Source organism: Eschscholzia californica, unplaced genomic scaffold, assembly GCF_041429995.1.
Source record: "Eschscholzia californica isolate CP2 unplaced genomic scaffold, dmEscCali1.0.p SCAF_4, whole genome shotgun sequence".
NCBI classification, from domain to species: Eukaryota; Viridiplantae; Streptophyta; class Magnoliopsida; order Ranunculales; family Papaveraceae; genus Eschscholzia; species Eschscholzia californica.
Window position 1 is genome coordinate 3,026,675 of NW_028238461.1, and position 137,481 is coordinate 3,164,155.

The 137,481-nt window shown below is 36.3% G+C and overlaps 21 protein-coding genes and 1 long non-coding RNA gene across 35 annotated transcripts in view; 10 read left to right on the forward strand and 12 right to left on the reverse strand.

Annotated features, from left to right (window-relative positions):
* Positions 1-2,840, reverse strand: part of NOXY38 (tetratricopeptide repeat (TPR)-containing protein) — an 11,940-nt gene extending 9,100 nt beyond the window's left edge. The window contains exons 1-9 of one of the 5 annotated variants that reach the window (XM_086636880.1): positions 2,803-2,840; positions 2,627-2,673; positions 2,032-2,323; positions 1,499-1,560; positions 1,075-1,264; positions 871-990; positions 560-716; positions 155-348; positions 1-68 (exon numbers count right to left, since the gene is read on the reverse strand). The exon at positions 1-68 is cut by the window's left edge and continues 34 nt beyond it. In XM_086636880.1, coding sequence (XP_086493006.1) covers positions 1-68; positions 155-348; positions 560-716; positions 871-990; positions 1,075-1,264; positions 1,499-1,560; positions 2,032-2,311 — 1,071 coding nt within the window. In that variant the 5' untranslated portion in view covers positions 2,312-2,323; positions 2,627-2,673; positions 2,803-2,840. Of the gene's footprint in view, positions 69-154; positions 349-559; positions 717-858; positions 991-1,074; positions 1,265-1,498; positions 1,561-2,031; positions 2,324-2,626 lie in introns of all 5 variants that reach the window. The other 4 variants (XM_086636877.1, XM_086636881.1, XM_086636878.1 and 1 more) reach the window with 4 other exon arrangements.
* A 1,090-nt stretch (positions 2,841-3,930) lies between these two features.
* On the reverse strand, positions 3,931-7,776 carry LOC147541577 (alpha/beta hydrolase family protein). The gene is made up of 5 exons (XM_086636882.1): positions 6,868-7,776; positions 5,449-5,533; positions 5,139-5,308; positions 4,354-4,628; positions 3,931-4,267 (listed from the first exon to the last, which is right to left on the reverse strand). The coding sequence occupies exons 1-5, from the start codon at positions 7,241-7,243 to the stop codon at positions 4,091-4,093; spliced, it is 1,083 nt and encodes a 360-aa protein (XP_086493008.1). The 5' UTR covers positions 7,244-7,776; the 3' UTR covers positions 3,931-4,090.
* Positions 7,777-9,282: 1,506 nt separating this feature from the next.
* On the forward strand, positions 9,283-10,390 carry LOC147541578 (uncharacterized). The gene is made up of 3 exons (XR_015223768.1): positions 9,283-9,479; positions 9,895-10,045; positions 10,183-10,390. It is a non-coding gene; the product is annotated as an uncharacterized LOC147541578 (long non-coding RNA).
* Positions 10,391-11,975: 1,585 nt separating this feature from the next.
* LOC147541579 (histone H3.2) lies at positions 11,976-12,653 on the reverse strand. Its single transcript, XM_086636883.1, has one exon. It carries the CDS (start codon positions 12,530-12,532, stop codon positions 12,122-12,124), a length of 411 nt encoding a protein of 136 aa, XP_086493009.1. The 5' UTR covers positions 12,533-12,653; the 3' UTR covers positions 11,976-12,121.
* Positions 12,654-14,339: 1,686 nt separating this feature from the next.
* On the forward strand, positions 14,340-18,099 carry LOC147541580 (2-oxoglutarate (2OG) and Fe(II)-dependent oxygenase superfamily protein). Its single transcript, XM_086636884.1, has 7 exons — positions 14,340-14,843; positions 15,048-15,221; positions 15,302-15,394; positions 15,485-15,553; positions 16,743-16,949; positions 17,464-17,589; positions 17,689-18,099. Exons 1-7 carry the CDS (start codon positions 14,580-14,582, stop codon positions 17,848-17,850), a joined length of 1,095 nt encoding a protein of 364 aa, XP_086493010.1. The 5' UTR covers positions 14,340-14,579; the 3' UTR covers positions 17,851-18,099.
* Positions 18,100-19,662: 1,563 nt separating this feature from the next.
* LOC147541581 (histone H3.2) lies at positions 19,663-20,272 on the reverse strand. The gene has a single exon (XM_086636885.1). The coding sequence runs from the start codon at positions 20,175-20,177 to the stop codon at positions 19,767-19,769; it is 411 nt and encodes a 136-aa protein (XP_086493011.1). The 5' UTR covers positions 20,178-20,272; the 3' UTR covers positions 19,663-19,766.
* Positions 20,273-22,530: 2,258 nt separating this feature from the next.
* RABA4C (RAB GTPase homolog A4C) lies at positions 22,531-25,218 on the reverse strand. Its single transcript, XM_086636886.1, has 2 exons — positions 24,628-25,218; positions 22,531-23,197 (listed from the first exon to the last, which is right to left on the reverse strand). Exons 1-2 carry the CDS (start codon positions 24,852-24,854, stop codon positions 22,750-22,752), a joined length of 675 nt encoding a protein of 224 aa, XP_086493012.1. The 5' UTR covers positions 24,855-25,218; the 3' UTR covers positions 22,531-22,749.
* A 3,016-nt stretch (positions 25,219-28,234) lies between these two features.
* Positions 28,235-30,318, reverse strand: LOC147541583 (transcription factor bHLH130-like). The gene is made up of 5 exons (XM_086634375.1): positions 29,698-30,318; positions 29,049-29,410; positions 28,900-28,965; positions 28,743-28,811; positions 28,235-28,658 (listed from the first exon to the last, which is right to left on the reverse strand). Exons 1-5 carry the CDS (start codon positions 30,182-30,184, stop codon positions 28,608-28,610), a joined length of 1,035 nt encoding a protein of 344 aa, XP_086490501.1. The 5' UTR covers positions 30,185-30,318; the 3' UTR covers positions 28,235-28,607.
* A 1,127-nt stretch (positions 30,319-31,445) lies between these two features.
* On the reverse strand, positions 31,446-38,281 carry LOC147541584 (SURP and G-patch domain-containing protein 1-like protein). 5 transcript variants are annotated; one of them, XM_086636888.1, is made up of 9 exons: positions 38,037-38,281; positions 36,971-37,484; positions 36,264-36,390; positions 35,534-35,640; positions 35,243-35,413; positions 32,677-32,817; positions 32,339-32,518; positions 31,872-32,050; positions 31,446-31,755 (listed from the first exon to the last, which is right to left on the reverse strand). In XM_086636888.1, the coding sequence occupies exons 2-9, from the start codon at positions 37,368-37,370 to the stop codon at positions 31,729-31,731; spliced, it is 1,332 nt and encodes a 443-aa protein (XP_086493014.1). In that variant the 5' UTR covers positions 37,371-37,484; positions 38,037-38,281; the 3' UTR covers positions 31,446-31,728. The 5 variants fall into 5 exon arrangements, with proteins under 5 accessions (XP_086493014.1, XP_086493017.1, XP_086493015.1 ...); XM_086636891.1 differs by having other exon boundaries at positions 32,683-32,817; positions 36,971-37,481; positions 38,037-38,216; XM_086636889.1 differs by having other exon boundaries at positions 36,971-37,481; positions 38,037-38,216.
* A 2,352-nt stretch (positions 38,282-40,633) lies between these two features.
* Positions 40,634-42,108, forward strand: LOC147541585 (uncharacterized). The gene has a single exon (XM_086636893.1). The coding sequence runs from the start codon at positions 40,835-40,837 to the stop codon at positions 41,954-41,956; it is 1,122 nt and encodes a 373-aa protein (XP_086493019.1). The 5' UTR covers positions 40,634-40,834; the 3' UTR covers positions 41,957-42,108.
* A 7,170-nt stretch (positions 42,109-49,278) lies between these two features.
* LOC147541586 (uncharacterized) lies at positions 49,279-49,647 on the forward strand. The gene has a single exon (XM_086632333.1). The coding sequence runs from the start codon at positions 49,279-49,281 to the stop codon at positions 49,645-49,647; it is 369 nt and encodes a 122-aa protein (XP_086488459.1).
* Positions 49,648-52,014: 2,367 nt separating this feature from the next.
* On the reverse strand, positions 52,015-53,342 carry LOC147541587 (large ribosomal subunit protein eL31-like). Its single transcript, XM_086636894.1, has 2 exons — positions 53,131-53,342; positions 52,015-52,483 (listed from the first exon to the last, which is right to left on the reverse strand). Exons 1-2 carry the CDS (start codon positions 53,214-53,216, stop codon positions 52,204-52,206), a joined length of 366 nt encoding a protein of 121 aa, XP_086493020.1. The 5' UTR covers positions 53,217-53,342; the 3' UTR covers positions 52,015-52,203.
* A 1,521-nt stretch (positions 53,343-54,863) lies between these two features.
* Positions 54,864-59,835, forward strand: LOC147541588 (polyadenylate-binding protein RBP47B'-like). Of its 2 annotated transcripts, none has more exons than XM_086636899.1 (6): positions 54,864-55,315; positions 55,596-56,082; positions 56,915-56,997; positions 57,578-57,745; positions 58,452-58,549; positions 59,387-59,835. In XM_086636899.1, the coding sequence occupies exons 1-6, from the start codon at positions 55,055-55,057 to the stop codon at positions 59,454-59,456; spliced, it is 1,167 nt and encodes a 388-aa protein (XP_086493025.1). In that variant the 5' UTR covers positions 54,864-55,054; the 3' UTR covers positions 59,457-59,835. The 2 variants fall into 2 exon arrangements, with proteins under 2 accessions (XP_086493025.1, XP_086493024.1); XM_086636898.1 differs by having other exon boundaries at positions 54,925-55,315; positions 57,578-57,749; positions 58,456-58,549.
* A 2,385-nt stretch (positions 59,836-62,220) lies between these two features.
* SLO1 (SLOW GROWTH 1) lies at positions 62,221-64,368 on the forward strand. Its single transcript, XM_086636897.1, has 2 exons — positions 62,221-62,571; positions 62,796-64,368. The coding sequence occupies exons 1-2, from the start codon at positions 62,521-62,523 to the stop codon at positions 64,350-64,352; spliced, it is 1,608 nt and encodes a 535-aa protein (XP_086493023.1). The 5' UTR covers positions 62,221-62,520; the 3' UTR covers positions 64,353-64,368.
* A 236-nt stretch (positions 64,369-64,604) lies between these two features.
* Positions 64,605-66,363, reverse strand: LOC147541590 (uncharacterized). Of its 3 annotated transcripts, XM_086636903.1 has the most exons (4): positions 66,224-66,362; positions 65,832-65,877; positions 65,786-65,797; positions 64,605-65,638 (listed from the first exon to the last, which is right to left on the reverse strand). In XM_086636903.1, the coding sequence occupies exon 4, from the start codon at positions 65,620-65,622 to the stop codon at positions 64,744-64,746; it is 879 nt and encodes a 292-aa protein (XP_086493029.1). In that variant the 5' UTR covers positions 65,623-65,638; positions 65,786-65,797; positions 65,832-65,877; positions 66,224-66,362; the 3' UTR covers positions 64,605-64,743. The 3 variants fall into 3 exon arrangements, with proteins under 3 accessions (XP_086493029.1, XP_086493028.1, XP_086493030.1); XM_086636902.1 differs by lacking the exons at positions 65,786-65,797; positions 65,832-65,877 and having other exon boundaries at positions 66,224-66,363; XM_086636904.1 differs by lacking the exons at positions 65,786-65,797; positions 65,832-65,877; positions 66,224-66,362 and adding an exon at positions 66,082-66,216.
* On the forward strand, positions 66,237-70,591 carry LOC147541591 (translocation protein SEC62-like). 2 transcript variants are annotated; one of them, XM_086636901.1, is made up of 6 exons: positions 66,237-66,658; positions 66,954-67,268; positions 67,616-67,817; positions 68,133-68,361; positions 68,949-69,228; positions 69,854-70,591. In XM_086636901.1, the coding sequence occupies exons 1-5, from the start codon at positions 66,566-66,568 to the stop codon at positions 69,193-69,195; spliced, it is 1,086 nt and encodes a 361-aa protein (XP_086493027.1). In that variant the 5' UTR covers positions 66,237-66,565; the 3' UTR covers positions 69,196-69,228; positions 69,854-70,591. The 2 variants fall into 2 exon arrangements, with proteins under 2 accessions (XP_086493027.1, XP_086493026.1); XM_086636900.1 differs by lacking the exon at positions 69,854-70,591 and having other exon boundaries at positions 68,949-69,358.
* A 292-nt stretch (positions 70,592-70,883) lies between these two features.
* Positions 70,884-87,274, reverse strand: LOC147541592 (Insulinase (Peptidase family M16) family protein). Its single transcript, XM_086636895.1, has 26 exons — positions 87,088-87,274; positions 86,880-86,955; positions 86,017-86,084; positions 85,513-85,604; positions 85,341-85,414; positions 85,200-85,243; positions 84,997-85,048; positions 83,015-83,137; positions 82,812-82,924; positions 82,455-82,617; positions 80,586-80,678; positions 80,378-80,463; positions 78,118-78,204; positions 77,099-77,202; positions 76,460-76,562; positions 76,181-76,276; positions 75,884-76,073; positions 75,200-75,261; positions 74,860-74,964; positions 73,848-74,049; positions 73,547-73,755; positions 72,876-73,000; positions 72,749-72,800; positions 72,576-72,662; positions 71,553-71,675; positions 70,884-71,423 (listed from the first exon to the last, which is right to left on the reverse strand). Exons 1-26 carry the CDS (start codon positions 87,208-87,210, stop codon positions 71,172-71,174), a joined length of 2,904 nt encoding a protein of 967 aa, XP_086493021.1. The 5' UTR covers positions 87,211-87,274; the 3' UTR covers positions 70,884-71,171.
* Positions 87,275-87,648: 374 nt separating this feature from the next.
* LOC147541593 (protein TEEBE-like) lies at positions 87,649-90,065 on the reverse strand. Its single transcript, XM_086635005.1, has 3 exons — positions 89,788-90,065; positions 88,909-89,406; positions 87,649-88,374 (listed from the first exon to the last, which is right to left on the reverse strand). Exons 1-3 carry the CDS (start codon positions 89,876-89,878, stop codon positions 87,854-87,856), a joined length of 1,110 nt encoding a protein of 369 aa, XP_086491131.1. The 5' UTR covers positions 89,879-90,065; the 3' UTR covers positions 87,649-87,853.
* A 2,234-nt stretch (positions 90,066-92,299) lies between these two features.
* LOC147541594 (PHD finger family protein) lies at positions 92,300-99,379 on the reverse strand. The gene is made up of 14 exons (XM_086636906.1): positions 99,174-99,379; positions 99,005-99,085; positions 98,511-98,886; positions 98,149-98,338; positions 98,009-98,058; positions 97,242-97,334; positions 97,065-97,153; positions 96,527-96,605; positions 95,940-96,022; positions 95,141-95,219; positions 94,323-95,061; positions 93,587-93,652; positions 92,931-93,426; positions 92,300-92,698 (listed from the first exon to the last, which is right to left on the reverse strand). The coding sequence occupies exons 2-14, from the start codon at positions 99,034-99,036 to the stop codon at positions 92,554-92,556; spliced, it is 2,517 nt and encodes an 838-aa protein (XP_086493032.1). The 5' UTR covers positions 99,037-99,085; positions 99,174-99,379; the 3' UTR covers positions 92,300-92,553.
* Positions 99,380-101,072: 1,693 nt separating this feature from the next.
* On the forward strand, positions 101,073-112,984 carry LOC147541595 (protein SEMI-ROLLED LEAF 2-like). Of its 2 annotated transcripts, none has more exons than XM_086636907.1 (19): positions 101,073-101,803; positions 101,898-101,972; positions 102,719-102,834; positions 103,232-103,346; positions 103,487-103,615; positions 104,471-104,518; positions 104,944-105,146; positions 105,234-105,430; positions 105,867-106,159; positions 106,381-106,530; positions 106,633-107,055; positions 107,156-107,305; positions 109,314-109,386; positions 109,592-109,719; positions 110,587-110,772; positions 110,887-111,024; positions 111,098-111,226; positions 111,410-111,634; positions 112,377-112,984. In XM_086636907.1, exons 1-19 carry the CDS (start codon positions 101,666-101,668, stop codon positions 112,536-112,538), a joined length of 3,078 nt encoding a protein of 1,025 aa, XP_086493033.1. In that variant the 5' UTR covers positions 101,073-101,665; the 3' UTR covers positions 112,539-112,984. The 2 variants fall into 2 exon arrangements, with proteins under 2 accessions (XP_086493033.1, XP_086493034.1); XM_086636908.1 differs by having other exon boundaries at positions 101,302-101,803; positions 103,491-103,615.
* A 1,693-nt stretch (positions 112,985-114,677) lies between these two features.
* On the forward strand, positions 114,678-118,631 carry LOC147541596 (peptidyl-prolyl cis-trans isomerase FKBP42-like). Its single transcript, XM_086636482.1, has 6 exons — positions 114,678-115,029; positions 115,233-115,329; positions 117,084-117,136; positions 117,328-117,450; positions 117,539-117,691; positions 118,118-118,631. Exons 2-6 carry the CDS (start codon positions 115,287-115,289, stop codon positions 118,502-118,504), a joined length of 759 nt encoding a protein of 252 aa, XP_086492608.1. The 5' UTR covers positions 114,678-115,029; positions 115,233-115,286; the 3' UTR covers positions 118,505-118,631.
* An 8,219-nt stretch (positions 118,632-126,850) lies between these two features.
* On the forward strand, positions 126,851-128,744 carry LOC147541597 (uncharacterized). Its single transcript, XM_086637476.1, has 2 exons — positions 126,851-127,640; positions 128,501-128,744. The coding sequence occupies exons 1-2, from the start codon at positions 126,930-126,932 to the stop codon at positions 128,618-128,620; spliced, it is 831 nt and encodes a 276-aa protein (XP_086493602.1). The 5' UTR covers positions 126,851-126,929; the 3' UTR covers positions 128,621-128,744.
* The last annotated feature ends 8,737 nt before the right edge of the window (positions 128,745-137,481 follow it).

Here is a 137,481-nt window from a genome sequence, read left to right on the forward strand (position 1 = left end):
TTCTAGCAGGGATTGCACATTTTCAAAAGGATGTGCAGAGGCCTTCCGCTCCAGAACTTCTCGAAAAGCTTCACAAAATTTCAATGTGGATGTTATTATATCGCACATTACAACAATTCAGACCTCCTAATAATGTTATGATATGTTTACTTACCTTTCTTGAATTTGGGGCTAATCTTCTGTAGGAGACCAACAAGTGTTGTTGCTTCAGAAGCAGATTTAGCCATTTTTGGATCAAGTATATTTCCTGTGCTTGAATTCACATAAAATGTGGTTGTGGTTCCCGTTATACAGTACTTATTTCCTTCCAAAGTCACAACATCGATATAAATCAAATCCCCGACAAGCCTGGAAATTGAAGAAACATTAGAAACCAATACATCCTCCCACTTTAAACATAGGATGTAATTAAGACTTTAAGAAATAAATGATTAAAAAAAGCTCATGGTATGATTTGATAACATGAATTCCTTTTTGTACAAAGACTAGAGTAGAAAAAACAAGCCAAAATGAAGAGAGAATATAGAAAACGTATATAATTTGGGAAAGGTTTGTTTACCTCCTATGACTAGGAGGAGGATTGAATGAAGAAAAGACGACATTCTCCACACATTTGATTTCCTTAGACGAACATGACACCAAATTACTAAGTGAACCAGTAATATCCTCCATGAAACCCAACCCGTCGAGCTCTGGGGCTTCTACCTTTGCTGCTTCTGGACCACAGCATATGTATAAATCTCAGATAACCATCAAATAGCAGATTGAAATCTCAGACATTAAATAGAGTGAAGCAAAACTAACCATGTCAAGAAAAAGGAAAGAAAAACACGGACTAAAATCGTAATCATACAAAACCTGAAGCGTTACTTTGCGATGTCTCATGCTGCAATGCAAGGGATGTTGATAAAGAGGTTTCGTGAACGGAAAGAGAAAGCAATTCCCTTGCACGGAGAACATGGGCCCTTATTGACCTATCATCATAGAGTGCTGCCACATAGATATCCCAATTAGAGTCCACAATAACTGAAACTAATAATTCCTAAGAAAATTAACAGAACAGTATAACTTTACCTGGAACCATTTCCAATGAGCAAGAACCAGTTGTTATATCCGCGACCTCCGAGATTTCATTATAATCCTCTAGCTGATGAGCAGAACCATCCTTGGTGTGCAGTACTAAATCATAGCAAGTAAGGTAACAGGTCTCCGGAGCATCAAGAAGGAACTGTCTCAGATCCATAACGGAGTCTCCTGGATTCAACTGTACAAGAAACAATATCAATCAGTTTGCCCTCTTCATTATGGATTTGTTGAGGAAAACAAGACCCAATTCAATTCAACAAAAGAAATTACATCACTAGAAAGCAACAGGAATCTTTTGAAAAGAACCCACTACTTCCTGATGGAAATGGAACATCATTTGGAAGTTACACTAGCTTCATGTTCTAACAAAGATTTGAAATGTCTATGAGTTTCAATTATCAAACTAACTCACTTGTAACTCCAACTTCTCGCCAGATTGAGCTTTGACAGACACGGGATAGAGATGAACATCACCTATTTCACCAAAAAAAGTCAAGAACACAAAAAAAATTAGATGAAGCATGAATGACAATGACAACAACATGAAGCACCATAAAGCAATCACCATATCAATCGTTAAAATTACGAAATAAACGAACATCGGATATACGAGTATACGAAGCAAAATTTTACAAATGCACTTTAGAACAAAACACAAAATTGTCTAAACATTGTTACCGAGCTACTTAAAAAATTTGAAGTCTATGGAAAATAAAAGCCTAACCATTTCTTTCTTATGACACGATATAAACATTTTTCTCTTCAATTTTTGGCTTTATAAGTGAAACTTACTAGGCAATCAACTTTGAGTGGATGGTGTAAACATAAAGCGGAAATTTTACTAAATTTGAGCAATTATAAATACATGACGTGCAATTTCAATATAGTCGGATACGAATATGCACTTATATATGGAAAAAGAATTGAACTTGGTTGTTAGATTACTTTCAGCTTGCTTAGCTTGATCTGCAGATGTCTCAGAGGGAGCCTCGGTGGAAGCCTCGCCAGAAGCCTCAGTGGAAGCCTCGGCGGGAACCTCAGTCGCCTCCGGCTTGCTTGACTCTTCATTATTTGGGGGAACTCCATTAGCAACAACAGCATCTGAAGATTCTAATATGGTCGAACTATCTTCCGCAGGAACATCAGATGAAGTAATGGGTTCTGGAGTAACTTTAGTGGTCTGAGCCATTTTTCGATTCTTCGATTTGTTTGATTTCCCTGCCATTTTCTCAACACCCTAATAATCCAACAAAACATAAATCAATCACATAATCCATTATTCCCATGTTATTTCTTTTAAAGCAAACCTAATAACAGATACCCAGAACTCAAAAACACAATAATAATCTAAGAAATACAACTAGAATACATCAATTTTATGAAAAAAAAAAAACATCTTTTTTTTTCATTCAATATTACATAAACCTCAAATAAAACAAAAAATAAAAATAAAAACACAAGTTGGATTCAGTTTATCTTTCAATTAAACCCTAAATGATTAGAACAAAAGAGAGTAAAATCTATAAGAAAAAACACTAACCAACGGCAGGTGATTAAGAGTGTCAGGTGATGATTGATAATCAGTGGCTGTGTTAAGAGATATAAATGAGTAACCAGCAAATACTAAGATAAACTGATGAATGAAGATAGCTAGAGAGAGAGAGATGGATATAGAAGAACTTGAAGTAAAAAAAGATTGAGGAAAAAGGGTTTTACAGAGAAGGCGGCCGCTTCCCCCTTTGCACTATAAGTTCAGGGAAGAAAGGAGAAAACCTCAAACTTATTTGGGTTTTCTCCAAATGCTCCTCATTTTTGCTTCATCCAATAATTATTAGGGACAAAACTGCCCTTACTAATATCAGCAATGCCGTCTTCGTAAAATCTCCTGTTTGAGTAAAGATACTTGCTTATTTTAAGTGTTTATTTGATGAGAAGTTATTTTTCAGTGGAAGTCACAAATTTTTGTGGCTCCGAGTCGTCTGGCATTTTCGGTAAGATATTACAACCAAATCCTACTCTAAACTTACGTGAAATCAACGGTTTTTATTTTTAAGCAGTTATTTTCTATCTCTTAACGTATTTTTTAACTCTCGACGGATGGTTCATATCTATTTAAGTACCGAGTCCATCTGTTTTTTTAGTCTATTCTGTCATTTTCGAACCAAAAAAAAACAGTGGGTGGTAAGATCATCCATATATGGACTTCGGATTCTGACTTTTTCGAGGCAATCAACGGCTAAAAGTCCGCTGGTTATATAATATTGTCTAAAACGAAGAGGGGTATTATAGTCAATAAGCAAGGAAATCTGAAAATTGACCCTTCTTCGAACTAAAAAGGCAAACACAGCCTTGCGATAGATCATCCATATATGTGATGCAACGTGTCTCCATTGTGTTTACCTTTTTAGGGTTTTAGTTAGGGTTTTGAGTACACAATTTTCACGAGTTGATATTGTCAACCTATATAGAGGCCACCTACCAAAAATGCTCGAGCTTATTTAAAATTGTATTAAATTTTTTTATATTAAGACTGAGTAATTTGTATAAAATACCACCCGACCTTTAAAGCCGTCACCTGTAAGTATTAAAGACGCCTCCCTCCAAGCAGCCTCCCTCGAAGCATATGAGGAAGAATTTGTGAGTAAAGGAGAAACCTTTAACACTTGAAAGAGACACCTCTAACCAGGGCAGAACGGTTAGTAGGTTGATCCGGGCTGCAATCTAGCAAAATAGTGAATATAGAGTACCAAATGAGTGACGAAAAATTTGTTCACATCTTATTTGTTTGTTTCGCATCTTGCTTTCAAGATCAATCAGATATATAAAATATCATTCGAGTGAAAATATTTAAACTATATTGTATTTATATGACAGTCAATATAGTGATGGGTTTATATTAAAACCAGATAAACTATTAAATGTTACAAAGAATGGCGAATTACAGAGAAAAGGAATTCAAGGTAAGTTAAAATACATTCATTCAGCTCTTATATTGTTGGTTATGTCACAAGGGAGATTCTTTCCATGGTAATCTGTTAAGCCCATCCACGATCGCTTTACGGAAAGCATCATTGTGAAGGAGGAAAGACGATACATGTCCACCAGTAACCCATCTAACTTCTGAACCAGGCCAAGCTTTCTGAAGTTGGAGCACTGAATGCTTCGGTATATAGCCATCATCCTTAATCGACAAGTAGAAATAAATTAATAAGCTTCATGATTAGAAATTTTCGTTAGAAAGAGTGATATTAAGGTTTTAGAACTCACAGTAGCAGCTACGAATATAGTGGCTTCGGGGTTTTTGGGGATGGGAAAACGCGTAACATCTGTGAGTGACAATACAGTTCGCATTCTCTCTCTAACTTCGTCGAGGGTCATTGCAACTTGTTGTGATGCCAAATCTTCTCTTAATGCATCCCAAGCAGTTGCATGCTTTAGTATTCCTTCACAGAAGGCAACTACAGCAGAGTGTGGAGAAAGGAATGGAAGTGTAGCTATTGGTGTTGGATGCAGAGATCCGACCATTGCAGCGTGCACTCCCCCTAAAACGCCATAGACGAATATAAGTATTCAACACTGGTATGAGATACTGACACTATAGAGTGAGAAAAAGCCGAATAAGAGACGCAGCCGTACACATATTACCAAGTCTTAGTAATTAGGTCATTTATTTTACTTACACTTGTTACATTCGGATAACCAATCGTGACATTATACAAAAAGACACAAACATAGAGTGCCCTTTTACAAGATTGTGCAAGCACAAACAAGATGTATATACAAATTCATATAATACCGACTAAAGTTACTGCAAGTATCTAACGTTCAAGAATCTGACGTAGGACAGAACTAGAAAGGAGTATCATATCATATAGGTTATTTCGATCTAATTTTGCTGTAGCAATCATATTTTACATGATTTGATAGTCATTCACAGAGTAAATAAAGATAATAAGAAAATAACTCGTGACGTTAACTACAATATGCATCTTGAATTTCTATTACTCCTTTTGATTGAATCGAGGTTATGATAGATAGTAAATAGTTCTTACCCATGCTGAGACCACAAACCCCCGTCCTGCCAAAACCTTCCTCAGCATCTAGCCAATACAACAAACTACGAGCTTCCTCAATGGTGGCTCTTCCCAACAACAGTAAGTCACTAACACAGTGGAGCTTCGCCCCACTCTGCAGCATAGGACGTCTTTGGCCATAGTAAGGGCTAAAGCAGACAAAACATCGGTTAAATATTCGTCTGTTCACAGATTCAAAAGCATACTAGCTTATATCAAGTTAACAAACCGTAACGGTTAAGGTTTTAGGCACAAACAAGTAAGCTAAGCAAATATAAAGGATTCTTACCTCTCAAGTACCATAGTTGCTATGTTTTCCTTCAACAAAGGTCCACCCAGGCGCAACCTCCGGTCAAAAGTATGGTCCCCAGTACCTATAACGAGGAATTCAACTCATTTATGTTCATAAAGAGTTTAGAAGGCTAGAACACAGGTAAAATCAAAACCAATCAATTGAAACAAGATGAAATCATTGAGCAAGATATGATAGCAGATGAAGTTCACCATTTGTGGTATCCTGGTTAAAAAATACCAGCTGGGTTTGCTTCCTTCAAACAATAAGTTTCAAAAGCTAGAAAAAACTTAACTGTATCAGGCTGAGTAAAATTATCAAACCTAAGCTTCAAAGTTAGAGGGAATTGGCTGGTACTCTTCCATTCAGACCTTAAGCAAGTCCAGACCCATACTAGACATAAAATACCTACATGGATTATAAACCCTCAAATACTCTCAAGACTTGAATGGTCTCCGACTAGTTGCTTGTCCAACTAGACTAGCTATATACTCAGCCTCCTAGGTTCTCAAACCGACTTAATCCCCTACCCGTGTTCAACTTGGACGACTAGATTTCTTAATAAATCCTCAACTAGGTATCATTAAAAAAATGAAGTTCTATCTCAACTATATATATACACACACACACACACCCGAACAGTTCCGTTTTATCTTCCTAGTGATAGCTTTTAAATTCTACAGCAGTACAGCTAACGAACTACTATTGAATTTTCCGCAAAAAAATAAGATACCTTAACCTTTGAATTCTGATCAGAAGTCGGAGTTCTATAACCAATTCAAGCACATTTTGAATCCAAATTCTTTCCAAACAGCCTTAACAGAAGGTACTCATCAAACCTAAGCCTTACAAGTAAATCAAATGCTTGAATAGTCTCTCTTTTTTTTATGAAAGTAGGCATATGCCTAGAATTTCTTAAATCAAAATATTGGCTTTATCCGTCGCCAATGGACTTACAATGCAATTAGGGGTATCAGGAACCTCCCAAATTTGAGTTACATTCTCGTTAGGAGCAAACTTAGCTAATAAGTGAGCAACTTCATTAATCTTAAGCGGACAATATTTAAGTTGTACACTCTCAAAAGATGCAATTTTCAATTGGATCTACCGTCTACGATACATTAGTCTTTGTTTTATGGTCTGTACAAAACATAAATACTGTATGTACATAACTTATTCTATAGTCTCGGAATTTATGTAATACATAGAATCAATAATAAAAGGAATTTATGTACCCAATCCAAACACAAATGAAATCAAATTACCATCAACCAAGGAATTAAAATTCAAAATACTTCGACCGAAATATTTCCATCCACGCCTACCGAAATTCCACAGAAACCGAAATATAATTACTTGCTATAATAAACAGGTACAAGGGGAAAGAAAGAAAATTAGTAGTAAGATCAAAGTTACCTGCAAGATGAACTACACAAGACATTTTGTGTTGAGGGATAGATTTAGGTGTAAGAAAAGCTACCCTTGCATTATAACTCTCTGGAGGCAATGCATTAATCAATTGTTCATCACAAGGAGTTCTAAAAGTACCTTCTCTCAAACAAGCATTTTTTGTTTCCCAAACAGTTTTCCAAATTGGATGAACTACTTTGGGTGGCCAATTTTGACCAGCAGCTTCTAAGAAGAGCTGTTTGATCATATTTTCCAAAAGAACAAGCTTGTTACCTCCCCATCCTCTTGAAAAAAATTGTTGGTTTAATTTACTTCTATGAACAAATGCACCATAGATATGATCTAAAACATAATGAAGTGTACCCACATTAACACTCACCATGATTATAAGATTAAAGATATTTACCCACAAACTCAAAACAGCCCTAAAACGAGAGTTCTATTTTGATTGAGCTGATTCTAAAGTAGTTGGAACAGGATTTCTAATTCTAATGATAAACAAATTCCTCAAATCGTTTAACATGGTTGGAGATTGAACAAATCCCAGTCTGGGTGACAAATCAAATCACAGATGGAAATCTCCCTATTTGATGAATGTCGGTAGAGAATTTGAAGAAAATCGATTTAAAACCAACACCGAATGAAACCCTTTGTTCTTGAACTAATCCAAATTGTGAATTCAATTTGAAGGTGTATCTACAAACATAAGAATTAAGAGAATTGATTGGAGAAGGAGATCAGGAATTGACGAGAAAAAGACCTAAAATCCAGAGAGAGATAGAGAGTGAGAAAGAAACGGAGGAGAAAGAAAGAGGAAATCGAAAACCACCAAACCAAGTTCGATGCGATGGGCGGAGAGAAAAAAACAGCTACTGACACGTCAGAGTGGGTCCTACTTTCCACCTCAACTTTCTTGCTTGCTTTTCTGTCTTTCGCGTTTTATTAATTTACGTGCCAGCGGGGCCTTTAATTTTGGATAAAGATGAAGATTATCCACGTCAGAAATGTTATAAATACTACTGCCTGATAGGGTCGGGTAGGATGGGCCAGTTCGCTTGTCGCTTGACTATCCTATAGACTTGGGGCATCCCCAATCCAAAACGCCCTATCAATTTATCAAGGTGGATTCCACGTAACTCTGCCACATGAGTCCAACTCTAAACATATAGGATATTAGGTAGTCGGTATGAATTGCCTAACTAGCTAGGCACACCTTGAACGTTGTACTGGTCTAGAGGCAAGGAAAGTGAGGAGCTCGAGTTAGCTCTATCTTTGCGTCTCGCTTTTGACTGAAGTGTGAGAGTAGGAAGGTGTATGTACGAAAATGATTTCAGCACCTCGAGGTCTGTTATGCCTCAAGGCAAGCTGGGAGGTGGATCCGAAGTAGTTTTGTACTTAAATACTACTCTGGTCGTAGAAGCAATGTGGGGAGGTCCGCTAAAGGCATCTCGACATTATAAGCTATGCTTTGCCCTGAGAATGATAGTTGCGTAGATGGTCGTATAATGCCAAAATTTGACACCGTTATTGCCCGAAGATGCACACATGGTCAGTGATTATTCTAACGTCCATGTCAAGTGGCTATTATCAAGCTGGTGTCTTACCACCACATCATCATAGTTGGTGCCTTACTACCGTCAGCCAAATCTATATTAGCATATACCAAGTTTGTCCTAAAGAGGACTATTTTCTCTGAATGAATTACTTGCTCTGCAACATTGAACTGACTTGAACATCAAAGTGTCTTTACAAGATCATTTTTTTTTAGGAATTTCAGAACTATATATGGACGATGAGTTGAATTATATGCTTACATGTGAAGAGAGATATCTCATGTGTCCATTAGGGAGAGAAATTGAGAGATTTGTGGGAGGTTTATGTTATGTAGGGATGTTTTTTATTTATAAAATTTGTTTGAAATTATTCTAACGGGAGGGAAATCACAAACCAACCCACCTTCTTCGTTAGCAATTACCTCCTTTTTGGAAATCTAATCTTTTTCGAATATAGTTTGCCGAAAGGGGAAGATCCCCTTCGCCGAAAATCAGTCTGGTTTGAGAAAAATCTTTACCTTCTTAATGTTGTACCTCTACTACCAACGTGATAGCCCATTGTGTTTGGATTTTTGATTATAAATACCTTTATTGGTTTTTCACTTAATGGTACGAAGAAGTTAATACATACATATACATGAGATAAATACAAGTTGCCTTTACATCAAGTCTTTGTTGTTCTTTGTTATTTAATCTCTCTGTGTTTATACACTCGTAAATAAAGTGACAAATAGTAGTCAATTTACAACATCATTTCCATTAATGAACCACATTTATATGCATTTAAAGGAAACCTAATTAATGAGATACCTTTTCCCTCATACAAGTCTTCATCTCATAAATTTGACTGTATCCAATCCTATAAATTAAGGCCTCAAAGCATAAAAACAGAGAATATGGACGTAAAAAAAATGTGTTTCTTTGACAATGGAAGGTAAGATGGGGAATAGGAAGTCGATAATGGTGATTTTGATGATAACGATATTAGTGTTGGGCCTCTCCCCAGAAAAGGCTATAGCAAAAACGAAGTTCTGGTGTATGGTAGGATGCATTATCAAATGTGATGTAGAAACGCAGCGGAATTAAAGATATGAAATAACTAAATAAGAACAATGAAATTAAAGATCAAATAACTTTAAATAATAAACTTTATTAAAACTTCAATGGGGTTTTTCTCTCAAATCTCAAAATAATAGACAAACTAGATATCCCTCTTATAGGGTTTTGGACTTTCCTAGATAGACTTGAATTAGAATTCCTAAATAATTAAATACTGCAACTTGCCTAAATAACTGGACTAACTCTGGACCTTTCCAATTATTGGAAATATTAAAATAGCATAATTCCTAAACCAAAATTAATTAATAAACATACTAAAATAAGAACTTTCTAAGTCTTCTTTCCTTGGCCGGTTGGACCATGACCGGATCCGGTCATGGAATTAGTCTCCATGCCGGGTGCCCCTGCATCAAAATGTAAGTGGAACCATGATGGTGAATACTGCCTGGCCTATTGCTCAGACAAATGTAAATCTTTGTTACCTGAAAGCCAAAATGTTGATATTGATTATTCATGTGAGATAAGTTGTGTTTCTTCAGAATGCTCTAATATCAACACTTCCGGGGACCTCGGTAAGTATTCTAGGTCCGTATTTATTTTTCTATGTAATTGTATTCCACTTTGTAGATTAACTGAACAATGTTAATAGTCAATACTATTTATTTGATAATGTAACTATTATTATACTCCTATATTTTTGTACTTGCAGGTGAAAAGAAATTGGGTGGTTGTTTGGGTTCTTGTTCTGATAAGTGTGCTAAGAAACACTAACGTGTATCACCTTTCTACACTTGATTATGTATTTCAGTTATATGGATGACGGTCAAAAAAAAGTTGGATCATTATAAAATTATACTCCATCCCATTTCGTCGACTTCTGAAATATAATTAATGAACTGAATCATTAGTTTTGTTTAGCTATCTATTTTCAGTAGTTCAATGAGAATTTGTGCATTTCTTTGTCTGGCAACCTTATTACCCATTGGGAAAATTCGGATACATCTTTTCTTCTTCACTCTTGGATTAACCTAATTTGATCAAGTCTACTGATCATGGATCTGTTATTCTTCAGAAGAAGAAACCAGATCAGTTGGACTTCTTCATTTATGAATGCATCTTTTCGTGAAGGGACAGGTGGACCTTAATTTTTGTTTGGGATATTTTGCGAAAGAGGCAAAGTAATGTTCCAAGTGATGACACTGAAACACAAATTTGATTTTTTTTTTTTTTTAGTTTGGAGCATTGACTAACTTTGACTTAATTTTATATCCAAAGATAACAAAAACTATCCAAAGTTGACAAAAAACTAACTTTTAACTTGACTTTCCATCCAAAGCTAATAGACTCACAGATGTTACCGTTAATTTTCTATTACCGCATCGACGACTCACATTATTTTGCATCAAACGGTCGGAATTAACTCATACTTTTCCGACCATAGCTTTTTATTCTGTAGAAGAAGTCTAGTTTTAAACCAACGTAAACTCAATTCTTTTCATAAAAACTTTTATAAACTATAAACTATTAAGTTTTAATACAAGCTATACAAAACACTAAAAAGAAATACATGATTTATCCATACGTGGCATTCATAAATTCATTAACATGAACATAACCTGCATTCAGAAATATTAAAATATTTATGTAACTGTTCACAACACTTTGTTCACATGTTTTAAAACACTAAAAATTACAACTGTAACCACTTAAATCAAAGTGACGAGCTTAGTGACTTAGCTCGTCCAAAAAAAAATAACAATCTTTGAATCTGTTAAGCATCTTTATGTTATCCAAAATATCAAAAAATGTAGGAGCTACTAATCTAGTTCAATCATCGATACATAAAATTAACGATAACGTCTGTTAGTCTATTAACTTTGGATGAAAATTAAGTTAAAAGTTAGTTTTTGTTAACTTTGGATGGAAAGATAAGTTAAAAGTTAGATTTTGTTATATTTGGATGGAAAATTAAGTCAAAGGTAGTCAATGCTCCAAACTCAAAAAAAATCAAATATGTGCTCCAAAGTCATCACTTGGAACATTACTTTGCCCCTTCCGCAAAATATTCCTTTTTCTTTTAGAGATTTAAGCATATGGTCTATTGATTCCTTCATGTTTGAGGTATGTTGTTGGATTCTAGGTGAAAGATGATATTTTGTTTATCGGAACAGTGTAAATTGTTCGGAATTCTTATGTTTGCAAAACCTATGATGATGTTCGTCCTCTATCTATTGATTCAAAATGTAGACTTGATCTTTAGGTTGATATCATGAAGACATGTTGTGGTGAACCTATGACAAACCAAAGTTTGTGAGGCTGGCCTAGTCTCAAAACATGGAGTTTTACAATGGGGAACTTCGGGACTTTGACGTCCATCTTGCTAGCTTAATAGAACAATGAAATTGTGAACTCTAGTAGAAATTGGCAGACAACACAAAATCGGTAAGTAGAAGGACATTAGGGCTTATTTCTGTGCTACAGGAATGAGAGAGAGAGACAGAAGTAAACATAAAATGCATTCAACCAAACATTATAGAAACCCTAGTACATTTACACGATATTCCCATTGAAGAAATCAAACAGGCAATGAACAACCAACACGAAAAACATTAAATCTAAACCCAGGCCTGAATCTCTTTGGGATCGATCTAAGCCCTCTCACCACGGATCCTACGAGCAAGTTGAATATCTTTAGGCATAATAGTAACTCTTTTAGCATGAATTGCACAGAGATTAGTATCTTCAAATAAACCAACCAAATAAGCTTCAGCTGCTTCTTGAAGAGCAGCTACTGCACTACTCTGAAACCTCAAATCTGTCTTGAAATCTTGGGCTATTTCACGTACCAGACGCTGGAATGGAAGCTTTCGGATCAATAACTCAGTACTCTTTTGGTACTTCCTGATCTCACGAAGAGCAACAGTTCCAGGCCTGAATCTATGAGGTTTCTTCACTCCTCCGGTTGCTGGTGCCGATTTACGAGCAGCTTTTGTTGCTAATTGCTTTCTTGGTGCTTTTCCTCCTGTTGATTTCCTTGCTGTTTGCTTTGTACGAGCCATCTCTCTCTCTCTCTCTAGAAATGATCTATGAAAATTGATGAACAGGAAAAAAGAAGAAGAAGGGAATAATACTTGGAAGGAAATGGATTTTGGTGTGAAGCTTTAGGGGATTTGGGAATTTTTATAGGGTTTGTGAGGAGGCGGGAATTCGAAAATTTTACCATTGGTTTTGGAAATTTTTGAGTGGAATGAAAACTGACCGGTAGATTAGAAATATTAAGAACGGCTAGGATTCATTTCAATAAGCTCACACGGATTATGATCTCTGTGGTCTTAGGTTTTAGTGTTTGTTTCTTTCTACGTGGTGCTACGCTTCCAAGTGAGTGGGTCTAGCACGTGAAGTAGCCGGGCTCGAAACGTCATCTCTATTAAAATTTGGGTGCTTCTACTGGCGCCATTCCCTTCATTCCATAAAGTGGGCAGCCTATAGACCCTCGCAATGATATAAAAGATATGAGAATATCATCAATCCAAGTTGTGGCGGGGTTTTTTTATAAGAAAAATACAACCTTCATTACAAAACATTGATACATCGAGAAGAGATGATACAAAGATACGTCAAGAATAATGAATTTAATAAGCACTGTACAATAAGATTGAAGACATTTCGAGTCTTTAAATGGTATCCTAAAATACTTAAAACAATCTAATCTATACTTACTTTATTTATGGCTAAGTTCAATAAATTCTAGATTTTTTACTTGGGTGCATCTGGTGCACTCCAAAATTGTTGGATTCTCAGTCTACAGGTGCACCCTGTATGGGCCAACGCACACCCCCTTTTATTCTCTTATTCTTCGTTATCGCTTCTTTATCTCTCCAGTTCTCTCTCAAATTTCAAACTTAAGTCTGGAAATGAATAAAACATACTAAAGGAAAGAAGATTAAACTTTCAATTAAAAAAAAAATTTGATGTTAAAGGAAACACAAACAAAAATCCTTGACAACTTGTTAAGGAAATCAAAAGAAACAAGATTAAACTTCGATACATCAAAGGAAATCATAGAATCACATATTATAGGAAAGAAGATTAAACTTCAATATTAAAGGGAAAAAAATATTCGTTATTAAATGAAAGCAAACGAAACATTCGATTAAAAGATTAAACTTCCTACTCTCTTTACGATGTTAAAGGAAGTAAAAATAATTTGATCCTTCTGTCTCTTGAATTTTGATTTTTAAGATTTGTAGATCAGGGTTGTGTAGCCTCTTGATTTTCAATTGTTAGTGTTTGGAAGATAGAACTTGAGGGGCTATCCTCAGACTAGCCTAATCTGAAGCCCAACAGAATGGCATCAGACTCTCTAAGACTTGTCGGACTGGACTGTCTGAGACAATGCTTTGGGCCTCAGACTGGCCAGTCTAAGATTGGGGGAACCTAAAGGTGTCGGGAACTGACGACAGTCAAACACTCTTGTGGGCCTATAACAATTTTGGGGTGTGCCTGTAGATGCACCATTTTCACTTCGATTGAATCGAACATGTCACTTCCACGTGTTTTTTTTTTTGGGAGATCGACTACATTCTACGTTAGTTGTTAAAAGACATTGATACATAATGAAGATGTGATGAACACGATAATTTTCTAATTTAAACTATAATGAAAAAGGCCTAAAGCCCGACAACACAGAAGAGGTCTAAAACCTGACAAATTCATTATATTGTTTATTATGTATATTGACTCAATTACAAAAAATAAATCTTGACGAAAAACTGTTTTTACCGAGACTCGATCCCACGATTTCATGGGCCCAGCAGGAGTGTCCATACCCTGCATGTCACCACCATGTTGCCCATTAGAAGTGGTGGCTTTTTTGAGTGATATAGGACTCTCATATTCTAAAGTAGTGGTACCCACTCAATGGACGATCAGGATTTTCTCAACTTCAATCTAAAAGCATATATTTAATCCTCCGAAAAACAAACCCACTCGTCTGTGTCTCCATTGTTTTCGGATCAAAATACCTCCCAAAATTGAGAATTTTTTTTTTTATTGAAGATCGGATTTGTGGTCTGAATTATTGATTGATACACGTGTTGATAGTCGATGGAGTTGCCAGTGATTGATCTTTCACCATACTTACAAATCTATAATACTAGTAATTTAAGTGGAGACGACGAACTGAATCATCAACTTAGAGATTTATGCAGTGAAGTGAGTAGAATTTTGAGAGATACAGGAGCTCTTTTAGTTAAGGATCCAAGATGTTCTGCCCAAGACAACGATCGTTTCATCGATATGATGGAGAAGTATTTCGAGAAACCCTCCGATTTCAAACGCATTCAAGAACGATCTCATCTACATTACCAGGTACTTTAGGGTTTTGTTTTCTTCCTTTGTGTTTATTTGATTTTATTCCTCAAAAATGAGGGGTCTTGATATCTCGTTGATTGAATATTTTTGTTTGTCAGAACTTTGAATGAATTCTATTAGTTTAGAGATTTTGTGTCTATTTGATTTATTAGGGACTTCAATTCTAGGTTTTCTAAATTTAGTTTATGTGAAAAGTAACAGGTAGGTGTGACTCCAGAAGGGACTGAGGTTCCTCGCAGTTTATTCGATAAGGAACTGCAACAAAAACTAATCAAAATGCCGGAGGAGTATCGACCCTTAATTCCTGTTGGTCCGGATCCCAAATGGCGGTATATGTGGAGAGTCGGTCCTCGGCCATCGGAAACCAGGTTTCAGGTAGTTACTGACATTTCTCTTTCACTAACCATTGCCATTTTTGTTGGTTTGATTTAGCTAGCTTTGATGTTTTCGTGTAGGAATTGAATTCTGAACCTGTTATACCAGAAGGCTTTCCTGAATGGAAAGAAACCATGGACTCATGGGGTTACAAAATGATCAATGCAATTGAGGTAAACTTCTTTTCTTTGATTGTGCTGCAGATTTCTATGGTTTACCTTTTGCTATAATGGGTTGTCAATTGTGTTCAAATTACTCTTTAGGTTGTTGCTGAAATGGCGGCGGTTGGATTTGGCTTGCCAAAGGATGCTTTCACTTCTCGTATGAAGCAGGTACAACTTGCCAGTCTGGTTTATACAACTCTTCTTGATATAAGTAACACTCTTGAATTTTTTTTACAATATGATTGTACTTGCTTTTAAATCTTACTCTACTGTCCACGATAAGGTTGTACTTGGCGGTCATTAGACTAAAAATAAAAATGATGAAGGTAGTCAAATTTGTTTCTTAATGATCTGATTGAATTAAAAGAAAACCCCAAGATGGCCAATGGGCAAACGGTCCGAAAGAATTTACTGTGCGTATTATAGCCTCTAGAAAACGTTTGATCCTATCCCATGGAATCTGCTTGCTCCAGTGATACAAGTTAGCTTTGGTGTGCGGGACGGTACTTTGCTGTCCCCAGCAATACTCTTAAAGATGTGCTTATTTTGGTCCTTCCAAATAGCCCAAAAGATTGCGTAAGGTATAAGGTTCCACAACTGTCTGCCTTTCTTTGGCACTTTTAGGCCTTCCAATTCACAGATGCACAGATTCGTATTTTTAGGTAGAGTCCACTGATCACCCAAAGAATTTGAGAAGAAATCCAAACAGCCCTAGCTATTGCACAATGGAGACAACGGTGATCTCCAGCTTCTCCGTTCATCTTGCACCTAGAGTACCACAGCCGACCCTACTTCTCTTTCTAAGACAATCTGCCCGGGGAATTCCATGGATGGTAATGGCCCAAGTGGTGAAGCAAATTATGGAGGGGATAAGCTTGTTCCATATGCCAAAAGTTTGAACATCTTGGGTTCCTTCAGAGGCCACCTATATGTTCAGCCTTAAAGATCGTGTGACTGAGGACATCACCCATTAACAGGAAAATGTTCACGCGAAAACATACTAGAAATTGAAACCGAACAAGTGATCATGATGAAAAATTTCGATTGCTTTTAGCGTATAATGCCTGTTTATAATCTAGCACCTATGGTTGGTATTGCAAGTGTTACAGAAAGTTCCAAAATTATCGTATTCTGCTATAAAAGCCTGCAGATATATCTGATGTAACTGTAATAAAATATACATCTGAACCTACGTACATTTTCATAGATACAAGCGGTCTACTTGAACCTGTTTGAAACTTGAAAGTGAATGTAAAATTTTCGTCATAGCTTGTAACTGAAATACTAATTCAGTACTCAATATGGTCTATATATATTGTCAGAGTTGTCTTTGACAGTTATGTTATTGTAACAACAGGGACCTCATTTGCTTGCTCCGACAGGAACTGATCTTTGCCATTATGGTCAGGAAGGCACTGTTTTTGCAGGATATCACTATGACCTTAACTTTCTAACTATCCATGGAAAAAGCAGATTCCCTGGTCTAAACATTTGGTTGAGAAATGGGCAGAAAATGGAAGTTAAGGTACCTGTAGGGTGTCTTCTCATCCAAAGTGGAAAACAGGTAAGTTGAAACCAGTCCACATTTTGATATCAAGTTTTAAAACCATCGTTGCATTTCGAAAGCTAAATTTATTATATAGAAAATCCTTCAGAAGTTGGTTTTAATTTTTAACTTTAAACGTGGACTTGTGGGTATTGTGTCTTCACATCTCATGACATAAAGCTTTTGCTAAGATCTCAAAACCCCAAAATAGAAAATCGAAAACCAACTGATTCTAGTCAGTATTTTCTTGTTGCAATAAGTGTAATGAAATTGGGAGACGAGAAGAACGAGTTGCTCATTGTATCATAAAAATCAGACAATCTGATTACCATTTATTGGTGTATACTGTACCATACCATATGAAAAAGTTTTAACTAGACCAAACTTGAGCATTATTCGAACTTTTTTGTATTTTTGAACTACAATTTTATTCAAGTGGGTTTAGGATCGGCCTGATCAGCCAAGTACTTGAGCTATTCGCTGACCAAAAAATTCACGATAAAATTTCGTTTCACTATCTTCATTTCTGCAGCTGGAGTGGTTAACTGGTGGAGAGTGTCAAGCTGGAATGCACGAAGTTGTCGTAACCAGTAGGACAATTGATGCAATGAAAGAAGCCCAGAAGCAAAATCGCAGTCTGTGGAGAGTTTCTTCAACTGTGAGTTCTGCTAAACTAATAATTTCTAATTATAAACATTTTTTTTCTTTAAAGGAGTTTAAATCATTGTTGTCACTTTCCAATATTTGAATTGAGCAGTTATTCGCGCATATAGCTTCAGATGCTACCGTAGAGCCCTTGGGCCAGTTTGCAGAATCCCCACTTGCTGGAAAGTACCCATCGATGTTTGCAGGAGATTATGTTGAGTTAGAGCTTGCAGAGATCAATCTCAAGGGAAAAAACAAAGAGAACTCTGACTGAGAAAAGGCAAAGATGGGTTTTTTCGATCAAAAAAGTTGGTTTTTCAATTGGTTTATCACGATTTAACAAGTTAGCTACACGGTGCTGGTGTCGAGTTCTGTCTTCAGTATTCATCCGTTGCAAAAAAAAAACCTTTCAAATGGTTAAAGGGTGTAATGTCAGGTTTATGTTAATCATTGCTCATGATCAGATCGATTGTTGAAATAACATTTTAACTTCATCTAAAGATTAACCTCAAGTTTCTATCAATTGGCTAAGCCGTGCAATTTACTGTATAACCCACTTTTGTTTCCGGAACATGTAGAATTTCGTCAATCAAAATGGATTAACTAATAGAGGGAAAGTCTGATAGGACAACTTAAATTACAATGGTTAAAACTTAAATTCATCTTCAAGAGTTGGAGCTATAAAACAACATTGTTGCTTTTTTTTTTGAATCCAAGGGAAACATTTCCATTAATAAGTGATAAAATCACATTGTTTACATGGATGATACATCATTTATTTCTCTCCTCTGAAAACTTCATGAGAGTTACATACCTTTAAATGCAAAGTGCCTCATGAAGAGAAAGAAATGGGACTAGACACAGACACTATTGGGATCCTAAAGATCCGAGAAAAGAGACCCTAAAGATCTGACAAAAGGATCCTAAAGATCCGACAAAAATAACGAAAAAAAACTAAAAACCATCGCCTTGCCGCCGGAAACCGTCGCCGATACCGGATAACCGCCGCGTCGCCGGAAAACCGCCATAACCGTCGGGAGCCGTCGCCGGGAAAACGTCGTCATCGTCGGAAAACCGATCTGACATGATCTCTCTATGCTTCTCCATCCCTTATCTTTAAATATGACCGGAGTCTGAACTTTAAGATCGGATTTCTTAACAGAATCAACCATAATCTGACATTGATCTTGGACCGGAATGGTTGTTCCGAAAAGTTTAATCGCCGGATCTGTAGATTCTTCATCAGTCAATTGCTTCTACTCCTCTTTGATTTCAACTTCTTGTTCCGAAGAGATCAAAAAGCATATCTTTCAAGATAAAACACGATATAGAGAGAGAGAAAGAAAGAAACTTATTAAAACCCCCATAAAAGACCTTTCTGAGATAGAGAGGGATTGATCTCTTTAATACATTAAAAGAGAATAGACAAGTTTTCTCTCATCATCATCTGAAACACCCCCATATGAGCATCTCCTTGGGTGATGGTGTTGATGATGATGGTTATAAAATAACCAACACTCTCAAAAACTGCATCTCTAATTGATTTCCTCGGGGAAGCCACTGATGTAACCATGGAGATTTAACCTTGTTCGTTTTGGCCTTCAACTTAGATATGGTGATATGAGACCCACTTGTTAGAAATCGAAGGTTATCTCTTAGAAGTTTGCCGCCGGGGAGAAACCAACTCTCCTGGCAAAAGCCAAGGAGAGGAGATCTGGCAGCCCTCGTCTCCAAAAGTTTGCCGCCGGGGAGAAACCAACTCTCTCCTCCCCACTATTTAAACCCAATTTGTTTTCCAAACAACATTGTTGCTATAGGCTCTCCAAAATTTGTGAGAGAATGTGAAAAGGGATCTCTTATAGCAATAATGTGGGGGGCACATTTAGGGTTTTTCTTACAAATTGGGACTTATTAAACACTTGACGAATGATACAAATGGTAATTCATCACAGTAAATAATAAAATGATACAAATGGTAATTCATCACAGTAAATAATAAAACTTGCTGATCAAGAAATTCATATTCATAAAACTTGAATATGTAGTATCTTCTAACAAACAATTCATTAGAACAACCATTAATAGCAAGAAAACCCCATGATTAAACATAAACCCAGAAAACATTAACAAAGATTAATCCCATATATATGGTCAGATTTTACAGAAAAAAAATCAAAACCCATTTGGGATCTAAGCTCTCTCGCCTCGGATTCTACGAGCAAGTTGAATATCTTTAGGCATAATAGTAACTCTTTTGGCATGAATAGCACAGAGATTAGTATCTTCAAATAAACCAACCAAATAAGCTTCAGCTGCTTCTTGAAGAGCAGCTACTGCACTACTCTGAAACCTCAAATCTGTCTTGAAATCTTGTGCTATTTCACGTACAAGGCGCTGGAATGGAAGCTTTCGGATCAATAACTCGGTACTCTTCTGGTACTTTCTGATCTCACGAAGAGCAACAGTTCCAGGCCTGAATCTATGAGGTTTCTTCACTCCTCCGGTTGCTGGTGCCGATTTACGAGCAGCTTTTGTTGCTAATTGCTTCCTTGGTGCCTTTCCTCCTGTTGATTTCCTTGCTGTTTGCTTTGTACGAGCCATCTCTCTCTCTCTAGATTATTTTACTAATTTCTCTCTCTAGAATTAAACGGAAACGAAGAAGACGATAATAATAGTATTTGGTATTGGTGTGATTTGTGTCTAATGATTTGGTGGTGTTTTATAAGAAAAGTTTGGGAAAAGGGCGGGAATTCAATTTTTGGAGATTTCGAACTTTTTTGGCTGTATGCCTAATGATGGTTGATTTTGAAACTAAAGAACGGTTGATATTGATTTGATGGAGTGACGCGGATCGCAATCTGTGTGCTCCTTAACCCTCAAAGGTTCAAAGCCTCAAACCGTTCCTTTGGAAGGTTCATCCAGCGGGTCCACCGTGACCCTCAAATGACTACTATTGGATGTATTTTTTATTTTTGTTTTGTATTTTTTATTTTTTTGAAATTTGTCAGCGGGTTGAAGGGACCATACCCTTTACACAGAAACATTAAACCAATAAAGAAATAAACCAACTATCCAGAAAAGGGAAACAAAAAAATCGAGAACAAGTAAACAAGAAATTCAATGACGCCTGACTCTTATTATACCTTGTTTGTCTTCCCTCACAATCTTTTCTAATTCTTCTGGTAACACATTTGAACTCATTTCCTTATAGCCCGAATCTGATTTCAGTTTAGAAAGCTAATCGGCCGCTTGATTTATTTCGCGATACACGTGTATAATTGTGCAATCATCCATACTATTCCATATGGTCCGTATCTCTCTGACTAATCTTGTGATCTGCCATGGTGGCTCTCTCTCGGTTTGTGATAAAATAAGAACAGCTAGTGAAGAGTCTGTAGCAATACGAACTTGTCTCTTGCCAAATTTATTTGCTAACTGTAGTCCTAACCGTATCCCCTGCAGTTCGTGTGTTATAACCGAACATCTTTGTGTACGGGCAGCTGCTGCCACAATAACATCACCTCGGTCATTTCTAAGAATGGCGCCACAACCACCTGAATTAGCATCAAAAGCACCATCAGTGTTTATGAGAATGTGACCTTCTGGTGGGCCTGCCCATTTACAAGTTGTAGTTGCCTTCGGATTAAGTGGGATCACCAAATTCCACCTTTCAAGGATCTGTTGGGTCCCATTAATCCCAATGGATCTATGTTTCCAAGCAACCACCTTTATCTTAACATCACTAACAACAACCTGCAATAGCTGTTGTTCGGTATTATTTTTGTTTTGTAGAAACTACTATTGGAATGTATTCTATTTGGGCGTAATGGTTTTTACCCATCTCACACGAATCACGCTTCACTTATAATTGACATTTTTCTTAAAAACTTATTTAATTGACATGGGCCAATCAATTCATAAATACACACACAAGAAAAACAGAACTAAGAGCATCTCCAATGCAAAATTAAAAAAAAAAAAAGTTGTCTTATTTGTCAAGGTTCAATTGAGTTTATCTTTCTTATCTGTCAATATTTGAGAGACTCGATTCAAAAGACATCTCAAATGTAACACTCTAAAAACTTAAAAATATTGTAGGTGTCATTTCTTAGATGGGTAGATTTGCTTTTAATATTGAGTGGTCATTTGAGATCCTGAAAAGAAATCTCAAATATTGAGTTTTTTCTTAAGATATCTCAACATTAAATGATGACACTTCATTTTGAGATCCAAATTGAGTGTTGTATCGGAGAAAATTTTTTACAAAAAATCCTAGGTGGCACTTTGAGTTTTTCACTTGAGTGTTGCATGGGAGATGCTCGAAATAGTTAGATTTGCTTTTAATATTGAGTGGTCAATTAAGATCCTCAAAAGAAATCTCAAATATTGAGTTTTTTTTTTTAAGATATCTCAACATTAAATGATGACACTTCATTTTGAGATCCAAATTGAGTGTTGTATCGGAGAAAGTTTTTTACGAAAAATCCTAAGTGGAACTTTGAGTTTTTCACTTGAGTGTTGCATGGGAGATGCTCGAAATAGTTAGCTTTCTATGCAGGGTTTATTGGCAAGAGTTACCTCAAGGGGATATATTTCACGGGGATTTTGTCCAGAAGGACAATCCCAAACACAATGTAGACGTATCTTTTGAACTAAGACTAAAACTAAACAACACCCACACTAAAAAAAAATTGTACCTTCAAATGAGGCAAACAACTTCTTGCTTTTCAACAAAAAAAAAAAAAAAAACAAAACTTCTTGCTCACATGAAGTCCTTAAGAACAGTTCAAAAAAAAAATAGAAGTCCTTAAGAAAATTCCAAGTCTTTTTGAATTCTAGAAAATATTGAACAATTCATGAAAAAAAAAAAAATTGCAAGTAGGCCACTCTGAATTGTCAATTTTGGACTGACTTGCCTCAAAATAAATAATGGATCAACCATGACAACATGCAATAAGCTAATCAGAACTTTTGTTATTCCAAAAGGCATCCATGAGTTCCAAAAAAAAAAAAAAGTATATGGTACCTCATAAAAATTATAGTATAATTTCATTATATTCTCAACAAAACTCCGATTCGAAAAACAGGAAAAAAGAAAGAAGGGAGAGTTTGAAAATTGGAAGATATTCCTATAAAGGAACTACCTAGCAAGTAAGTGATCAGTCATTTAGATCTATGAACCACAACAAACTGCCTTTCTCCCACCTGAATCTGTCTCCTGACCTGGAACTATTATCTTAGTTCCCCTAAGAAGTGAAGAATTTCCTCCTGATTCTTGTTCTTCATTTGCAACTAATGCTTTCTTACTGATAATCCGATAAATATCTGTTAGTACTGTCAAGAACGCTGTTTCAACATTGGTAGATTCAAGAGCTGATGTTTCCATAAAGAAAAGGTTTTCTCTTTGAGCAAATTCTTTAGCATCTTCAGTTGGAACAACTCTAAGAGTCCCCAAATCGGATTTATTTCCGATCAGCATGATCACAATGTTCTTATCAGCATGGCCTCGGAGCTCTTCCAACCATCTAGCCACGTGATCAAATGTCTGTCTTTTGGTTATGTCATAAACTAACATAGCTCCTACTGCTCCTCGGTAGTATGCACTTGTAACTGCTCGATATCTGAAACATTATAGCAGGATCAATAAGAATAATGCAGTTGGGTAAACGAAGAGATTAAATAATGACATAACTTGGAACTAGGCTCCGGATGAAACTCAAACTTATGTCTAATTAACAAAGGTCGAGTCTTATAACTTAAACGTGGGCAAAATGTAGCTATTCGAGCACAAAAGTGGTAGTCTGAACAGATGGCTACCTATATTTTAAAATTTCAGGATTTTTTCGTTCTAGGTCAGAAGAACTTGATTAGGTGTATGGTAAAAGCTACAAGATCCTTCAAGCACAAGCGTACTTAGAAGTTTTAATCGAGTTGATTTTCACTATGTGAAGTTCTAAAGAAAAACACGATGACGAAGATTGTGTCTCATTACTCACTTTTTCAGAAATACAACTATCTAAATCGTGCTGCTGATAACCACGTAGAAGACAGAAGGTTACGTACACTAGTGTGTCAATGACTTAATTCTTTACTACCAAATCATTTGGTAACACTAGAGAAGCTTCATGGGATGAACAATTCTTGCTCCAACTCAGAATTAGGACACATAGAAGTGTCTAGTATTTCTAACTAGAGCAAATAAACATATAAACTCAATGACGTAAACTTCAAAAGAAAATGAATCAATAGTTCAATCAACAGAACTAGAGTTTCAACACTAAGGTTCTGTTTGACGATTAAACTCTTCTTTTTATAGGAACATAGAAAAAAAAACTCCAGCGTTTTAAGCTATTCACGTGTTTGATGACTTTGCAGAGAAAGAAAGATCTCCGTCATGAATAGCCAATTTTGAGTTTCCTACGTAAGGAAACTCGTAACTCAATTCACTCCTTGAAATTTTTTCCTTGTTTGGGGATTTTTTTTCCCCATACCCCGCGGTTGTAATAAAGGACAACCTACGACAAATGGCTATACGAAAGATATTTCATCTGCTTTTCTACGCTACTATGCTCTTGATACATTATGAACTGCCTGCAGAATCACTAGTCTCATTTAATAGGGTTTATCTCCAATTATTTAGCTAATAGAACGTTGTTTCTTACGAAATCATGGATTAAAAAACAAGCAAATTTACTACAACAATGTGCAAATGAATTCCCAATTTGTTGCTCATAATTATCAGATGCCCTTCCAAGTTAAGTGAAATTACCTAGTACATAATTGCCCTAATAAACATTGTTTAAATGTTCGTACAGGCCAAACAGTATATGTTTTCTTCTTCAAACCCTAAAAGAACCAATTGAAGATTTTCAGAAAATTTCTAAAACCTAAGTAATTGATTTCTTCCATAAGACTATAATATGTCACAGTAAAAGAGTCAGAAACCCTAATATCAAATAGAAACTATCGAAATGAATTCGATCTTAATGGAAATTTAATATCAGACGATGAAAAAGGAATCAGAGAGAAAAAAAAGAAGAAAATGAATCACCTTTCCTGACCAGCGGTATCCCAAATCTGTGCTTTGACGATCTTATGATCAATGGTAAGAGTTCTAGTCTGAAATTCAACACCAATAGTTGCTTTAGAATCCAAACTGAATTCATTACGAGCGAATCTAGCAAGGAGCTGAGATTTTCCAACAGCAGAATCCCCAATCAACACGACCTTGAATACGTAATCAATTTTTTGATTGAAATCTCCATACAGATTAGACATCTCTTTCTCTCTCTGATAGAAACAATCAAGATTGTTCTCGATCCTGCAAGTTTAATAAGAAGAAGAAGAAGAAGGTGGTGATGAAAATTGAGGAGGAAATCAAGGTAATTGGGGAATTGGGTAAGAAATAAGAAGGGTTTGATCGTTGATTGAGAAATAGAGGTGATGAATTGAGAAGAAGACGTGATCGCTTGTCATGAGAGGGTGGTGGGTAAATTGGGGGAAGATTTTCTCTCTCTCTCTCTCTCTTTTTTTTTCTCTCTCTATAGTGTATTCGTAATTGAGAATAAATTTACGATCAACGGAGAAGGTAACGAGACAAGTGAGACCCGTCAATGAAACTCAAACTGTCTATGCGGGACCCTTTAACGGTTTGCTCATTGGTAGTAGTCCTATTTCTTTAACCTTTTTGGTTTAGAGACACCCCATCTTTGTCTCAGTAGAGTCTTTTAATTTGCTATTCTCTTGGCGGTAGAAAAATTGAGTCACTAGTCCGTGTACATTCAATTCGTAATTTTTCTTTGTTTCATATGTAGATCTACGAGCAACTCAAGCAGATGCAGAAACAAAGATAAAGACAAACGCATGATATCAGTACCAAGTTAAGTTGATCCACCCGCTTATATAGCAACATGAGTTGCATAGGTGAAAACATCAAAAGGAACAAAACCTGCAACTATAGTCAAATAAGGGGAACTAGGCTCGAGAGACACCAACACAGAGATATAGTCATAGGCCGTCGCATTTTACCTTTACTTTTTTCTATCGGATATGGAACTACAAGACAACGACTTTTTTAGGATCTTTCTTTACCTAAAACTCAATGACTTCGCGATGGACCGGAAACCCAGTTGATTTTGATGGTTCCAACCTGTGCCAGGACCTACGAGCCAAAGGATAGTCTAGGATACGCAGTTCCGTGGAGCGAAGGCTTTTAAAAGGCAACAGAGACATGCAAAGATCTTTGCATGTCGGACAAAGATAGGCCCTCCAGTGCAAAGCCAAAAAGGAGCTTGTCTGCAAGACCTACCCATCGAGCAGGGACGAAAGTTGACTTTAATGATCCGATGGTGACGAGTGAAAGAGTCGACACTCAATGGATAAAAGTTGTTCTAGGGATAACAAACTGATCTTTTCCAAGAGTTCACATCAACGGGAAGGTTTTGCACCTCGATGTCTGCTCTTCGCCACCTAGGGGTGTAGTATGTGCCAAGGTTTTCTCTGAACTGAGCTAGTAGAGAATTTAATTACCTTTACAGGAGGGGAAGGAGGTTTGCCTTATTGCATATAGTCACTTATGAAATCACTTTCTTCTTTATTATATTAGCTTAATTACTTAAAAATATATTCTTGAAAGCCAGTATTGCCCAAACGAGTCGAAGAACTAATAACTCTGGCTTGGGTACCAAAGATAAGCACCTGAATAACTGAGAAGCCTTCGCTTAATGCCCATAATAGTTGGGCTAAGCTCTTTTTTATCGCTCTGTTTGTGATAGAACTCTCGTATCAATGCCGAGAAAACCCTCTCTATTTCTACGGGACGAGAGGCCTTAAGGATCTTACCCTTTCTTCTTCAAAGACACACATGGAATAACATAACATATAGAAATAGGGGTGCTCTCTATTGTCTGAGGGGATGAAGGAGATGAAAAAGAAAAGCAAATAATGTAACTTGGTAGTTAATTTCAAGATAGTTGTTAGTAGATGTAGAACGTTAGATACGAGTGGACCTCCGGCCTCTATTAGCCCACATTGGGCGCACCTAGACCATCTCGGACTTGAACAAGAAACTTCCTCGATGAAGTAAATCATCACAACCCGATTCAACCAATAGAGGGAGAATAAAAAGATTTATTTCATTCCAGATTTAACCTCGATGAAGTATGTCACGATGGTGTGTATCTTGAGATCACCCTCCCCGTTATTTTTATCATTTTAGTTTAATACCCCTACCCAAGTTTAAGCACGGTTAGTAACAACAAGACTACCTAAACCGCCAATCTAAGCCGTCCCAAATGTCCCATGAACAACCCAAGAGAGAAACCCTTGTTTCTCTCTCCTCTCACGTGTGAAGTCACGTGGAGAGAGAAAAAGGGTTTCTCTCTTGGGCCGTTCATGGGACTGTTCAAATTGGTTTTTCGTTAATAAATATTTACTACTATAATATTATCAATAATTGTTTATTAATAAACGAGTTTAAAGATTATCTTTCTTTTCATTTTGGTTTCTTGTTAATAACTATTTACTACTAAAGAGTTTAAATACGTTCATGCTTTTCATTTTGTTAACTTCTTAATAAATATTTATTATTAAACGAGCTTTGTAAAACTAGTATCCATAAATGTTTGTTAATAAAATATGTTAATAAAAGATTATTAATAAACAGATATAGAAAAGTGGATCCGTGTGCATATATTTTTGAGTCTTTTCTAAGAATAAAATTCTGGCCTAAAAAATCGCTTCTCTTCATTTTGATATTATTCGATGGATGATAAAACCCATCATAAAAAAATGTATGCGCATCATCTATAAAGCCATATGATCACATCGTTAACGAACTAATATATTCTCAGACATTTGGTTTGATCAATTTTCGTCTCAAGGATATCAAATAATTGCGATACCAAAGGGTCTATCTTTACAGACCGAAAGTCTTTTTTTTTTGGAAATATCTTCATTAAAGATAACAAGTGGATTATATAGCTTAGAGCATCTCTAATGCAAAACTAAAAAAAAATCTTTATTTGTCTTATGTGTCAAGTTTCAATTGAGATTTTCACTCCTATGTGGCGGAAATAGAGATCTTCAACTCTTTTATGTCTCCAATGCAAAACTCTAAGCTTATCTTATTTACTTATATGCCGCAGTTATTTTTGTAAAAAAATAATTAGTTATTTAGAAAATATAGAACACTCGATTTATATAGGTTGAAATTCAAAAGTTGACGAGTTGGACAATTAGAGATATCTCAAGAGGACACTCTAGAAATAAAGTGTTTTTTCTTGTGATATCTCCATTCCACTCTTGACACGTCATCCTAGAGATCCAAATAGAGTGTCTTTCTTTTCATTTTGGTATCTCGTTAATAAATATTATCGATCTGACTCTCCGAGAAATCAGATCTCCACCGTTCGTTACTGCCTCCACAATGATATGAGTCTCCTATAAAAAGGGCTTTACTAACCCCAGTTCTTTTATCCTCGAGTAGCAAAAAACAAAGCCTGAGCCTCACTCTCTTGCGCAGAATGGTTTTACCTTCTTGAACCATCACTTCTCCTATGTGATCTTGAATCACTATACCCACTGCTTCCCCCTAATTACCGAAAGCCCGATCAAAAGAAACTATATACATGGACATCCACTGGAGCAGACCGAATGTCTTTTGATAATAAGTTCTTATAACGTATATAATGCTTATAGTACTTTATTATAAAAGAAAAGTGCTACAATCAGTTACGCTTTTATTCAAAAATGATAACATGACTGTACATTACTGAGATTCTTAAAAGATATAGTTGGTAAAAGTATGTAGTCAGATGACGCCACATTAGATTCTGAGTAAAGATACTCCGAGTGAACTCTAAGAGAAAACTTCTTATATTTAGGTTTCGTTCTAAATCTGGAACATCATATCGTACATATGGACCCCCATTTTATGCCTTTCTTTGACTTAGAGATACAAACTCTTTCTCCTTCATCATCTTTTAATTCTTCTACTGAGCAGATAAATACAAGCCAAACTGCATCATTTGATTACAGTTTCTGCCTTGAACACACGCAGTTTGCTCGATTAGCGTTAAGTGTCTACACAAAATGAATCAAAATTATGAAGGAAAAGAAACAAATACTATATATGAAGTGCAGGATCTATTGGTTTTCATTATGTACCTTGACCTGTTTTTGAAGATCTTTAATGTACTCCACAGCAAAGTCCAACATATCAGCCGTGTTAGTTTGCTGCCAACGGATAAAATACACGACCTTAGTCAGAACTGAAAATAGTTTCGATGTGATTAGTTTGATTTTGAGTAAGTGAGGTATTTACCTTGTCCATGTTCGGTACAAGCTCTTGTAGCTTTCTCATTCGTTCACTGATTCGGGTTCTTCTAACCTGAAAATGTAGATACAAATATTTATAACATGAAATATAATCACTGAAAATTGCATACTAAAGAATGAGCAAAAGTTTTTTACCCTCTCCGCAATACTCCGTGGGTGAGTGGCATAACCACGCTTAGCTCGAATCTTACATGGAACAGCATCTTGCAGCTGAAGAACGGTTGCCTTTTCTGATGAATCCTTCCAAGAAGCATTTGTGAACCCGGTAAGGAATCGGTTGTTTCCACTACCCAAACTTCCTTCTTCCCTGCTATTCCCCTCTTCCATACTTTCATTCTCGACTTCGGAAATCTGAGAGAGTAAACCAGGTGAAGAAGGTGGTCTCGATGGGAAGCTCAATTGACTCTTCAACCTGCTAATTATCGGTGCTGTCTTGTCTCCATTAGTACTATTATTTTTTGCTGTGAAATCGCCTATTCCCCTCGTTGCAGAGTAACCTGCTAATTGTTAAGATTCTAACTTCGGCGTTTGAATCATTCTGATAGATTAAACTAGACATACTAAAGATATCACTTGTCTTTTTGGTGATTATATGAGAGCAAATCTAAGAATAAGTAAAGTACACATTTTACGACAATATCATTTTTTGTAATAATTGAGCCAAATCAAATTACACAAATCGTGATAGGCCGAAGCTTAAATTCATTCAGCTTCTCCAACCCAAAAATGGTCGGCAACAAACCGATGTCCACTTCACTAAAAGTCATAAAGAGAAGAGGAGTACCTTTTTCAACAGACAGTTGAGAGAAAAGTCCAGCAGGAGAGCTACTATGTCTGATAAGATTTGAAGAGTTAGTGGTACTACTATTACTACCACCACTACCCATTTTCAACTTTGAATGATGATGTTGATCCACATGCATGGAATTTGAATTTCTGTAAGAATTCTTAGTTGGGTTTGAACTTTGATTCTCTAAAGAGATTTCTGAAGGTGGTGGTGGTGGTGGTGGTTGTGGAGGAGGACTATGAAAACCCATCTGAAGAGATGGAAGAAACCCAATAATTCTCTCTGGTTCTTGTTCCATAGATTTGTTTATGATTTGTCTCATCACATCAGGAGAAGATGAATCATTACCACTACAATTAGACATGAACCTAGCAAATATTGTCTCTGCTTCTGGGCTTGAATGAGATATGATATTATCACATCTTTCATCTTCACCATTACTGTAATTTTCAAGCATAGAGCTTGGAGCAAATCGAAACCTCATTAACCCAGAGTTCAATTCTTGCTAATTTTGTTATTTATCACAAACTCTGGCTCTGATGAATTTTCAAAATCTCAAGGCAAGAACAAAATATTTAAGTCCTTTAAAGAGGTTTGAATACATCATCACTCTTGACTAGAAATATTTTTGGGGTCTCATCCTTTTTCTTTACTTTTTTGATAAAATCGAATCAAATCGTATCAGAAAGATTAACAAAAAGGAAACAGAACAAAACCCCTAGATAGATATCAAAAGTTAACAAGAACCCAAAGTGCGAATTTTTTTTTAATTTCTCGGTCAAATGATATTTTTATCTCTTTTGTCATTAAACCAGCTCAAACTTTCTCTTTATCTAAGAATTCAACTTCAAGCGGTAAATGACAATCAAAGTGCAACAAGATTGGACAAAATGTCCCATAAAGATAGGACTCATTACAAGAAAAGTCCTGAGTTAGAAAAGAATAATGGTCAGGTCTAAAATATCAGGTTCCGACTGGAAAAAATGTGGACTTTACATCATATGATATTTTTCGCCTGATATAAATGCGCTTGACATAACCCATGCGTGTCATCCATGTGCACCTAACATAACTATCAAATAATCACCACGGTTGACAGTTAGTCGATGCGCCAGTTAAATAAATTATCCTCTAATGGTTCTTGAGAATCATGAAGTGAAAATTTTCTACTCTTTTATACAAAACATCTCTATCACACAAGCAAACTTTTGTACAGGAGAACTTTTCTGGCCAAATTGCAGCACCTTAAGTCAAATTAATACCCCATTTTGGATGTATATCATTTTCTTATATTCTCCCCTGAAATCTTTATCTGACTCATGGGAAAGAATAAATACTCTCAAATTATAAGAATAATAATAAAAAAAAAATGCAGATTCCTTTTTTTATTGTGTTTCAGAAAGTAATTGTTTGGTCCAAGGGATCAGAACTTTAGATGGGCTACAAAGCCTAGATATATTTATTCCTACCAAAATTGAAATTCCTGTCTTTCAGAAAGTAATTGTTTGATCCCACCTCTGAAGATCATATAAAGAATATCGGGAAAGATGGACTAGTTCAGGTCTCATATCAGATAAGTAGAATTTTGTACGAGAGAATATATCTTTTCCTTTTTCTCGTATGGATAATACGGTTATAAGATTTTAAGTAGGAGAAATATTTCTTTCTTTTAGAATTTTACTCAGAGTTTGACGAAGCTAATGTTGATATCTTTCGTGCTACGTACTTTCATCAACTGACAAACATGAAAATAAATTAAGCTTTTACTTGTTAATAGTCACTTTGAATGGGTGAGCATATATACAAGAATAATAACGCATATAAGATAGGGTTTTTAGATTAGATTTCAATAGACTCTACCCTGAAAGGAAGCTCAAGAAAGAATATATTCTTTCAGAATCAACAAAAAAAAAAAGTTTTCGTCAATCAAATCTTGTAACACACATTTTCTCGATCTTATAATTTCTGAAGAAAAAGCAAAATTTCCAGCAGATCAACTTTCAAAGCGAAGCAAAATGTCGTAAACCTTTAGTAATATGCCTTTCGCGGATTGTTCTGCATTTAACACATTCAAACATACAAATGAAAACAGATGAGCACAACGAGCCTCAACCAAATTGCAAAACATATTGTAGGTGCAGAAAAATGATGAGTAGGGAAGTCGAACTTACCAAAGGGTTAGGTCTGTGACGATAACCAAGCATCATCCTCTTCTTATACTGCTCATATATGTCATCTTCAGGAGTAACCTCCGCTGGGTGTTCAGCTCCAACACCTAAGTTGTTCAGTTTCACATTTCCAGCCGAAATTGGATCTGCCCGGCCACTCTTTGAGGTCCCCAGACCCTCGCCTATCAACAATTTGTGTAATGTTCGAGATAGGTTAGATATGGGTTGTGGTTTAATGATATAACCCCGTGAAAGAATAAAACAATAGAACCTAAATAAAGTAAAATATGAAAGCAGAGAACACCCGAAAGATGTAGAAAGTTCAACATGACCACTCAATTCCTCAACCTAAGTGTTTTTGACTAATGAAGAGTTGAAGACCCAGCACCATAAGAACATCAAAAACATATGAAAAGTTTTGTGTATTCTCGCAGTAGAGCATTGTTAATGGAGAAGTCAGAAGAGATTACCTTCTTTCCATCCCATCTTGGATAGAAGTTTGTGCCCAACATTGTCAGCTTGAATTTTAGACCGTTCAGCAGCTTCCATTACAGCTTTACGTGCAGCTGCATCATTGCAGCTAGCCAAAAACTTCTCAAGTTCTTCAGGAGGTATGTAATCACCCATGTGATGTCCCTTTTTGCCTGAATCTGTTGTAAAACGAAGTAGAAATTATTTGAAATGGTGCCCATTGTAAACTATATTTGTCATGAAAATGCATGCTCAACCAATAGCAAAGCCAATATACAAGGGAAAATTGAGAAAGAAGGGGAGAAAAAGAATGGAGGACGAAAGATACAAAAACAACCTGAACCTTGGAGAGAAGCAGGTGGAGGCATTTCATCTTTTGACAGTTTAGGCTGCTTCCTTCTCTCCTCTTGTGCAGCCTTCTTCGCGTAGAATTCCATCATCGCAACAGGATCTGATGCTGAAGGCGCAATGAGTTGACCTACAAGCCCAAAACAAGTTACCTTGACAGGAAAAACGGTCCAAAATTGCGACAGGTATAGTTCAAAGATACAGATGACAGTCAGACCACATCGGGATTGGCTTGGACCTTCCGCTTATACATATTATCTAAGGATTGGATTTCACTTCTTCCTTATTAGAAGGATTTCTTCTTAATCTTCATGCTTGTCTCTCTTTTCATTTGCGTATTAGAACTTTATTTTCATTATATTTCACTCGCGATGCAAAGCTGAAATCTTGTTAGATTAAAGGGGTAGCCGATCACCAAGAACTAGTGCGGACAAATAGATATTCTTTGGAAAGGTTATTAGATAAAACAAAGGATTCTTGCCAAATAATATGTATCAATTAATTAAATTCACGTATCTGACCTCCATTTCATGTATCTATCCAAGAGGATATAATTGAACTTCTACTTGCATCCAAGGAATCAAATGTCGAAAAATTTCGGTCGAAATGACCGAAATTTTTCGGTTTTTCAGATCATGGAAACAAAAACACACTTACAAAGTTTTCGTGTAAGATTTCGACCGAAATCTCACGAAATTTCGCTTTCTTCATCGTTTTCTTCTTGTTTTCTTCTTGATTTCTTCTTCATAGGTTCAGGTTTCAGATTTTATGGGTGGATTTAAGGTGAAGAAGAAGAATAGAAAAGGAAGAGACTAGGGTTTCGTAGAAGAAGAAGAAGGTGAGAGAGAGGGGCGTGAAAACAGGATTAGGGTTTTGGGTATGTAAAAGCTATAACGTTATAGGCACCCCTAAATTTTTTATCCGGCACCCTTTCCTTCACTGTCCCAATGTTTTGAAGGGGTGCCAGAAACAATTTGGAGGAGCACCTTCAAAAACCTGATATATAATTAAAATCATTTTTTTACTTAACCCCTAAACAACTGTTTAAGTGAATATAGCCCCTCAACCTAACAGAACAGGTTAAAAACAATTCAGATTACTCCCTAAATTAACAATTTTATTGCACATTAGCCCCCAACGTAAGTGTTTTAGGGTTATTAGAGGTGAATAATTTAATTTAACCTCTAAATTAACCACTTTAATGCATATTAGGCCTCTAAGATACTAACCTTTCATACTAAAGAGACGTTAATAAAGATACTAACATTTCCACAAATTTGTAAAGTTTCCACATAGACCGAAACGTTTCCACGAAACATTTCCACTTTTGGACTCATCGAAGTTTCCACCGAAACCGAAGTTTCATTCCTTGCTTGCATCTAGACCATGCAATTTATCTGTTGAGCTAATAATCCTTAATGAGTTTAACATGACATGATGCCAACTACGCAATTTTGCATATTTACGATCATTTAATATTTAGAAAGATATAGTGTAAGGTAAATCATAGCAGAGAGCAGTGTTAGAAAGGCACACAAGGCGTACATCCTCACGCACCTCAAGAAAATGGGGCCTGAACACATACTACCATTATGATAACAAAGAACTATAGGCAAACAAAAAACTGCATAACACATTACTGCACTATGTATAAAAAAAATTAAGAAGGAAAAGTAATGCAAAATATTTTCATTTTATGTATCTATGATGAATGATGGCTGTGTATTGTGATGACTGAAGGACACTATGATAAACAAAGATCATTATGGTTATATCGTTACGCTTTACGAATGATACAAATCCGAGCTTAAAGGTGCTATAGAAATACTACGAAAAATATTATACATAAATAAACGAACACAAATTCTCCATCCAATTCTTTTTTTTCTTTCCATAGAGTGATGGATGAAAATGATCTAGCCAATGATTCAACATGTAGAGTATCTATAAGATTGAGGGAGCAGTTGTAGTGAGAGAGATTGGTGGGAAGATGGGTTAAAAGGGAAGGTGGTAGTTTTAAATGGTTGGATACCTGCGGGATAAGAGAGGAAGGGAGGGGATACCTGGAGAAGGATGAGAAAGTAAACTGGTGAGGACTTTTAAGTGATGGGATGAGTGTGGGCAGCTTTTGGTGGGAGAAAAAAATAGGGGCTACTAAGATGGTGAAAAGATTCTGGGGAAAATGATCTAGCTGTTGGATCAAGAGATTTCAATAAATCCAGCGGATGTGATCATGTGAATATGCAGAGCTAAATCCTACGGTTGAGCTCAACAAACACCATCTTGATTTGTACAAAAGATATATGTGTGTGTGTGTGTTGTCACATGTTATTCGGTTTAAGTCACAATTCTAAGTTTTTCAAGCGTTAATAGTTCTTTTTTTGAATTTATGACCACTTTTACGAGGTTTACGGCTTTACGCTTTCAAACAGCATTGGAGCTATAATCAATACTATTTACAATGTTCCACCTTAGCTGTTTGAACGTTAACAATAGTATACAGACACCAAAATAAAACTATAAAAATAATGCAAAATGACAGGAAGCATGTTTACCAGATGAAGAGGTTCTTCCAACTACCGGCACTTGATTTAGAGCAATAGAAGATCTAACATCCTCAATAGTCTCATACAAAGATGAGGCTGGAATTTGGTACATAGAGTGTTGCTGACTAGGAATCCTTCGAGAATTATCCAATGTTCTTGAACTTGAATAAACAGTATTAACTGGATTTTTTTCAAACAAAGAAAAAGATAATATAATTTTTTTTTTTCTGCTCAATCGAAAGCGAAAGAATAAATTAAAATAAAGGAAACCAGACCTCGAAAAGAAAAAAGGGTACTAACCACTATGTGAAGCTTCAGTATCCTTAGTTTTCGCAAGATGTTTTTCCTCTTCAATAAGCTTATTCTCATAATATTTGTAATCCGCGCAGCTTGTATCGAAAAGAAACCTGCAAAAAGTAAAAGTTCAATGACAATTACAACAAATTGTCTTAATGTTCTATAGAAGCGCCCAACTTTATGTATTTCTAAAGACGTAGAAATAAATTGAGGCTAATTTGGAACCGTCCGTGTTATCTATATAGAATGCGCGACTTCTGTGTAAAAATAGTATTGGTGACGTCATATCATCTAAATAACCATGATATGAATCAATATGTCCAAGAGAAGTGGATTTCAAAAGTATGATATCTTTCCGGTTTATTGATAAACATAAGCAAGCATTTCATTTGCCACTAAAGATCGTTCCAGAACACAATTTCCTCCCAAGTCCCAACTATTTACCCAACACTGGACACATTAATACCACAAACCGAATTTTCTGGATACTTTCACATTTCTTTCTTCTTTTTAGAACTCAAAGTACTAGCTGTAAGTTAATATGCCCAAAGTATTCCATGCGATGTTTTGAAATATTAAACAGTAAGTTGAATCGGAGAAGGTTGCAATTGGTCAATCAGAAATTCGAAAGTCAACTAAGCAAATAAAGCAGGCAAAACGTCATCATTGGACTATCATAGCATGGAATAGCATGCGAAATAGATAACAAGTAGTGAATACTTAAAGAACATACTTGAAAGGTGTATCACCGGGATTCCTCTGTCGTGTTATATTCTCGAACTGTTTTCCATTTTTCGCCACAAAACTTGCTAATTTATCTGCAACATTCTTCACTGTTGGATCGCTAGGATAAGCTGGTGCTGCATGGCACTTAAAGAACTGATTAGTACCAAGAGCATGACCAAGTGAATGCAAATTACACTTAGATGGCCCTTCCACATTTTCCGATTCTTTCATTCAACGATTTGCACCATGATTGACAGTCTTAAATCATAAGCTGCATTAACGAGACAAGAAAACTTCAAGAATGACTAGTTCTCTTCGTCTATCAAACAAGGAATTCAGAGAGTATAAAGCCCGATACGAATTCTCTTTCGCAAAATTGTAATTTTTGAAGAAACTAATGTCAGAAAATGAATATGTAGCAACACAGTTTACTGGATCAAACGATTGAATGACACAAGTATAATTGATTTCCGTCTTTAGTAGTAGTATGAAAATCTTTGGCTGTTTACTGAACTCTAGGATACACAGGCAACAGTACTTGCGCTAAGCTGGAATTCATGTTGCTCACTAGAGAAAAGCAATAGGAGCTTTCACTAACTTCTCCATAGAAAACATTCAACATTAAAAATGAATCCTGCTTTTATTGTATTAAAGATGACCAAACCATTCAAATAAGCTGACAAGGAAACAGGATATTAAACAAGCAGTACTTACCAACATCCCCTAGCTCTGATGATTTACTGGAATTCTCCACAGAACCCAACTTCTGACGCTTCGTTGATGAATCAGTTGGACACATTCCCCCATCCCCTCCATCGTCATCGTCATCAAACTTAACTGGAGCTGCCGCAAGCTTCGATTTCGGCTTCAAGCTGAATGCAAGTTTACCACCCGAAGAGCCAAGATTAACCTTGCGCTTATTATCTTCTGGTTTAAAATCCAAAGCGGACTTATTCACACTCTCGCTTGGTTTAGAAGTAAGAGATGAAATTCTTCCAGATTGATGCTCCCCCATGGAAGTTGTGTTTTCTTGCTGATTTTCTTGGAGCTGCTTAAACCTTTCCAAGAAAGAACCATCGTTTACAAAGAGAGGAGAAGCAACCTTTTTCTCCATGGATACAAAACCAATAGCTCCCACTCCTTTGATGGAAATCCACTATTACAGTGAGAAGTGTTTCAAGGTACTTGAGCCTTAATATGATTGATGATCTTTGTAATTCTGAACCTACTGCCATGCTTAAGAATCGTGTTAGGAAAGAGAAACGAACAATTTCCTGGACTATAAAGCATAAGATAATATATAACACAAAACCACAAATAGGCGAAATCCACTTTTAGAGGACTAATTCTGCAGTAAGACACCGCTCCAAATACTGAAGCTATGGCCCTAACCACACTAACACTGACTGATACAAGAAAACACAAAAGGAAAAGATAAAGCCAAAACGTTTTGATGCACTAGCCTTCAGAAAAATCACATCAATTTGCAACAAATAAACTCTAAAACGAGCTCCAACTGACTCAATCAGGAGCAGATTACAGCCCGAATAAAATAAAAGCACAGAGAATTATTGCTTAAAATCATTCTAGTCTGTAGATAAAAACCTAAAACAGAAGAGCAATCCAATCTACCCAAACCAATTGATACATACACCAAAACCTAATCCTATGCCCAGTAGGAATGAACAGAATTAACCAAAATCATTTTTAAAGATCAGCAATCCAAACAGAAATTGTAGCGGAAACCCTAAATCTAGAAGAGAATCAAATATTGGTGTACCTTTGTTGTTAGTATAGTGATTGATCAATCACAAAGTCACAAGGGTTTCAGAAGAGCACGTAATACGGTAGGTCTTAGTGAGGGCCTGAGGGGAAGATAAGCTGGAGGTTGATCATCGCGCCTTTATTAGTGAACCCCAACGTTTGTGTCGGTGACCACAATATCAAAAGAAGTTCAAGTGAAATTTTTTATTCACTCTCCATTTTTGTTATATACACTCAAAGGTATTTTTGCTTCGGAGATGTGGGTGTGACAGGTAGAAATGGTAAGTGTATATAAAATTTCCCGAAGATCAATGATAGCTGAATGAGAGACATAGAGAGAGATTGACTGACTCAAAGATATTGGTGAAAATTAAGCCCGATGACTCGAAACCGTAACCCAAAATGATTGAATTCGTCAAGCAGATCGGCATACTGTTCGAAGCTCGTGACAGATAGTGCACACTCGACCCGCCCTATAGTTGATGGGTGACATGAACTTAATTCGAAACGTATCTTGCCTCTAGGCACGGGAAGGTGAATCCGAGACAAGATTTCGCGGACCTAAGTCCTGACCTGACCTGAGGTCTATAACAAAGAAATCGACCAAACAAGCTTGGTTTGTCCAAGCTCCAAGAAAAGCCTGAACAACGCCAAATGACGTGGAAACTAGGCACGTCAAAAGTCCACTCTCCGTAAACGACACGCAAACATTAGGAAATTTGTCATTGTTAGAAGATACACACTCAGGACATCATCTTCCTAACATCCATCAGCACGTGACTCCACCTAAGCCCTTGCCTTACCATTGCATCATCTTAGTCAATCATCATAGTAGGTTAACTGAACCTATATAAGCATAACAGATTTGCCCTAATGAAAGATCGAAAGTTCATCTCCTAAACTCAGACTTTTGAATTCAATCCATGTACTGCAAAAACACTGACCTGAGCATCAGAGAGATTTTTGCATATTATATTCCTTAAAATCACACAAGTGAAAGTTCATCATATGTTGTTCATTGATCCTACTTAAGTGATGCCGAAAAACTACTTTTCGACATCATCAGCAACAATGGATCCAAGTACTTGAATGTCTTGAAGATTGTCAAATTTGTGGTAATGAATGTATTGTTGTTGCTGTAGTGATGTCCCTTCCTCTTTTCAAAGCAAACATGTATCGTTTATATAAGTTTACATGAAGATGGTTAGTCACCGACTTAATGATGACGACATGGCATGGTTGTTTACGGAATACTCTGATCATGATCGTGTGTGTCTCTTCTTGATATGGCAAGAGGGAGCAGAAAAAAGAATATCTAGTCGATGATAGTCGAGAGGTTATTGAATATAAAGTGCAGAGCGACAATGAAGTTAGTAGTAAAAAAAAATGAAGAGAGAAAACACAAACAGAAAAAAAAAAAAAAAAAAAAAAAAAAAAAAAAAAAGTCAAACATGGGTACTTTTAGAAAGTAAAAAATATGACTTCCTAGTCAAAGGCTTGAAAAAACAAAAGATGGATCATTTAGATAATTAGTATACATTAGGGAGCTAAGATGAAAAATGATCATAAATCATTATTTATTTATGGGTGCTTCTAAAGGCACCAGACCAAAAGGCTGTTAGCATCCGAAAATTTTATTGACTTGGGTCAATGAACCATTGACCCGAGTTTTCTATAAGCACCAGTTTTAATGTGGGTGACGTTCACCTTCGTTTGGTTCTTCCATCTTTTCTACATCCCCATATATACTTTAGTTTTTATTTTATTGAAAGAAATTATACATTAGTTTTTATTTTATTGAAAGCAAGTATACATTAGTTAAAGAGGTAATCCTAAATTCATATTAACAACGTATATTAACAACGTATATGGGTTTAGATGGGGAAACACAACCAAGAAGAGGTAATCCCGAACGAGCATTTTGGTTTTGTCGCTGACCTCTTCTTATAGAGGAGGGGCTTCGTCTGAACATTCTACTACTACTACTACTAGCTCTTATAGCTTTCTCTCATTTTCTTTTCTTTATTAGGGTTTCATCACTTCCATCCATCATCTAACTAAAAGTGAAGAGATAGAAACAGAAAAGTGAAGAAGATAATAATCTCTGCTATTATTGTTCTGAAGAAATAGTTGTTTTATATTGTAGAGCTGATTCAGCTAAACTATGTTTATTTTGCGATTTTGAAGTTCACTCAACCAACAATCTATCTCGCAAGCACACTCGTTCACAGATCTGTGATAATTGTAACTCTCAACCTGTTTCAGTTAGGTGTACAAACAAAAAAGTAGATTTCCAGGGAAGATTAATAAATCAAAACCAGCAATTAAAAATGAGATCAAATTAAAATGTCAAAATTATGGATTTTTAAGTAAATGAAAGGAAGCGAAGAATCTCTTTTTGTTATGTGAAATCCAAGAAAGGAACGATTCTATGAAGTAGAAGTTCGGTTTTAAAAGCTTAGAGATTGATGGAGGGGTTAGGGTTAACTCCACTTTGACCGGTGCCTACATAGTTGAACGGTGTTAACAGAGAAAGGAGCAGTTGAGCCTGGTGCTAATAGAATTGGATGCTAACAGTCTTTTGGTCCCGTGACTTTTAGAACCACCCTTAATTTATTTTCTTCAAAAAGAAAGTCAGAACCACAGTCCACGATTAATTCCAACTGTAACTTGAATTCTAGCTAGCAGTATTACCCGTCATAAATCTCATCTCATATATAACCAACACAATCTCTCTTACTTCAACACTTAGTAAGTTGTAACTACCAAAACCCTAAACCTAAATTCTAGAGAGAGAAAATTTCCACAAAACTTATGGCTACTAATAATACTATGATCAGTATCATCTTCTTCTTCATCATCTCAGTCATTCTCGCCGTCACTTCCTCCGTTAACTCCTGTACTCCTTCAGATAGAGCAGCACTCATCGCCTTCAAATCCGCTCTCCATGAACCTACTTTAGGTATATTCAATTCATGGACAGGTAATGATTGCTGCAAAAACTGGTACGGAGTTCACTGTGATCCTACAAATCTTAGAGTAGCCGACATTAATTTCCGCGGTGAATCGGAAGAAAAAATTCTAGAAAAATCAAACCGATCTGGTTATATGACAGGTACAATATCACCGGAGATCTGTAAACTTGATCGTCTTTCTGGTATTGTTATTGCTGATTGGAAAGGAATTACCGGTACAATTCCTTCTTGTATTACTTCACTTTCGTTTCTTAGAATACTTGATCTAATCGGAAATCAACTCTCCGGTACGATTCCTTCCGATATCGGAAAATTAAGAAGTCTCACTGTGTTAAATATTGCTGATAATCAAATTTCCGGTCGGATTCCACCTTCAATTGTTCAAATGTCTTCATTAATGCATCTTGATCTAAGAAACAACAAAATCTCAGGTGAAATTCCTCCATTATTTGGAAACCTTAAAATGTTAAGTAGAGCTTTATTAAGTCGGAATCAGATCTCAGGTTCAATTCCTTCTTCAATTTATAACATTTATCGATTAGCAGATCTTGATTTATCTCTTAATCAACTTTCTGGTTCAATTCCTGAATCAATCGGAAGAATGCCAGTTTTATCAACTCTGAATCTTGACGGAAACAAAATCTCAGGTGAAATTCCGGCGAGTTTATTAACTGGATCAGGTTTAAGTATACTGAATTTGAGTAATAACGGTTTAGAAGGTAAAATACCAGATGTTTTTGGACCAAGATCGTATTTTACAGCTTTAGATCTAAGTCGTAACAATCTAAAAGGACCGATACCAAAATCAATATCGGCGGCGTCATATATCGGTCACCTGGATCTGAGTTATAATCATTTGTGTGGTCAGATTCCGGCGGGATCTCCGTTTAATCATCTGGAAGCTTCTTCATTTGTGAACAATGATTGTCTTTGTGGTTTGCCGCTTAATAAGAAGTGCTAAAATTATTTAATTTTAAGTTCAGTTATTACTTACCGATATATAAAGTGTTTTTTTTTTCTTATGTAACAGTTAATTAATTTTATGTGAAAGATCTCTCACTATCTCTAGAATCTGATGTTGTAAAAGTATGAATTAAATAAAAGAACTACTCCTTAGAAAGGGTTTAGAGTTGAATCTTGGCATGCACGTGAACACAATCCAAAAATGATTAAAAAGCTAATTAGTAGGAGTCATTGTCTTTTTGGAGAATGATTAGTTCCATAACTTTATACAAAAGTGTTGGACTTTTAAGGTTTGCTAAAACGCCATCTTGTCACATAGAATGTCTATAATACACATAGGGATGCCAAGAATGGTGATGGATTTGGAGACAGAATTTCAATTTCACTCCAAATTATCCACCTAAACAGCTAAATTCTATACCCACTTGACTACCATAATATATTTCTCAAGGCAGAGGAACAAATTGACACAACATATTACAATAATGAGGTTTCAACAAAAACATATTACAATAATGATAGAATAAAGATATAATGGGCCCCCTCAATGATAATTTACCAAGTAAAATGGTTCATGAGCAGACCTTTTAATAAAATTGGGGAGGCCCTATAAAACTTCCCATAAAGATAGTTCAACAAAAAAAAAAAAAATAGAATAAAGATTGTTTTATGTAGTGACCTATTTCTTTGGGGGATTCTAAATTTGGCCTTTTACGTCCAATTGAAATTTTTGTTTTGTTTTTCCCATATTTTAATCTAGTCTTAAAATAATAATTTTGTAGTAGAATTTAACGGTTAATACATTTTTTTCTGCTTTTATTTTTCTTTTAAAAGGATTCCCTCTCTCTTCTTTCTATTCGTATTTAACGAAAATGATTGTCAGAATTTGTCGTCAACAACGACTTTACATTTTTTTCAAACCTTTATCTTCTTCCTCCTCTCTCGACCACCACCACCATCCATCACCATCGTCGTCTAATCTCACTATTTTTTAAGCTTCAATTGAAGCATGAAATCTTCAGATTTGAAGCTTCAAATTAAATTTTTTGTTGGAGGTTTGTAGAGAAAGAGAATGGATGATGACGATGGTGGTAGAGAGAGGATCAGAGGAAGAAGAAGAAGAAGAAGAAGAAGAAGAAGAAGAAGAAGAAGAAGAAGAAGAAGAAGAAGAAGAAAGGGACTAAAAAAATCGTTGGAGATCATCAATAGTGGTCTGCTTGTTGCCGGCGGAACACCAAGTCAATTCTTTTCGATGAATAAAAAAGACAAAAGACATAGAGGTGAATCTTTTGAAACAGAGGGTAAAAAAAAGAGAAAAATATATTATCGGTTAAGTTTAAGTAATAAAATCATAGTTTCCGTGGGCTGAATTAAAACTGAATATAAATTACAATTGATCCCATGTTGGATGCCAAATTGGAACTAACCCCAATTTTATCTATTTATTGTTTTTCTTTCGAAATTTGTTGAAAACTGTTGGAATCGGAGCCTATTTTGGCTCGAGCCGACTCATCAAACTCAGAAACGGAACGCGCCATTGCGTTCGTCTCGTCGAGCTCTACAATTTAGAGCCAAGAATCACTCAAATCCGATTCCGGATGAATGAGAAATTCAAGGTTAAAGTTTGAACGAAAAATCGGTTGAAATAGGTACTAAATTGTCAAAGAGGACAAGTCACGTTGGGGGGCATTCGCGCGAAGAGAACGCGCTCAGATCTGGACGGTGGGCGTTCATCGCGCGGATTTGCGCGAGATCTGACGTCTGGCGTTCTCTCCGCGTTCGGGCACGCTCCGGGCTACATCTAACGGTCGCGATTCTTCTCGGGCGGGCATCTCGCGGGCACGCGCGAACGCATCTGACGGCCAGCGTTCCGTCCGCGTTTTCAAGCGCGATCTGATGGCCCAAGATGAACCGACCCTTTTATATTCAGTTATAGCCCCTGGTTTCGAACAGTTGTGCTCTTTAACCCAAAAGACACTATACACCTATTCAATTCCTATAAATACCACCCAAACTCACTTCATTTTTAATCAATTCAATTCATTCTCTTCTTCTCTTCCCTTCTAACAATTAGAGGTTCTGGTTAGCCTAGAATATCTAATTAAAGAAGTATTTTCTAGAGGTTCTGGATAGACTAGAATATCTGGAAAAGGAAGAAAGAAGTCTCGAGTGAAATTTGAATTTCAGAAGCATCTAGAAGTTCATCCGCATTAGTCCAAGAGCTCATAATACTGACAAAGGTTCGTCCGCTTTCAGAATATAGAAGTACCATCTTAAAATTCTGAAAGGTTAGTCGTTGTATCCCGAAGGCATTCACCCTAACGTTTGGTACTGTTACGGGGGTGTAAAATGTCTTAAGGAAAGAGAATCTATTCTCGCCTCGACTACATATTTAGAAAGAAGGAATATTGATATATCATTATTCTGTAATTATTTATTTCTCTATAAGTTAGAGAAAGGAAACTCTGTCTAAATCAAGCCAAGACAGAAATCGACTTATCGATTTGATAACCAGAGAAACAACAAAAACAATCTAGTCCATTTAAATTGAATAATTGTTTAAATGTTGTAAGTTTGTCAATAACTTATTTCTTCTGAGAAGCTACAAGTTCCTTGCGATCTGGTCACTTGTGAAACTTCTTCGCTTTCTCGTTCGATCAACATCACTTGCAATTGGCCATTAAATTCATGTATATAGAGATGGAAAAGATATTAAGCCACATATACGTGTGGAGCCCAAACATAAATGATTCAATAGGACATATTTTGTCAGGATCGACATAAACATTTTTCTCTTTAGTAAAAACATTTTTGCCTATGGATAATTATAGAGGAAAACCGGTTCTCTGACATTTTCAAAATTTATTACTAATTAGTGTTATGATATATAGATCAAGATCTAGTCCATCTTACTAAGTCATGAATTATTTTCACTCTTATCAACTTAAAATTTGATTCTTTCACCATAAGTTCCTATTGGATATCTGTGGGTTCAAAAAATTCTTAATATGTTCACCTATGTGCATATGAATACAATGAGAATCAATAATGTTACTGTGGCCTATTAAAGTCGGCAGATAAGGCTAAAAACTGTTGGATGTCCATGACCCAGATAGACATGACCTAAATAATTCAATAGGTCATAAATGCTGTGGCTCCACACTTAAATGACAAACCTTCTGGTGTTAAGTTTGTGGGCTATGGTTAGGTTTCTGCACATGAAAAGGATGAAATCATGTATTATGGTGAGTGACTATTAAGAGTACTCCCATCTATTCATTCATATCTTAACAGGTAGCTTATCTCTGGAAATTGGGTGTTGTTCGGTTGTTGTCAATTGCCATAAGTCTAAGAAGTTGTGAGATGGATGCTCAGAGACTTAACAAAGAGAGGTAGTCAATTCGGACATTCGTTGACATTTTAAAATTCACAAAAATCTAAGACATTCAAGGTTGTCAGAGATATTCAATCGTGGGTGTTTCAAAATCCTCGTATGTGTGAGACATTTATTATAGACATTTCAAAGCTCACCAACGTCTCGAGCATCCGCTACTCCATGAATTTTGGCGAGTTTCGACTTTCATAGATATTTTGATGGGCTCTACCACAAAAAATTGAGTGACATTTTGGTGGACTTTCATGGCAATGACATTTACAATAATAATAACTAAAAAATCTCTATAAATATAAAAAATGAAGGCTCCCAAATGGGGGGCTTCTTATGATGTTTACATTTAGCTTTAGCTTATATATGAGGATTCGGCTAACCGAATGATGAATTTTTCCTCGTGATTCGGGGACGGAACCTGCAAAAAAAGTCAGAGACCTCTCTGACGCTTTAGTCAGTAAAAGTGTTTTAACTGTTAAGGAGTTGAATTCAAAATTTGAGTTTACAAATTGACCCTTGCATGGTTGATTAAAGAAACCTGTTGCTTTATCTAGACTTGGTTGGCCGACTGCGTCGAGCGGTGGATATCCACCAACTTAGATGAGATCACATTTTTGCGGTCGTAATAGGAATAAGTTTTCTTATTTGCATATACTTCTTATTTGATAGATCTTCTTGCAATTTTGTAGATTGTTTGGGAAAGTTGATTTCTCACATATTCTCCTTTTACGATACTTACAATCTTAGATTTCGAAGATTCTTCCACCCTAGACCTTAGATCAAGTCAGGGATTAGGTTCAGAAATAGAGACTCGGGTTCGCCTTCCCGTGTCTTGAGGCAACACGGGCTTAAGGGTCGAGGTGATCTCCAAAGACCTCCCTTACTGCTCTAGGATCCAAAGCACAATTATAGCCAGCGCTGACCTAGTTTCCTTTAGAGCATGACATACCTTAATGTGCTTAAAAGACACGTCTCAACCTCCTATATCCTGGCGTAGATGGTAGAGCTTCTTCATATTCATCTCCTTTTTGACTTGGACACTGTTAACTCGTTTTATTCTTGGTCTTCTTTGACTTATTGACTCGGTCAATTGATGATCAACATTTGGATCATCAACCTACATCCCATTTGGAAGTCCCTAAATTTTCAAATCCAATAGGATCTCCCAACCCAAATTTAATCTGTTGTCTAAGTGTATTAGATTTTAATTCTTTTTTTTCAACTATAAATTATTAATTTAAAATTTAAATTTAGAAGTTGATACGAGGTGAATTTAAAAAGACTAGTGTATATCCCGTGCCCTACGGCACGAACACTTGTATCAATCAAATGTTACGAAATTTATTTGTTATATTTTATTGAGAGAGAGAGATTTTTATTAGTTATTATTTTTTTTGTATTACTTTTTTGTTTCTTTTCTCTTAAATTAGTTATTATTTTATTGGGAGAGAGAGAGAGAGAGAGATTTCAAATTTTTTTTTTTAACGCTTGAAATTTATTTTGTTTATTTATTTCTTAAATTAGTTATTTTAATTTCTAAGAAGGAAACGATTATTGTTTTTTAAATAGGTAACTTTATTTCTACGAAGGACTATATTTTAAATTTTGAAGGGCTTCTAGACAATATCCTTTATTAAAAAAGGATGTTTGTCCCAGTCATCGTTTTCCCTTCTGTTTTATATAACAGATTTACTTAAATTAGTTATTTTATTTCTAAGAAGGAAAGGATTATTGTTTTTTGAATAGGTAACTATATTTTTTAAATAGGTAACTATATTTCTACGAAGGACTATATTTTAAATTTTGAGAAGGGCTTCTAGACAATATGCATAATTAAATAAGGATGTTTGTCCCAGTCATCGTTTTCCCTTCTGTTTTATATAATAGATTTAAACAATACCTAAAAAAAATTAAAACTAAAGAGAACGAGTTGACGCCCCTAAATCCACTCCAAACCAGCTGTTCGAAAGAGCTCCCTGCTCGATAGCTCTCCTATCGGACCTTAGGGGTTGGGCTCTCAAAATTTTAAATTGGGAGTCCAGCTCAACCCCTATTGCAATTGCAAGTTGCTTTTACTTAGCTTTGTAAACACCAACGACCTTTTTGTGTCGAGAAGTTATATTCCTCGTTCCAGTTGCTTCCCCTCATTCGACTGATGTGGGGGCGTCTCACTTAAGCGTGGAGCAAATGGAGAGAGAATATGGTCAAGCGAGAGTCGCTACATCAGTTCTTAGGGCTATAAGAGGGAACAAATGCAGGGAGTGATAAATTTTGGATTATTTTGCGAAAGAACCGTACATAAGTATCGTGTTTTGCAAAAGGGACATGATCGTTTATTATTTTGTACACTTTAGATGACTGCACTGGAAGTGACTACAATACATTGTAGTGGCACAACATTAGTGCATTGTTGTGCACTAAAATGACCAATTTATCAACTATTTTAATGAGATCATTCTGGTTGATCTAAATTTAAAAGAAATCCGAAGTTACCTGAGTTCTTAAGGTGGCCAATAAGTGGACAAACAAGTTTCTTACGTGGACACAAATTGGTTTGGGTGTAAATATAGTCTTTTAATTTAAAGGGACAATTCTATGTCTCTTTCTCTCTCTAAAAGTCCTGCCGTGCTTGCTTCACCATGAGAGAATGGTAGCTTTCACCTTGTGCAAAATCGCCTATTCCATCAACATCTAACTAAACCTATCCATTTTCTTGTCCTTCTCATTTATGTGAAACATCATAACGTTTGGTTTATGGGGTTTTAGGGTTTGAATGTGTTAGTGTGTTTTCTTCCTATTTAATTTGGTATCTAGGGTTTGAAACTGAAATCATATATATAAGTCTGGGTAGTTTTTATCTCTAGATTGTACCATAATTTATTCTTCTGATGGTTTTATTAAGCAGGAAACCAATGAAGAAGTAGAAAAATCAGATTAACTGATCAATGATAAGTTGTAATCTTATTTGGGATTTTTAAATATTTTTGATTCTTCAATCATAGGAATAAAAAATTAAGATACCTAGAGTTTCTGTGGTCAGGCACTCTTGATTCTTCGAGAGAAATACAATTGATTGGAGAAAGTGGTGGTGGTTGGGAGGAGGTGTTTGGAGACTTTTCCAGAGAATAAACTGTCCCTTCACTAAAAATATAATTAATTATAAGGGTTATTTCCCTAATGGCCTCCAACTTTGTGACCAGCTTCCCGCCTGACCCCCTACTTTACGAGAAATATCCATATGGCCCCCTATTTCCGTTAACTTTAACTTTCCGTCACTCTCTCTCCTCCATCTCTTTTTCTCTCTCTGCCATGTCACGCCACATCATTTGTTACGCCACCTCATCACCTTCTCCGGCAGAGGTCGCTGGCCGACCAAATTTCCGGCCAGTGACCTTCAAACTAAATTTTATTTTATTTTTTTTATTTCTCTCCTCTCTCTCTCTAAGAACTCCGGCGAAGGGTTCCTTCGCCGGAGTTCTTAGAGAGAGAGAGGAGAGAAATAAAAAAAAAATAATAGTACTAGTGAATGTCATAATTTGTTGTCCATATATTGTCCACCGTCCTTAATAGATAACTAAAATATCTAGAAAAATAATAGTACTAGTGAATGTCATAATTTGTTACTTTCGCGAATTAATGTCAAAATTGTATAGAATTTACTTAAATATAAGCATAAATTTTTAAGTAAGGTAATTAGAATTAACAGCTAAAAACTTAAAGGCACTAAAATTTAGCGATGTTAAAATTTAACGGATCAATCCTAGTGGACTATTTTTTTGCAAAATAATAAATGATCCCGCCCATTTGCAAAATAGATACTCATGCAATACCCTTTCCCAAAATAAGCCTAGAACTTTTGTGTATGTCACTATGTCCTCGCGAACAAAAGGTCTTGACTCTTGTGGAGCCGTACTCTTTCTCTAGGATCAGCGATGTCGTCGTCGTTGCCAAAATTCATCTCTACCAGTTCAGGAATGCTCAGAAATCGGATCAAACAATCTCTCAGAACAAGAGGAGGCGGAGGAGATGGACTTAGTCGGTGGTCTACCCCTGGTCATCAAGAACGACCTAATGGTTATCTTTTCAATCGACCTCCACTTCCACAAGGACAGTCAAGAAAATGGGAAGATTGGGAACTTCCTTACTACATCACTGGTTTCCTTACTGTTGTAATTCTTGGTGTTGGTCTTAATGCTAAACCTGATCTTACTATTGAAACTTGGGCACACCAAAAAGCCCTAGAACGTCTTCAGAACCAGCAGATCATTCTCTCATCTACAACTGCTAATGATTCTAATTGATTATGGTATCTACCCATTTCTTCTTTTTCCCCCCCAAGATGTTTGTCTGATTTATCATAGTGTATGATGAATTTCATGTTAACTTTTGTCATTCAATAAGAATTGAAACTTTTGAATTATGCAGATTTGAATTCTATGGTGTTTTGTTACATGAAGTATAGTGTTGTCTCATTTTAGGAGCTTACTTTAGAGACAGTTGCAAAATTTCATGCCCCTCAATATGTATCTTATGATTGGTACGTTGATCTTTATTATTTGTGAGAGTAGTCCCACATGAAAGAAGTGAGACGTAGCAACTATGAATATAATGTCTAAGTCCATAAGTGATAGGCTTAAAAATCACACAGGCTCCACGCCAGGCTCAAAGAACGCCTTACTTGAGGGGGCGTGCGGTCCCACATGGGAGAGGGGCGATCTAGCAACCAAGAATTTAATGTCTAGGTCCTCTCCACTCTTCGACAATTGGTTTTGAGTTGGATGACCACAAACTTAACACTAATCATAACTGGACCCGGGGTTATTTACTTTTTGAATTAAAAATTTAGGGGTGATTAATATTTGGAGCTTAAATTTTAGAGAAATTTTTGACGTTTTACGTACACGCGGTTCAGTATTGCTCTGGTAGTGAATTAAAGTTGAGCTGGTATTGGACTTTTTCGAGTAAGTAGAAACAATGATATTGAAGAGTAACAGAGAATTACTAGGCTTATGTTAATGGGATTTCTTAGATAGAAATCTCTATTGTGTCTTTCAGAACTCATACCAAAGATTGCATTTGAACATTAAACATCAAATACTGTACCCGCTTAAGAAGGATTACGGAAATTTACCTTTATCAGTTTAGATTGATCTCAGCAGATTTCTGATTAATCTTCTCAACTGTTTGATTGAAATTCACTAGATGCTCAATTGTTCTTGTTCCTCTCTTACATTTGAGTAGTCTCTACTCTCTAGCCCATGTCTTTTGTTGTAGTAACAGTGAAAGACACTTCATGAATCAATGCTATATTAAACTGAAATTTAGTGATTAGTAGTGGCACGAATACCATTATAGAGTTCGTGTAAATGACAGAAACGGTTACTGGCAATTGTAGTAACAAGAAAGCGAAAGAATAAGCATCGAATTAGGTTGAGTTTCCCATCTCAATCTACTCTAATTCAGTCCCGGCTTCTGTCTTTTTTGCTTAATGGGGCCGAAGTGTGTTTATTAACGACTCCATCCTACGAATGCTCTACTAGCCTGTCTTTTGGTATCTCTGATTCTGAATTGGCGAGGCCTGTAAATTCCCTTTTTATTGTAGTGACGCTGTTAGAGGTATCAACTAGTGTAGTTGCACTGCCAATATCACTCATTATATACTCGCCTGCATCTGTGCAGGAAATGCTTTAGTTTTCTCTTTGATTGTCAAAGCTATTTCAATATTCGAGAATGTGGTTTGATGTTCTTGTGTATTGCATAGGCTCCGTATATAGATTTCATAACATGGGAATATCCGAAATGTGGGATCCTTTAGTTGTATAGTGAAGAAACCAATTTGCTGTTCCGGCGGGCTATGATTTACTTTTGGATCTTCAGAGGGACGTGCTGGTCTTCTTGGAAGCTGAACATATGCAAGATTTTACAGAATAGCAATTTGGTATTATCTCGGTAAGATGCTGTAGGTTAGTTTATTGGCACCTTATTACTAGTCATAGAATTGAGTTATACCAAAATAAGTATTTTATTTGTTCGAGCGGTAGTGCAGCGCTTTTTCCCCCTACGGATAATATTACAACTACCCAATACAGAATTCTCAGATATGCCTACTAGTTGTACAACCACAAACATGTTTTGTTTCTTGGATTTTTTTTGGGAAGCTATAAGTTTACGAAGTGTTATAGCTTTGGGCTTAGGGTTCATCACTAAGGAGTGTCTTGTGGGCTCATCACAGTTTTGGCTATGGATTGCAATTCATGTGAATTTTGGTTAGGTCGTGAGCTTTCTGATGCACTTTAAGCACGCAAAAAATGGGGGTGAAGATGATTTTCTTTGATTTCCAACTCCAATTCCTTTCTGCTTCAGAGATTTAAGACAGATATCATCTAATCAACATGAGAGATACATGTTTAGCTGACAGTTCAGCTGAGCCGAAGAACCTCCAATTTTCTGGAGGGGGTCCTGTTCCGGTGCATTATATTTGAGAATGTGTTACTTGTATTTAGTTTGAGAGAGTTTGACTAACCCAGTTTTAATGTCAAGCTGAAACACTTGGGCTATGAACAGATGAACTCAAACTCAACAGAAACTGGCAACTTCGGATACATTTCACCATGAAAAACAGAAGTAGGAAACCATGAAAAATAAAAGTACAAATGACTATGAATAGCTTAAATACAAAACAGCAGAACGACTTCATTTCCTTTAACCGAACTAGTTCCTTGTGTTCTTGTTCAGAAAGATTATAGAAAATTAAAAAAACTCACAAGGGGGTATCGAATTCAAAAACAAAATTGCAACAATAACCAAGGTTGATGAGATTCTAATGAAGGTATCAAAGAAATGTAGATGGTAAAAGCTTAATCTGTTTCATCAATGACTTTAGTGCCCAATCCTTTCAATCCCTCTGCAGGTATTTCTGCAACTGTCACCAAGGAATATAGCTCTTCCTTGGCGTCTTCCTCATCGTTCCTCTTCCTGGCAATTCTTACACGAACTCTCCTTGGCACACCTCTGATCCCACGGCTCCATACGTGTTTGTTCAGCTTCACGTCCACTCTCACATCAGTTGTTCCCATTGCTTTCTGCGCAAACTTTCTGATCTCCTTAATAGCTTTGGGTGCCATCTTCTTGAATGTGCTACAAAAGTACAATAATACACCGTCAAATCCTCATTTTTTGCACTAGTTGAAAAACTGGAGGAAAGAACATGCCCAAGAGAATACAAACCAAAGAAACAAGATAGCAAAGATTGAATCGACCATGAACCCTGAGTCTAGCACATACACAGAGCGGCGCAGTTACAAGCCTAGGTCAAATCGATGGGTAACAAATGCTCAACTAGCTGCGTCAGGATTTAACAATTACTTACTATAAATAACCTAATTCAACATCAACCATGAGAGTTTATTTCTAATAGACACTGAACTCCAATGTTGTCTCTAGATGGCAATACTTATTGCACCTCTACTATAGCCAATTATTGCCAGGCTCATGAGATGGGTTCAACTCCATGACGAAGTATATGAATATGAAACAAACCATATCCTCAAACACCAAACCCTAATTTCATTTCCATTGAGCAGCCCTATTACATCAATTTCATCATGAAATGATCTAAATAGATATCAGGTAGTGTAAAAAAACTGGCTCGAGTGTTCATTGCCAAAAATGATCATTCCAACAACTCAGAGTGCATATAAACTATCTGATTTAAATATCTGATGAACTGAGCAATTTATAGAGGAAAAAAAAAGAAAAAAAGAGTAAATGAAGATCTTCATTACCATCCATGAAGACGTTTGTGAAGATTAATGGTGTACTCTCTGGTCACCACTTCTTCTTTTCTCCCTTTGTTCGTCTTCTCCACCATTTTTGCAGCTCTCTCTCTCTCTCTCTCTCTCTCTCTCTGAAACTCTACCTCCCAAGCAAAACTCTCTGAGATCGGCTGCTAACGAAACCCTAAATTTTGACGACTTTATAGGACCATATCTCCCCGAGTCCCAGTTTATACTGGGTCGGCCCATTCTTAACAGTGGTGTCAAATGGGCTTGGCGGACCAACCTGGCCAGTGGATGGCATGTTTCTTCAAAGCCTGGGCCGACCCAGCCCATTGAGCAAGCCTTACCCGCGTGGGACGAACTCGACCCATTCAAAAGCCGGTCGAGCCTGAATGAACTTTAAATATTTAAGTATTAGTATTGGATATTTGTCATATATGTATTGTATCATGTAGATACATGATATATTTTTGTTTAATATGATGTTCATTATATCATACATCATATGTGATTGTTGAGTTATGGTTTGGTCTTGTAAACTGAGCGGAATTTCACAAACTTTATCACTGGCATTAGACTAATCTAGAATCTCGTGCACATTTTAATAATGAATTAAGTAGATGATAGATATACTTCGATTTCCACCCGCAAGTTACAAGTTAAGAATGTTGAATTCCATTAACAAGACAATTTTCTTTTACTCTCCCTAAGATGGTCTTTCTAGAGCAATGTTTGAGAAACCACTTTCAATAAATCACTTACCCCTTTATGAAGAAGAAGATGTGGATCAAAAAACCTTTGACTTTCTTTCTCTTTTCTCTCTCACACCCAATAGCTTGTTCTTTCAAGTTTTGGGAAAAGCCTTGGCTTTCAATAGCCATGATCCTAAATGATCGGGAGTCCCACTGCTCCGGACTCTAGGTTGGGTGGAGCCGCATGACGGTGGGACTCCCTAAGATGGCTTGCTAGGGTTGGGCTCTCTGGTGCTTCCTACACCCCTCGCCCATCACGGTCGAGACATGGGTCGGCTAGTGCCCCATGTTGTGCCCACTTTAGCCGATACATGGGGCGATGCCCACGACCACCTTAATCGAGGTTTCTGCCTACCCCAAGTTTTCCATGTGGCCTCGATCATCCTGACCCATAACACATGTATCTTCTAAGTTTTCTATCCAGTCTGATGCTCAAGGTGTGTACCCCATTGTAAGACAGATATACAGTTGGTACCAAATTCTAACCAATGAACTACAGATTATAGTTGGTTTCTAACTAAACACCACAACCACCCAAAGTAACTGAACTAATAATCTTTATTAATCGATCTATCGACTATTAACCCGCTCATATTGCCATCTTCATCATAAGACCTTCTTCAGACTCTCACTTGTGATGGAACAAGTGTGCAATGTCAGATTCCATTGTTGACTAATGTTAATGACTTAAAATCCGATAAAATAATACGTCATTCTTTACCTTTTAGATCTTTTTTTTTGAATTCTAAGTTCAACTGTCGGATTCATTGGTTAACTCACTAATCTCTGTTTGAGTGAAGCCACACATTTTTTGTTCTCAGTCAGTCCCGGAGAACCGGGAGACACCAATACTATGTGATATCCTCAGGCTTCTGTTACTACTGAAAAAAAAAACGGACATCAACAAAACGCACGTGTACCTACAATTGGTAGCCCAGTTGGTAAGTGCATATATTCTGCCACGTGGAGGTCCTAGGTTCCATCCTAAAGTGTAAATCCACAAAAATTGAATTTGAATATGAATAAAGTAGTCATTTAATTTGTCAGTACTACACGAGTCGTAACTCGACAGTTATAGTGCTTATCACATCTCATTGGGCGACATTGTTTACATAGGAACGTGATGGGGGGCAAAAACTAGAAAGAAAGAGTACAGGAATAAAAAGGAAGAGGAAGAAATGGACATGGCGGCACAACAACAACAGCAGCAGCAATGGACGATGAATGTTCAGCCCCAACTCCATCATCATCATCATCAGCAGCACCAGCATCATCAACCACCAACAGCAACATGGGGTGCACAAGCAGCTCCTCCTCCTCCTTCTCAGCCTTACCACCAACCTACTTCTATTGAAGAAGTCAGAACTCTATGGATTGGCGACTTACAGTACTGGGTCGACGAAAGTTACCTTCACAGTTGCTTCGCTCACACTGGGGAGGTCAGTCACTCTCTTCCTCTCTCTCTCTAGGTTTTGTTCTCTTTTAGGGTTTACCTTTCGCTTCTACGTTTTACACTTTAGATTGTGAAATCTTAAGTTGTTCTAAACTAGGGTTTCTTATTTTTTCTTCTGAAACTTGAAGAGTCATTACTTTTGGAATCCTTGCTCGTGATAAGCTAAAAATTGTGAAAACCTAATGTTAGTAATACTACACATGTTTAAATTGAAGTGAATATTCTATGTTTGTACTAAAATGAGGACAATTATGTTTCATTTGTAGGTAATATCGATCAAAATTATACGTAACAAGATTACTGGCCAACCCGAAGGATATGGATTTGTCGAGTTTGTTTCACATGCTGCAGCAGAGCGAGTTCTCCAATCATACAATGGAACACAAATGCCCGGAGTTGAACAGACATTTAGGTTGAATTGGGCATCTTTTGGAATTGGAGAAAAGCGTCTTGATGCTGGATCTGATCATTCAATCTTTGTAGGGGATTTAGCCCCAGATGTTACGGATTATTTGTTGCAAGAGACATTTCGAGTTCAATATCCATCTGTTAGAGGTGCCAAGGTTGTGACTGATCCAAATACTGGGCGTCCAAAGGGTTATGGGTTTGTTAAGTTTGCAGATGAAATGGAAAGAAACCGTGCTATGGCTGAAATGAATGGGGTTTATTGTTCAACGAGGCCAATGCGTATAAGTGCGGCAACTCCGAAGAAAACAACTGGTTTTCAGCAGCCATATACAGCAGTTCCTAAAGGTAGTTTATCCTTCACCTAATAAGAGGTCATTAATTTTTCATCAAAGTCTGATACAAAGTTTATATTTTTTTTCAACTAGATATGTTTGTTTACATCGATAAACAATACAGCAGCTTTAAGACTGTATAGTTGAGATCTTCAGCCATTCCCAGTTGTTTTCTTGTCAAGACTTAATAAACTAAGTTTTAGCGTTGTAATTTGTCTTGAAGGTTGACTATTAAAGTAGAGCATTTGATGGATGTTCCTTGGTGTGGTATAACTCCCATTTTTTGGAAGAATTGCTTCAACTTGGTTTATGTATAGGTTTTTCAACAGGATTATTTCTTTGATCGATGGTCCTCAATAAAAGATAGCTAATCGCTTTTTATTTAGTTTTAATATTTTCCTTGCTGATTAGACTTCAACATTGTTGAGAAAATGAAAGATTGATAAAGAGAGTTTGTGGTTCAGTAGGCGACTAGGCGATCATTTGAGTCTCTGTTTCATTATGTTGAGACTCGAGAGTAAAATCCAATAATTTTACTGGGTAGTAGGAAGAGGTCATCCCCAAGTTTACTGCTTCAGAAAATAAAACCATGAAAGAGTGGAAATATATATGACTCGAAATAAATCTTGGCTTCAAATTTCGCCACCTTAGTCATTAGTTAAGGGCCTACAGTATCTTGATTTCAGAGCTAAAGTTAAGTTTCTTAACAAAAAATATAATTTTTTGAATGAGCAAAGTCGAAATCTTTGAACTCAGATCATGCATGTCTTAAAAGCTAAAGGTTAATTTGTAATTCTTGAATCTTGGGAATCTTGCATATCACCTGTTCCTTTATTTATTTGCAGCCGTATATCCACCGCCAGTTTACAGCGCATCTGGAGTGCATGCATTTCCAGTTGCAGAAAATGACGCCAATAACACAACAACTGTAAGTACAAATAGTAGCTGTTATTTACCTTCTTTTGCATCTACTTTATTGCCGAAATTCTGGTTACTTTGTACTTATATCAAAATCATGCATTGGAAAACACTAGCGATACAGGATAATGTAATGGCGCCTGTTTTGTTCCCTGCATCCTCTTGAATTACTTCTTCTTCGAATTCCCTTGGAAATCCACACTTTATCTTATTCATACAAAACCAATATGTTTGATTTAAAAATTTCACAGATTCGGATGTCTCAAGGTAGCAAGATATGTATATATGCTATGTCAGATTATATTATTATGTAGACTGGTGAGCCATATTAGTTCAACATTCGAGTTCAACTATTTAATGATAATTTTCAGCTTCTAGAGAAAATTTTTGTTCATTTGAATATATGGCTTTGTATATATGTGTTGGTTTTAATATATATTCATTTGAAGTTCCAAAAAAATTAAATGATTTATTGTTATTCTTTTGAGTTTTTAGTTAATTGCATGAAGAATTATCTGAATTTAGTTGTTTATGTACTTGATTTCAAAAACCGTAAATCAGAGGTTCCCCATTTATTGAGCATATTTCAGGATCAGACTGGTGCTTGGGGTCAACAAGCAGATCCCAGTCAATGGGCTGGCGCTGCTTATTATGGTTATGGACAAGGAGGCTATGATGCGTATGCTTACGGGGCTGCTCAAGATCCTTCATTACATGCTTATGGTGCATCCACTGGATACTCACAGTATCCTCCGAAGGCAAGTTATTGATCGTCATTCTTTTCATGTGTTTATGTATTACTTTTTATTATTTTCTATTTTATACTCAATATAATAGACCAGCATTTATTTATTATTTGGCTGATATGGGTGGATATCGTATTTCCGCTAGATGATTACGATCTTGATGTGAAAAGAGAAAAGCTATTGTCACTCTTAAGACGAGATGCATAACAGAAATAATCAGTTTTAGTTCATGAATTTGGAAAAACAATCCTGTACTGGATTGTTACAGGATACTATTTTAGTTAATGAGGTACTTCACTTTCTTTTCAATTAACTACTCATAGAGTCTTCCATATAGATTCCACATATTGAATCTCTTCTTACTTTAGTGAAAAAGTCAGCCGACTAGGGGAAACTTTATTATATGATATAACATATTATGAATCGTAATCAACATCTCAACTTGTTTCACAATGACACTACTCTAGTTGATTCCAGCGATTGTGCCTATTACCTGTCTAACTAGTAAAACCATTATCGAACTGCATCTAATCTTATAGCTTTCTCGAGTATTTCTTCCGATCTAAAAGGTTAACTAACTCCATGTAAGACAATCAAATTTGCTATACTAGGACTTTTCTAAAAGGTTAACTAACTCCCTGCATGGGAAGGAGAGGCTTAAACATTATACCGGTCTCTGAGATTGATCTTTCAAATATGGGTTGGTTGCCTTTTTCAGGTAGAAGGTGTTGACGATATGGCTATGGCAGGTGTTATAACAGCTATTGAACAAAGGGAGGAACCATATGATCCACTCTCAATACCTGATGTTGATAAGTTAGTTTCTCTTACATTTTTACTATCTTTCAAATATATACAGAAACCTTGTCTTAATATGGATTCTGCTCTGGATCGGCCAAGGACCGAGCCCAAGTCAAGGCCTAGTTGAGCTGAGTCAGGGTTATAAGCAGATAGAGTTCAAATTTTAACCGTATAATGGCACATTAGTTCTTATGTAATTTTCATGCATATGCTTCAAACCGAGCTAAGCCAATCTTTATTTTGTTATATACACGTTATTCTCTTATATATATTTGTGACATAATTCTCAAAGTATATATTTGGGAAATAAGGGAGGACGGAAAGAATAAAAGAAAATAATATAATTAAGAAGTAAAAAATAAATAAAAGGTCATAAAAAACAAAAGAAGAAAAGAAAATAAGGGAAACAGGAGTGTAGAAGGAAAGAAAATAATGAAAGAAGCAAAAAAGGTGGAGAAGGAAAGGAAATAAATAAGAAAGAAACAAATAACAAAAAGAAAGAAAGAAAGAGGAAAAATAGATTGAAAAGACTAAAAAGGAGAAAAACAGAAAGAAGAATTCAGGATGGAAAACCAGAGAGATAAAGTCGATGGAATACACAGAAAATAGCATCGAAAGAAGAAAAAGAAGAAAATAAGAGAGAAAGAAGTTTCACCCGGCTGGGGACTCGCCTGAGGCAGCCGAGTTACTCGGCCCAACCCTAGACTCCGAGACTCGGCTTGGATCGACTGGGCTACACCCTAGCCCGAGCCAAGTCCCAAGTTGCTCGGCCGAGTCAGACTGCTTAGCTATATCTGTTAGTTTATCAGTTTCTATTCATTGCTGGTCTCATTTTTTTACTTCGGTTGTTAGGTTAAATGCAGCTTATCTCGCAGTCCATGGACGCACAATGGTGGGTCGAACATTGTGGTTGAAGGCGTGACTTCTTTGCTTTTATACCTACCTATGCTGTATCAGAATTGAGCCACTGAGGTATTTTAGAGACTCAATTCTCTTCTGACCTTGACGAAACCCCAACTTCAGTCTCTCAGTTAAAGTGAACTTGGATGCGGCATCTTCAAAATTGTACCCAGAAAATTGCAGAATCTATACTTGTTTGCTTTGAGGTTGAAGACTTTTCCAGTGCTATATGGTAAACCAATGACACATCAAAACTGATTCTTCAATGTACTAGATTTACTAAAACCGAAATTAGTACTTCAATATGTAATTGACATTCCCGTATTTGTGTTTCTGCGAATGCGTAATTGCTAATCTTTTGGAGTTTTTGAATGCACTTGGAGAAATTTTAGTTCCTCGTACAAGAATTTAGCTTGAAAATCTGTTTCAACTAGGTCTATCATTGTTTTTATAAACTTTAGATCTGAATCCTTCGTGAGAAATTTTTGTAACACTTGGAACTCTGTATAGCTTGCAATAGCTTTGCTCGATTGTCTAGTTGCTTGATACTTTCTCGCTTTGCGTGGGGCAATGTCAATTCGGTTTGTAGTACTTCAAGTAGGGATTCAGTTTCTAAAAGCCTCTTCCTCAATTAGTTGAATCTTCTACTTCTATGCTATGATGACATGTAAGGATTCCATGACTTCGTTTTATTTCTCATTTTCATAACAACTTGAAGACTCTGTGATCCCTCCATGATTGACTCGATCCCTCCATGATTGACTCGATTTCAAGGAAAGATTTGGATAAGGGTGAAGAACTAATTAGGCAGACTAGAGGTGTGAATATGGGCTGGGTGAGAGTGATATCCATGGTGATTTGTTGTGGTGTTGATAGTTGGTAAGACCTATAATATATAGGTACAAGAACTTGTACACTCTTGTCATTCACAGCTATGTTCAGTCCTTAATCTCTCAGAAGTTTTTTTCCTCGAGAAATCGAGTACGGTCTACATTGGTCGTTACAAGGCATTGATACATCATGAAGATGTGATGACTGATGACGACCGTCTAATTTAAACCATAATGAAAGAGGTCTAAAACCCGACAATATGAAAGAGGTTGAAAGTCCGACAAATTTATCTCTCATTTGACAACCACTAAATTTCAATTCAATTTGATGGATTTTTTTTTCAAATCCATTTATCCAAGAAATTGGTGACTCTAAATACAACATGATATGTAGACGCATCATGCATTAGAATCATGTATCCAAGATATTGGTGGATTTGAAGGGTAAAAAAAGTAAAAAAATATGAACTATAATGCCTAATCAACAAAGATAGTATTATATTTTAAAAAAGAGAGATGCTAGAATCACAAAAGATTTTGACAAAAAAAAGTTCCCAGCTGATGTGGCGGTTGTGATTTTCATCTTTCAACGGCCTAGATTTGGTCAAAGTTTGAAAAAGCACCCGCCACATCAGCTGGGAACCTTTTTTTGTCAAAATCTTTTGTAACTTTATCATTTCCCTTTAAAAAAACAAAGGTAGTATTATGTGGGCTAAATGGGAACACCAGAAAAATAGACAATTTAAAATTTTCTATGATCACAAATTTGTGGCCAACCAACCCAAAAAAAAAACACCAAGTTGACCTTGTCATTTGGATTTAGCAATTTTATTGGGTAACCACAATTTGAGAGACCAATTCTATTTTTGTGATGTATCAAATCAGAAAAAAGAGGTTGACCATTAAGAGCTTAACATAATCTCTACCTATTTCTCTCCCAAAATAAGCAAAGTGTTGGGTATAAATACTTGACCAACATAAAGTTTATCTCAGGCCAGCAAAAAGAAGCAAATATAGAACAAATAATAAACTTTCACTTCTTCAACTTCCATCTTCGGCAATAACTCTCTATTTTTTGAGATTTTTTGCTGAATAAATATCATCATCATCATGGACATGAAGAAGATATCTTGCGTTGTTCTCATTGCTATTGCAGCCTCCATGGATGCAGTATTGGCTGCTGATGCACCTGCACAAGCACCCGCACCTACTAGTGGCTCAACTATAACCATGCCGGTCATTGGGTCTATTGTTGGTGCAACATTGGTCTCGTTTTTCGCTCTTTAATTATATGACTGATTATTAGCATCCATAAGAAAAGAGAAAACAAATAAGAGCTCAAAGAAGAGTAGCGATTTCGTCGTTAATATTGTTTCGCTTTCCATTTGCGGGATACATAGAAGAGAAATGAAGAAAAAGAGCCAAAGAAAAAGAGAACACATGAAGAAGTTAAATTGACATTGTCTTATATCATTCATTTATAATTTGTGTCTGTTTACATCTTCTTGTTCTCCACTTTATATTAAAATTTATATTTCTTGTAAACATTCTAAAGCAGCAACCATCCCAGTTCAGATATTTCGTATCTATTGTTTGACAAAAGTTATCTAACTTTAGACGCCCAATAAAAAGTATTTACCCATTGCTTATAAAGTCTGCAAACAATTGAACTGATCCCTATCAAATATTGGGGGTTTTAAGGATGTTAGGTTTAGCACTAGTTTACAAACGATAATGCTTCACGACTCAACAAATTTAAAGCGTTAACTTAAATCTTTTATGTTAACAATGTTTAAAAAAAACGTATAAGATGCGTATCGGAACATACACCTCGAGCCAAAATATAACTGTATTGCATCAAAACTTACGCTTCTGTTTTGCAATAACTTTTTGGTTTTTTTTAGCTTACCCATCGAATCACCCCATTATAAGAAAAAAAAATACTCCTACATTTTTGCTGTCTTTTGTTTCAAAATTCCGTTACACTTTCATATTCATCTCAAAATTCAAAAACCTAAATGATTAAACCTATTCTGTTCAATTTGAAATCTCTTCGTTTGATTCCAAACCCCTTCTTAAACCCTCTAATATCTTATCTTCATACTCGATTACCCAACAAAGAAAAACCTAATTGGAACACAACCCACTCTTTTGTCCTCTCTCATCCTCTTCTCTCTTTATTGGAGACAAAATGCAAATCCCTAAATCAACTCAAACAAATTCAAGCTCAAATGATCTTAACTGGTTTAATCCAAGATGGGTTCGCTTCAAGTCGTCTCATTGCCTTTTGTGCAATTTCAGAATCAGGTAACCTTGATTATTGTAACTTAATTCTAAATAAGACACAAAATACAAACTTATTTTCATGGAATGTAAGCATTAGAGGGTATTCTGAAAGTGAAAACCCTAAAGGAGCAATCTTTCTGTATAAGAAAATGTTAATGAATTGTGGGTCAAGACCAGATAATTATACTTACCCATTGTTGCTCAAAACTTGTGCTCACTTATCTGTGATTTTTATTGGATACCAGATTCTTGCTCATGTGTTGCATTTAGGGTTTGATTCGGATATTTATGTTCATAATGCGACGATTCATATGTTAGTTTCTTGTGGGGAGTTGGGTTTTGCACGCAAGGTTTTCGATGAAAGTTCGATGAGAGATTTAGTCTCTTGGAACTCTATTATAAATGGGTATGTTAGGAATGGAAAACCTAGAGAAGCATTAAAGCTTTATCAAGAAATGACAATGAAGAAAACTAGAGTTGATGAAGTGACAATGATTTTGATGGTTTCTTGTTGTTCTCAGATGGAAGATTTGAATTTAGGTAGAGAATTTCATAGATATATTGAAGAAAATGGATTAAAATTTACAGTTCCACTTAGTAACGCATTGATCGATATGTATGTAAAATTTGGTAGTCTTGAATCAGCGGAAACTTTGTTTAATAAAATGAGCAAGAAGAGTATTGTTTCATGGACTACTATGCTATCCGGATATGCTAAGTTCGGCCTAGTGGATTTGGCTCGGAAGATTTTTGATGAAATGCCTGAAAAAGATGTAGTTCCTTGGAATGCACTAATTGCAGGTTATGTTCAATGTAAGCAAGGGAAGGCAGCTCTCACTCTGTTTCACGAAATGCAAGCTTCGAATGTAAAGCCCGACGAGGTTACCATGGTCTGTTTATTATCGGCTTGTTCACAACTCGGGGCACTCGAAATCGGCAGATGGGTACATCACTATATTGAGAAATGTAAAATTTCTCTAAATGTAGCTTTAGGAACAGCTCTGGTAGATATGTATGCAAAATGTGGGGATATAAGGAAAGCTCTTCAAGTATTCCGAGAGATCCCCGAAAGGAATACTATGACTTGGACAGCTCTGATAGGCGGGTTGGCACTTCACGGGCTTGCCAGTGATGCCATTTCTTTCTATTTGGAGATGATAGATATTGGATTGGTGCCTGATGAAATCACGTATATTGGGGTTTTATCAGCTTGTTGTCATGCAGGTTTAGTTGATGAAGGAAGAAATTTTTTCGACCAAATGAAGTCGAAATTCAATATCACACCCAAGCTAAAACATTACTCGTGTATGATTGATCTTCTTGGTAGGGCAGGATTCTTTGATGAAGCCGAAGAGCTAATAAAGAACATGCCGATGGAACCCGATGCTGTGGCATGGGGAGCATTATTCTTCTCTTGCAAAACTCATGGAAATGTTGAGATTGGTGAACGAGTGGCTTCTAAACTTCTCGAGCTAGATCCTTCTGATAGCGGGATTTACGTTTTGCTAGCAAATATGTATGGAGAAGCAAATATGTGGGAGAAAGCTAGAGAGGTAAGGATGATGATGAAGGAGAGAGGAATTGAGAAAACTCCAGGTTGTAGTTCTATTGAAGTAAATGGTATTGTTTCTGAATTCATTGTTAGAGACAAATCACACTCTCAATCAGAAGAGATTTATGAGTGTTTAATAAATCTGTCAAGACAATTAGAACTTGTTGATTACTTTTCTCTGTCTTCATTTATCGTCTCAGCGCTTATGGTTTTACCTTCAAGCCTAAACCTAACTGTCACAAAGTTTTGATTTTGTAGTAGGTCTGGCAAACCCACCCAAAGGGTTCTGATTGCTTACTAAGCTTGAGCATGCACCTACAGCCTATAGATGTGTTTGGCATCCAAAAGCTTTCGTGACAATAGTATAAGATTGTGTTCTCTTTAGTAAACTAGAAATGATCACCGACTTTAGCTGAAGTACCCAATTACAATATGGATATATGTCCAATGCTATTTAATTATACGTAGATAACTAACTAGCTGAAATGGTATAGATATTGAGTTGATTCCAACAAACAATTTTAGTAAGGAAAGTTAATACTACAAGAATAGAGATGACATCAAACAAACAATATGACAAAATTCAATAAAAAACTTAACAAAATTAAAAGTTTGGGAACAAGTAAATGAAAAAAAGCTTATCATTTCTTCACTGCAGTAAATAACAACCCAATCAACAATCCAAAAGAACACAAGAGTGAAACCCCACGCGCCCTAAGAAGTAGGAGATTTAAACTCTTAACAATCTGAAGATTTAGGGTTAGAATCTGTAACCTCCCTTGTTCCTCCATTTTCTTGAAGAATACCATAGGTTTCATTGAATTACGTATAAGAAACGCCAACGAGAAAGGGAAGGCAAAGGCTGAAATACTCTGAAATGAGACCTCTGATAATGGAGATGCTTGAGTAGCATAAGAAATCCAAGCTCCATAACCTAAATGAACAAGACCCATAAGAGCCAAAGCTCTGCTAATATCAAACATGTTCTTCATCAGTACTTGTTGAACTTGTCTCATCTCATTAGCCAGATCTGAGAGATCACGCTCAACTGTAGGACCTTCGATTTCTTGATGTTTGAATTCTTTCATTGGGGGGTTTTGAGGTTTATCAGAATTGGTGGATTCAGTAGAGAGAAATCTTCGGGTATTCGGGTTCAGTAATTCTGGTAGAGAAATGAACTTTTTAGTAGTGGAAACTGATGAGTAGGACGATCTAGAGAAAAGAGAATCAGGGTTTATGATTGGTGATTGATTTCGAGTGATTGATCCAAGAAACTTAAAGAGACTGGTTGGGGAATCTGATAGTAGGTTCTTTTGATTGGAGAAGTATGATTGTGTGAGATTTGAATGACTACGAATACTAGGGTTTTGTTGGGGAAGATGATTGTCGGACAAAGAAGAAGAAACAAGAGGAAAATTACTGGTAGTCTTGAATAGTTTAGTACCAAATGTGCGGGAGAGGAACATAGATGAAGAAGAAACCATCTTCTTTCCCATTTTGATATCGAGGTAACTCGGCATTTTTCCAATTTGGTACCTGACAAAATATAACATTTCATATTATACAATAAGAACTTAACTTGAGACTAAAAATGAACCGATTCATTAAAAGATTTCATAAATTAAAATAAAACTCTCAGTAACATTTACATCAACCCAACGTGTACCTATGTAAAAGATTTACCATATATCTCATGAAGTATGACAAAATACGTACAGAAAGAAAGGTAGAACATCAATAAACAATACTATCCGACCATCAAAAGACACGATAACCTAAATATGAATCAATAAACAATATCAATTGACAAATGAACATCAACTCATTAACAAAATTTGAACGCATCTAAGATTCATAACTTATAAGAAAGTAAGGATCACAATTCATAAATTTTAACCGTCAAATTCGAACTTAAGAAAGTAAGAATCATAGTTCATAAATCATCACTAGATTGAAGTCTTTAATTTGCAATTTCTAACCTTATATGCAAACATAACCTTTAAATGAGGAATTTCATCAAACAGTTGTGCTACAATCTAAACCATCTCCAAAATTCTCAAAGAGACTCCTCAATTTACACATCGAAGTGGTTAAAAATCAAATCAAGTATTGAGTATTCACCAGAAATCTGAGTATCCCTAACGTTGGAGTATTCCAATATTGAAAGCTCAACCAACCGAATCCTTGAGAGAGAAAGTGAAGATCTAAGATAAAACCCTAGTTGAGAAAGATTATTCAACTTCAAACCCTAGAAGAACTAGTTGCTCTCGGCTCCTCCTTGCTGGTGTAGTGTCGATTTGAGAAAGACTCCCGTTTCTTTTCCGTCCCCAAATTAAAAGAAAAATAAAAGTACAGAAGGCGAAATACCAGATTACCCCTATTCTTTATAGTTTTTAAGCATTTAGTCCCAAATTTTGATCTTTGTTTTTTTCTCTGTCCGGCGAAAGAGAGAGAGATAGAGAGATGACGAAATCTGGAGCAGAAAAGAAGAGGGTCCGGCGAGCTTCATCTCTACAGAATGGTAGTCGTGATCTTAACAATGATACCCCACCTAGGGTTTGTTCTCTCTCTCTCTCTAGCCATTTTAGGGTTTATGCATTTGTAAATACGTCAACTGTTTTTATCTTCTGAGAATTTTGATACACATTTTTAAGCTCTTGACTTGATTCATTGTTAAGGGTAATCATAATTCTGCTAAATTATTGATTACCATATAAGTATATAAACCCTAGTTTTGTTTTGACATTTGTTACCTGAAACCCTAAGCTGTAATGCTAGGAAAGTTCATATATACATTCTTTGGAGATTATACTTTATATGTGTGTAAATCAATTTTTTCGATGTTTTTCAGAAGCAAGATGCAGAAAAAGACTTATATAAGTTATTCGCCGAGAAGGTAAGGGATCATAAGGAACTAGAGTCTAGATGGGGGGTTTTACAGGAAACAAGGGTGGAATATATCAGAGGGAAGGGATTTGTTAGGTTTTTGACGAAACATCCGGAGCTCAAGGAGTTACTGGTATCAGATAAAAATTTAGGGGCAGATGATATTGTAAACATTTTACTAAGAAAGAATCTTTTAGTGAGATGCGATCGGGTAGTGAAGACCGTTCGCCCGGGGAAGAAAAAATTGTCTACATGGCCAGCGCATTTGGAAATCTTTCCTGTAAGTTCTCTTATTCACTTTGCCGCTTTGGTTGAATATGTTATCATTTTGGTATCAATGTGTCTAATCTTTTTACTAGCGGCTTCCAAAAGCATATCGCTTCTATTTACTTGTTACCCTTACTCATGATATTTCAGCTCATTTGTGTTTCAGTTGATAATATTTGTTATAGTAGGACGAATAAAAAAGAATGTAGTATTTTTATATCGGGTATTATAATGTATCTTAAAGTGATTTGAAATACATTTAGAAGATGTTGGTTATACAAGAAATCACTTGTGTATCATGGTCTATAAGTGCCTACTATTTATTCTGTTAACATCTGTTGCCACTTATTTGTGATACAGGATCAAGTGTTCTCCGAAAATGACGCTTTTTATGCTTGGACATTTGTAAAACGTCATCCTCTATGGCAGACAATTCTCTCATTTGTTTGGCCTGTCGTGACCTTAGCTATTTGCTTGTTTCCTGTATTTCCTCATCAGTGCAAATTGCTAGTACTGTATACCTGTGCTGGGCTTCTCCTACTTATATTCAGCGTACTTTCAGGTAGCTCCATAATCTTCTTGGAACTTCATCCCATGTTCGTGTTGTTTTTCTTTCTTATTTTTTGAAGGTTAGCCTTACCAGGTTAATATAATGGCCTAATTTATATTGTTGCTGTTGAGTACTTGCATGAAGGCCCCCGATTATGTCAAATTTCAGCGAAAAAGTAACGTGCTGTATTTCTTTTGATAATCAAGAACTAAGTAGTTAGCTGTTACATTTAATTTGAGCAGCGATTGAAATATGTAATCCTTAAGAAGAAGCAAAGTCACATAGCTATAATTATGTAGTTCTTGATTACTATCCATAAATATGCAGTGAGAGGTCTAATTTTTGGTGCTCTATGGATTGTTCTCGGAAAGCGTGTTTGGATCTTCCCTAATATCCTTGCGGAAGAAACAACAATGTCGGAGTTGTTCCAATTTTGGCCCGCTAAAGATGAAGAAGAACGACCTAAGTGGACATCAAGGCTCTTTTACGCAGTAGTGGCTGCTGGGTTCATACTACTGCTGAGGCACCATGCTCCAGATGAAGCTGCAAGAGCAAGGTTAGTTGCAAAACTGTTCTAGTTGACCTGTCCATCTTATCATCAGTCATCACTTAGAAGGTGGTGATTGGTAAAAAAAATCTAAAGCGGAAAATGGGTAAAGTTTATGTGTATTTTACATGTTCATGAGTTGATGCGTATATTAATCTCTTTAATTAAATCGTATCTTAAAACATTTCTTTCAAATTCAGACGTATTTTATAGTAAAAAAAACTGTGTATTTGAGAGGAGAATTGTAACAAATTAACTCATTAGATAAATAAGAAAAATAAGAAGGCTCGTGTGTAACTTACAGAAGATTGTGATTTCAGATATCAAAATGAAGAAAAACAAACACTACCTATGTGACTGTTGTTATTATCTGTATACCCAATTGTCATTTTGTACGGTACCGTAGACCTCAGTTTTTCCCTTCATAACATGTTCTGTAGTTCATGAAAGATGTGCACAATCAATGTGTTGAAAATACCGATAACACCATTAATTTCGTAGTTTAGACCGAAGTTACATTCTTTACCTTGAATCTGTTCAAATACCTGGAATTGTGTATTTGCTAATTTGTGCATCGAAACGGTATGCTTGAGCAGGTACCAGAAGAGGGTATCAAACATTATCGATGATGTGCTCGAGTGGTCGCCGAGATTGGCGTTGTCAGGAATGATGGATAAGCAAGAGACTGTCTTTAACGCCACAGAAACACATTCAGAAACTCCAGAAGAAGACGCAGCTCAATCTGAAAAGGATGGTGCAAATAATGCAGAACATAAAGAAGAAGCTTCAGATAATGAAGAGGATGCTAGTCAACAGGATCATCAATACCATGAAAATGTATGAGAAATGGGATTTGTACACCCAAGTAGAAAACCAGTAAGTATATTTACAACTTTTTTTTTTCCTTCGGAATCCTTCTCTCTGGTAATGAATTATGTAATTGAGCTCAGATTACGTTATTTCATCTTAATAAAGAAATCTAGTCCAATCTTGTTTATTAGACAAATCCAGGCCTGGAATTTGGTGTCACTGACTCGCCGTGACTGGTAATTGCTTCTGTTCCATGCTTCTATGTTCGTATTTCTTCTTATTATTATTTGGTCTTGATTTAACTCCACTATATGAACCGAATACCGAAAGGCACCCCATAAGCCCATAAAACCAGCTGCATACACAAGAGTCGCAGCAACAGAGTAAACTTCTATTCTTTCTAGCTTCTATTTTGTTTTGGGATTTCTTTAAATCTTAGTTCCAGCTGATTTCTATGTTTATTTTTAGAATATTTCTTTCATTTGTTTGAATTAGAGTTTAGAAAATAGTTTGAACTTTGAATTAGAAGCAATCCATATTTAAATATATTAAGCAACCGAACCCTAGCGCTAAACAAGTTTGATTTAGTTTTCTGATTCTCAAATTGATGTTAAGAGTTTGTTATTTTCATTGATAATAAGACTCCACTTGCAACTTCTAACAACGAGTTCATATCAAATTGACATCATAGCTATCGAACTTTGGAGAAGAATGAACCAGAAACAAGAATACAGTTATGAGAAGTCCCCATCAATGATGTCAAAGATGGACAAGATCTTGCACAAAGAATTGAAGAGTTAAGGCTGGAAAATTTGCTTGTAGAAAAGTTTGAAGAACCCCCCGTAGAGAGCTCAACTATGGCTGGCTGCTAAGAGCAAACCCAATAGTCCGGAGCCCAACTTCCAGCCGTACGGAAGGGTGAGAACACTAGCAGCATCTGCCTTTGGAAGAGGAATAGAGGGAGACTAGAGGTTGGTTGTTATGGTAGTGGTGGTGAGGATAGCAATGGTGAAGACGAAGGAAACATAATAACATTATAAAAGACCATTTTCGTTAGGCCTCCCCTAGTAGTCTTCGTAAGGCAACAAATGCATAAATGGCTCTTTGGGTCAAAATATTAAACATAATGAGCGGCGGATCTAGGACTTGAACACACGGAGAGCGAAGTAATATATTCAAACGAAAAAAAATAACATACGCAATAATTAGCAAAAGGAAAATTATCAACAGATATACATTATGTAATATAGAATACTCTGCATGTATGTTAAAATTAAGTGCGTTTGCAAGATTTTACGCCATGCAAGGCTGGCTATATGTTAAAAACAATAGGAAAAAAAATCGATTCTTATTGCTAGTTTTAGAAGAGGTAATTTAAGTGTGTTTACTGTTATTTGACTCAATTGTAGAAAAAAATGTTTTAGTTTCATTCATCATTTTTATCGATTTATTTCTCTCTCCCGCTTCGTCTCTCTCTCCAGAACTGTGTTTGCCCGAAGAAGATGAAGAGTGGAGCTCTTTCCTACCTAAACATTCTCTCTTCGATTAGAGGTGGTGATGCCCCCATAGACCTAATCCCCAATCCATTCTACCATGACCATGTTTCCTTGATTAGGCAGGTTGTAAGAGGGTAAGAATATATCACCGTAGCAGTGCTGAATATCCAGACTCAACAAAAAAAAACCTGTTTTAAGGCTATATATAGAACAACACGATAAAAGTTTGGACTTATAACGGTATATCTAACATCATTGTAATGATAAAATGTAGTATTAATACAAAAAATATTACCGATTATGTTTGATCTATCTTTATGAAGTTTAAAAGTAAATCAAAAGATACCGATTGTTAAGGGTAGGAAAGTAGGTAGGCTCATATGATGGAGATAAAAGACAAACGAGATTTTTCTAAAATCATTTGAGTTATGTATGTAACTCACCCGCACTTCTCACTATTTTCAGTCACCGTTCGACTGGTCAATCTCAGCTTTCATCCTTTCTGCGGAGCTTTTACAATTTCGTGAGACCAATGCCTCCCTTAAAGGAACCATAAAGAGGCTGTGATCTCTTGAAGGTGAAAATGTCGTGAATTCTGACGGTTACTGGAGGGCATGTTTCATTTACAGTCGCTTTGTATTCCGCAGAATGTAGTCCTCCGAATACTTGTAGTGAAAGTGCCCTTTTCGATGGTGCACCAATTCTGATATATTCATTGAAGAAATCTATCAGTTCTTGTTGAGTTAGATTCCTCAATGCCGCTATCTGTTTCCATCAGGACAAGTCAACAGATATTAGATTTTAATGATTTCCGTAAGAACCAAGAAAACATAAAATTTACGTGCAGTCTCAAGATCACAAGTGAGTTCCCCAGTAGGAAAAGAAAGTTCTTACCTCAGACTCTTTTCGGTCAAACTTGAGGGTACCATCAGCGATTTCTCGCCAGTAAAATGAAGTTTCCTCCCTCAAGTTTTTGTGCTTCTCGAGTTTCATATCAATCAACGCATTTACATTGCTCTGTGAGAGATATAATATATTGTAATCAGTCACCGTTTAACTTCAAAAAGGTCTGAATGTAAGGAGAATAAAGGCCAAAACCCTCACAAAGGCAAGTAATATAAATGGGTTATTCATGTACACAAAGATCATTTGACAAATGGACTTCCAAACCTAAAGGAAACTTATTGGAAATATATATCTAATGAAATTACAAGAATTATTTGGCGCAACGGTTATCATGTCAATTTAACAAAGCTCCTTCATATGTGAAGGACCAACTTGGTTTTTTTTTTTTTTGGTTCTCATTTTCTGAATCTAATTTGAAGGACTCTAAATCGTCTGAAAGGAATGGACTAAAAATCAACCTGAAGCAGCCATTCAGACAAAAAACATTCTGAAATCCGACTTGAGCCAATTGACCCCGAGTCAGATCCCAGATCTGACTTAGAAAAAAACAAACACGACCAACCTAATTCTTGCTACATGGTCAATGCCTCCATGGGCATGTATTTAAAGAGATCAATAATGCTACATTAACCATCTACTTCACCAATTTAGAACATCTAACCATTCATGATACATTTCGTACAGATGCACATCTTGTACCGAAAAAATGAAGAGCACCGGTATGTCAGCTGACTTTCCGTCAAGACGAGGTATTGATGTGAAGTAAACAGTCAAAAGGATGTTCTGTTTGACCCTTTAAAGGCCTCCACGAACCAAACCTGTCTCAAAGCATACGTCTCAACCTGTCTCAAAGAGGATGATATAACAAGTGCCCATCATTCTTGTTTGAAGAGGCATACACTTCAAGACGATGGTGCCTCATTTCAGCATGAAATGTATGCCTCAAGGCTTGCCTCAACCGTTTCTAAGACATCAATAATCTGCAGTGCCGTCGAAGAGAGATTATCTTACCTTGAATTCATCAGGAGACATCTCATGGAGTTTACTCTCAAATTCCTTAAGAAACGCTTCTACTCTCAATTTTATTTGTCCAGGATCCTGCCAAGTTCCATGTAGCTATTCAGACAAGACGAAGTTGAAAAATGACCTAATAACGCACAGAAATAGTTCAGACTTTTAGTTACCTTAGCTGTAGATTGGATAATAAACTGCAAGCCCCGTATGCCATGATCATTCCTACATGTACGGAGAGCTGGAATTTTAAGACGCGGAATAACAGTAACTTAAATGGGGGATAAACTGAAAGAGTACCTCTGCATAAGCACAGTTATGTAACCAAGTTGCTCAACTGAGCGAAGTTGGTGAAAAACTGGTTGCTTTGCGATGAGAGCAAAGAGCTGAAGTTTCACATTGGACATCAATTCATCCTGGTGAACCTAAAATGCAACAGAAAGATCACGTATCACCGTATTAAGTATTAACACCATCATTACATTAAGACAACTTCTGCAAAGTAATATAATGAGTTACTGGAAAGCATAAAAGACCAGAACCAGGGTTTGAGTAAAGCGATTGATTTTGCTTTCCTTTTCAGACTCCTCCTAAGCACCTAAGCTTCATATAAATAAGGTAAGTAGAAAGTAAAAACTGTAAAGGAGAAGTTCTCGAAGGCTTGGAATGCCTTGAAATAGGTCAAAATGTGATTGAGTGAGGAACACAAAATCACGATTGGAATAACTTTGAGATAAACATGAGAAAGTACAATTGACTGTTGCAACGGTAAGCTGAAGGCTCGAAGGAGTGAAGTTGAAAAAAGATGTGGATAAGCGTAACAGTTGTTAGAAGCACTGTGCCTAATGGGCCTTGTAATAAAGGGACTGGACAAAGTTCCATGCGGAACCAAGTCAATGGACACTCAATTGGACAATTTTGGATTTCTTTTACTGTTCTATGACTGGAGAAACTTGGATCTTGAGAAGTACCTGGATGTAGTAGATGAGAGCTGAATTTTCATCACTCTGATTTAGGACTTCAACTGGATAGAAATGATTAATGCCCCTTTGAAGCTTGACAACTCGTTTTGTCAAATGCTCAGAAGGAAAAAGAGGTCTTGACATGGGTTTGAGACCCTTAAAAAAGATATCTTCGATATTCTGAATCATTGACTCTGCTTCATTAGGCTCAATATTTCCTAGTATCAAATAATCAAGTGGCATTACAAAAGTTAGAATACACCGCGGACCTCAATATCTACACTATAATGGTAATTTGCTAGATGTATACCTGCTACATAACACTCTAAAAACGCTTTTGAGAGCAGAAGAGGGGAAAAGTTTGTAAGATCAGCAGCTTCAAGATGCGGAAGGACTTCAAGCTCTTCAGTCCAAGGCCATGCAAGATCTACCAGAACCAATGAGCAGTAGTACATAGCTTGCTGATAAGGTTGTTGAAACTTGAAATTTTGGTATTCCTTTGTTACAGTTTCCTGAGTTACAGAAACAAAGAACAATGAACATTATCTAAACACGTAAATCATCCAAATGAGTAGTTAATGAAGTTATGAAACATCTTATCTTTTTTCAAAAGAAAGCGAGGTTAGCAAACTTAGCATCAACTAGTTGTATATCTGATAAATCTAATTAGTTCATGCTGAAAGGTGATACACTACACCGAGGTCTTCTACGGTGAACTTGAAAAGAATACATCGCAAAACTTACTGTTAAAATCTAGTTCATGGGTATTAATGTATTATACTATTATATGCTCATAACATAATAATAAAACACGATAAACAAACTATGATACCCCTAAACATTTAACAGAACACTATAGCAGTCAAGTGATACACAGGACATATATGTATATATTTTCTTGTCTTAGCTAGTTAGCTGTCAAGCCCTTTATCTTACTTGGACCTTTTTACTCTATAACCTACCATTGCTATTACATTATCATGAGACATTAACCTAGAATGGTAACTTACCATCCTAACAGTGGCTAACACGACCGCAATGTAAGCAAGCTCACATAAGATGTATACATGAAATCTCCCATTAAAATAAAGAACTAGCAAGAGTGAGCGAGTTCGTATAAGTTTAGAATTAGTATATGTTCAAGCAAGTAATTAGATTTCGGTTATGGTTCGGTCCAATGGAAATGGAAATAAGCTTGCAGTATAAGTTCACTTGAATTCTTCATATTCAAATCTCCTATTGTCTTTAAGGCGAGTACCTGAATCCAAATTACTGTACTGATAAGATTCCACAAAATATTTGATTAGAGCACACAGACTTACCTTAATAACAGAAAATCTGTCTGGTTTTACTTTGAACTCCTGAATCTGTTGAACCACTTTATCAACTAAGATCCTCATTTTGTGATTATAACCTGTAACAATTACCTAACCAAGAAAGCAAAATATCAGTACATAAACAATACTACTCTGGTATGACACCTTTTAGCGCAGAGCCGCCTCTACACCTTAGGAGATTAAGTGGGTATTATTACATTACTACTATTTGTTTGGTTTCAACTCTCACATTAAAGATGTGAACCACAAATATGTATCGAAAATTACAAGTTACTCGTTCGGTGCCCCCTTAAATAATAAAGTTGATAAGATATGGAAAAGTAACCTGGAACCCAGAAGCCGTGCTGGTTATCCCATAATTTAGACCCGCAACTTGAGCATCATAAGCTGAAAGTACCAGAAATAAGGTCAAATCCTGATCGATTTCGAGGAATATAATCACAGGATGAAGTCTACATGAGACGTTCAGCATATTGCAGAAAATAACTATTCTGCCTCAAATAACCATCGAAGAATGCAATTAGCACGTTGCAGATTGCATTTAATGATCACACTTTCTGTTGTTTAGTATCTGAATTTAAGGAATATGGTCTTTAATAGTACTTCATCAAAACAGTTTCTGACGTAAATATTTTATATGCAAAATGAGATAAACAAAAATATAATTTCACATAATGGTTTAAGTTTAGAAGCAATTAAGCATAGGTATTTTTATTATTGTTTTAGACTTTTTGGTTAGAAATTGTCCATTCCCATAAGAGTGCTTATTTGCTCAAAAACAAGATTCTGATCCTTGTCTTAAAAGAGTGAAGCACGGGCTGTTTTAAAACTTCAAGCAAGACGGTATTAGTGAATTAAGCTCTTCAAAACTCCATAGACAAGTAGCTACTCATAGAAATTCTTAATTACAGACTTAAACAATGGTGAAACTTAGGTTTTGCATCAAGAGTTTATAGAGAGACAAAGAGGAATGGAACTTCTAATCATATTTTTATTCTTAATTACTCACCATATTCATTCAAGTAATCCATCAACAATCGCGTGAAAATATTAGTAAGAACTCCAGCTTCAGGGGTATAGCTTGTATATGGACAGTTGAAATCTATCTTAACATAAGCCTTAGGACTCGAGAACATTGTGTCAGGCTTATACCACAGTGTTGAGTATGATGACTTCCTCAAGAGAACCGGATACTTATCCTGAATAAATAGCCAGTGACAGTTTCAAGAAAGGTCAAATACACTTAAAGTGACAGTTTAGAGAAAGGACAGCTCATAAAAGTGCGGTACTATGACATTCGTTTTACCTTTTCTGAGACACCTTTAAGTGATAAATCAGTGGGAATGAAGACATTAGGTGTTGGTAGATGTAAATGTTCATTAGGAGCTGCTTCAATCCATTGCTGCAAATGGTAAAAATGTTTGAAAAACAAAAGTTAAGTACATGTTATAACAGAAAATCTGAACTAATTTTTGCTCAGAAAATCAAACTAATCCATAAAAAAATCCACAACCACAGGCCAGAGGTAACTACATTCACTATTGCAACCTAATGTGACAATAAATTTTGCCATTCCAAAACACACCTGTATCACGGAACTACTAATTTTCTGAAGGGAGTATGCAGTTCCATACCAAGGCTCAACCATGTCAGTCTGTCCTTCAAATTTCTTCGACTCCCAAAAGATTCTGCTCAACAGGGAATAAATCATATTGTGCATAAAGAAGTTAACCAGATTACCAGAGTCACCAGACAAATTTAGATAAAATTCAGAGGTAGGAGAGGTTTTAGACTGGAATTATTTGTTTCTCTCTTCCTCTTGGTGTATATGAACTGCGGTTTCTTTCTTTCTCTCGCTAGAACTGTTTCAGATTTAAATTTTTTATCGCCATCTCTTCTTTTGCTTTTCACCTTCCCTTAAATTTCAGAGGGAACTGAAATTATCTCTGAAATACTGAAATATTGAACTTTCTTTTTATATGCATCTTGGTTCAAAGTTCAAACCTATTGTTCATCGAAACTCTTTTTCATTTTGAATAATATATATGTATATATATATATATATATACATAAACGAAAACCATATTTTTCACTCGCCTGTTAATAAACTACTTCCTTCGTCGGATACATATACCCATAAGGGCTGTACCACGCTACCGCTGACTATGTTGCCATAATCTCAATTCTTTAAGTGAAGTGAAAAGACAATCAACAGTCACCTTACCTTACATTTTCTGGGGTGAGCTCATCGAGTACCGTTTGAATAAGGCCCGGACTGAACTTAGAAGGCAAGGAAGATCCTACTATCCAATCGTTCGGGGGATACAGCTGAAATTACATTTCCAAACTGTTACTTGAGGGAGCAATATAAAGCTGGTAAACTACGACTGTAAGTAAACATTAACAAATGTAGTCCAGGGACTAAAGAAAAACCTCTGTTTCGCCAGAGCAAACAGAATACGCTCAGCTCAAGGAGACAACAATTGGAAATATATTTTAGAACGTTTTTTGAAAGAACTAACTGATTGATATGAAGTGAAAAATGACCAAAACTCTCAAGGACAACCCTTTCTTTTGTCAAAAGGATCCATAAATTGTAGTTAGGCTTCAGCTCTCTCTTCTGGCTAGTTTGGACAGGTTTTCATAGGGAGCCCAAGCAACGAAACATCTTGATGTCTTTTTAAGATTGACCCAAGACTAACAGGAAATTGGGCCTTTGTTATACATTCCGCATTTTGTGTATCGTAGCACAAAGAATCAAGAAAGAAGCACATGCCAAACAACAAAATATCCCGAAATTTTGCAAATTGTCAGGAAGACGTATTTATAGAGAAAAGACCTGTTTAAAATACTTGGCGGTTAACACTTACCCTATACTGGCTCATAGGATCACATATATATAATTCAGGATATGTTTTTAGGCGAGGAGTAACTGCTCATCAAGTAATCCTCACAACAGATAAGCACATTCTACTATTTGGTCCTAACAGTTGTTCATCCAAATTTCAAACGCGCCTTTATCTTACACCATATCATGCTTACTCGAGCCTATGGAGTCCACAAGGAGATGAAACAAATATATGTATAGTGAGGATGATGTTCTCATAGACCAATAGAGAAATAACAGTGTACTGAATAGATAGATCTGATGTTTAAAATCACAGGAAAAAAAAATGACCTGGAAGTGAAATTTCAAAACTACAATCAACCAGAAAAACTAATTGTGGTATTAGCATAGGTTACCTCCATGTTTGATGCAAGCCCAACCACATAATTAATAGGAGGACTTTTATCCCGATAATGGAACCCCGTCTCACAAATAGCCGAAAGCTTGATAAAAAAAAAACTCGTCAGTCCTGATACTGACAAGGCGTTAAGCAGCTAGCAAATGCAGATATGCAATATTACAAGCAATATATCAAAGAAATAAGTAATTATGTATTCTTCATTAGCCATATGCGCATTCATGTTAAAACCCAAAATTCATAACCAACAAACCATTTCAAAGTTGGGAACTGAATACGGCATCACCAAACTAATAACTCTAAGAACAGGTGGTGACAACTCAGAATTCTTCACCCTTCTAATACACCAAGATTTATTGCTCTAAAAAGAAGCTATAATGAAACATTAGAACAGCTTTTTCAGGGTCCAATGCCGATATACTTATATGTAGGGTATGAAATTTTGGTTCGGTATAGATTTTGGTATATCTTTCATTTAGAATGGGAATAACGAAAGTTGACCATATACTAACAAAAATTCTGGTAAGTTTACCAAGACTTTATTCAGAGTTTCAGATGCTCCTATGAAGTAGTAAGTGGTTGTTACTGTAAGCAATTAACTGCAATCTTACGTTTATTTGAATTTTTAAAAATGAATTTGAATGAATAAATATCAAAAGTACACTATACAGACGTGATAGAGCATCCCAACAATCTGGGGAGACTCCTAAAAACAGAAAAATTTATAGCCATCCGGGGATGGGGGCTAACATGATGTTAGATTGAACTACTCACGGCCTCCCAAGCTACAGTAAAAAATCTGCATAAGATAAGCAACTGGCCAATTCCTTCCCCCCTACTCCAATGGCACACGTACAACGTACCCTAGATTGCTATATCACGCAATTCTCTTTGAAGATTCCCACATTCTTCTGCTTCCAATTACACCAAACAATCACATGAGTAGCACCGTCCAAATTTCTTTCCCTTTCTGGCAGCATCATAAACTCATATTGAACCAAAGCGACCTTTACTGCTCATGATGAGCACCAAGTCACCTACACCGTGTGAAGGGGTAACTCCATGCCTTAAGCGCAACCTTGCAATGACGCATACAATGGTTGACCAATTATAGATCTTTTTTGCGCATAATGCTTCTATTAACATCAATTCCTCCTCTCTAGTCATCACATCCATAGTAGTATTTTACGTAAGCAAGTAGCCATGGGAAGCAAATTCTATTCAGGCTAAGCCCTCAGGCTCAGGATCAACTCAGGGCCGAGGCCAAGCCAAGACAATCCATGCCTCCTCTTTTTATTTGAATGTAGATATGTTATACAATATAAATGTCTGAAAATCTGCTTTAAAGCAGCACAGCAGCTGCTTTTTAAGATGCAGTTGTGCAGCTGTTCTGCGGGCAGCAGCTGCTGTTGCAAAACAGTTGTCCTTGCACATTAAAGCAAAAACAAGAAACGAAAAACTGCAGCAGTAATTGTTTGATGAAAATTAAAAACAAAAAGGGAGGAAGAACAGCCATCAAGGAGAAGAACAAGAACACAGCCATGAAGAAATGGAAGTTTTACTTCTTTACTGTGTTTTCACAACTCTTTACTTCTCCATCACCTGCAGCTGCTGATTGGTATCCTGATGAACTGAACACTGAGCCTTCCTTCTTGCAAGATATGCTAAACAGATAATGAAATAAGTCTTTTCATGCTCTAGCCTTGCAGCAAACCAAGCCCCAACATCTTGTTCTTACATCTCCACCGACACTCTACAAAAAGATTCGAAACTCGATCTTGTTTTATATGCCCCTCTATACCGCACTCCCACAAGTACCTCCAAGTCTAATTGATTCTCATTCCCCCGATCTAACTCATTTACGAAAAGGTTATCTTTCACTTCCCAAATGCCAAAGCCATTTAGAGTTATATCTTTGGACAACATAAAAGAAATATTGAAAAGAGAAACAAAGGCTCTTGCGTATGATATATTTATTGAGTGGATTTAGTAATAAATTTTTTATAGATTTCTAAAGACTTCTTTTGGAAACGGAGATTATTGAAGAACTCAATAGTGAATTAAAAACTTAAAGTAGGATAGATAGGAGACCATACTTTCAAATTGAAAAGAAGTAAGATAAAACATGACAAGACAAGAAAGTCGAAAGGAGCTCAAAAATTTTAAAACCGTGATTAAACCAAGAATATACAATAAAGATGAATCCAAAAAATTTTGGAGTGCTTGAATGAGTCATGTGAAAACAAAAAATGGCATACCTCATCAAATATCCATTTGTTAACACCTGATCGTTGTAAGAGGCGAATGTATTTGAACAACAACCCAATGACACCTTCCATCTGCTCTGTCGTTCAGTTAATGAGACCTATATTAGACTTTAAAATGAAATACAGAAAAAAGGGCAGTGAAGACCGAGGAAAGCTCAATAAGCCATGAAGAAGACTCAATACTAATGACAGGACTAACCGTGGCCAGCATCAGTAAGATCAATAACTACTTTAAAGAAAGCAAACTCATGACTCCAATCATCTTCACCAGCGGATAAACCTGTCGCCCAGCCTGCATGTTTTCAGTAAATCCAGTGAGAACGCCATATGGAGCAAGCAAATAGTTAGTAACCTAATACCTGATTAATAGAACTACCAATATTAGCTCAGTAACTAGGACCTGTTCCTAGTTAAATGTAATTTACAGCTTGATCTGTTTACGATAACTAAGACAGTAAGTTAAAAATGGTGTCGGCATCTACTTGCGTAGACAGGTTAGATTACTCTGAAAGATTACCCTGCTTCGTATGTTCCCCAGGCTTACTACCTTAATTATCTGAAACACGTCAAGCTGTAAATTATAATTAAAATAGTAAGCATGGGGAGCGTCCAAAGCACGGTACTCTTTCAGAGTACTCTTACCTATCTATGCAAGTAGATGCCTGAACCATTGTCAAAAGAAAAACAATATGATTGCGTACTCGGGAGCTCAAGTGTCCGTACATAATAATAGTTGAATCAAACAAGTATTCATCATACCAAACACTTCATTAATACATTTCAGTCTTCATATAAACGTCACATAAATTCTCTTTGATTATCTAAACTCTACCTTTATTAATAAATCAACTAAGGCCTATTTGTAGATGGAGGGACTTTCTCTAAATCAAATCAATTTCTAATTACATCTTTGATGCCTTAAATAAAGGGAAAAGGAAGAAAGAAAAGAAAAATAACAAGGGTTGGCCTCAAAACCTCATAAAGCTATACATCAGAGTGAATAAAATTCATAATATGGAGATATACTAATAAGACATCTTTCAAGAGACAATTGAAGGCAACAACCAACTTGGTACTTAGCAACCAGATCTTACAATAGCCATAGTATGGAGATAGAGAAAAAGAAATGGCTTATAGCAGGTCAAGAACGATGGTGTTAAAGACAAAAGGCAAGTGGTTGTTTTAGTTCTGAAAAGACAAGAAGTACAACCAGATGACTTCATATCATTTAATGCAATCTTTTCCGAAGTCCAGTTAAGCAATAAGTAGAATTTTCTAAAATTTCAGGTCAGGTGAAAAGGTAGAGTAAAACAGGTTTATTTTGTTTTTGGAAGTTAGAAGAACTTGTGTAAATCCCTGTTAGAATTAGCTCAGTCTTGCAATTTCTGTTTCATTTTTAGTATGATTTATACTACTTGGTACTTACTACTTAGAGATCGCTATGAAGACTTGCATGCTTGACCACATTATGGTATTAAGCAGCTAGCAATCTCCAAATTGCGATATTGTTGAAATTGTAATCCAAACTCCAATATAGGATCAGAGACTTCTCTTCTTTTACTATTTGGACCATAGAGGGCTACCAAGAAAGTTGACACTTGCCACCTTTCCAGGTTCGAGATCATTTGGACCTAATACCAAAATGAATTTCCGTTAGCTGTTCATAATCTTCCAAACTCAGGAAGGGCATGATCTTTGTTCAGAATGAAATCAAAGGCAATAAAACAGCACTTCAATTAGAGGTGTGTGTGATTTGTTTAGGAGTTATACACAGCCGGATTTGAAAATAGATTTGATTAAGAACTAAGGATGTATTGCCGAGTACAACAACCTAGAAGGCCCACTCAAGAAACGGTCAGCCGGTGAAAAACTATCTAAACGATACTATTGCTGACAAAAATTGTTAAAAAAAAAAAATCATAATCAAATACAGAACAGCCATTATGAGCAGATTTCAACATAACAATCGGTTTCATAGATTAATGGTTTTAGAATGTCAAAGGTGTAAGCTATCATACAATTTACATGTAGGAACAGCTGGAAAGTAGAGTATCTATTCAGATCTTACCTAATGTTTTCAGGATATAGAACAAAGACCCTTCTCCTTCATGGCCAATAAGATGACCAAGATACCTAGAAGGTGCTTCTCTATAATGGCGAATGCTTGGAGTGCTTGGCCATATAATTTTCAATTTGTCACCTTGCTTTATGGGAACAACTTTTACAAGAATCTGAAAAAAAGGAAAGGTTAACAAAAGAAAGTAAACAACAAGATCTAATTTTGATTTTTGTGTATCATTTCTGCGGTAAATGTACATCTACATCAGATGCAACTCTCAAGAAGCAAGCCCAAAAGTAGCAACAGCTGTCCCCCAACACTGCCTGTGGTAAAATCTATATAATTAATACCCAGAGCCAGAGGTACCTGAAGATGGTCATTCGTACAAGGCTGCCCCGGATAATTGAAACAACTTCTATCAGTATTCGGGATTTGCTCGAATTTGTGATCAACCAAGAGCTGAAGTTCATCGAGACTTTCTGTAACCATTCATCACCAGTAAGTCAAACTAACTTTGAGAAATCATCAGCATCATCATGTCAAATGGAATGAGAAAAGGAAGAACTTACTTTTCCCATAAATAACCATGTGCATGAGGTTAGCAGAATAGTGTTCCTTGTAGAATTTAATAAGTTCATCTCGTGTGTCCAGACCTTTTTGTTTCGGGCGAACCTCCAGTGTATCCCAATTTCCTATATTGTTGCATATGTTTTAGTTCATTACAGATTTACAGGGATATAGATGTCACCTAAACTAAAGCAAATGCGATGAATCTAAGTGTTAAAAAAAATATAATAATTGCAAACAGCTGACTTCTTGAAAGAGGAAAAGGAAGTGGTGGGGGCTTGGGATGGCTCAGCCCCATTACGCCCGAACCTTGGTCAAGCAGGGTAAATTTTTTTGATATCCAACACCCAAACTAATTTTTGCAAGCATGGATAGGGACAACAACAAAGCCGAGCAACGCCCCATATTAAAGAAGTTATGTCATATATTTATGCTCACGGACATAAATATCATAAACTGGAAATATCCAGTCACGTGAAGAAAGAACAGCCCTTCTGTCACTTGCCTAGAAAGATACTTCAAAAATGAACATAATATCTTCTACTTTGATAACAACCAACCCAGAGTACTCGACCAGCTCCTTCAATTTACTAAATTTTTTGAAAATTGCCAACCCTAAGAACACATTCGGACCATCCTTATGCAAACCCTAATAAGAGATCTAGTAGACTAACTAGGCATTATGGGGCAACTTCAATCTGCTCACCCACCCCAGGAGAAAGCTAAGCAGTTGGTGGCAGGAATTGGCTACCCCGATCCTCAAGCATAGCCGAGTTACTCGTCAGGGTTTTTCTTTAATAGACCACGGCAATAAGGTCAAACATCTATTCTACCCACCAAAGGGACCTCAGAAACTAATTTCTCCCTGCTAGAATTTTGAGTACAAATGAAGCTCTAAAAGATAAGTAACTACCATTCCACGGTCCAAGTCCATTTGTGCATAGCAGTCTGAAAATAAAAGAGTATGGCCTCAGCTTTTGCTCTTTTGTCCTTGAAAATATCGGTCTCGTGTCTCTTCCACATGATGGAAATAATCACATGTGGGTAGATTTGCGCAGATCTTTTCCTATTTGTGGAACCTTAATTGGTTCCCATTGAGAATCAGCTTTCGTTTTAGCCGCTTAACACCATGATGTATTGAAGGACTTGAGGATAAAAGGCAAAATATTGGGCATTGCAATGGATTAAGAATGATGAATCATTCCCAAATCTTGACTGCATAATGTGTAGTGATTAACATGAACACCTCTCTGATCAAGTTATCTATGGTAGGAAATCTTCCCAACCTAGTAACATTTAGCGTTCTAGGTTTTCACAAGAATATTGGGTTAACCAAGGCTGAAGTTAGAGAAGCGTCTACACTGTAGCGTCTACACTGTAGAGTATCTGAAATTATATGTGGAATCATATAATTATTTTCTTGTTTCTTGCTCTGTGGTTAGTTCTTTGTTGCATGATATCATGTTTCTTTGCAGGACCACATGGTCCAGAAGCACAATTTTCCCAATCCTTTTCCCCACATAACTTAGTTCGAAACTCACGAAGCTGTGCTTAGAGAAGAGCAATATTAAATTTGTATGCTGGTAAGAGAGTCATAAAAAAGGAAGTGTGTTTTTCAGTTCTTTTGCTTTCCCTTTTTTTCCATTCATTTTCTCAATTTATCCATTTTTTCCACTTACTCATTTTTTCATTTTTTTAATAGATTATGACTTGAGGTCTCTCACCACTTAGTGGCTTAGTGCAGTGAAGTAATTCCTCAAGGACACGGAACCTAGTTATCACAGCACTGCCTGCCTTTCAAGATTGTGAAAGGAATTATGGGAAAGGGTTATTGAAGTAATTATATGCAGACGATTAAGAATCGGCAAAGAAAAGTGGGCTGAACAAGACCAGATTTGAGTTTTCCTGAGATATGGCAAGATACTACGGTGCTCATGTCCCCCTGATTACTTAGCAGATCCAAGAGTAAATCTGAAACTCTTACCTGTACTGAATTTATGAAATGGGTGGGACTCTGTAGATATATGTTTCTGAAGCTGAAAAAAATAACCAATTGAATGCAGAAGCAGTAAGTGAGCATGTTTGTCGAAGTACGATTGACACGACAATAAAGAAAGAAATATAGTAAGGGCAGGACAAGCAATTGATTGCAATAGCGTTACGGTTGTTGGATCAAATTACGGATACCTGAGCCATTCTCCAGCCATCTGACAGTAAATTTTTTTGATTCTCTGCAAAAGAGGAGAAAAAGAAAGAACTCATAGTCTTGGACAATTCAAAAGATGGAAGAACCCATGAAATATTCTAACTATCATATAGTGCTCTCACCAGAATCAACAGCTTTTATTTCCCTCGTGGTAGCATCAGAAGACATCAAAGGTTTAATAAAGAACTGGGCAAATCTGAACCAAGCCGAAATAAAACATGAATGATGAGAAGGTTTAATCAAAAAAGAAAAGAAAAAATGGGTAATCAGCTGAGAAACTAAGCCATGGGCTACCTATCCAGAGCTTCTTCAAAAGAGTCAGTGTTAACATCAAAGTAATAGTTCGTTTGCTGGGAAGCAGTAAAAGCATTCGTAGAACCTCCATGCTGCACATTGTACAAAGATCGCATGAGTATCAATCACGTTAAGATTAAAAGAACAGAATAGATTCCATGAAAAGCATAATGAGACCGAAAATAATATAGACAAGAGCAGCAACTATAATATTTCTGGAGAAGATATATCTTCTTTTCATGTACGGATTACGGAATATAGACACTACTAATGATGTACAGTACCAGTATTTTAAGTGACGACACATCAAATGTCTCACAGAAGGATCGTATTAATAACCTAAACTAAGATACAGTTAGTTCAAGAGCGAATTTACCAAAAGATCCACAAAGAAACAACTCATATACGATTATATTACTCTTCTTTGAAAAGTAGCTTAGTTCGACAACGATAGACCAACATGTGGACCCCTTTCATGCAAAGAATGTGAATGGCAATATATACCTCTGTGATGTACTTCGAGTAACTGTCCTCCACTGGATATTTTTCACTCGCATAAAACAGCATATGTTCTGCAAAACGACGAGAGCTAGCACGAATGAAGCACATTTTCTTACAGAATAGTAACGGTTAGAACTTTCAGCAAACACACAATGAGGATTATCTGAAACTTTTGCTTTTGTGCTTTCATAAATTTTCCTTCACATAATAATACAGTAAGTAAAAAAATCATTCTTTTTACCAACGGTTCTTTCTTGTAACTTTTTTTTTTATATAAATCACTCTTATGGTTGATTTCCATCTTTTCTTCAAATTTCTGACTTTTGAGCTTAAAAACTCAAACTTCTTTTTTTTTTTTTGTAGCTTGAATTTATTAATGGATCAAATGTCTATAATTGCTAATATAAGCCGATCAAATCCGAGTCGACCCGATGACATCCCTCCTGGTAGCTAATCCCCACTTGGCCGCCTTTCCGACTTTTCGGGTCTAGCATCATCATAAAACTCGCAGTATCTAAATCATGCTCTGATACCAAATTGTGATGCCTCAGACCTTAGCAGTTGCCGATATTGTCCTCCCTTTGTCCACCACAACGCACAGGTGGTATGAGGTTTTGTTCTTGGCCAGGACTCCAGGAGTTCCCCCAAAAGGCCTTGGTACTTACTAAGCGCCAACGTACACCTATAGCCCAGGCTTTGGACACTCTCGTGATTGTCCACATAATTTTCATCTACTTGAAATAATTTGATACAACCACAACTAGTCAAGATAAATGAATTTTTATCTTCCAAGCATTCAAAATTATCTCTATACGTTCCTAACTGATTACTAAACAAAAAATATGTCCTTGAAATGAAGTAGTTACCGAGAAAGTGAGCAAGTCCTTCAAGACCTTCTGGATCACTAAATGAACCAACATTAACAGCCATTGCCGCAGCAGCCTGAGAAAACACATTGAAATCAAATATTGCTAATGAACTCTATCAATTCATTAATACTAATGAAATTAAACAGATTACTAATCGATCGAAGTGTATAATTGAAGTGGAATTGAAGATTGATCGGAAAATAACCTTATCAGTTTCGGGATCACTGACGAGAAGAACTTGAAGAGAGTTAGAGAGAACGACTCTCCTGTATTCTCTCTTGTCCGTACGAGGCTTTGTTATCTCTACTTCTGAAACTCCTACTGCCATTTTTGTCTCTCTCTCTCTCTCTCCTTCTTCTGCTATTCGTTTCGTCTCCTCCCTCGTCTTCCCCTTCTTCCTTTCTTTCTTTCGTTCTCATGGATTAAAGAGACGCCCCCATTTTGTTAAAGAGACGTCAATTTTGTTAAAGGGAGACCAAGATATTTTTATCTAAACACCAATTTTATAGTCTATCACTTCATAAATTCGTAATAATATTTTGGGAGGCACTACCATTTGACTTTGATTCTCATAAAAGTAGAAATTCATGATTTATTGAATTTAGATATGAATAAGATAGAAGTACTCCATGAATAAACAGAATTTCATGTTAGATGTCTTGAGATCGTAGTTTTTAACTTATCTAATTCATGGTGTAATTAATATGTTGTTGATGTATCCATGCTATGTAGATGTAATGGGCTCTCAAGTCAGATGAGAGCCAGATTGAGATGAATTAAATTCATATATTTAGAGAAAAAAATACATTAAAAACCACATTCTCTACAAGAAATTTACTAAAAAATTAAAACAAGATACAACAAAAAAACAAGTAAAAACCCAAGTACAAATTACTCAATGATTGAATTTCCAAATATTGTTGTTTCAGGTGTCATTTTCAGCATCAGATAAACCCATTTCAAACTGTTACTTATCGAAGAGGATAAACTTGAACTTGATCCAAGATAGGACCACAAAGAGAACCAAAATCAGTATTACTTGTGTGATAGAATGAACTATAGAAAGCAATCCTAGTCCTGGTTGCGGTTGCTTCGAACTTAAAAAGAACAGTCTTGAATTCTCCTTTTGCAGTAGAGCTAAACTGCGCTTTAAACTTAGATTCCCCTGCAAATGCTTCAACTAACATGTCTCCGTTACACCCATTCTTCGCATCTCCAATAGTGAACTTGAGAACATAGACTGTGTTCGGAACTGTTCTTAGAATTTGAGCAATGGAACTTTCTCTTCCTGCAACTAGCTCGATTGCAGCACGACCGAATGGGACTCCAAAATGGTCTGAGTCAATGTACTTGATAGCTTTTAGTGATTCAATCATCCAACCGGGTAGAGGAGATGTAGTATCGTCTTGTTTGGGTGGGATAAGAACACCATTAGCTGAGTTCTTAAATAGATAAGGACCCTCTTCGAAACCACCATTCTTAACTAAACCACCTGGCATTAAGTAGATCACATATTTGTTAGCGGCCGAAATCCCATTGACTTGTAGTAAATAATTCCGATATAATATTCTTGGTCATGAGACTTGTTTTTGTCCATGTTGGACTACTCTCTCACATCCTATACTGTCTAAGGTCTCTCAGCCTAACATGGATGTTTGTTGGGTAACATGGATCATGTGTGACGATGAGCCCATCTTGTCCGGGCTTAATGAGAACTGAGAGGGAGGGTTTGTGGAGAGGTCATAGTTATTATATTCACAAATGTTATTTGGCCCGAAAGTGGAGTCTGGTCACAGGCCGGAAGTTGATATAGACGGCTCCCACTGGTCCGGGGATGTGGAGAGAGAAACGTCTAAACCAATGAAAGCCAGCCATATCAGCTTTCAACCTGTCGTTGGTCCTCATTTTCGGGTCAAATAACATTTCTCTTATATTAGAGGCCTCCATTTGTCTACATGATACTATTATTCAACTTGTAAATAATTTAAAGAAAATGTATATGGTAAATGATTTGTAGAATATTTACCTCTTGGGGGCATTGGAGCAAAGAGCTCCTTAATGGCAACAGCATCTACAAGAGGACCACAAGTAGGATCTTCTTGAATACCTTCATTATGGAAAACGACCTTGGCAGAACCAGAAGTAGCCTTGAAACCCCAAGCATAAGTATCACCACCATTGCTACTATAAAGGGTTTGAAGTGGCAAATCTCCTTGTGCAGGTGAAACTGAAACTCTTAATACTTCATCCTGAGCACAAGTTCTCGAAGCGGCGAATGTTAGAGAATATAGAGACCCATTCTTAACAGGTATCACCTGAGAGACTGAGGCTTCATTCCCAAGCCTTACAGCATGATCTCCATGGGCTACCGCGAAGTACATTCCGCCGGGTTGAGGTCCACCATGAATATACTCAACTAACCCATCAATTTCCCATTTGGGGAGTGAGTATTTCCCTTTGATGACTGTTTTCTCAACATTTTTCGGGTTTGGGCCTTCTTCGAAGTTTCCATTGGGGAGAAATTCTGTGGAAGTTTGAGGAACAAAATGAAAGAAAATTATTTACTAACAACAAGTAGTTCAACAAAAAAAACAACAAATAGTAGAGTACGTATTAAATCTCCACACACAGAGGAATGAATCAATATGTAGTACTAGAGGAACAAATAATTAAATTAAAAATACTTCTATTTTCATGCTTACGGCACGAAATTTCCACCGAAGTTTATTTACTTTCTCTTAATAGCAATGTCTGACCAAAGAATTGAATTTAGAAATATTTCGGCAGAAATGACCGAATTATTTCCATTTACATTATTGAAATTTTCACCGAAACTAAAATTTCACTAGACTAGCAATTTAGGAAAATCAAAAGATATATAGATATAGAGAGAGAGAGCTAATACCATCAAGATTCTGATCAGCAGCTGCTGCAAATGCTAGAGAGGTGAAGAGTAGTGAGAGAACAGTACTGAGGAAGAGAAGTGAAACTTCCATTTTATTTTTATATATAAGAGAATAGACCACAATTGATCAGCTCAACTAGAAGTCTAGAAATGAGCTTGTGATGAGAGAAAGAAGCTCCCTAACTCACTTTATATATAGGTCAGAAGAAGGTAAGCACAAACAGTTGAGAAGCTTCTCTTCATACAGAAAAGAAACACAGACACTATGCAGATCCTCTAATCCCGGAGTTGCATTTCTAATAATGAATAAATATTCCAGCCTACCTATTTTTGCGCCACATGCAGCCTTCAAACCCTAGTTTCTGCACAAAAATATACTCCTCTACAAATATTTAGTACAATGTAAATTTAACTTAAAAAAAAAAAAAAATCAACAACCCACTTTTTTTTTTTTTTTTGAGAATTCGACTACGGTTTACGTTAGTCGTTACAAGGCATTGATGCATCATAGAGATGTAATGAGCATGATAACCGCCTAATTTAAACTGAGACTGAAAGAGGCCTAAAGCCCACAAAGAGGCCTAAAACCCGACAAATTATTACATTATTCATAGCCTACATTACATAGGATAAATCTTGATGGCAACTGCTTCCACGAAACTCAATCCCACGACCTCATGGTCTTAAGAAGGGTGTCCAACCGTTACACCAAAAGGTGGTGGACAGTCAACAACCCACTTAAAGACCAAGGTTTGGTCTTCTACCTTAAAAGTCAAATATTCGAACCCTGACAATTCAAAAAAGAAAAGTTCAACTAAAAAAAGTAACAAAAAAAATAACCAGAAATTAATGAGGTTTTTTTTTTTTTTTTTTTTTTTTTTTTGTTGAACTAAAGAAATTAATGAGGTTGGATAATTAGAATAGATCCAGAAAGGATTGACAACTTATATCAGTATTATTGTGAGGAAACCTAAAAAGTCTTCTTATATGTCTCACCATGCATGTTCACGTTCTAGTGAGGCTCCACATGCCATTAGCCCTAATTTGCTCTTTGACAACTCAAAATATAATAATACTTCAAATATATTTTAGTATTCATTCTTTTTCTAGTCAACGATAACCACGTTGAGTTATCTAGTATGCTAAAGAACTAATGTGGACATCTGAATGTCATATAAATTATTTACTGTTACATCATGTTATCATTTTTCTCATATGATAAGCTTGGATGTAAACCTGATAACTGATATTAAGCAGTGGGATGTTTAAAATGATCGACAAGGTAAAGCACTTGTAACTCAAATGGAATTTTTTAGTTATAGATTTTTTCAAAGACTTTCAGAATATTCTACAAAACGGAGTTTTTTTTTGGTTTTACAGATAGATAGAATGTCAGAAGTAAATTTTTCATCTTTGCGTATAATTTTACTTTTTTATTTTATGAAAACGTTAACCAAGATGGATCTACCGTGTTCGTAAGGCGTACCGGAAAACTAGTATGAAAAATATAGTATGAGAATACTATTTCAAATTAATGATAAATTTGGGGGTTCATTTACATCATCCTTTTCTTTGGGGGTTCATATTGGAATAGATGTTCTTTGTGGTCATAAGATATCACTTAATTATAGGTCATTCTATTAGCTTTGTGAACCAAAATATTGGTCAACTTCTAGTCAAGAAATCAATAGATTGGTCAAAGTCGTACTTATCAGTGAAACTGCAAGCCCTTGATAAAGCTATAGCCTATAAGAGAAGTGGATTGACAGAACTCTACCATCGGAGCTCAGTTCTGAATCTCCTAGGCACCTTTAATCCTACACCGGCTAGAAGTGAAGTGAAGTGATCGACCCGAGTTAGCTTTGCCTCTTATTCCTGCTTTGAATGAAGTGGCAGAATGGGGAGGTCTGCGGAAAGTAACTCCACTCTATCTATCCTGCATCGAAACAAGCGGAGAGGTGGACCCGAAATAGCTCTGCCCCTGAGTCCTCCTCGGGCCATAAAAGCAAAGTGAGGAGGTTTGCCAAGCCAACTTGGCGTCATGAACTCGCTCTGCCCGAAAGAATGGCAATTGCATTGAGGGTCAGCCAGTGTCAAAGATCCGTTGTTCATCCACAAACCTTTATTGTCAGAAAATCTAGTCATGCCAGAAGATACATATATGGTCGATGATTATTCTTATAACGGCCATGCCACGTGACTATCATCGAGCTCGTGTTTTCACAAAGGACCATCTCAGCCGATGCTTCACCACCGTTAAGGAAGACTCTTCTCTCACTGAATTATTTCCTTAACCTACAACCCTTAACTGACTTGAGCGTCAAAGCATCTTTGTGATATTTATTGTCTATCCTTCATGTAACAAAGAAAAATTTATTTCTTTCAACCTAAGTTTCTGTAAAATTTTAAGGCTTCCATAAAATGAAAAGTAGTTGAAGTCCCTAGTGTCTACCTCTATTTTCTGCATCTTTTGCATGTGGAAGAAAAAAAAAATGTAAGAAACAAAAGACAGTTTGATACAAGGTTCAATTAGTCAATCATCATTCTACATTAGCCCCATAAACACGCGTATGTGATGTGTAAGAATAATAGGTAGATTGGGTCCTCCAGAAAAAAAAAAATTATAGGATGGAAAAGAGAATTTCTAACAAGCATAAAATTTCCAGAAGATACAGTAGAAAACTGGTTGATGCATAAAATGCAATAAAAAGAAATGTAGAATTTGAGTCCAATTCGCCCTAAGACAACAAAAGTGACAATTCGACCTCATGATTTCGACCGCTTTTTCTTATGAGAAACAAAACGGATTCTCTGCTTCCCGAGCTCCAAAGTATTGGCGTCTTCACCATCATCTAAATGAACAGCTAAAGTTGATGCGCCGTCAATTGCATTTGTAACTACTCCCTTCTGCCTGCACAAGAAAAGGAACTTGATTTAACCTACGAAGCATATACATATATATTGTTTGGAATCTATTTGTGATTTCAAGACCGTACTTTCAGAGACAAATGAACTGTCGTTCCATCAACATTTACACCGAAATAAATTAACCATGCCCAGTATTATTCACATTTATCATTCAAAATAAATATCATGTCAAGCTCTAAGATATTGTTATTCAAAATAAGAACGAACAAACTTACCAGGACCCATCAGATGGCTGATGAACTTCGAATCTCTTTCCTATTGCATCCTTACCCAACTTCTTCAATGCCGGATTGGCATCACTGTCTGAATGCAAAAGTGCATCACCTTCGTCTTCCCTACCTTCGGTTTTTCCCGAAGTAGGTGACGGTCTCTTCCTTTTCGATCTCTGACCTTTCAAATATGTCTTCTCTTCCTCGCCTTGAGAAAACCATGAACTGCGATTTTGAACATAAGGATTCTTGAACTTTAGTTTCAGTAATGGTTTTGGATCTTTAGGAAGAGACTCTGGAACTGAAGGAGTCATTTTTGGATGCCTCTTCATCGAGACCTCATCGTTTCTCTGTGTGGTTCCTCCAACTATAGGATCTACTGCATCATTTCTGTAGTTCATTTCGGGATAATCAGACTTCACTCTTCCAAACTTTATCACGTTACTTTCTCTGCCTTGATATCTTGAAACTTTTAACTGATCTGCACTATCAAGTTTTGTTCCTGCAAATATGAGGAGAACTCAGATGGTTATCTAACAATCAGAATTAGAATAAATGCATTCAACTATCAAATTATAGCACAAGGAATTAACGAAAGGATGATTTTTATATGAAGAGTGTTCTATGAAAGCCAACTACGATTTGAAAATCAAGCAACTTACCATCACCATGACTATTTATGCCGTAGTGTCCATCAATAATATTTCGTTTACTGGTATCTTCGTAGCCTATTCAGAAAAATCAACCACAAGAGCTAATCAGAAAACAGAATTAGCAGCAGTTGTGCTATTGTAAGCATGTAAGCAGAACAAAGAAATGTCAAATTTTATTCTCTTTCCTTACTATAACTGGAAGTTTCTCAAGAACACTTGCATAGAATGCAAGAACTAGCTAGAGAATTATTCTCATATCGTGGAAAGAAGTGACAAATAAAAGGGCACAAGATCCAATAGACACTTCAGTCAAGATTTAAAAGTAAAAATTGTAAACACTAGGGGGGCGTAATCAGAGTTTTGTAATACAAAATACAGATAAAGGGATGCTGCCAGGGTGACCTAAGAGGCCAACAATATGTATTTTGTGTGGACGATCTCCTCGCCGCGCATAATATCCTCAGATTAAATCTGCTCGATCTAAAATACCTAGTTCCTTGGAATCGGCTAATAAAAATCAGCATAGTTTTGGCATGTAATTACTATTTTAGGCTTAATGTACGACCAACTCATTCAACAAGCTTCTGGTGGTTAGGAAAAATCTACACGGCAAAGAGGTCAAAATTGGTCGTTGGCCCATCACTCGATAGGGTCCTTCATTAGTATAAAACATTTGAATTGTCAATCTAGCGAGCATTTGCAAAAAGGGAACCAAAGACTAACTCCGCATGTAAAAAGCACATACCATTTGAGAATGCTAAATCCTGTTGTCTATTACCGCTTGAAGCTTCAGAAATAGGAGAGCTCGTAATATTTCGATTTCTCCCACCTAAATGTATGACTAGCTTAGTTCCCTTCACAGTCTCTGACTTGCCAGAATGTTTCCCACTACTTTCACCAAGATCAGAACTATGAGATTTACTATTCTTGATGTTAAGAACTCTGGGTGCCCTACCTTCATTACTTACTGCATCCAACCCATCCCCAACCGAATAATGAGGCACACTTCCCACTTGATTACTAGTGCATCTCTCACTGGATCTGCCTTGACCAATGGAAGCAAGATGCGGAAATACATTTTTTGATTCATTTCCACATGACTGCACATTATCCTTCATTTCATCGCCCAAGGTACACTGGTGTGATTGTGAATCATGCAGTCTTTCAAAATTTTGCATATCTGCAGTTTTAGTAGATGAAGCTTGATAGCCTTTTTTCTTGTATTTCTTATTAGATGACTTCTTCCCATATTCCTTTGGATTTTTTGTTGTTTTACCAACTTTAACTGAAATCTTCAAGGATCGTCCATAACCACTTTTTGGCGTAAGAGGATCATCTTCTTCTTCATCTGAATAAGGTGAAATTGAAAAGATTTCTTCTTGAGATGGCAATCCTGCTGCTGCCCTCAAGCTCGCAATTTGTTCTTGATCAGCACTGTCTCTCCTTCTCCAAAGCTCTTGGATAGCATCTTCGTGATCCCTGACCTGGCCATCAAGAAAATCCCTCATCATGTTAGGGACAAAAAGTGAAGAATCATTCCACCCAAAATGAACACAACAGTACCTGGTAGCATTCTCCTCGGCAAGCTGTGCATTTGTAAAATAAATTTCCATCCACTTGAAATTGCAGATAAGTTTCATCACTGTTATACAATGTAATAAGGATAAGTATCTAAAAGACTAAACTGCCGAAAATAAATAAATACATACATTACATATAAAGAATTAAAGATCATTGCAAGAAATTAGCTCTCCCTAAATCAAAGAGACTAAAAGTCGGGTACATTCGCGTTTCCTCTCTAGCCGACTCTTCCGGCTTCTGTTGTTAGGTTTTGCTGTTTTTCTCACTCCTATCTTCTTTCTTATATTCATAGATTTCATCAAGTTCAAAAAATCCAGTTTCTCCATTTCACTGAGGAGAACTTTGAGTAGTTAATGCTTTTTTTAACATTTAATGCTTCCATGATCCTCTTTCAATTGTTTTACATAATATGAACTTTGTATCTTTTGTTGTGTTATCTCTTTGTATAATGGTATGGAATCAGATAAGCTAACCATTTTGTTTAATGATTTCTCAGTGTTCCAGAATACTTTGGGGCCTATATTTTTGCATGGCAGCATGGGTTACTTTTAACTGCAGTTAGATGCACACGCACATTATGTGCCGAAATTGACTGTGCCGTGGACACAGGTTGTCTCTATAAACAAATATCATCCTCTATGGTTCTAGCCATTGAATTCACTATGTATCCAAGTATCAAGGTTTCCAACACAAGAAAATACTGAAGAGAAATTCCATGCTTTACTGGAGTATAGGTATGAACAACTTAAGCTTTTGTCTGAAAGCGAGATTAGGGATAAACCTGATTCCATCACACTGGCAGTGAACCCATTGCTCGCAAGCATCACAGCAAACCATTGGTGTTGATTCTGAATCTCTGTAGACCTACAAATAGGAAAAAGAAGCAACTACTTGTCACTTGAATTGATTTACACTAAAGAAGACAATTACATGATCAGTTTTCTAAGACTTCACAGGAAAACTTACGAATGAGTACACTACTTCAAATAGAAGTAACCCTAAATGATGAGATTGGGAGGTGCATGGATAGCATTAAAATGCAAACGTTTTTCTAGGTTACACACAAGAAACTGAGAAAGTAGTGCTCCAAAATATCCACACAAACTCCACAATCCACACCATGTTACAAATTTAGCACTTCTGCTGCCATTAACTTCGAAAACCAGGATAATTGGTTCAATAACATGAACAGTGCATAGTGAACAGTGAAGGGGTAGGGAACCTCTAATCTGGAGCAGGTTAAAAGGAAAGGGGGCTTGCGGACAAATTAAATTTGTCGTTCACTAAGATACCAAGATTAGATTCCTAAATGTGACTAGCAACAAGTAAACACAATATCTTGAAATCCTTTTACCAAAATAACAGTACCTTCAAACAAACAGGACAATATTTGCCTTTTACAAACAACCTTCCACAAGCATCACAATAGTTATACCCCAGAAACCATCTGCAAAATCAATAATGGACAGTTACTCTCCAACCATATTAGCAAGAAGATGATGGTTACTATGTCAATACGTAAAGAAGGTAAAAAAACTTTGGAGTCCAGTTCTTCATGCAGTTGTTAGCAGCACATCCGCAAGGCAATAAACAAGGATATTTTCAAATGACAAAGGCTAGATTACGACAACACCAAGATTGATAATGACACCCTCATGATATTTTATTTTTAAGCTAATAAGAAGAATTTGACACAACCTGTCTCATATAGGGAAACATCAAAACAACAGACACACCCGTAAAGAAATATACAAAAACCTCTTCATCCATATAAACACAAAATGCTACATCATAACAATTCATACAAAGTCAACCGTACAACTTAAAGTTTATATGGACTAACCAATTGATCGAACAGCACTAGCAACTTTAACTTGTAAATGTAATACGCTCAAGTAGTGAATACCTTGTACTTAGGCCACTACCAGGGACAGTTGATCCGCAACTGTGACACTTCGTATGTTTTGGGCACAAATAAGGTCCGCTAGAAACATTCTGGTGGAGTCAAAAAGGTAAAATAAGAAAATAAGTTACTTCTATTGATCAGTGGAATGTCAAGAGTAGCAAATGGGTTGCAACCAACCTTGTGTGGAGGCTGCTGACAGTAGCAATGGTAAGCCCCATCACATCTTTTACAGAACATTAACTTATTTGGATCTCCAGCTCTGCGGCAAACCTAGAGAATCAGAAATAAATAATTATGTTAATAGTGTCTAAAGGACCACATCAAGTGAAGAGATTGTGGTCAGACAATATTGCTGTCAACTAGATAAACTTTAACACAACGACGAAATATAACGCCTCACATAACACATCTTCCATACTGACTACACCTAAGTGTGTGGGAGAGAACTTACAATTAAATTTCCTTCAACAACAAAAGTATTCGACTACCAGAAAGAATTTGTATGACCCAAATGGTGATTTTGAGAAAGGTACAAGAGATCTTTTAGGGGGTTCTATTAGAAAACAAGCAGTGGGGATACACAAAACGAAAAATGAAAATCTTTAGGAAGCTTCTACAGGAATAGCCCACAACACACTTATAATGATATAATTGTTATGTCGAATCAGAATACGTAATAATTAAGTTAGGAGCATAGAAGGATGACTGCGTTTCAAGTAATTGACCAGAAAACTTTTTTTGTTTGTCTAATATGGTTCCATTAACTGCACAAAATGGTTTGTCAATGAGAATTAGCAACAAGATGTTTCCTGTACTAAATGTGACGCCGACATCATTTTCTTGCAACTAAAACTTGATCAGCCCTAGTTTTTTGTTAGGCATTATTTATGGTACAGTAAACAACTCAGCTTGTATTAAGAAGGCATGATATACACGATAGTTACCTCACATACTCTACAAGAAGGACATGCCCATGAACTCCAGTGAAATAGATCTGCATGAATGCAATACTAACATAATTACCGAAAAAGTAACAAAAAATTCTGTAGTCAATTGTTTAGCAGATTTAACGCAGGCAACAGACCTCTATGCTGAGCCCAATTCTTAATGCAACTCCTATGATATTTCTTGTTGCAAAATTTACATGCTAACATCTTCGTTGCTCTTTCACTTCCTTCATTTTCGCCACTGAAGCATATTCTACACATTATTTTTATGACAGAAGGATCTTCATCTTCTCCAGCAAGAGCATGAGTTTTTTCTCCCTCAAAATCCTGATGTTGCATATCAAAAAACATTTCTTGAGCAAAAACTACATGCATGAAGTCATCATAAATTGCAATTCATACACCAAACAAGAAACAAATACTAATCCAAACAACACTTCAAGCATAAGGCAATTGAAATCAGAACTATTAAAACCTAATACTTGAAAGAAAATCTCACCACCAAATTTCCAGATTCAAACCTTCTTGCAAAATCTTCAGCAGCCAATGAAACGGCAGCCCCTTTCTTCTGCAAAGCAGCTTGTTTTTTCTGAATAGACCAAATCTCATCTCCACCACCACCACCACCGCCGCCACCTCCACTTCCATAATAATCATAACTTCCAAATCCATCAACACCAGTTGGCTTATTACTTGTTACAAGCGGAACTGGTATTACAACTCTTGGAACCAAAACTTGAACAGTTTCTTTCACTTTAGCCCTAAGTGACCATGGATCGGTTAAGAAATCTTCAACCCTAGAAATCTCTTCCAAGAAACTTTTCTTCCGATTCTCAGTCTGAGGAAATCCAACCGAGCAGAAACAAATTCGTCGGCTACAAAAGATTCACAAATCAATTCACAATACATTATTAGAGTCGTAGAGAGAGACAAATAAATTTCTAGAGAGAGAGAGAGAGAGAGAGAGGGGAAGAGAAAGAGAGATGGACGAACCAAGTAATTGGACAAGCGACGTGAAAGGCCATTAGATTTTTGATTTCGGGTGATTAGTTTTCGCGGGATCTCACTTTCAACCTGTTAATCAAAATCGATTTCGAAAATTTTAAAAATTAAAAAGAAGGAAATAGTAAAAGAGAGGAAAATATTTGAGACAAAATATTACAATTTAGGGTCGCCAGGAAGAAGGAAACAAAATCTCGATACCCTACTTCTTTCTTTTATATTTTAAAGTTATATTTTTGGTGTGAAAATAAAATAGCGAAAAGATTAATCTGGCCGTGCCTAAAATTCTCTCGGTTCGTTACTTCTTTTTCTCTAACCGTGATATTTATCACATACATTGTCGTGTCGTGAAGCTATGGTCAAGGTAACCATAGTACGATGGTTAGTACGATGGTCGTGATAAAGTTTTGATGTTTTAGATCAAAGTAAATTTGTATTCACATTTAAATGGCCTTTGACAACACAATAATAAGTAATTATTTTATAGTTATTTTCCAAATAGTCTCCAATTTTGTTACTGGTTTCCTGTCTAGCCCCCTACTTTATCAAAAATATTCAGATGGTCCCTTTTTAAGATTTCGTTATAACACCGTTAACTAGTCATCATTTCTCTCTCTTCCATCTCATCACCTCTCTCTGCCACCTCATCGTCTTCACCGCCAAAGGTCGTCGGTCGGCGACATTCAGACATAAAAGAAAAAAAAATATTCCTCTCTCGTCTCTCTCTCTCTAAAAAAAAAATTATTTCCTCTCTCTTTAAATCATTTTAAAGAGAGAGAGAGGAGGTATGTTCTTTAACAGACCTTCACGGTTTGTTCTTGAACAGACCCTTCAATGGTCTGTTCTTGAATATACATCGTCTCTCTCTCTCTCTATAATATATCTAGAGAGAGGAAAAACAAATAAATATTTTTTTTTAGGGTTGAAGGTTGCTGGCCGACGACCTTTGCCGGTGAAGACGATGAGGTGGCGAGAAGATGAGGTGGTAGAGAGAGGTGATGAGATGGAGGAAAGCGAAATTATGATTAGTTAACGGTGTTATAACGGAATCTTAAAAAGGAGACCATCTTGGTATTTTTGATAAAGTAGGGAGCTACACAGGAAACCGGTCACAAAATTGGGGGCTATTTGGGTAATAACCCTTTTTTTTATTTAAGTAAAAAATAAAAAAATAATTTGTATTTTTTGTCTTCACTTAAATATATAATTTTTTACTTTTGATTTTAAAGTTAAGTTACCTTATCTAAGACAACAAAAACACAAGCAGTATTTTACTTATAAGCAGAAAAGTTAAAAAATTAATTTAGTAACGCAAAAATTTCTGACTGCACTTACGTTAAAATTTGGTTTTCCTTTAAAGTTCAAATTTTTTGTTTCTGACTTCAATATTAGGTTATTTAAGTTCAACGTATACACAAATATTACTTGACTGGTTTTTTTTCTTGTGTACCTCCACTCCCACTATAAAACTTTCACCACCATCACCGTCGCCGCACCTCCACCACCACATCTTCACCACCTCCAACATCACTGTACGTCTGTACCTCCACCAACGCCAGCACTGCACCTCCACCTCCGCCACCAAACATCCACCACCATCGCTCTCACCAAACCTCCACCATCACCACGCGTCCACCATCAACACCGGACCTCTACCCCCATAAAAAACATTGCATTTACACAACCATCACATGACAACCACTGCAACACCTCAACCACCACCACTATCACCGTATTTTCGTCTCTACCACCACACCTCGACCACAAACTCCATACCTCCACCATATTTCCACCACCACCACCACCATCGTGCTTCCACCACCATACCTCTATAATTCCACCATTATGTTGTCAAACTATCTTTGGTGTTTATTTATTTATTTATAAGCAACTAATTTGCCAAATTCACTATTGATATTCTTTTATTTTATTAAAGCAAAACTGCAAAAGTACTTTGATTAAATTTTCTCTTTATCTACTTTTGCAAGTACTTTCACTAGCTTGTACCATCACGTCTTGGTCACCCTACTTTTAAGGCTCCAACACAACTATTTATATCACCACGACCATCACCATTTTTTTTTTTTTGAGAACTACCATCACCATTATCACTACCATATTTGCCACAAAAGGATTCTACCCACCCAACCCGATCAAATCTAAACCCAATTATCATAGATCTGGTTGGAACCCATAACCGAACCGCGGAGACACAACTCACAAGTAAGAAAACGCGTTGCGCGCCAAAACTTCTGTTATAAGCGGGGGATGGCAATTTCGGTAATTTTAAGAGAAAAAAAAAGAAGTTCGGAAAATATGGAGGGAGATAAACGTAGAGGCCGGCAACAATCTGGAGATTATAAAAAATAAGGAGGAGAGAGAGAGAGAAATCGTGGTTTTCATATTTCAATAAATTTCGGGGGTTGGAAGTCGTCGTCGAAGATCCTGTTCTTTCTTGTTCTATATATTTTTCTAAAAGGATCGGAGACGACGATCCATAAACCTAATTCCTCTTCAATCAATTCATAAATCATTCTGTAAACAAATTCCAAATTAGGTTTTTGTTGAATTATATAGTTTTGGAATTTGGGTTTCTGATCAAAAAGAAGAAGAAGAAAGAGGAATTTGTTTTTGTTAGAGAAGGGAAATCAAATGATGGGGGTTATGTCAAGGAGAGTTTTACCAGTATGTGGAAATTTATGTTATTTTTGTCCAGCAATGAGACCTAGATCTCGTCAACCTGTTAAACGTTACAAAAAATTGATCTCCGATATCTTCCCTCGTTCTCCGGTTTCTTTCTTTCTTCTTCTTTCTGGATTTCATTTTACTTAGAATTATTAAATACCTAGCTAGTGCCACCTCTGATCAATCTTTACTTTTTTAGGATGAAGAACCAAATGACAGGAGGATTGGCAAATTGTGTGAATACGCCACAAAAAATCCATTACGTATACCCAAGGTATTCATTCTTTCTTACACATTCTAAACACAGAAGCATATTATATTATAGTCCAAGGAATTAAATTTCGATATATTCCATGCTAAATGATAGAAATATTTCCACTTTCCATGACTCTTAAAATTTCCACCTATACTGAAATTTAATTACTTTCCCCTAACAATGTCTGATCAAGGAATTAAATTTCGAAATATTTCAACCGTAATGACCAAAATATTTCTATTTCCGTGCACACCGAAATTTCCACTGAAACCGAAATTTCATTTCTTCTATTTAACAACAATACCCGTTGCTCAGTATTTTTCTATACCAAATACAAATACTCAGAACACTTATTGGGTACCAACGTAAAAGATTTTTTTCCATGTACAACATGGGTATACATGCACAAAATCGTGTTAGGGCTGTGAAACTCTGGGTTAATGTCATTTTTACGAGGACATGCTAACTGACACATTTGGGGTAAGTCTGTGTCATAGTATTCGGATTTTTGAGGTGTGATATATTTTGTTTTGTACCTATGTCGCATATGAGTACCCGTAGCAGTGGCCATGCCCCATGCTACACGGACTCATACCAAGCATGCTGCAAAAAAGACCAGTTTTATAGAGATTTTGGAACCATTGTTTTATATCTTGTACGCATGTAATTCTTTTGCTGAGTATTTATCGCATATTCTCAGAAAGAGGATAACATCCGATTTCTAATTCATTTTCTTTACTGATAGAAGTGAACCTCATTGACAGATAACAAGTTCTCTCGAGCAAAGGTGTTACAAGGAACTGAGAAGTGAGCAGTTTCGATATGTCAAAGTAGTCATGTGCATATATAGGAAACTGCTGCTATCTTGTAGGGAGCAAATGTGAGTTGTCTCTATCTAAGGATCAAACGAATGTTTTTTTTTGCTTACCAAAAATTTAGTAAATTTGAGGAGATTTGCATGGTAGCTCTAGTAATTTTTCTATCCCCTGACAAGTTTTTTTTTCGAACTGTTTGCATCTTACTGTTGAATGAAAACTTTCTTCATTCTCGGGTATGTTGTTTGTTTACCATTTATTGCTTCCTATAATTTTAAATTTGTTTAATTTAACTTGTTCTTATCATGGAAATACTTGGTATCTCGTATTGTTTTCTCTGTCCTTTATTCGCACCTTTGTTTAATTGATTTCTCGATTCGCTCTTATCATATATTTATGTTGCATATGAGCCTCTCCTAGGTTTTTCAAAAAAAATTTGACCCCAAAAATTATATATTACAGGCCGTTACTTGCAAGTAGCATATTGACTATTATAAACACTCTACTGGATCAAACTCGACAGGACGAGATGCGGATTATTGGATGCGTAACTCTTTTTGACTTTGTAAACGCACAGGTGGAGCCTTGTTACTTGTTTCTTTCACATGCTAGAGGTCACTTGTAAATGAAATGAAGTTATTGTTCTAATTTGTCGTCAATTGTTACTTTTCTTGCTGGAGATCTTAAGATCAACATTCTATGGTTGCGTTGTGACAGACAGATGGTACTTATATGTTTAACATGGAAAGCCTGATTCCAAAGGTCTGTGAGATAGCTCAAGAAATGGGACAGGATGGGAAGGCTCAACAACTACATTCAGCCGCACTCCAAGTTCTTTCTTCAATGGTAATTTATATGGTGCACAAAATGTATCTTTGTTGCATATCGTATTTATTTAGATGGTTCCACTACCAACCCAACTCCGTCTACTCCCGCCCCACCTTTTCCTTTTCCTTTTCCTTTTCCTTTTCCTTTTCCTTTTCACATCATAGTATTTTCTCAAATATTTACTCCTATCTTGCAAAATAAAAAAAATTCACATTTGTTTTTTGTTTCTTTACTTCATTAGCTCCACAGTTGGTGACCAGCTTACATAAACTGTAATGGTAGCAATATAAGATTTTGAAGTTAGTGTGGAGTGTCATGCCTGCAACACTTAAAAATAGGAACCGTGCAGCATGGACTTAATAAATATATTTATAGATTAAACCAAAGATATTATTTCGTTATTTATTGGGAAAGGTACTAACGTTGTATAGATAATACTGAATTATTGATTGGAAAAGGTACACTTGACCTATATGGTTCGAGGTTATAAATGTTACGTTTTGTAGTTACTAGAGTGAAACGATTTTGTTTATTTTGCGTTGGCATTTGTTATCGTTACAATAATCATGGAGATGTTCGCTTCACCATGTTTTGGTTTTTTCAGCTCATACCATCTGTGATTACATTGTTATACTCCATAATTTATATTCAAGAATATTTTGAATTTCCAGAAATACATGTTAGGTGTTTAGTTGTCCTTTCAGCACTAAAAAAAAACTCACTATCCTTTCTTATTTTTATTCTTTGAAACATTGAATAAAATGAAAAAAGAACGAGAGAAACGTCATAACGTCTTTCCTTGCAACTTATCATACATATTTATGTCGTCAAGTAATTTCTGCTTCCACTGATGCTTCTTGATTTGGTGCCCAGGTTTGGTTCATGGGTGAACATTCTCATATTTCGGCTGAATTTGATAATGTAAGTGCATGTAATTTTCTGTTGAAATAATTTTTCACGCATAATGGTTGATTCAGAAATCTGGATAGTCTGAATTTTGAACACTATAGAGCTACGGTAAGTTGGAAATGGGGTGTGAACTAAGAAATGTTCTTTTAGTCTAGTTATTTACTTGATAAGAGTTTTTCTAGCACCAACAATTGCGAAATATTTAAAAACTTTTGTATCTCAGATGTTAGTACATATCACTGCAGGGAAGTACTAGGTTTGATTGTGTCCATTAGACTCAAACATTTTAACCTTGTCCCTGTACCTAGAGAAGAACCTTGTTTTTAAGTTCATCTCCGTGAAATTACCATAGCGTAACTATAAATTTTGTCGTTTGTCACCTTGCAACACTGCTTCTTTTTGTTTCTTACATTTTCTATTTCTTATTTTTTTGTCAGGTTATTTCTGTGATCCTGGACAACTATGGTGATACTAAGAAAGTCAACGAAAACCCTGAACATGACAGGCAAGGTACCCAGAATCACTGGGTGCAAGAAGTGCTTAAATCTGAGGGCCATGTCTCCGCTCCACCAGATACCTTAGAAAGAGTTCCTTCTTGGAGGAGGATAGTGAGTGAGAAAGGTGAAATAAATGTTTCTTTGTAAGTCCTCTTGGGCCCAGTTCCCTTAAATTGAATTTGCATGGTATCTTGTGGCTTCTTTAATGGAGTATTCTCTTCTGTCAACAGAGAAGATTCCAAGAATCCAAATTTTTGGTCCAGAGTTTGCTTACATAACATAGCCAAGCTAGCCAAGGAAGCTACCACTGTTCGCCGTGTCTTGGAGTCATTGTTTCGCTATTTCGACAAGTGCAATATCTGGTCACCTCAGTATGGGCTTCCTCTTACTATCTTGCTGGAAATGCAAGGACTAATGCAAAGCTCTGGTAGGAGGGTTACTCATTTTTTCATTTCTTTATTGAAAATGCACATTACAATTTGCCAGACAGAAGATTTAGGTGGTGTTAGTTTCCTTTTTAAAAATTTGGATTAGAAAATGTTTATTTCATGTATATTTACATATTGTGCACGAGTTGATGTTGATGGATAATTTTTTCTTTATAATAAAACCAAATCTTGGTTGAAACTCAGACATATTTTGAAACTTGTAAGTTTGAGACATAGCCATGTTTAAAACCTAATCAATTAGATAGATAATAGAATACACAAACTCATGTTTAATATACAAAAATCGGTACAGATTTTAGACGCCAAGTTAATCGAGCTTTTGTGCCATCTAATGACAGCACACCCTTTTCTTTGTGCTTCTATACTGTACCTGCCCTGAATGTTGTCATCCGTTGATTTTTCCTCAACTTGCAGGTCAGAACACACACTTGTTATTATCAATTTTAATTAAGCATCTGGATCACAAGGATACCATAAAACAACCTGACAAGCAGCTGGACATTGTCGAAATAGCCACTTCCCTTGCTCAGTACTCGAAGGCTCAAAACTCTACAGCGTTAATTGCTACCATATCTGATCTAATGAGGCATATGCGGAAAAGCATGCACTGCTCGCTTGATGATTCAAACATGGGACCTGAAATAATCAAATGGAACAGGAAATTTCGAGAAGCTGTTGATAAATGCCTTATTCAGATAATAAATAAGGTGTCTTTTATAATTCTGTGTTAAATTAAACCTCTTAGAGTTAGCATGGTCAGAGATATTGATGCTTCAACTCAAATACTTTTGTTAAGCATATGCAGCTTTTATTTCTGAAATATAAGTTTTGTAATTCAGTATTAACTTGAAAACTGATACTTAGTCGAACTTGTGAATTTTCAAAACTTGTATAAATTTTTTAAATTTTGGATTTGATTGGATTACAGGTTGGAGATGCTGGTCCTGTTCTTGATACAATGTCGGTGATGTTGGAGAACATCTCCTCTGTTACAGTTCTTGCCCGCACAACAGTTTCAGCGGTATACCGTATTGCTCAAATGACAGCGTCTGTACCAAATTTGTCATATCAAAATAAGGCAAGTGAGGGAGTTTCTTATTTCATGTGTATACTCTATTACGTTTATGAGTCTTATTGTTTCAGGTATATTGCTAAATATGAAATTTATTATGTTATGCAGGCTTTTCCTGAAGCGTTGTTTCATCATTTACTCGTAGCAATGACCTACCCAGACCATCAAACACGGGTGGGAGCTCACCGTATATTTTCCGTTGTTCTTGTGCCATCATCTGTTTGTCCTCAACCTTCTTCGACAACTGCTCCAGAGAAATTTGATCTGAGGAGGACTCTATCAAGAACTGTATCTGTATTTTCCTCTTCCGCTGCTCTTTTTGAGAAGCTAAGAAAAGAAAAATCTCACTTTCAAGAAAATTCTAGTGGGGTGATTACTGATAGTCTGCCACCAAAAAGTAACAATGATCAGCTTCTGAGCAAAATAAAGTCGTCTGTGAGTAAAGCATATAGTAAGAACATCTCGCGATTACCTTCAAGTAAGGACGGGAAGCATGCCAGTTGCTCGTCTACAGATGAATTGCATGACAGTGTATGTCTTCTCCATCAAATGTCTTTCATTTGTGAAGATATTTTTTCTGGAAAGCATTGACCTTTTGACCCCAAACATAGCATTCATTCTCATTTTTCAGGACAGAACATCCCTCCGGTTAAGCAGTCGTCAGATTGCTCTTCTTCTTTCCTCTATTTGGGCACAATCCATATCTCCTGAAAACGAACCAGAGAATTATGAAGCTATTGCTCATACTTACAGCCTAGTTCTTTTGTTTTCTCGAGGCAAGGTGAGAATGTTTTCTTTCTAGATATGTTTAAATTTGTGTTCCAATTTTACAGAGAAGAAAACTTACTAGAAACTAAAAACTTTGGCTGAAGATGTAAACCAATAAAATCTCTCAACTTATGAGAAGGCTAAGATATTATTGGATGATATGATGTTTCAATTCGTAGGACAACTCTTTATATAGGAGTAGGGGCTTCCTAATATCAATTCCAATTGAAATCTAGGATTCCTAATCATCCTATTCTTTTAATAACCAAAAGAAATACCAAGTATATAAACTACTAAATAAGATATATGCCTAGTAACCTATAATAAGAAAAAACTGCTAATTTCTATAGGGTACAATTCTATTAAGTTCCTTTGTATGAGCTTGCATAGGGAAATAAAAAAATCAATTTCACCAACAACTATTCGAATTTGCAAACATACATTTGCAAGATTCCCTTTGAATGTATTTGAGTAGAGAAAACAAAAATTTGAGTTTGCAAACTAAAATTCTTTTGTATAAGTAGAGAAAACGACTGTTTGAAGCTGAGCAGTACGACTCGGACTCGGACTCGGCTCGGCCAAGGTCCGAGTCCGAGTCAATATTTCAGCTTCCTGTGTCATGAGGTTTGCTGCCCACAGCTTCCACGCTTCTTTTGTTTAGCATAACTGCCATAATTTGTTACTAATGCATGTAAATAATATGATTAACATGATAATTCGTAATATAATCAAGTTCATACTTCAAAACTAAATAACTAGTAGAGTTAGCCAGTTACGAACAACTAAATATCAATTGCAAGTGTCCATAACTATATAATATGCTTATCTTTTTAGTAATTATTTCTAATTAGGTACAAACTAGTAAATAGAATATAAAAATTAGCATTCATACTTGAAAAATAAAGAGAAAAACAATCATATCCGAGTCAAAACCCGAGTCTCGAGTCAGCCCGAGTCACTCGGGGTAACCCTAAACTCGGGAACTCGGCGGGACTCGGCTCGGTGTATGGCCGAGTCCGAGCCGAGTCCCGAGTCACTCGGCAGAGTCCTACTGCATAGGTTTGGAGAAATGAATAACGGTGAACACTATCATCGAAAACATTTCTAAATATAGAAATTTCATTGACATTTTACATATAAGCAGAGAGTTATACGTTTAAAGTAATAAATATAAAATAAAAGAGTTCGTTACAAGAAAAAAGGTAATTTTGTCTATGCTCATCTTCTTTTTACATTTTGAAATGTTGTTGCCTTTTTCTGAAGCCCAAAAAAATGAAATAAGAGAGTTCGTTTACAAAAAAAAGGTAATTTTGTCTATGCCCATCTTCTTTTTACATCTTGAAATGTTGTTGCCTTTCTCTCATAGCCTAAAACTTGATTGCCTCTATTCAAGGTTAACACGATGTAGATTATTGTTAATTCCTCGGTATGTATGGCAACGTAAAATTTTAGGAATCCTAAATCTGAAGGTATCACATATTCACAGTTCTTTGTTTTGTATTGGACTCAAATCCCACCCTACCCCCTAAGATTTGGTAATATTTTTTTTCTATGCATAAAGTTTATCCTAGTGGGAGTTCAAGAGTTATCACCTTATTTGTATTGTATATCCGTAAAGTTTTTATTTTCGTTCTGTTAGCTTGGTCATTTCAATCAAGTAAAAACATAAGGTTTCGAAGAGATTTTCGACATTGATTGATGGTATATCCTTAATTTTCTTTTCGTTTATCTACAATATGTTATGCTTAATCAAACTTTTACATTATAAATATTTATTATCAAATACAAAACATGCGGTAGTTAAAAAAAAAAAAATACAAAACATGCGGCTATGAGTTCCTTTGTCCTACGTTGTTTTCTCGTTTCTCTTGTCTTGTAAAGGTTATAAATCTTAACTCATTTCACAATTCATATTCCAATTGTTAATATGCTATACACTTTGTTCTCCTGGTTATGTTTCTTGTGAGTTCTTTATGGTCATGTTTTCTACTTATGTTCTTAGAGCTTTATACGTCTTGCAGAACTCCAGTAACGAAGCTGTAATCAAAAGTTTTCAGCTGGCATTTTCCTTGAGGAGAATTTCCCTTGGAGGAGGTAAAATCATACAAACAGTCACTTCTGTATGTTTCCACATAAAAGCAACAATCAGTTTTTTCATATCCACACCTTGAGAAATACGTGTTTCTATATAAGGATCTTCTTATGTTTAATAGATAATTTCTTACATAAATTGTGGATTAATTACCAAGTATCTTACATTGTGAGATATGTGATACTTGGCCCACTGATGCTTTTACAGGTCAACTACCCCCATCGCGTCGTCGATCTCTCTTCACGTTGGCTACATCTATGATCATCTTTACATCAAAAGCCTACCACATATTCCCTCTTCTTGCTCGTACTAAAACATTACTTACTGATAAAACTGTACGTATCTTTTGCTAAACTATCTGTAGGTTCATAATTTGTCTATGGAACTAAACATTTAGGCTTGTCAATTTTGATTCCTGTCCGCTTTAATGCATAGGGAAATTTGGCCAAAACTCCCTAAAAACTTTGGCCTTTGGTTAAAAAGGATTGGACAATTTTTTATGGGCTTCAGCTCCCTGTGGCATTTTTGTAAATTATCTAATATAGGGAAAAGACAAAACTGACCTTATTGCAAACTAGTTTGCAAACCAGTTTGCAAACCAATTTGCAAAGCAGTGCAAACTAGTTTGCAAGGCAAACCAGATTGCAAACTAGTGCAAACCAGTTTGCAAATCAGTTTGCAAAGCTTTGCAAGGCAAACCAGATTGCAAACCAGTTTGCAAATCAGTTTGCAAATCAGTTTGCAAAGCTCTGCAAGGCAAACCAGATTGCAAACCGATTTGCAAAGTAGAGCAAACCAGTTTGCAAATCAGTTTGCAAACTAGTTTGCAAAGCTTCGCAAAATCAAACCCTAACAAAATAAGTAACTAAGAAGTAAGATTATATAAAATGTGAGGGTTTTTGGAAAATCTGAGGGTGTTTCTAAAATTTTCCTTTATACAAAGGTCAATTCAGGTATACAAAATTAAGGGATTTTTAGAATTGTCCTTCAACCCTATTTCCAAACTTTTCATGGTGCCTAGAAGGAAAAAAAGATAACTTGTCTTTTTGACAAAAAAAAACAAAAAAATTGGGTCTCCAGCCCAATTTCCTGTAATGCATATAGGTTATAGACGTGATTGATTGCCAAAATATTGGAGAAACTGGTATTTTGGAGCCTGCTGAATTTTAATCAGCCTTACTTGTCTTGTATGCCTATACCAGGTTGATCCATTTTTAAACTTAGTCGAGGATTCCAGACTACAGGCTGTTAAAAGAGGATCTGTTTATGGATCAAAAGAAGATGATGCTGCTGCGTTAAAGTCTCTTTCAGCAGTGGAAATTACAGATGATCAGTCCAAAGAATCTTTGGCTTATATGGTTGTGAAGGGCCTTGGGAACTCGTCCAACGTAAACCTCATACGAATTTGCTTATACATCTCTAAATTTTTTTATACACTTTCTATCAAATTTATTTGTAGTTTGTCGGAAATGGGTATATTTGACTTATGAATCTTCATGTAGGCAGAGGCATCCACCATGATGGACCAATTGCTAAATGAATTTTTGCCTGATGATGTCTGTCCGTTGGGAGCCCAGTGTTTCATGGAAACACCAGGAAAAACGTCCCCCTTTTGTCCAATAGACCAATCATTAGACGAGGTAAGTAACTCTCATAGCTTCTCACATCTCCAAATCTTGAAATGTATGTAACCTAGTACTTGTTTCTGTTCAGGATATACATCCAGTTTTCACAATAGATGATGATGCTGTTAATGCAGCATCTGAAAGTCAGACCAATCCATTGTCAGTCCTGGCTGTGCATTGCCCTAATCTTTTGAGTGTCAATCAATTACTCGACTCGGTACGGCTATCCATCTTTAATTTATTATTCATTCAAGATAGTATCATATCCTTAAACAAAAGATGGAATAGCAAGAACATCATTTTTTTCTTCTCTAAGATATGGGCTCCAAGTCTTTGAGTTCTCAGGCCTGTATAAACCTTTACTGCGATTTTCCCACAAATCAAGTATTTCTTTTTGCAGGTTTCGGAGACAACAAACCAAGTTGGAAGATTCTCTGTCTCCACCACACCTGACATCCCTTATAGGGAAATGGCTAGTCACTGTGAAACCCTTCTTATGGGAAAGCAGCAGAAGATGTCCACGTTGATGAGCACCCAACAGAAACAGGATAATTTTATCGACATTCTATCGCATGACCACAACAATGGGATGACAAAATTACCCTCTAGTCCCGTATTTGATATGGTACGTATCTTTCTTTATATTTATGAATTATGATTGCATGCCTTAAATAATTGATAGACAATATTCAAACAACAATTGTTACAGCGATGCGTGTGTGTTACCATACACATTTGGTTTGACCGAAGTAGTTGGACTAGGGACTCAGTTCAGGCTTGACTAGGGCCAACGACTCGAGCCTGTAGGAGTAACAAGATACATACTATATAGGGAAGAGAGTCGGCCATCATGTACGAGTTTGGTACTTCTTTTTCTATATGAGCTTCTTCTTCGTCTTCTTCTGCTCCCTTCGACTTGTTTCTCTCTTTTTGTCTCTAAAATCCTCAACCGTACATAGAGAATATGAAGGGATGAGCTAGAGCATATTGATGAAGTAAGCTCGGTATTGACCTACTTCCAAGTTTGAGTTACTCGAGAGCTCGACTAGTTTGCTTCAACTCGTTTTCCCCCACAAGTGGATCCCGTTTTAATAGCTTCAATTTAATTAAATGCATTCATTAAGAAACAAAGGCTTCTTAACCCCATGAGCAAAGGTACTCTTCGCTCTTTCAAATATTAGGGGATGTCACTTTCCTTTCTGCCGATTTTACTTAAGGTGATTTTACTTAAGGCGATTTTACGAATCTCATATAATGATCCAGTCTGCCGATTTTACTTAAGGCGTGTAGAACGAAAGTGACTTTCCTTTCTTTCTGTTGACATACATTACATGCATAATATTTTACATCTGAATTAAAAACTGCAGGCTTGCAACCCTTTCCTTGATAAGAGCTCCGGTGCTAATCTGTATAAACCAGCTATTGGCAGCTATCCACCTTGTGGCGCTGAATACCAACATCATCCCGACTTCTTCAGGTTACCAGCATCAAGTCCATACGATCATTTCCTAAAAGCTGCTGGCTGTTGATATGACAAGTTCCCCCCGGGCGGACATCTAATCTGAAAGTAGCCTAATAGATCTGGAAGAACATGAATTAAGCCTTCCTGGATAATCAAACATCTTGACTTCTCGAACCTAAAACAAGATTGTGAAATACTAGAGGTTCGTATGTTTGGGTATTTGAATTTGGAGTGGTTTTCTTCTTGCTGCTCTATATTGGAGCAGGAAAAGCAGTAGGAAATCTCTTTTAATTGTCGAGGTCTATAGAAGACTTCTGCATTTTTTAAATATCTTTTTCATTTTTTCATTGTAGCATAATTCTTGTATACATCATATATTCGTGTATTTTTTTCTTGATGTTTCTTTGTAGATGGTCAATGAAGTTGCTGTAATGTTTTCAAGGGTTTGATTGGTAAATGTTACTGTTTATAACAAACTATATCACTATATTTATTATTTATTTTACTTTTTTCTAACTGGTTTTATGAGTTTGTATATAAGCTTGTATTTATTTCATTCCACAAACATTCTTGATAAAAAGACAAACTTCCTCTCAAGAAATTCTAGGTCTTCCCTCTCCTTCATCTTCGCCTTCTTCTCCATCTCAACTTTTTGGAATTTAGAGAGAACAAGCTAGTAATCTTCTAGGAAACAACGAGGAAGGTGAAGTTTCGCCGATCATAAAAATCTGGTTACGTAGAAGATGAAGAAGCTTGAAAAAATAAAGAAACAAACTTCTTTTCGTCTCTCCTAACTTGTTTATTGCAATGAACTTTGTAGATCAGGTTAAGTTTTTATTATGGATGAATAGATAATATGGTTTTAGAGATTTCTACTTCAACTTGATTGCGTTATTGTTTTAGTTATGGATGAAGACTTGGTTTGTTCTTATGGATGAAGACTTTGATTTGTTTTCATTTCATTGACTATCAGCATCAAGTTATAAAGAATAAGAAGCTTCAATAGTTCTTTTTTCGTCCCAAAATAGCAAACCGTGTTTGCGAGATCCGAAATCTCCGAGGTCTAAAAATCGAGTTTGCATTCTGCAAATGGAATTTGCTAAATCAACATGTCTTCTTCTTCGATTACGAGTGTAGAGTTTGGATGGAACTGTCTTCTTCGATTACGAGTGTATAGTTGGGGGTTGGGGGGGTTGGGGGGGGAGGGGGGGGGGGGGGGGGGGGGGAGGGGTTTGTTTCCACAAACCGTGGGTATTAGAGGTGAGCAGCGATCGATTGGCCGATCATTTAAGTTTATAATTGAGAACTTAAAAAAATAATTTCTTAGTTTACTACTTCTAAAATAATGATAATTAAATTATAGTATTATATAATGAACTATAGTGGTGTGTGGTTCCAGACAGTTTCTAAAACACAAACCGGAATCATGGGAAAAGTTTTGGAAGAAACTCGATGTTGTTCCAAGAGTCCAAATGTTTATTTGGAGATTAATGATGAATGCCCTCCCAACGAAAGTGAAATTGCTAAAATATAACTACTCTAAACTATGTCAACTATGTTACGAGAAGGATGAAGACACTGATCACCTATTCATAGAGTGCAAATTTGCCAAAGAAGTTTGGTTTCGTTCACCACTCGGTTTTCGAGTTGAGGCAGGGAAAACAATTGTTGAAATACTCCAACATTGGATCAATCGTAAAATAGAAGATGAAGGTGTTCAATTGAGTTTCTACCTATTGTGGCACATTTGGAAAACAAGGAACAAGAAAGTGTTTGAAAACAAAGTTCCACAGAGCATCAAGGTGATTAAAGACGCCATTAACATGTGGTCAGATTTTCAAAAGAGAGGAAAAACAGAAATTAGTCCCAATATAGAGAACGAAATCATTGACGAGTCGAGCAAGACTTGGAAACCACCAATAAGCTACAAAAATTGAAGCATTCACATTCCGACATATTCCGAGAACCGCAAATAAAGTCGCTCATGCCTCATGCTATAGTTAAGAATGCTTTAGAATTCAACATTTGTAAACAATTGAGGGAGACAGAAGTCCCATCTTGCATTGTTAGTCCATTAAGATTCGATAGAACTAATATTGTAATCGACAATCCTATTGATTAATAAAAGGCGACAACCGCTCTTCATCATCAAAAAAAAAAAAACCGGAATCAAACTATATCAAAGTCAGTTGATCGTTTTTCAGCTGAACTGATCGAACATTGTTCGATTTGGTTTGACCAAGTTCGATGTGGTCGGATTAGCGGACCGTTGTTCACCCCTGGTGGCCATACTAAACGCTCTTAAAAATGGTACTAGGGCACATGATAAAAAAAAAATTACCATCAGGCGGCCTGCACTAAATAAAAAAATTGTCGAAGTGTTGCGAAAAGAAAAAGAGGTCTGTGCTCTTCGTTGAGAAATTATTATACGGGACGGAGAAGGAAGACGGAGGAGGACTCTCATTTCCTTCTTCCTTCTACTCGTTCCCTTGTTATGAATTTAACTTCTACCTAATTTCTCAAAACCCTAGATTAAGGGATCGCCCATCCTCCACAAGGTCAGATTGATTTTCTTTTCATTTTGTTTATAGGAATTTTTCTTCAGTTTCATGCTTTTTTAACTTGTTTTCAGATAGATGATCTATTTTTATTATGGAAATCTAAGTATTAATAAACTGTAAATTTGTTTTTTTTTATCAGATGGATGATCAGTTTGTGTTTAATCTGAGTACTGATTTATACATTTTGAATTTCTCTGCAGAATACTATATAATTAAGAGATAAACTCTAACTGTTTTATGATCAGCCAGCCCTAATGAAGAATGTTCAGGACAACCAAAACATTCAATCACTAGCTGGTAATTCTCATTGTTACTTTGCTTTTTCATTATATACTCATCTAGGTTTTATGTAACTTATTTTGAAGAACACCTTTCAATACAAAATGGCTTTAAAAATGAAATTTTGATGCTTAGGTGTACCTTATTGATCTTTCTGTGATATTCAACATCAACTGTTGTCATTCCACTGGAGTTATCTCTTAAAAGTTCAGAACAAGTATCTATCTCGAATTTTCGCATATTCTTTTTAGTAGCTGAAAATGTGTGAAGTTGAGATTTGGGCTTGTGTTTATGATCTAACTCTTATATAGGGATAAAATCGCATAATTGATCGTGTTAAGCAAGTAAAATGCTTTCAGATATACTGAGAAGCTTAGGTCTCCGCTACCATTTTTACTGCCATAAAATGATGGAATCCCATGTAATGAAATTGTCAATTGTTTAATTCCTTGTATATTTGCATTTTACTGCGTTTACTTTCTTTTCTGTAATTTGTAATTCCTTTGGGCTCTCGTAGTATTACGTAACCAGGCAGGCAGTGGATTAACTAATTTAGTAGGAGTGTGATCATTGGACGAGTCAATTTTTGGTTTTTGGGGTTGTTCAATGCAATAAAGAGGAGAATCTTAGGAATACTTTTTATGGGAAGTGTCGATCTGTGGAGTTGTGGAGATACGTACTGTAGTTAGCTATGTACGTTCTATTCTCCCAGAAAGACATACCGCTGTCTTTGGCACCAGGACATCGAGAACTGCATGCATAGATTGGACAGTATTTATTAGTTTATTAAGCATTTGTAGTTTTTTGTGTGAGTATACAGTAAGTAATTTCTTGAAATAGTTTTTCAGTTTTAGGAAAGTTGGTTGATTTTAGATTAAGGTACGGGGTTTCCTTTATAGAGCATCCCCAGCACAGAAATAATCATCTTCATATTTTTCTGTTTGGGAAGACTTCTACTTGTATATTCCTTCCTATATTTTCAAAAGCCACTGATAATTTAAGCTAAAGTAGGAACTAAGAAGCATATGCAATGTTCATGTCTTCTTTTCCCCAAAATGGATGTTAGTTATTTAATAGTTTGACACACAAGTTTTGTGAAAAGGGGGGATTTAGATAGCCTTGGTGACTAGAAATAGAAGACATACTCAAATTTTCATGCCACATCTGCTTCACATTGGGTGTGGTATTTGCATTAGAAATGACTTTTGGTTTACTCTAGTTGTCTCCGAATAGGACGATTTCCCATTTGGGCGATTTAATAAGCCTTCTTCTATTAGAATTAGGTCTCTTTTTGAGTAAAGATGCTTATCTATTATTAATAAGGGTTAGAGTGCTAGACCATCTATATAACTTGGAGTTGGCAAGATCTAGGTGAATAATATAATTTTATATGAAAAAGATGAATCCTTATTTAATCCTTGGCGAAGGAAAGTCGTTAGTTCCAAATCCAGTTTTTATTGATTGAGCTTCTTTAAAAGCTTCAGCCTACTAGTTACGGAAACTAATTTGCGTCACAAAATTAGAATTTTATTGAACACATTTGGAAAAGACCTAGAATAGGATTCTCATCTAGAAATAAGACTAACTCCAAGACTACAGTAGGTGAAAACTGCACTTTGGGGCATATATAATTCTGCTGTTTGTTACGTCTCGGGCTTGTATGTTACATGGCTAAGAAAAAAGTATCACAATTATAACATTCTTGGTACAGATCCAGATGGTGTTATTGTGTTAATGAAACAATTGCTGACTTGCTTCATTTGTGCATGCAGAAGCTCCTCTAGAGACTCGTCCTAAATCGAAAAACCTTCATGAAACCAAAAAAGTAAGTTGGAGAAGTTGTCTTTTCGGGTTATACAAATAATGGGTTTCTGAACTAACATGTTCAACTAAATTTGGACGAAATTCAACATGCTTTGCGTGTAAAATCCACTTAATTGACTTATTATTCAGAAGTTATTCGATTGTTCAGCATGCAGAAGAACTCATTTTAAGATTTATGGGTTCACTTTTCAGGAAACATCTCGTGGTGACACGACTATAGAGGAAAGGATCAGAGCAGCAGATGAAAGGAAAAAGGAAGGAAATGTGTTTTTCAAGGATGAAAAATTGACAGCAGCAATGCAACAGTATAAAATGGTAGCATATTTGTTATTTTCCCAATCTTCCCTTCAATATTTTTCTGTTACGAGTCTATACAGGTGCTGATCTTAATTCATACCATCAGGCAATATCATATTTGGGGAGTAATAGAATGTTACAGTTATCTGGGAAGCAACGAAGCATGGCTTTAGATGTGAAGAACACATGCCACCTCAACATGGCAGCATGTTTAATAAAGCTCAAGCGTTACGAAGACGCCATATTGGAGTGCAGCATTGTAAGTCTTACTGTGCCTTGAGATTTGGGTTATTAAAGAATAAGAGCACTTCAGTCAAGTGGCACATGTAAGCTTCACATGTATCCCGCTTTGACCCTAAGATAACATAATACCTCATCTCATGGTGGTAGTGTGAGTTATCAATCTTTGAGGTGTAATCTGAAAAGTTAATTGTATCTAGACTCGGGGATAACCTAAATAGACCATAAGGTATTTTGCGAGACACGTGCATTTCAAATATATACCACTTCGACACCAAGATGACGGAATCCGTTATCTCGGAATGGTAAGGTGAGTTACCAATCTTTGAGGGGAGTAACCTAAACTGGTAACTAAATTTAGGGAAACCGCGAAAAAAAAACCCGTCCAGTCTTTTTTAGGCGAGTTACCAATCCGTTATCTAATCAGGTCATTCTGTTTTTTCAGGTGTTGGCTGATGATGAAACCAACGTAAAGGCACTATTTAGGCAAGGAAAGGCGAAGGCAGAATTAGGGCAAACAGATGCGGCGAGGGTTGACTTTCTTACTGCTCGTAAATATGCACCTGAAGAGAAAGCGATAACCAAGGAATTACATTTACTCGCTGAACAAGAGAAAGCATTTAAACAAAAACAAAAAGACTTTTACAAGGGAATTTTTGGTCCTAGCCCTGAAACAAAAGAGACGTCCGAGCAAACCATAGACGGGATATCGGAAGAGAAATCAACATCTGAACTGGGATTCAAACTCAAAAGGAGATGGCAGCAAAATTTGAATTTGGAAACTTCTTCGCCTACTTATGAGTCTGAGTTTGAAAACAAAAAGGATGTATGAACTGGGCAACTAATGTATCAACTCCTCTCTCTCTCTCTCTCTCTCTCTCTCTCTCTCTTGATGAGTTGTGTCTTTGTACAAGTTGAACTTATATCATCTGCTCAATATAACTTATTGATTGACCTAACCTTTTCCCCATAAAATGCAGATATTAGAAATGGAACAAAACATGATAACTGAATCAGTCTTCAATTTTTACTAGGATATTGGCACTGGTTTCACTGGGCATGTTAACAGATAGCTGAATCTGTATCCGAAGTGCATTCGTTTTTGAAATATATCTGAAAATTAGGATACAGATATTGGTGTAAATATATTTTGGATATCAGATAGGGATAGTGGTATATACGAATTTAGGATCTGATGTGTCCTCTTGAGATATTTCTATTAAACTGGAGCCACGTCATCTTAGATCCAAATCTAGTTTTGTGTTAGAATAAAATTTCAAACAAAAATTCTAAAAATCTTATATGACACTTAAAATTTCTAAAATCTGAGTGTTGCATCAGGGTGGTTCTCCAAAACCTGCTTCTCCGCTAGAACAAAAAAAGGAGAAATAAAAACAAACAGCCTAGTCTCAAGTTCACTCTTTCACCACTGTCAGCACAACGAGAGACACGCGACCGACGAAATCATCTGTAGAGAGGCCAAAACTATGACAAACCCTACCATCCCTAGAAAGACAAGTTGGGTTGTAGCATGGGTACCTCAATTAGATCTCTTGCTTAGCATAGGTTCCATTCATTGAGAATGTCGAAAGAACTTGTCCGACGAGATTCCGAGAGGGCAATTATATAAAACGCGCATGAAGAAAATTAAAGTCCATGTGATATGTGTGAAGAAAGATTGTTTTTGTAAAGGGTAGAGAGTGCAAAGATAAGAAATACAGATGCAATGAGAACGAAAGAAAGTGATCTAAAATAGACTGTTGTCAAGTCCTTTTCAATAAGGACCAGGTCCTCATACCGTTTCCCCTTCTTGGGCCGATGCATGTCATGTCGTGCAGCTTTCAGTCCGAATTTTAAAAAGGGGGAAGGGGGTTTTCCTTTTTCTTTTCTTTTAAATCTCGTCAGATCCGCCAGGATAGGAGCGCCATGCTCTGGGCCATGCATGGTATAGAGCGTTGCGTTCCTACAACGACAAACTCAATGATATTCTTGTTGTTTCAAAAATCTCGCCGGGCACAGACTGTGTCGTTCCATTTCGTTGGGGCTAGCGTATCGTGCGGTGCCATTTCTTCAGTGAAACAACTCGTGTCCCGTGTCCGACAATCCACACGATTCAACTCACACCACTACCGAGGACCTTCATTAATGGTGGTCCTCCTAGAGAAATAGACACGAAGATGAAAAGTAGGAAGGGAGAAAAATTAAAGACTAAACTAAAATCATACAAAAAAAGACGAAGGAAGATAACATTGAAAAATTAAAACCAACTTTCTCAACATTTCTTATTTAGGGGACTAGGTGAGAAGCTGATCATACATTTGGACTCAATTAGAATATACGAACCAAAATGTAGATTCCAATAATGTATGAAAAGAGAATCGAGGTACGTAGCATGAATTCGTTTACTTGAATCCAAAAGACTAAATGTCTCGTCCCTATCACTGCATATATAGTGTACAGACAGGCCCAGGTACGCGTGCCCGTATCTTCTTTTGTTTGTATTTTTTTAGAACCTCTTTATTCTTCCATTTAGTACACAAAATAAAGAAAAATAAAAAGAATAATGCATGAGTTTCAAAAGAGCCTCATTTATTTTGTTGTTTTTGTAAAAGAATACGTATTCCAAATTTACCAAACATGCTAGTCTCTCTGTTATGTATCCACTCCGAATTTTTTCTGAATTGACAAGACCAAAAATATATATTTTAACAAAAAGAAAAAAAAAAAAAACCAAAAATACCTATACAAACCTGCACAAATTCTAGTACGACATGGTTTCTTTTCAATATTTGTAATTCACAAAAAACAGGAATATTTATAGAGTTCTCAAGAGCTATTTACAGAGCTAGTTATTTTATTTTCATTTTTTTTTATATTTATGGGGCGATTTTAAAACATTCTTTGAATTATAACCCGGTTTAAAATTTTCATTTTTTATTCATCACAGAATGGTATACTTTTTATCAAAATCCTAAAATATCTTAAAACTTACAGAATTTAAAAGATTCTTGTATCATTACACCATTAAAGGAACTAGGTCTTTCATTTTAATCGTGGTCATGCACTTGCATTTCTGATTGTCACTGTGATTTTGGAAGAGTATGATGATTTGAAAGATTACGAATTTCTTATTGGCTAACGTTGTAAAATTCTCAAATTCTTCCTATGAATATTGTAACTTTTTTTTTTGATGAGAGATATTGTAACTTATTTAGTGGAAAGATTCCAACAACAAACTAATTTAGTGGGAACTTTGTTGGAGAAATCGTGAGAGAGAAAAGTAGAATGAGAAGAAAGTGGGGTAGTAGTTATTTTAGGGATATCCTAACAGTATTTAAAAAAAATTAATTAATGACACTATTACCTTTCCTTTTGAGTTTATTTACATAAAGAGGGATTTATACCAGCCGTCAGATGTGATCTTTATCAAGCTCTCAACAAAAATGAACGGCCAGACTTATCCAATGTTTTTTTTTTATGTTTGAAGGTTGCCGACGGAAAATTAGTCGGTCGGCGACCTTCACCGATGAAGACGATGAGGTGGCGGGAAGATGAGGTGACAGAGAGAGGTGATGAGATGGAGGAGAGAGAGTGATGACTAGTTAACGGAGTTATAACGGTAACTGAATAAAGAGCCATCTGGATATTTTTGATAAAGTAAGGGGTTAGGCAGGAAGCTGGTAATAAAGTTGGGGGCTATTTAAAAAATAATCCTAATTTTTTTGAAGTCCCTAAAGTGATATGTAAGTACTAAATTTTATTTGAAGAGAGAAAACAAATAGAGGTAATTTCTAAAAAGGTCAAAATAATATTAAAAATGAGTAGAAAAGCACAAAACATTTGAAAATTATTATTCAGGTCAAAAAGTGTGCAAATACTAAAATACCCCTTTTTGTCTTTTTGTGTAACTAAATTCTTTTATTTTTCTTTAAACTTTAAATCGATATAACTTTTGTTTGAGATGTCGGATTTCAATAAAAATTATATATTTAGAAATGATTTTTCATTAGCTTTCTAACAAGATCCACTTTCAATACTTTTTTTCGAAAAAAAAACCCAGAAAAAAACGGCGTTTTTTTCCTTTACGTTTTTATGCAAACGTGTTTGCAACATTCTGTTATGCAAACGTGTTTGCAAAAATCTGTTATGCAAACGTGTTTGCAAAAATCTGTTATGCAAACGTGTTTGTAACAATCTGATCTGCAAACACATGTTTGCATAATGTAAACTGCAAACTGTGTTTGCAAAATATAGATTGCAAACATGATTTGCAAGCTTTGTAAAATATAATTTTGAGTTGCATATCTTGCAAATTCGATTTGCAAATCGAGAATTATCGGGACAATAACTAAACAGTTCAAAATAATAAGTTCATCAAATTCAGATCCCTCTTAGAAGCACAATCCACACATCAACCAGCTTAATTGTCCCATATCTCCACCAAATCTAATATAAGTGTAATCTGAACTTGTTTGTCTCTCTCAGTCATTTTATCAAACATCTGCGCTGCATTAAAAATGACATTGATCCACATATACAAATCTAGTTTCCACCATCTTTCATTGTCTTACAATTAAATGAAAAAAGATCTTAGGATCAAGAAAGATGAGATCATTAAATCTTGATGCATTAAATCAGTTCATTTAAATCTTGAATTATTTAGCCGCTGGAAACAACTTTTGGGGTTTCCCCTATCATCCACAGTACCTTTACCATTTTGGTTAGAAACAAAATTCTTTCTTAAGTTGAATGGAGGTATTGATGGTAAGTTAGGAAAATGTATTTACAATTGTTAAGCTTTTAATCACCAAATTCAAGCACCCACCTTAGTTTTGAATTTCTTGTCTTTTCCTTTTAATGCTCTAGTATCAACTACCTTATAACCTTGTTACATGCACGGTAAGCTTTTTTTTGCCATTACAGATTCACAGAGATGATTTAATGGCTTCAGCAATGACACACTATACCATCTGTGTGTGCAAGTTATCATCTACTATCAAAGCTAATACTGCTTCTGTAAGGGTATTTCGGGAACCAAATAGTTAGAAAATGACCTAAATAGTAATTATCAATATTATTCTAAACTTGAACTATTATTACCCATAATATTTTGGTAACTTCTACTTAATAGGAAAAAATCTTGGTTTTTTTAGTTATTATGTTAATTTTCTAAACCCAAACAATCATTTTCTCAAACAAATAGACCCCTTAACAGACGTAAACGCTACCGGGGCTTGCCGTTAAGGAGGTAGTGTTTAGTGTTACTTCATATCTTGCACCTATAGAGTTTTCATTTTTTGCGTTGCAAGTTAGTAGCCTCGCCCGCTAATAGCTCTTTTAGCGGATTCTTTTTGCAACGCCTTTAGGTAAACTGGTTTAGTAGATCGTTGAGCCCATCCCACTTTAGCCTTGAGACGTTGGTTTGGGTTGAACTTGAAGAACTGTTTGCCTAGTTGAACCCTAAATTCACCCGGAGAAGTAGTAATATTGTATAACTGGACTAAATCTTTTAAAGAAAAGGATTAAAACATTGTATATTTATGTAATGGCAACTCTTAAACAATTCATCAATTTAGACTACTAGTAAGACAAGTCACTGCATAAGAAAATTTACAAGGGGATTGCTGGTGTTTAAGGATAAGTAAAAGAGAACGACATCGTATTTGAATTTGGGTAACTAGTGAACTTACTTGGTAGGTTGTTTAGAAACTAGCAACTCTCTTATTTAATATACTAAAAACCCCATAATATTAGTCCGACATTTTTTGTGATTCAGAATTTACAGATTATCCGTTATAAGGTAATTTCTCAAACGCTAATCAACTAACTTTTCTTGGAATCAAATATTTAAACTTTAAACAAAACTTTCATCTTTAGGTTAAAACCAAAATTTAAATTCAAATGATTTTTTTTTTTATGAGAATTGATAGTATAAACTTTCATCATAACATCCCAAATGAATGGAACAAGTTTCTCAATTATGTCCAGGCACATAAAACAAGCACATGGGGTCTGATTGTTGGATTTTTCTTTATAAGTCATTGTTGGATTTTTCTAATGATTTAGCTTTTATTTTTGAGGGGTGGTAAATGCCAAAACTTCCTTTAAAGTTAATAATTCGTGTATGTTACACGTGGAGAATACAAATTCTATTTAAAACCATAGATGTGTGGTCTATGTAATTGAGTAAGATGAAAAAGCAATATTGGTACATCTAAATTAGAACAATTATGTAACAACAATTCTTTTTGTGGACATAGTCTTTCAACTAGTTTTGTTAAGGAGATGTCCAAGTAAAGATACTCTTTTGTGTCTTTAGACATATTTTGCTATTTAGACATATTTTTGCATATTAGACTACAAATCTTAAATATTACTTCTGAAGGCCTAATTTTTGTGTCTTTCCATGTTATCTATCGGCCTATTGACCATTAAGTGGTATACGCGGATTCTCAATTTTATTTTTAACGTGGTTTTCTCTACCTACAAAATTGTAGCTCATTCTAACTTCCTCGTAGTCACAAGTGAGGACTCATAAGAACAAGAAAGCAACCAAGACTCATAGTAATAGTATGTGGTAAATTTTTGTTCAATATTTTGTATTTAAAAAAAAAAAATTAACGTTTTAAGAAGGGTTATTTCCCTAATGGCCCCCTACTTTACAAGAAATACCCATATGGCCCCCTTCCGTTATAACACCGTTACTCTCTCTCTTCCATTTCTTTTCTCTCTCCACCAACATGTTTTCTCTCTCTGCCACCTCGTTAAAACCAGCCACATCATCGTCTTCACCGGCAGGGTCGCCGGTCGGCCAAATTTCCGGCCGGCGACCTTCAAATTTTTTTTTTTCTTCTCTCTCTCTCTAAAAAAAAAAATAAATTTTTTTTTTTTTGAAAATCTCTCACCTCTCTCTCTCTCTAAACTCCGGCGAAGTTAAAAAAATTTGAAGGTCGCCGGCAGAAAATTTGGCCGGTCGGCGACCCTGCCGGTGAAGACGATGATGTGGCTGGTTTTAACGAGGTGGCAGAGAGAGAAAACATGTTGGAGGAGAGAGAAAAGAAATGGAAGAGAGAGAGTAACGGTGTTATAACGGAAGGGGGCCATATAGGTATTTCTTGTAAAGTAGGGGGCCAGGCGGGAAGCTGGTCACAAAGTAGGGGGCCATTAGGGAAATAACCCTTTTAAGAAATATGTTGATACCGGATTATTTTTTTTGTTTAAACAGATTGTGTTTTATAAGCTTCAACACTTTAATATCCTTTGGCTTATATTTTATACACCCGTCCACCACCTGTTGATGCAGCGGTTGGACATCCCTCTTAAGCCCATGAGGTCGTGAGATCGAGTCTCGGCGGAAGCAGTTTGTCATCAAGATTTATCCTATGTAATTTAGGCAATATATATAGTAAATAATATAATAATTTGTCAGATTTTAGCCCTCTTTCATGTTGTCGGGCTTTCATTATGGTTTAAATTAAGCGGTTATCGTGCTCATCACATCTTCATGATGTATCATTGTCATGTGACGACTAACATAGATCGTAGTTGATTTCTCAAAAGAAGGAAAAAGTTTATACACCTAAAGCAAAACATGTAATGCAAGAATATCTCAGCTCAATTGGTTGAAATTTTCCATAAGAATACGAAACCAAAAGATTTCATTAGTGAAATCGTGTTGTTCTCAAATAGTTGTGTTATATCTTAGTCAGTTGGGATGAAATTTCTTTCAAATATTTGCGAGGAGATTTCAGCTTAGATGAATGAAACATAATGCAAATATTTTAGAACAAAATGATTTCATCGATGAAATTATTCTATCTTGTGATTTTTTTTTTCGGACAATGTCAACCATATCGCTCGAAATATGTCATTTTCACCAACATGAAATAGTTGAAATTATGAGAATGAACGGTTGAAGCAAAATTCGATCTAATACTACATATTTTGTTGAAAATAAATTAAAGAAGTATTTTGTACTCCTTTTAACAATTTACTACCATTGAACATTTAGTTGCGACACCCAAGGCTTAGCAAATTAACAATATTGTCTCCTCTTTTGTTACTCGAAGCCAAGCACACGGGTACGAGATTTTCTTCTTGGCGAAAACTCTACGAGCCTACCCAAAATGGTTTGGACACTTGCTAAACTTGAGCATACACTTATAGCCCAAACACCAGACACTCTTGCGAGCGATGTGTTAGCTAGCAGTTTAGGGTATTATCTCCACTTTTGCCACCCCAAGTCTAAATCCACAGGTACGGAAGTTTTGTTTTTGGCGAAGGTTTTACGAGACCACCCTAAAGGTCTATACACTTACTAAAGTTGAGTGCACACCGATAAGTCTAGACTGAAGACACTCTTGCGAACAATGTGAGAGTATCACATAATTGTTGTAGTGAGTGATGGTTGTATTTGGTGGTGACGGAAGACATTAGTGGAGAGCTACGTTTTACGAAGCTCAAGAAAGTAGAGAAGGAAGGGAGATCAAAAACAATTTTAACAAATATATTTTAATTTCATTTTTTTTCAATCTCTACAAAGAATGTTTTATTTAATATTTAAAAATGACATGTATTTCCGGATTGATATAAAGAGGTAAATCAAAAACAATAAATATATATAGGTTTTTTTTTTAATTGTGAGAAATTATGTATGGTACTTTTAACAAAAAAAAAAAAAAATTATTTTCTAAATAGTCCCTAACTTTGTGACCAGCTTCCTGCCTAGCCCCTAACTTTATGAAAAAAATTTAGATGGCCCCTTTTTCAGTTACCGTTAAAACACCGTTAACCAGTCATCATTCTCTCTCCTACATCTCATCGCCTCTCTCTGGCACCTCATCTTATCGCCACCTCATCATCTTCACCTGTGAAGGTCGCCGACCGCCCAATTTCCCGGCCGGCGCGACCTTCAAACAAAAAAAAATTAATTTTCTCTCTCCTCTCTCTCTCTAATTTTTTTGTTTTCCTCTCTCTCTTTAGAACAGATCTAGAGAGAGAGAGAGAGAGGAATCACGAACGGATCTAGGGTACTTATGACATTTACACTAAAAAAATGGTCATATTTGAATTTATGAAAAATAAAAGGTCATAAAGGAAGCTGATCACAAAGTAGGAGGCCAAATAGGAATTAACTCAAAACTATACCACCTTTAAACCACGTTGTTTTGGTGCCTACAACTTGTATAAAAGTGGAGTGGGAATACATTTTAGTGAAAGAAACAAGGGAAGTTGAGGAGAGAGAGAGAGAGTTGGAAATGGAGATTGATTGGATGAATGATTATGAGATAGTAGGATCAGAAGATAATATTGCAACAGGAGGAGGAGAAGAAGTATTATTTTCCCAAGAAGGTAATAATAATGTCACCAACATTACTCCTCCTCCTAAAGCAGGAACAGGATTAGGATTAGGAGGAGGATTAGATCCAAAAGAACGTCATAAATTAGCAGAAAGAGAAAGAAGGAAATCAATGAGAACATTATTTTTATCTCTTCATTCATTACTTCCTCATGCAAATAGAGTACGTAAAGAACAATCAGCCATTCTTGATGAAATCATTAAATACATACCCATTACTGCTTCTAGACTTACTTCATTACAAAATCGAAAAACTAATCACAATTATTTAAAACCTTCTTCTTCTTCTTCTTCTTCTTTCAAAAAAACAACAACCTCACTATTATCCGCATCTTCTTCGATACAACCCTTATCTGATTCTGGTGATGGTACTACTACTACTACTAGTGATGATTGTGATATAAGAATTGAACCAGAACCATCATCCTCTGTTTCAATTCGAGTTAGAGGTGACAGAGTTAATGTATCACTTATTGATAAAAAGGGTACTACTTCACAAACTATGTTATTATCTGATCTATTAGATGAAATTGAATCTCATCAACTTGCAATCCTTCGTTCAACTCATTGTCGTGATGGTAATAAAGTTCTACATCATTGTGAAAACAAGGTTAGCTAGCCTTTTTATCTCTCTCTCTCTCTTTTCTTTTATTGGTTCTTGTGATTTTCAACCTTCCAAGAAAAGTCTTTTTTGCTATTTTAAGTAAGAAAATGACTTTTATGATCTCCTAAATTTCTGGCCGGACAAGATTTCGAGAAAAAAAAGAATTTTAAATTTTGTGTAACCACATATTTTAGCGGGGGATACTAGTCGGTCCCTGTATCAGGGTTGTTAATAATGTTGGAGCCCATGTTATTGTCTTTAGAAGGATGTTAGTAGCAATAACGTCAGGCGCCTTATAAATTATCGGTCGACATTTTGCCTGCCAAACATCTATATAAAATGGGAGTAGCCGGGTACCTTTTTTACAATATACCATCTCCTTTAATGGTTAAGATTACACCTCCCAAACTTATCTGAAAGGGTTGAGATTATACCTCACAAACTTATCTTCACGCCCTCTTTAATGATTATGATTACACTTCTCAAACTTTTCTATAAAAATTGAGATTACGTTGATAGAATTATCTGTGTCCAGCGAGCACGGGTTTTACCCTCGTATGTTGTTATTGTGTGACCCTACTAGTAGGGATCTAAAATTAGATTTTTAATTTTTTGTTTCATAAGTTTAACACATTGGAAAGTAATTAGACAAGAAAATAGAATTACATTTTCAATTTATTTTTCTCTTTTCTAATCTTTGTTCCCAAAGTATTTGAACTGTCACACAGATATAAAAAATTGATAGAAGATGCTACAAAAGTGAACTCTTAATTTCTTGGAGAGATCTTTATATTTGTACTTTTTCTCAATGGTTTGTGAAGTAGCAATTAATTATTTTGTTGCTGTTGTTGTGTTTCTGTTTATAGGTTTGTGATGGGCTAGACAAATCTCCTACTCTATTGAAAGCAACACTACAAAAATTAGCTCACAAGCTTCCTAAGTTGGGGTCATCATCTTCATTAAAGAGATCATTTGACCAAATCTGATTTACTATCTAAGAATATTCATCCAAAAATCTATTTCTATTTTTGGTGGTTTTTTTATGGTCAGATCTAATGTAGAGACTTAAAAATTAATGAGGAAAAAAAATGCTTCATTGTTGCATGTTAACTAACCACTGTTAAGTTTTATCTTCTATTTCGTGTGTGATTGGGCTAAAAGGTCTGAGCTAGAAAAAGAGTAAGCGGCAGATCCAAAACGTCAGGTTCGGACTGAAAAAAAAAAAAGTAATGTAAAACAAACTTTTGCCTCAGAAAATGTTGTTTGGTCCAATACATAAAAATTTGTACAAAACAAAATTTTCTTTTGTACACCCCTAATGTATTGTGCAAAACGTCATATTTCATCGATGCACAGTACATTTCCAAATGTCTTTTCCTTTATCTACTATTTTGCATAGTATTTTGAATCTGGGTAGAAATACATTTTCAAATGTTGTCCCTTTTATCTAGTATTTTGCACACTACATAAATTCATGTACAATATATTCTGAAATGACATGTACATAATTTAATATATTTTTATCGTGATATAACCCATATGCGCCTAACATAGCCATGTGCACTTGACAAAATCAATGGGCACCTTACATTACCATGTGAGCTCGACCATGCAGGTTATATTTTTACCATTGGAGACGTGACATTATCACATCCCAACTTAACCTGAACCTGACAATTTAACTCCAAACCTCACATATTAAACTAATTTGTTTTCTGACGTAGATTTTTCTTATTCAGTGGTACTTTTTGGACCAAAAGCTAATTTGTGAGTCTAATAACTAGATCTTAAAAGTTAAACCACCAGGTGATAAGATAGGTTGGTTGGTTGGTGGGTAAGTATGCGGAGAAAACACCATAAACCTGAATTGAGCCTTACGTTGCCACTCAAAGTTTTGTCGTGCTATCTTCGATAACTCTCAATAAGCATGGATGAGAAAAATCTTAGAAATTTTGATGTGACAAAAATATGTTCAATATTAGGTTTAGGACCACAAAAAAAATATATTCTTCGACTCCTAGTATATCATGTTGGAAAAATTAACCCTTCATTGAATCCTGACATTACCTAGCGGATCCGTGTAAAGTAAGGTGAACTAGAGAGTTAAAATTGCATCATGGGGATAAAATACCTAAAAAAGTTTAGGAAAGACATTTTTTGGTCTTTTCTCTTGGATTACTCTGAAATTGGCTTAAACTATGTATTTGTCTTCTTAATGTAATGTTTCTTCTCAAAAGAAAAAAAGGTTTAGGAAAGGCATGATGAAACTTTAACTAGATTACATGAGTTCCTTGGAACTAAGTTCAAATGGAAACTGAAGTTATATTATACCTCGACGTAACAGTTGACAAACTTATCTCTTTCTCATTCCTAGCCTGAAATGAGTGTTGCATGGATTGAGAGGTCAAACAATGAGCTTTTGATAAATCCGAAAACTTAGAACTTGATTAAAATGTGAAGTATAACATGATACTTTATTATGGATAGCCTATATGAGTGTAAGTTAGTGTCAATTTTATGGGAAGGTCATCTAGGTCGACTTCTCAGGAGCACACACGAAACATGGATTGTTCAGGTCCAAAATGAACACAACCGAGAACCTAAGTAAGCAAGGATTAGTTGTGTGATGTCAATATTGGTTTACAATTTATAGGACTTAGTCAAGACTTATAGTTCATTGTTGTGATAGTCCTAAATCGCTCGCGAGAAGTCCGGAGCCTGACTATAGGTGAATACTCAAGCTTAAAAAGTGTCAAGACCTTTTGGGTGGGCTTGTGAAGCCTTCGCCAAGAACAGGACGTCGTACCTGTGAACTGGGACAATATCCAACTACTAAGTTTTGGGGTGTCATAAGTGGTATTAGAGCCAATGACAGTTCTTCGTTGAGGGTGAGAGATTGTGATAGACCCACATCACTCGCGAGAGTGTCCGGAACCTTCGTTATAGTTGAATGCTCAAACCTAGTAAGTGTCGATGCGTTTTGGGTGGGCTCGTGGAGCCTTCGCCAAGAACAAAATCTCATACCTATGGGGCTTGGGCATGAGGTGCCTAAATGGGACAATTTTGATAACTTCTGTTGTAGATCTAGATTTAAAAAGAAGTGAAGAAAAGTAGAACTCTTTAATTATCATGTTCTAACTAGTTTCTTACAAGAGAAAATACCCTAGATAAATGGAAACATTCTACATTGACTATATTACCCCTTACTAAACTATATATTTACATATATATATATATACATACAAAAGTCATAACACCAACACCCCCCCTCAAGCTGGAGAGTAGATGTTCGAAACTCCAAGCTTGTTACATATACTTTCTAATTGACTCTTGGGAAGAGCCTTTGTGAACATATCTGCGAGTTGATTAGCAGAAGAAACAAAAGGGGTGCATATCTCTTTAGTTTGGAGTTTGGACCGAATAAAGTGACAATCTACTTCGATGTGCTTAGTACGCTCATGAAAGACAGGATTACTTGCGATATGAATAGCAGCTTGGTTATCACAATAAAGAGGAGTTGCGCTTGAAGACGAGTAGCCAAGTTCAGCTAGAAAAGATCTCAGCCATACAAGCTCACATGTGGTATGTGCCATAGCACGGTACTCTGCTTCTGCACTAGACCGAGCAACAACAGATTGCTTTTTACTCTTCCAAGCAACTAGGTTACCCCCAACAAAAGTACAATACCCTGTTGTGGAGCGCCTATCAGATGGAGATCCTGCCCAATCTGCATCCGTGTACCCTTCAATGTTCAAGTGTCCATTGGGACGATACAGTAAACCACGACCAGGTGCTCCTTTAAGATATTTGAGTATCCGAATCACTGCCTCTAGATGAGGACCACGAGGGGCAGTCATGAATTGGCTAACAATACTCACAGCATAAGCTATATCCGATCGCGTGATAGTCAGATAGATCAGTTTCCCGACAAGTCTTCTATACATTTCAGGGTCTGCAAGTGGTTCTCCAACTTCGGGACAAAGTTTAGAATTCAGATCCATAGGAGAGTTGACGGGTTTGCAATCCAAGTAACCCGCTTCCTCCAAAAGATCCAAAACATATTTCCTTTGCGACAAGTTAATGCCAAGCTTCGAGCGAGCAACTTCGATACCAAGAAAATATTTGAGGTTACCCAAGTCCTTTGTACAAAAATGAGTGGCTAAATGTTGTTTCAGAATCTGAATACCTTCGTCATCACTCCCTGTGACGACAATATCATCAACATAAACGAGTAAGATAACAATACCTCGAGAAGTCTTCTTATAAAAGAGAGAGTGATCGGCATGGCTTCGGATCATCCCATGAGAAGTAACTATAGTACTAAATTTATCAAACCATGCCCGAGGAGACTGTTTAAGTCCATAAATAGATTTCTGCAAATGACACACTAAGTCTTTAGAGGACTCGAAACCAGGAGGTTGCGCCATATATACAGTTTCCATAAGATCTCCATGAAGAAAAGCATTCTTCACATCAAGTTGATGAAGAGGCCACTGCAAATTTGCTGCTAGGGAAATAAGAACTCGGATGGAGTTAAGCTTAGCAACTGGAGAAAAGATTTCATCGTAATCAATGCCATAAGTTTGAGTGAACCCTTTTGCTACTAAACGTGCTTTCAAACGACTAACTGATCCATCTGGGTTATGTTTCAGAGTAAATACCCATCGACATCCAACTACCTTAGCATCATTTGATCGTGAGACGAGCGACCAAGTATGATTCAAATTCAACGCGTCCATTTCCTCCTCCATGGCCTTCTTCCAACCAGGGTGTCCAAGAGCCTCTCTGTAACACTTAGGGACAGTAACCGAGGATAAAGAAGTAGAAAATGCACGAAAAGATGGCGAGACATTATCAAGAGAAACATAGAGAGATATAGGATATTTGGGACAAGAACGCTTACCTTTACGAAGGGCGATGGGCTTATCAAGATCAGTATAAAGAGGCGGATCCGCAGACGAAGAAGGCAATGGTGAAGGAGGTGAGATGGCGTTAATAGTCTCACATGAAGGAACAATCGCTTGTCGTGGCCGACGAGTATACACGATATCAGTCGAGGGTGTCATGGTTGGGGGGATACTCGAGGGTGGTGGAGGTTGGGGATCAGTGGACGGTGAAACAGGTTCAAAAACAGGATGAGGAACAACTACATTTTCACTAGGAATTGTAGCTAAAGAGTTACATTCTTTCGAAAAATAAGGAACATGTTCAAAAAATGAAACATCTGCACTAACAAAATGTTTTCTCAATGTAGGACTATAACACCTATAACCTTTTTGAGTACGAGAATACCCCAAGAAAATACATTTATATGCACGAGGATCCAGTTTATCACGACCAGGACTCATATTATGAACAAAACAGACACAACCAAAAACTTTAGGAGGAATGGAAAACATCTCATCATTCGGAAATAAAAGTTGAAAGGGAGATTTACCTTGCAACACACGAGAAGGCATACGGTTTAAAAGATAAACTGCAGTCATAACAGCATCTCCCCAGTAAAGTTTTGGAACATTCATCTGCAGTAAAAGAGCACGAGCAATAGCAATAATGGGACCATTCTTTCGTTCTGCTCGACCATTTTGTTGTGGTGTAGCTACACAAGAAGTTTGGTGAATTATTCCCTTCGATTTTAAGAATTGGGACAATTCACCACATTTGTATTCTTGTGCATTGTCAGAACGAAAGACTAACACTTTAGCATCAAACTGATTTGTTATTTCAGCATAAAAGGATTGGAAAATAGTAAACAATTGAGAACGATCACTTAAAATATATAGCCAAGTCATTCGAGAATAATCATCAATAAAGGTAACAAAATATTTAGCCCCACAAAAGCCAGTTGTCCTACTAGGACCCCAAATATCAGAATGTATGAGTTCAAAAGGTCGAAGTCTATGACTATTAAGTCGAGGAGAGTAACTTGATCTATGATGTTTACTGAGTTCACAGGTTTCACAATCAAGAGAAGAGAAAGGTGGTAAATCAGGAACCAAAAGACGTAAATTGTCAGCTGAAGGATGCCCTAATCTGCAATGCCATTGAAAAGGAACAAAAGAGGTGTGCAAAGCAGTTGACTCAATCGGTTGGAAATAGTAGAGACCATTCTTCTCAAATCCTCCACCAATCGTCTTCTTCGTCTTTAGATCCTGAAAAACACAATATTCAGGATAGAAGGTTATAGAACATTGAAGTAGTTTGGTAAGTTTACTAACGGATAAGAGACTAACAGGAAATTGAGGTATATATAGAACAGTAGAGAGATTGATTTTAGAGGAGGAGAAAACGGCTCCAATACCACTAACTTGTGATTTGGTGTCGTCAACCAACGTAACAAAGGAAGGAGTTATATTGGCTTTGAGGTTTTGTAAAAGGGTAGGATTACCTGTCATGTGATCAGATGCACCCGAATCGATTACCCATGGAGTAGAAGAAATAGACTGAGGACAAGTATTACCTGAGGCCAAGAGAGCAGCAGCGGAAGAGGATGGAGAGGGATCAAGCACGCGCATCTTTTCAATCATAGACTCGTATTCCTCTCTAGAGAGAGTTACTTGATCGGAACTAGCCTCAATTACTTTGAAATTACCCTCTTCAGTAGTGGCATGATTAGCCCATACTGGTTTTCCATGTAATGCCCAACAATAATCAACAGTGTGGTTCTTACGACCACAGTTGGTGCAATGTTTGAGGCCTCGCCCTCGACCACGACCTACAGACGGAGCACGAATTGTCGTCCGTCCAGGTGTTGAGGATCCACCTTGTTTTCCACGAGCATAACTAGTTTGTTCAACATAAGATACCAAGGCAGCACAGTCAGATCTAATAGTGGGCTCCTGACGAATAACACGTTGAATACGAGCAAATGCCTCACTAGCTGTAGGTATATCCTTATCTGACAGAATTCGTGAGCCAATATGAGCTAAGTTAGGACTTAGTCCTGACAAGAATTTGGAGACTCGAAATTCTTCGCGTTGCCTTCGTTGAGTCTCAATGTCATTGGTGAGAGGTTGATAAACATTTAACTCCTCCCACAAGCCCTTAAGTTCAGAAAAATACTCACCAACTGATCTTTCACCTTGCTCAATGGTGAAGATACTTTGAAATAGTTCATATGTACGAGTGATGTTTTTATCTGATGAGTACGATTCTTTGAGACTATCCCAAATTTCCTTTGCCGAGTTCAAGCAATTTACGGTTTCAAATATCTCCTTCTCCAAACTATTCCATAACCACGTCATAATCTGAGCTTCATCTTCTTCCCACAACTCTAGTTCCTTCGAATCAATTGGTGGGGTCGATGAAATATGCGACCACTTTCTACGAGCTTTAAGAAACACACTAATAGCCTTTGACCATTGAAGGTAATTGTGACCATTAAGTTTTATGGCAATCATCGATCCATAAAGTATCGGTCCCGATTTTTCATCCATTATAAAGTGACCAAGTAACAAGGTATACTAACAATATGATGACTTTGAGTTCAACTAACAAGCAAGTAAAGTAGATTCAAATCACACTTGATATCACTTATGAAACAGCAGATCCAGCAGCAGCAAAATAGTAGTTTGAAGCCCAAATTGAGTGCAAATAGTAGGTTACTTAAGTGCAAACAGCAAATAGAACAAAGAGTAGACCCTAACAACCCTAAATCCAGTGGAATCCTAGTAAATCCAAGCAAAAAACGAGCTGAAATAGGGGAGATTTGGCCAAAAAAACGAGTGGGATCTAGAGAGAGAAAGTCCAATGTTTTTGAAACCCTAAATAAGAGATCTAAAGAGAGAAAAACGAGATTACCAAGTGTAGATTCACTTCATTTGTTGCTCTGATACCATGTTGTAGATCTAGATTTAAAAAGAAGTGAAGAAAAGTAGAACTCTTTCATTATCATGTTCTAACTAGTTTCTTACAAGAGAAAATACCCTAGATAAATGGAAACATTCTACATTGACTATATTACCCCTTACTAAACTATATATTTACATATATATATATATATATATATATATATATATATATATATATATATATATACATACATAAGTCATAACACCAACAACTTCTAAGGCTTAGAGCGCCACAATTGTTGTCCTTGTAGACTAATCACTAGGAAAGGTTCAAAGTCGAAAGACCGCTGCATCGTTTTGCATATGAACTCTTTTAGGGTCAGCGTGTCATCCTAGTAAGTTTGCATTATAGTAAACCTCGAATATTCATTAATATGGGGGGTTGTTGAAATCGAAACCAATTTTGGCGCAGTCCGACTCCTCAAACTTAGAAATCGAGCATCCATTGCATTCGTCTCGTCAAACTCTTAACTTTAGAGCCAAGAGTTGCTCAAATCGATTCTGGATGAATGAGATTGTCATGTTTGAAGTTTGGACAAAAATCGATTAAATTAGGGACTAAAAAAAACTAGACCAGTTACCTTTAGGGTAAAATGCAACCAAGGAACCGTCGTAATCTAGCGAATCTCGTTCAACGAGCAAAAGAAATCGGTTTGCTCACATTCATCTTGTTGGATGCTCTCCAGGCAACCTTCTAGAAGCTCCCGAAGCGCCCAGATCAACGACTGTGGTGCTGCTTTCTTCGGGACACTTTTGATAGTGCCCTCAGATCTAACAAACGGCGTTCATTCGCATGATCTCTACCGGTGTAATGGTCGTAATTGTTATCACTACTTACAATGCCTGAAAAGTCACCAAATAACTCCCAAAAGCCACTAAAACTCATCAGATGCACCTCTTTTGTACCCACCATTCGAAATCTATAAAAACCACTACCTTTATTCATTCCATTATATCTCTCCTTTGTTAATATAGTAAGATTTTCATGTGTTTCGAAGACAAACCTTGATTCAGAAGACATGAAATCTGAAGCATTCTAGTATGTCTCGTATTTAGGATGTAGAATTATGAGTTTTTAATATGTCTAGGATCTAGAATTAAGAGCTTTCTAGTATGTTTAAAATCTAGAATCAATGTCATTCTAGTGTATCTAAAAATTTGGAATCAAGAGCATTCTACAAATCAAGAACTTAAGTGTGGTGCATCTTATTGTGTCTTGAAGACAAAACTGAAGTCAAGAGTTTTCTCGAAACCAAGTAGGGAATAATTTAGAAAAGCCAGCGCTTTGGGGAAAGCTAAATAGTTTCCGGAGTGTGAAGACTTGGTCAAAAATTGGTCAATTTTGTTTGACAATTTTATTTAGGAAGAAAGCAAAATAGCTTCTCCACCTCAGCTCTCTCTCTCCACCTCACTTCTCTCCCTCCACCTCATCTTCTCTCTCCACCTCATCTTCTTTCTCTCTTCTCCGATAGGTCGCCGGCCGGAAAATTTTCCGGCCAGCGACCATGAAAAAAAAAAAAAAATTTCTCTCACATCTCTCTCTCTCTCTAAACTCCGGCGAAGGGAAACCCCCTTCGCCGGAGTTTAGAGAGAGAGAGATGTGAGAGAAAAAAAAAACAAAATTTCATGGTCGCCGGCCGGAAAAATTTTCCGGCCGGCGACCTATCGGAGAAGAGAGAGAGAAGATGAGGTGGAGGGAGGTGAGGTGAGGTGGAGGGAGGTGAGGGGGAGAGTTTTTTTATTTTGAACCATATTCCCCATAAAATATGTTTCCCCGGAAACTTTTCAAAATTTTGCATATTCCCTTTAAAATTTCACACCCCGAAAACTATTTAGCTTTCCCCAAAGCGTTGGCCTTTAGAAATCAAGTCAGGAGTCAAGAAGGTCAAGTTAGAAGAAGTCAAAGAGTTCATGTGCTTATGAAGTTTGGCCCACTTTCAGAACTGTGAAGTGTCATCGCAACCCTGAAAAAGAAGTCGTTGGATCTTGGGAGATAT

Coding starts and splice junctions, on each gene's coding strand:
- LOC147541584 (XM_086636888.1), bottom strand. CDS start 37,370: ATGGAGAAAAAGGTTGCTTCTCCTCTCTTTGTAAACGATGGTTCTTTC. Junction 32,818..35,242: donor TGGAAGAACCTCTTCATCTG/GTAAACATGCTT, acceptor TTGGGCTTGTAG/GTCAACTCATTGCGCCTTCA. Junction 32,051..32,338: donor CAAGATGGGATGGAAAGAAG/GTAATCTCTTCT, acceptor AATTGTTGATAG/GCGAGGGTCTGGGGACCTCA.
- LOC147541579 (XM_086636883.1), bottom strand. CDS start 12,532: ATGGCTCGTACAAAGCAAACAGCAAGGAAATCAACAGGAGGAAAAGCA.
- LOC147541597 (XM_086637476.1), top strand. CDS start 126,930: ATGGAGATTGATTGGATGAATGATTATGAGATAGTAGGATCAGAAGAT. Junction 127,641..128,500: donor TACATCATTGTGAAAACAAG/GTTAGCTAGCCT, acceptor TTCTGTTTATAG/GTTTGTGATGGGCTAGACAA.
- LOC147541595 (XM_086636907.1), top strand. CDS start 101,666: ATGATGGGGGTTATGTCAAGGAGAGTTTTACCAGTATGTGGAAATTTA. Junction 105,431..105,866: donor AGGACTAATGCAAAGCTCTG/GTAGGAGGGTTA, acceptor CTCAACTTGCAG/GTCAGAACACACACTTGTTA. Junction 106,531..106,632: donor ATTTGTCATATCAAAATAAG/GCAAGTGAGGGA, acceptor TATGTTATGCAG/GCTTTTCCTGAAGCGTTGTT.
- LOC147541593 (XM_086635005.1), bottom strand. CDS start 89,878: ATGGAAGTTTCACTTCTCTTCCTCAGTACTGTTCTCTCACTACTCTTC. Junction 89,407..89,787: donor TGCTGATCAGAATCTTGATG/GTATTAGCTCTC, acceptor AAACTTCCACAG/AATTTCTCCCCAATGGAAAC. Junction 88,375..88,908: donor TGCTCCAATGCCCCCAAGAG/GTAAATATTCTA, acceptor ACTTAATGCCAG/GTGGTTTAGTTAAGAATGGT.
- LOC147541590 (XM_086636902.1), bottom strand. CDS start 65,622: ATGCCGAGTTACCTCGATATCAAAATGGGAAAGAAGATGGTTTCTTCT.
- LOC147541581 (XM_086636885.1), bottom strand. CDS start 20,177: ATGGCTCGTACAAAGCAAACAGCAAGGAAATCAACAGGAGGAAAGGCA.
- LOC147541596 (XM_086636482.1), top strand. CDS start 115,287: ATGAAGAATGTTCAGGACAACCAAAACATTCAATCACTAGCTG. Junction 117,137..117,327: donor ACCTTCATGAAACCAAAAAA/GTAAGTTGGAGA, acceptor TTCACTTTTCAG/GAAACATCTCGTGGTGACAC. Junction 117,451..117,538: donor CAATGCAACAGTATAAAATG/GTAGCATATTTG, acceptor TCATACCATCAG/GCAATATCATATTTGGGGAG.
- LOC147541587 (XM_086636894.1), bottom strand. CDS start 53,216: ATGGTGGAGAAGACGAACAAAGGGAGAAAAGAAGAAGTGGTGACCAGA. Junction 52,484..53,130: donor CACAAACGTCTTCATGGATG/GTAATGAAGATC, acceptor GTACTTTTGTAG/CACATTCAAGAAGATGGCAC.
- LOC147541592 (XM_086636895.1), bottom strand. CDS start 87,210: ATGGCAGTAGGAGTTTCAGAAGTAGAGATAACAAAGCCTCGTACGGAC. Junction 86,956..87,087: donor GTGATCCCGAAACTGATAAG/GTTATTTTCCGA, acceptor GTGTTTTCTCAG/GCTGCTGCGGCAATGGCTGT. Junction 74,965..75,199: donor GCACGGCTTCTGGGTTCCAG/GTTACTTTTCCA, acceptor TTTCTTGGTTAG/GTAATTGTTACAGGTTATAA.
- LOC147541583 (XM_086634375.1), bottom strand. CDS start 30,184: ATGAGGTTTCGATTTGCTCCAAGCTCTATGCTTGAAAATTACAGTAAT. Junction 28,966..29,048: donor CACGGAGTATTGCGGAGAGG/GTAAAAAACTTT, acceptor CTACATTTTCAG/GTTAGAAGAACCCGAATCAG. Junction 28,659..28,742: donor ATCTTCAAAAACAGGTCAAG/GTACATAATGAA, acceptor CATTTTGTGTAG/ACACTTAACGCTAATCGAGC.
- LOC147541577 (XM_086636882.1), bottom strand. CDS start 7,243: ATGGTGAGTGTTAATGTGGGTACACTTCATTATGTTTTAGATCATATC. Junction 5,309..5,448: donor GCAACTATGGTACTTGAGAG/GTAAGAATCCTT, acceptor TGTCTGCTTTAG/CCCTTACTATGGCCAAAGAC. Junction 4,268..4,353: donor CTATATTCGTAGCTGCTACT/GTGAGTTCTAAA, acceptor TTGTCGATTAAG/GATGATGGCTATATACCGAA.
- LOC147541588 (XM_086636899.1), top strand. CDS start 55,055: ATGGACATGGCGGCACAACAACAACAGCAGCAGCAATGGACGATGAAT. Junction 56,998..57,577: donor ACGCCAATAACACAACAACT/GTAAGTACAAAT, acceptor AGCATATTTCAG/GATCAGACTGGTGCTTGGGG. Junction 57,746..58,451: donor ACTCACAGTATCCTCCGAAG/GCAAGTTATTGA, acceptor TGCCTTTTTCAG/GTAGAAGGTGTTGACGATAT.
- LOC147541586 (XM_086632333.1), top strand. CDS start 49,279: ATGTCGTCGTCGTTGCCAAAATTCATCTCTACCAGTTCAGGAATGCTC.
- LOC147541591 (XM_086636901.1), top strand. CDS start 66,566: ATGACGAAATCTGGAGCAGAAAAGAAGAGGGTCCGGCGAGCTTCATCT. Junction 67,269..67,615: donor CGCATTTGGAAATCTTTCCT/GTAAGTTCTCTT, acceptor TTTGTGATACAG/GATCAAGTGTTCTCCGAAAA. Junction 67,818..68,132: donor TATATTCAGCGTACTTTCAG/GTAGCTCCATAA, acceptor ATAAATATGCAG/TGAGAGGTCTAATTTTTGGT.
- RABA4C (XM_086636886.1), bottom strand. CDS start 24,854: ATGTCTAATCTGTATGGAGATTTCAATCAAAAAATTGATTACGTATTC. Junction 23,198..24,627: donor GATACCGCTGGTCAGGAAAG/GTGATTCATTTT, acceptor ATAATGTTTCAG/ATATCGAGCAGTTACAAGTG.
- LOC147541580 (XM_086636884.1), top strand. CDS start 14,580: ATGGAGTTGCCAGTGATTGATCTTTCACCATACTTACAAATCTATAAT. Junction 15,395..15,484: donor AAATGATCAATGCAATTGAG/GTAAACTTCTTT, acceptor ATTACTCTTTAG/GTTGTTGCTGAAATGGCGGC. Junction 17,590..17,688: donor TGTGGAGAGTTTCTTCAACT/GTGAGTTCTGCT, acceptor TGAATTGAGCAG/TTATTCGCGCATATAGCTTC.
- LOC147541585 (XM_086636893.1), top strand. CDS start 40,835: ATGGCTACTAATAATACTATGATCAGTATCATCTTCTTCTTCATCATC.
- SLO1 (XM_086636897.1), top strand. CDS start 62,521: ATGGGTTCGCTTCAAGTCGTCTCATTGCCTTTTGTGCAATTTCAGAAT. Junction 62,572..62,795: donor TTGTGCAATTTCAGAATCAG/GTAACCTTGATT, acceptor ATTGGATACCAG/ATTCTTGCTCATGTGTTGCA.
- LOC147541594 (XM_086636906.1), bottom strand. CDS start 99,036: ATGGCCTTTCACGTCGCTTGTCCAATTACTTG. Junction 96,023..96,526: donor ATTGTCCTGTTTGTTTGAAG/GTACTGTTATTT, acceptor TCCTATTTGTAG/GTCTACAGAGATTCAGAATC. Junction 93,653..94,322: donor GGATTTAGCATTCTCAAATG/GTATGTGCTTTT, acceptor TTTTCTGAATAG/GCTACGAAGATACCAGTAAA.